Raw genomic sequence first — 115080 nt, forward strand, 5'->3', positions numbered from 1 at the left:
GCCTTTCAGTAGAGTATCCCTTACATTACACCTAAGCCACTGATCCTCTACTTTTAGATTATGACCTCTTGTTCTAAAATTTCTCCCAATTTCAAACACTTGGGATCTGAGGCTTGTCTACCCTTCCCATCCACTACCGATTAATGTGCCTCAAAATGCTGCAGGGACTCCTGTAGGCAAAAACCACCAACCCACTGCTTAACATATACACATTTCATTGAATATATCAGTGATTATTTAGTTTGGAGTCGCCGTATTAGTCCAGTGTGTAAGAATGCAAAACAACAGAATGTTGCAGAATAAAAAGGGTATTACAAAATTCTGCAACATTCTGCTATTTTGCAGTGATTATTTATAAATCTAATAGATATGAAATAAATATATGTTTAATATCTACATCTTTTAACCGTTATTGATATACGAAGAACGTGGAAATCTTGGATAGTGTGTAGTGCTTGTGCTTACCTGATTTATATGTATATTGTGCAACAATTCCAATACATTTTTAAATAAACCAAATGCTACACGGAGCTGTGTTTACAAACCAAGTTTCTTTCGCTTGACACAAATAAAGAGACAGATTTGCAATTGGCACTGTTATTTTATTAGTACGAGTATACTGAAACAATAAACTTGTACTGGTATACAGACAATTTCTTTAAAACAATTTTGTTCAAATTTTGAATCAAACATTGTTTTATTATAATGAAATAATTTCTACCTAGAAAACCTGCAAGCACCATCAAAGAAAGGGACCATAAAATTCAATAAACAGACTTGAGTGTATCCTACAAATAGACACACCACAATTAGAAAATAGAATATGAATTCTTCCATTTTTTTTTTATATTTGTCTTTATAAAAGCTAGTGCAAGTACAATATATTACACTGGAATTACAGAGAGTATGCGCGCATATGGGGTAAAAGTCACGATGAAAGCTCTGAACTTTGTCTGTATGCACTGATTTTTTTTCTGTTGAGTAAGGTGCAAAATATTATTTCCTCGCTCTTTCACTTTGCACTGGCTTGGTCTAACTGCATTCCAACACGAAGCTGCAAATAGCTTTTCATTTGGCAGGACTTGGAAGTGTGTTATTCACCACAACATGATTACATTTTATTGGTTCCCACTGGCTATTGCTAAGTCATTATTTTTGCGTGTTCTGTACCTTTCATACCTAGTCCTATATACCTGAGTTTGGGGATTATTTAGAAATGCAAACAAATACAATTGTTGATTTTTTGTAGGGAACGATTAGGTTATCCATGAAAAAACCATATTCCTTTGTTCTCATTTCATCAAATCATAGGTTCTCAAATTAAAGGTGGATTTCTTAAAAGGTTGGGAATATTATAGGGAAGGGCACCCAGTGGCTTTCTGACCATCGATAAATGGGTGGCACCATCAAGCAAACTGTAGCTCAAATGCTCGATAGCCTGTTTGTTATTACGGGTCCACTCTTAGAAGAGTTGGATCAGTTAAAGAGCAAAGGAATTCACTGTACGACGTCTCACAACTTAGTCTCCTTTTTGATTGCAAAAGAACGACAAGGACCTAGAGAGCTTCTACTAGTCTGATGTTAATGTTGACAAGACCTATTAAATTACTGAAGTTTCTTCTCCAGCTCTGCCCACACTCTTAAAACTGTGAGGTACAGTCTTCATACACCATTCACAGAGCACCATAATTTAATGTATAGTACCTTGTACACTGCATTATCTATTGAAAACATCTACCCCAGTTTGCTGTCCTTGATGGTGAACACCTTTCATGGTGCAGCGTGTTCCTGATTACACCCTACAATCTGCAGTTTTAGCATCTTCAGAGTCACCTAGCAGACATTTTAACCTGTTCTGGAGCTAAAGTTAATTTGTGGATATTGGTAGTAAAACACTTCCAAATGATGGCATAATCACATTAGAGAAAAGAAAATTGCAGCTTTGGCCAGCCGTAAGAATAAAGAACAAGGAAATAACATGAAGTCTCCAATTAATTTCAATGGAAGACTTTAGTTGTGTAATGACAAGAGAACAATAGAAATTAGAGATTATATCACAATGACTACCATTTGTGACCAGGTACCAAAGAACAAGTGTTACTTAATTTTAATGCAGTAACTTTAGTGAAGACTCTCCGAAACTCATTCTGAAAAACAATGACCAGGTCTATAGCATATGCTATAATCTGGAAACATTATCAGATAACTGCATTACAGAGAACAACGTTACACATTCACTATCGGAAATAATGTTTTTTTATGTCAATGAAATCTGTATTTTAGTTGCTTTTGATTAAGAGAATAATGTTTATACATGTGTGATAAAGAGTGAATTCTGCAAGGAAATTCACATTGCTTTTTTACAACTTCTAGAGGTATTCATTGAGCTGTGACCAAAAAAAAGTGCCATTAACATATCACTGTTACACCCCCCCAAAACAATAATAATGGGTCTGCTTAAAAAAATTACACCACAACACCATTTATAGAGGTACAACCACAAGTCATCTAATAAGGTGGACACTTTGATGATTTGTAGTTCATCATAATCAGCATATATCACTCTAAATATCATCATTAGCACATTTTTGCGAACTGCGGAGTTGGTAGGTTTATAATGTAAATATATATTTTTTATTTTTAACAGAATAAGACACTGATGCACTGAGCCTGGATCTAGTATTGAAAAAGCACCCAAGCTGAGTTATACTGAATGAAAGACAACCCTTAGCATATTGAAACTGAGCTAAATCAGATTCTACGATTAACTCCCAAAGGAGATGCTGCAGTCTGACTACATAAACCTGGGCGGATCTGCCATCATATTCTTTCATGTGACGATTTACTCACATAAGAAACACAGAGAAATTTAACAAGCTTTTCTACAGCAACAACCTCAGTGCCTTCTTTTGTGTCACATGACAATTAAGTGTCCCCAGCAAAATTATCAATGAGGCCAAATTTTTACATGATTTGGGAAAGGTTTGGATATTCAACAGCAATAGTGTTTGCAATGCATTTTGACAGCACCTCCAACTCATAGTAATTAGTTAACATAAAAACCCATTCAGTTTCACTAAGCAAAGGGTCTTCATTCATTTAACAGAGTTTGCTTAACAACATCAGAGCCAATTCACAATTCTTAACACATGCTCAAATAATATATTTTTTTATTTTTATGCTCGCCATATTATTACCGCATTTAGTACTAACAAAAGGTGTTGTTCCAATGCACTGTTTTGGTCAGGTATTTAGAGACAGATCACTTGGATTAATATAAACATACTGAACAGATAAAATTAAGCATATTTGTCCTTTAAAACCCTTTATTGAGTAATCATTGTTGTTGGCTACAGCCAAATACACCTGATTATCTAAACATGACAGATATCTATATACAAGAAGGAAAGAAAAGCAATATTTAACCTTTCTACTTTTGTATACAAACATGTGAATATCTGTGTGCATATATATATATATATATATATATATATATATATATAAATACATCCATTCATGTATTTATATAAACATATACACACAAACACATCCTCACGCACATACACACGCATATATAAATTCACTTTACAAAGTATGAAACCCACTATTGTTTCAACAGAATCCATGTCTTTTCAAACACTGAATTAATCATTCTAACATTCATTTGTTTTTTTTTGTGCAATTTCTTTTAAGCATGTTGTGTACTCCTAAATGTGAGTGCTTCAGAAAAACGGTACAAGCTTCTCAGATTAGGGTAACATTAACAAAAAAAAAAATATATTCCCACAACATATAGTGCTACAAGGGAAAAAAAGTTCTATCAGTAAGGTAACACATCTGAAGCGAGGTCATCTACGTAAAGTTACAAACAAAAAAAAAGAAAAAAGTACGCTCAGGAGTACGGGTGTGTAAAAAAAAAAAAAAAAAAAGAAAAAAAAAAAAAGTTCTCTCGGTTTTCAACATAAGCCTCCAAACGGAATTCCCTCCTATAACACACAATGTCGTAAAGTGCTTTTGTGTATACTTTTTTTTTTTGTACATACACATTCTATTTTTTTTAATGGCCGTACAAATAGGGGTTTTTTTTATACCACAGACAAAAGGCTCTAGCAGGCAAACGCTGGAGTGTTGTTTTGCCACAATAAAAAAGTGCATTTTTCAAAGAAAAGAAGAAAAAAAGAAATCAGTCTATATCCAGTCCCATTATTAAGTGCTAATATCAATTTTGTGCACATTGCCCTGATTGCCTTTTTAGCAACAGACGCCAACATTGAGTATTTGCAACTCCAAGCACCAAACACTTACTAAGGAGGTTTTTTGGCAGCATAAACATAAAAGCAATCTAGGAATTGCATGTAATATTGATACCGCTACACACCATATTTTACGCCCTAATATACTCAATCGTATTACTCAAAAAGCTCCTTTTCAAGCAAGAAAACTTTTTTTTTTTTTTTTTTTTTTTGGAACAACCATACTCCAGAGCAGTGAAAGTGCTGTTTCTGGTCACATCAGTGTACCACACAAACATCAGCCCATCCCTGAGTAAGAGGTGTGAAAATGTTCTGAAATGATATTTGATAAGAGACGATAATCATGTCGTTTCCTGTAGACAGACACGATAAAATTAAAAGCATCCCCAATCCCGTTTAATGTTAATGGCAAAAAAAAAAAATAATCGGCACAATTAATAAATGAGGGTTGTGGAAATAAAACATTAAACACCAAAGAAATAATTCATATTGAATTTAAAAGGACATAAGGCCGAAAAAGAAAATTAAAATTGCTAAATCCCACTCCCCTGATGTGACCCTCACACAAAGGGGAATACACCCACCCAGTTAAAATCTGTTAAAAACAGTCATTTTATATTATAGAAATATTTATCAAGAAAAGAGGTTCTTGTTCACACATTTGCCCTGACTAATTTGTGGATGATTGCGTGTCATTGTAAACTCATGATCTGGTACAAAAAATGCTAAGACTATTAAAAAATACTATTGCAAGGAAAACGTACAAAATGAAAAGCCATGACTGCTTGAAGCTTAATGTCAACTGGATATATCTATGCCTGTTACTGTTACACCTCTTAATCCAGCCAGCTAGAGATTCAAAGATAGGAAAGTGAGTACCATAAGGTTAGGTGCTTATATCCAGACAATCCCATAGACAAACTTGCAAATAAAGAGAATAAAGCATCAAAGACGATTAAAAAAAAATGAAATATCAATGGGTTTTAAAATTGTTTCGGATACGCCAAGCTTGCTTTATTGAACCTGATACTTTAAAACAGAACAAAAAAAGTCATAAAAGCAGCAGTCTATCAGAAATTTTCATATGCATTCTCCCTGTTAGTGGCCAGCACAGAATATATGGTTGCAAAAAAAACCCAAAAAACTTACTTCGCTATAGTAAGAAACCACAAAATACACACTCCACCGAGGGACTTTGTAGAATGGAAACACAGTAACTTAAACACACATTTCAATCTCTTAAAGAAAGAGCATTAACGCCTACAAGCAAGATCTAAAACCTACACATATTTCACCGCATGCTTTATATGTTTTAACGGACTGCTGCCTTGATGGTGTTTTTGTAGATTATAGCATTTTAAAAAAATATTTCTTTACTGATCCACGGGGAACCTAATTGGAAGGTATCCCTGACCCATTTAGGTTTGCTAAGTATGTGTAAGATAGAAAAATAACACTTCACCTGTATCTTTCCTTTGAAATGTAAAAAATATAAATGCTGTCTATTTACACATAGATCTTTATTTTCTTTTAACTCTCTTTTACCCACTATACAAACAGCTGTATATGCCTGACCCTTGATCTACACTGAGAAATGAAGAACCGAGTTGTAGTTAAAAGATATAATATTCTGTAAATTTTGAAACAAGAAGAACGTCAATTGCTCGTATATATATATATATATATATATATATATATATATTATATATACTACTGTTAAAAAGTATGGGGTTACTTAGAAATGTCCGTTAAAGTAAATAACTATTGTAGCTGGAAATCGCTGATTTTAATGGAATATTTTCATAGGCATACAGAAGAACTTTATCACTCCCATTACTCCTGTGTTCCACTTTCCTTCTTGTTTCAAGAGCTAAGTGACCCCAAACTTTAGAACAGTGGTGTATATAAATATATAGAGATTTGTCCCAATATATATATATATATATATATATATATATATATATATATATATATACACACATATATACATACATTTATACTCTCTGCATGAAGCGTTAGAGAGATAACGCCCATTAGAATAAAGTCACATTTTCTGGGGCAGTTCCTGGAACCATTAATATGAATTCCTATGCCACAAAAAAAGGATTCCCCCTCCACCCCCCCTCCCAAAAAAAAAAAACAACTTAAAATTAGGGTTCTAAAGCTCAATTCTATAAATTCCTATACCAGGATACAAAGTTTGAAATTCATGACAGAAATGTGATTCCATCCTGTATAGAGAGACTATATTGCATCTGAGGATGAGATAATAGAGACGTTGCACAGCAACCAAGTTATTTTTGCCTTGTCTCCATGCAGCTGCTATAGTCATTTTTTTAACTGCTGCTGACAACTGTGCACAGAGGTGAAATACTCTGATTTGATTTTCAAATGTGTATGCATATTTATCTTATATATGTGTGTATTATACCTGCACATATAAAATGCTACAATGAGGTGTGGGCAAGGTACTTGTAATATGTTTGGGAGAACCCAATAGAGCCTTCTTTCAATATATGTATTATGTATGTTCTCTATAGTTATGTACAAAAATAAATCTATTTTTTTGCCTTCCCCATCCTATATTTACTGATGCTATACTGTAAGTTAAGTAACAGTCACAGGCATAGACTGAAGGAGGAGGGTGGACCACCCATTTGAAAAGTGCATGGGCTCCCAGGCTGGTACTCTACCTGATACACACACAACAGAGCCGAGGGAATCAACAATGACTTCTGGATCAGCATTAAAGACCAGACCTGTGCCATCTACATGAAAGCCCTGGAAAAGCAGTGAAGATGCTGCACCTGTTACGATTAATACACAGGAGCACCAGAAGATCATGATTTTCACTTAAACGTCTATTTATTTGTGGCAAACTGTGGCCCACCAGTGGCAATTGGTCACAATTTGACAGGTTAAAGAATACTTATGGGAATGGTTTATTACATATGTCCTTGTGTTGCAGCAAAAATTCATATGGAACACGTCCGTCTCTCTTACTTCCAGAGCAGAGAGGCACAGATGCATTCTCAATTTCCTTTCTGTATGTGGCAAGAATCTACGCAAGTCAGTTTGGTCTAGCTCGGGCAGTTACTTGTTACTGTTTTACCATAGTATTTAGCAATCTTGTATCCCTCTTACCATACCAGGTTAAACAAAAGAAAAAGGTGCCCTGAGTGCCTATGAAGAATATGAACTCCTCGGGTATGAGATAATGGGGTAAGAAACACGGCATGGACGTCAGCACTGAGTAAGAGGGTCAGTTTATCTTAATGAAACTAGGAAACTAACTTCTGGTGGGGTCCGGAAATACTTAGGGCTTTGAATGGTCATAAAGGAGATTCAGGCTAGAGTTGAGGGCGGAATCACAGTATGTTCATACATTCAATGCCACACATAATGCGCCCTTTCTCTTCTTATGCTTTTATTGCTTTTGGATGACTTATTGGACTTCATATGTTACCATGATTATGTATCTTTAAATGTTGGTTGAGGTTATTTATTGCCCAAGAACACCTTGATTATTTTACTATTTGTTTAATAAAATTCTACTCCCTGTTATGTTTATACGATTATCGCATATGTACATATATGTGTGTATACATATATGAATTTACATACTTACGCATACATATACATATGTAACACACATAGTAGTCACACATACATTCATCCAAGTGTAAAATCATTGTTTCCTGTAATCTTGACGAATGGACAGTGAGTAGATTAAAGCTGTAGCTCAATAGAGGGCTATCATCACACCTTTTACCTTAGACGATATCACTGGTCCTACTTTACTCTGTTACTTATCCCGTGCCATACTGCAAACAATAAGGTAGTTATTCCTGAGAGCTTGTCGGCCATTAAACTACGTGTTATGAGTAAACATCAAGCTGATGGCTGCTGTCTAGCAATACAACATCAGAGTCTTAAACAAAGCAAAACTTGGGCATATTATAATACGCCGCTTAACAAATTACTTTATAAAATGCTGCCAATTCTGCAAATGAATCAAAAGGATGGATTCTGGAAATCCCCTGCTCTAGAGCAAAGCTTTCTGATTATTAGTCAGAAAGAACAATTGTGCAAAAATAGAAATCTGTAACCTATTTTTGTTTTTGCGAGATTGCATGAAGGTGTTAACACGAGCGATATTGTTCAGCTATATTTGTGTTTTAAAGCACTCAGCTATGTAACATCTCATATTACAATTTAAAAAAAGGTATGCTTTGGAAATGAAGGCCTGGAAGCCTAAAATGTGCAAGGCTCAAAACACACACCTCACAATACACGATACTTATTTGTTACGGATAACTATGTTACTGAGAAGAAGAAAAAAATACAATAGTGATTCCGTCATTGTGTAGGTCAATAGAGAGTTATAATTCATTAAAAAAAAGAGCTATTTCTCCACAAAAGCCAGCTACCAGAATAATTTGCAATAAAGTATGAAAAAGAAACTAATATGAAAAAATGAAGGCCATTTGCACCAAAAAAGTAAATACTTTTATCCATACTTTTTTGGATTAGCAAAGTGGGACTGCACCTTTCATTGTTTTTTTGTTGTTGCCGATGTGCTATCTGACTCTTATTTATATCCCTCTATTCATTTTATATTTAACAAAATGGGGAAAAAAGCATTATACATGAAAATGAACTTATGGCTATATACACTTGTTTTTGTCTGTTATTCTAGCAACACAAATGAGCTATAAAATACACTATGATTTCTCAGAGGTCTCCTTTTCAGACTTGGTTCAGTGTGACAGAATGATTGAAACTGTGAAAGAAACATTACCCTAACTAATTAGGCAAGCTAATAAGTAATTGCTACATTTATCCATGTTCTTTCAGCTGTTCTTCTTTTATCTACATTATTACATTTCATTTGCAGGAATATCATTCAGATTCAAAACTCAAGATGTGCAAACTGCAAGAGGTTTTTTTTTCTTTTCTTTTTTTTTTTTTGTTTAAAGTCCGTCTTTTAAAAACACTGGACAAAAAAAAATGTCATTTTTTTAATATCTTATTCTACCTAGCTTAATGTTTCCCTACGCTCTGTGTAATCGTGTCAGCTCCCAAAACCACTTCGCCGCCTTATTTTCCTAAAAAGTGCCTTCTAAAAAGTAGTCCTTTGGGACAATGAGGATCACATCCTGGGCCAAGTTTTACATTCATTCTTTTGAAACCACATTAACACGTTCAAATCTTCCCCTAAGAAGCGCTACGTATTTTTCACAAAGGTTTCAGTGTTTAAAAAAAAAAAATCTAATATATGTTTTTAAATACACAGATTTAAAGTGAGATACAGTACGTAAGCAAATATTAGACCAAGATGTTCAGCAATTGAGTGTGAACAGCATTATAAGTGCTTGAAGAAAATGTCATACCAGATTTATGATGGTGATGTCTTGTGGTCTCATACTGATGTTTAGGGGGAGGGGGGTAGATAACAACTAAAACAGTATGAGAAGTAAAAACAATATAAATGCACCCATGATGCTGACCATGTTTGTTAGTGCAGTGAAAGGCAGTGTGCTTAGTCCTCACGAAGCACATGCTCGTAATTATGCTTGTTAAAAATAAAAAAAAGGAAAACTAGAATTATTATAGGAACCCATAAGGACAGATCTGATTCTTTTCACAGCAGAAATATTACATTTTGTAGGTCTATAGAGGAAATGTGTATTACTCTCTAAGGTCAATTTGTGCAGTTAGGCTTCCAATGAAAGCAGACATAACCCTCCATGATAATAGAAGAGTGAATAGCAAAATGTATCTGGTAGTCAAAAGGGTGACAGTAGTGCCAAATGTCATTGGTCACATGGTGTGGAATCGTGGCTGCTGAGTACTGTATGGGTCTGCACAAGCAAAATTTGCCTTCATTTGCACTGATATCTTGTGGGGGAAAAAATCACCATAAAATATCGAAGTCCACAATGTCAACATGGCACTAGCCACAAGTGAATGCTATGGCCAGCTGAAGAATAATGTATGTATCAAAATGACAGAAAGCAGACCTTTGATTCGTTTTTCTTCTGTCGCAGGCCCAGCTAAACACAGCACTTAAGCCACAAGACCTATCCATGAGAAGATTCCCCCCCAAATCAGCATGCTATGCTAGTACAAATGGGTGGACTAATTTCTCTCCATTTCCCTTGTCATCCTCTCTGAATGATTAAAAAAAGCAGAAGCAAGTAGCACCCCGCAATGACATAACGGGAGCTACCTCAATACATTCTTCTCCATAAAGTTCGCAGAAAGCTTATACTCCTGCCACATCAGTAGCTCCCACGCAACCTGGCTACTAACAAAGACTTGTAGAAAGAACGTGTGCACCAACAGTCTCCTGCAAGATACCAGCCGCAACTATAAAATGTTATAACATAAACCTAATATAAGATGATAACATGTAAATACTGGGTTATTTATTCTACAGTACAGTAATCTGAATAAAAATGACAAGGGTAAGCCTACTTTTTTTCTCTCTAAGTTTTTTTTTTCACTTGCCTACATTAGATCGACCTTCGATGGAAATCTTAACCTCCTGAGGAATAAAAGAAGGCTTCGGAAGAGTCAATGGTGGTTCCTCTTCAGATTTCTCTAGTTTTCGTGTTTCTGGGGCGGACCACCTCCTCTTCCTTGTTGCCCTGGGCTTTACTGATTCTGTTTTGGCTTCAAAGGCTAATCCTATCGGACGCCTCAGTTCGCCGTTTTCAGAAGTCAACTGTGCACTTCCCTGATTAACCCCATTCTCTTGCTCTGCATATCTGTGCCGGTTTCCGGACAAATTGTCATTCTTTGGGTGCTTCAGCAAGATGCTAGCTGAATCCATAGGCTGGCCCTTTTTTATGGAGCCATTTTTTAGATTCTTGAGTGTTAGCGAAATGCAGACATCCCCAACAGACAGCTTGCAACATGGCAAATCAAACAGCTGGCTTGTTCTTTCGGGGCTGCACGAGGACCAGCCTTGACCAAACACAAAAAATGGGTATTCTATCAAAACCTCAACACTGACCTGTTGGAAATAAAATAGAAAAGAAGGAATTTAACACATTTTTGTTAACCTGAAACAAAGAAACCACTTTGGTCACAAAATATATCTGACATTAACAGAACATGAAAAACTGCCCATATGCTGTGGTAACATTATGCTTTTAGATATGTATTATAAAACATTTCAGGGGTTATTTATGCCTTAGTTCATGCACTGGTTAAAAGAGCAAACTATAGAGTAAGGGTCAAATTTATGCTGGGATACATCTTAATGTCAGCAGAAGACACGGAGACGTAACAGCAAGTCTTTTAATGTTATTAAAAACTGCCATGTGAGTGTTAAAAAGCATTAACACAACATACAGGTGTTTCTATGCTCTTCTGTTTAATGCCAAGTACTTTCTTTCAGACTTAACTATAATTTCTGCTGGGATATAATTTTCTCTACCCTTAATTGGGTTAATTATGTAATATGCCTAAAGAAAAGACCTAACTTGCCTTAAAAGCTTGCACTCTAATTCTAATCAATTAGCCAAATAAGCTATCACCTTGAATCACCTATTTCCATGGCTAACATAGCACCACGCTTTACTAAGATCTGCTTTATTAACGATAAAATTATTTTTATTGCATAGCCACTAAGCATTAAACAAAGACTCCCAAGTTGATTGGTTGTGGGACATAGCCAAAAATATAACATGTAAGGTATAATTTCCGGCTGTAAGAAGGCTACGGGAACGTTGTGGCTATTTTAATAACGAAATGTAGCTCTTATGAACTCAAGCCGTTAGCAGAAACAACACAAGAACATTCAGGAACCCTGTCAGATGAAACTAATTATTAATGTGAGTAAACATGAGCAGTAAATGGAAAAAGAAGCCACAGACTCTACCTACATGTTGTGACAGGTCTTACTATGAATAAAGACAGGTGCTAAGCAGGCATGTGAATTAATTAGCGGGATCGCAAAAGGGAGAGCATGTAAGACAAATTGTAAACAAGGTTACGTAATTTGGAAACATACAAAATGACAACTGAAGCATCAACAAAGAAGCAATTGAATGAATCAACCATTTCATTGCCAATTAGAAAACAGTCCATCAGCAATATGATTTTAATATGAAAATATTGTGTGTATGTACAAAATACCGTACCACGTAACGTGAAAAAAGGACAAGCTTCTCAAAACAGCAAGCCTATGTTTCTCAAAGGGTTTCATTCATGCACTGAATCTACCGTATCGCTTTATGGGTGAGTATGCCTATTCACAATAGACGTTTTATTTAAGAAAACCTGCTTGAACATACATGTAAACAACAGCAAATGATTAAAATACAGAAAAACACAGCAACACCGAGGCCCTCCGACAAAGAAAAAAGCACCACATTTATATATACATATACTTATTCATATTAAAAAGAACCGCTAATGCATGTATCTGTCAGATGTTCTGTTGCCGCTAGCGGACTCTCATATTGGCAAAATAGGCTGAAATCCAAATTCAATAAAATTTGAATAGAAATATATATACTATATATGCAGCTAATACATTTTTTCACCATTGTTTTTTATATATTTATATATATGTTTTTTTTTTATATGTGAATCTAGATACAAAGTGGTATTTTGGAGCTGGGCAATAATGTTTCCACAGAATTGGCAGAGGTGTGCTGTCTCACGAGGGGAAGGGCCACTCAGAATTCTTTATGCAGGGCTGCCACTAACAGAGGGAATCCCACTCTGGGCAGTTGGCTTTCAGTGGGGCTCACATAAGGTGACTTTATGTGACTCTGTACTAGTAGTGTGGTAGCTGGCACTGACAGGTAATCTGATTTAGTGAATAGGTGCGTGTGTTGGAAAGGATTAGCTAATGTGGGGGTTCTTAGGGACCACTTGGCCCCAGGCTAAAAGGAGAACATTCTGTGTAATTTCAATGAATCTATAATACTTTCCCCAGATCCTCTAACAGTAAAAAAAGGTTTGTTTGTTTTTTTGTTTTACTTTAGTTTGGTCACTACAACCACAAAAATTACAAGTGAGTACCAGTGATTTTAACCATAAAAAAGCTGGGCTCACACCTTAAATTGGTGGGTGGGGTATTGCAGTTTCATGTGGTTCTTAGCAATAATAATAAACATGGCAAAGCAATAATAAAATATATACTAGGTGGTAGGAGATAGTAGTAGTTAGTAGTGTGCACAGTTGCCTATAATGGACTGTTTGCAACCCCATACACAATATATATAACCTTGCTCACTGTTATAAGAAGTTAGGAGATCAAATCTATATGCAATCTGTATACAAATTAAATGAAAGCCCCAGACCTACTTATATGCATTTTGCATTCAATTAGGCTCCCACAAGGTCTAGACATATATTGTATGCCTCTAGGCAATCCAACAAATGCACTTATTTCTTGGGATAATTCTAAAAATCTCCCACGGACAGTCCAAAGCGCCATAGAGGTAGGCAGCCTTGTACAAAATTAATTTTCTTTGGGATTACCATATAGCTAAAATTAATTATTCATTAACATAATGTAAAAGGCATATATCTAAATGTTCGTCAATCTTCTACTTTATTTCTAAAAAAAAACACTCCAGCACATACACATTATTTTCATGTAGTGAAAGTACCCAATTAGGTGTAATGAATCTAAAATACAATCTGATACCAATTATCGGGAAATTCATTTAACAACCGAAGAGACGTATAGAAAGTAACACAGTTATTTAGGTTGAAAAAAGACACAAGTTCATCTTCTCGTTCCAGAAGAGGGCAAAACCGCCAACAATATAACTTTGGTCTCTATTTGCCAATCATAGGATTTTGTGACATTCATTTGTAAACCTGTAGACATTGGTTCTTCATCGGTGAACACAGGGGCAAAACCAAAAATGTAAAATGTGTGCCTTCTCCTTATCTTTGCTAACATACTTTCTAATTTTAGGCTTCAATATGCAAACAATTTACTTCCTTATAATTTAAGGGGTTTGTCTTGCTGTCATTGTCTGTTTCTCATTATCTACTTTAGCCATTCTAAATGCCTTTCTGCAACTATCGCTAGTATCTTTGTGTCTTATAAATAATGCTGCTGACCACTTTGATGTATATGCTTTTAACGTCATTCTCTTTTTTTTCCTGCCTAACTGCTCTATTAAGCCACATTGGCTTTAATGTTCTTCTTTTGTATTTGTTATCCAAGTCGACATGCTTATATGGGTATTTTATAAGTGCATTTTATTAATGTTACTTTGAAGATATTCAACTTGTTTTTTTGTGAACGGAGTCAAAAGCTTAGACATTGAGTCTCTATAAGCTGAGCAAATAGCAAACAGAACAATTGATAAGTTAGGGGTCATCTAGAGGGCAAGCTTAGGTCATGACATATTGGTTTTAGTGGGCTTTTGCAGCTAAAACCCAATACTGTTGTTGTCAGGCAGTTCGTTCAGCTGATTGGTTAATCAGCTGTACCAAAGCGTGAGCATTTGTGGCGGGAAAATTTGTGCAGCTGATTGGTACAATAAGCTGTGTTCGCAGCACAAGAGAAGTTTTAATTTAAATAAATAGAAGCGTGCAAGGGGTATGATTCTCACCTTTTGTTACTGTTTATAAGGGTAAAGGTTGCCTCTGGTTTGGGGCTTGGTATTAAACAATCTGGCTATGGAAGGCAGATTGTTTTATGTTTGTTTGTTATTTACAGTGAATGGTTATTTGTTTATTAATGCCTCTTATACCCTTCAATAAATCTACGGCCAATTGTTATCCAATTGAAACTGTGCTTTTAATGCATTTTATTAAAGTTCCTGATGTGTACATGCAATGGACATAAGCTATCTTTGGGCCTTGTACACAAAGTTGGATGCAGGACTCAAGTTTCATGAGGGAGACGGATGCCTGCTTAGTACGGTCTGCTATCCCTGATTGTGGCAATATATGTGAGGACTTTATCTAAAATGTGTCTATCCATTTTTTAGATTATCTAAATCCATCAAAACATTTAATAGTAGCTATATTTTAAGATATTGGCACAACAGAATATCATGTCAAAATAATAACATGTATTGTTTTTTTGTTATATGTTTTATTCCACCTGGTGCCTCCTAGTCTGCTAGAGGATACTGGCATCCATGAAGGGACCATGAGGGATGCATATACAAGGTAGACCATATCAAGGAGCTCAGACTCCTCCAAATAGTAGCCCTAGTCCACCAAAAATGACTTGCTACTGTAGCTAACAGCTGCAACCAAAATGTTTATTCTGACGTAAGTCACCCATATTCAAGCAGGAATTTTGATTGCATCATACAAATGAAAAAAAACACTAGTTGGGATGCTCAGATACTACTAAAGCGCACATTGATGAGTCGCCTCTAAACTATATGCCCCTGAGAACTCAAGACTCCGGCACGAATGCATAATAACCTGTGACTAACATGTTTGTCGGACTTCTGAGACTTGTATAGGCTACTGGTAAATGTAAACTATAAAAAATGTTGCATTGAGTAAACTGTACTGAGGAATGTAGGTACAAGACTACAACCTTGTTCAAACAATGATGCTAGGTTAATCAATGATTTTGCAACAGAATTATTTAACATGAATGATATGATATTAAAAAGGAGGGGGTCATTCACCTGTGCCCGATGTTCTCCTACTGAAAATTGTACCACAGCGATGCCTGGACTATGGGTGCTCTCAATCCTCTCCACTGTGCTGGAATCAATTTTCAAGTCATTGCTAATATCGGCACTCTGTATGAAATCTTCTGTTTTCAAATCTTCTACCTTCTTTAGATCACCATTGGCTAGCTGAATGATTGACCCTTTTGTGAAGTAAGGGGGCAGTGTTTGTGCAGCTGCCATAGAAGAAGCAACAGGCTGTACCACTGGGAGGTGGAATTGAGCTGGAACGAGTGCAGCCTGGTAAGCAGTTTGTGCTGCCAGAGACTCAGCACCATAGTTATCGCTCTTCGGAATGGGCGTAGTGACAAATGTATGAGGCACTGCTGCAAACTGGGGAGATGAAGTGACAATAGCAGGTGCTACCCCCACCCCGGAGGATTCCATGTCCGGATTTCCCACTGGGATGAGCAAGGGCTGCGTGCCAGGGATCACCAAGTGCTGTGGCAAGTTTCCAGGGTAGCTAATGGTTTGCTGCTGACTGCTGAGATAGCCAATAACTGGCTGTTGTGTACCCGCATAAAAGGCTGCAGCAGGCAGCCCGACAGAAAGTTGCTCTGCTGCACTGTGAGTTGTCTGGATGACCGTGTGGGGAGATAAAGTGGCAACGGTTTTTACACCTTCTTGGCATAAAGTCTGTTGTGGGGATAAAGCATAGGACCGGTGGGCTGGTTTTCCTAAATGTAAGCTGCCCTTGTTATGAGCTGCAGAGGGTGATGCTTCTCTCTTTATAGTTTGCGAGACATCCATGTCTGTGGCAGTCGTGCTGCTGTTAGGTACTACCATGACCGACGTACGAACACCTGAGAGATCCCGAGTACTGTAATCAGTATTTGGGTGCACCACTACAGGCCTTGTCTCATAATGCTGGGAAGCTGGTTTATTATTGCCTGCTTTCATTAGATGTGCATCTGTAGAGGAGGGTACTAAAAATCTCCTAACTTTCTCCATCTCCCCATTTAATAACTCCTTGGCTTGTGGCCTGAAACTCTCATCCTTTTTTGTGGGGTCTCTAGTGATAAAGTGGGCGCCTGAATCTGAGTACTGCACAACCACCTGAGAGGGGCCACTAAGAGTGAGGGTATGTGGAATAACAGTAGGGTGAGTATGTAGGTGGACTGGTATGGTTGGAGGTGAGAGAGTTCTGACTCCGCTCTGTGAAGAGCTAGAAATATGAACATATTGACTTGGCTGGGTAGGCGGTGATCTTGCTGTAATTAATCCAGGAGTTCTATCTATGTGCGATTCAATTTTCTGTCCCTGCTGGCTTAAGCTACTCACGTTGGCCAGCATAGTGGAATAAGCCTCCATCTGTGAGCGTTGGGATGGAATGGCAACACCTGCTGCCGAGGATACAGCGCCTGATGAGGAATTCGATGTAGGTGAAATTAGCTGTGAATTGATGAATCCTGCATATGATGTTCCACTATACTGTGGCCCAATGAACTGGAAAGTTGGGGGCACACTAGTATATTGCACAGGAGACATTGAAGCTCCTGACTGCGATTGTACTGTCTGGTAAATGGCAGGAACAGTTGTTGCTGCTGGTACCGACTTTGGAGCATTGGTAGGGGAATAGTCCATGCTAGCTGAACTTGATTTATGTAAACCTACCCCCTGTGGTAAACCAGCTTCTACTGAAGTTCCAACAGATCCATGATGACGTCCACCAAGGATGCTTTGGCTTGTGGCCGTGGAGGAAAGCCATGATAAGCTATCCGTACGGTGGTTTTCATTTGTCAGTCCGACTGTCTTCTCTTCAGAAGGCCGATTTGTGGCAGGAATTTCACGTTTTTTTGGTGGCAGGCTTTCATTGCTCCGTTCTTGATTAGATTTCATGTTTTGCTTTCTGCCACCCCCGCCGACCACCACTACTTGCTCACTGTCTGACTAGAGCTGATTTCAGTCTGGTGAATAGGAAGTTACATTTAATTCCTGAAGGAAACCCAGAGACTTCATGTGGAATCATCTCCCTGGGAGCACAATCTTCCAACAGTTGATGTGCAATCTAAAAATTACAATACAAACAAAAAATAAAAATACAGAAAATGCATGTTTTTTTTTGCTGCATTTAAACACAAGGTTGGGGATACAAACACACTTAATTAAATATACATATATACATAGAGTACGTATGTTGCATGGCTTGTAACCAAGAAGATATATATACATACATACATATACCTATCACAGCTTCAATAATTAAATTGGACCTTATAATACATATTATTTACAAAAAAAAACATTAATAATGTCTGTTGTTCCATTTAAGAAACAAGCATGGGTGCTACTTTGTAAAGAAGACAGGAAAAACACATATCACTCTGCAGTGTAAAGTGCTGACTTTTATTAGGCTTGCAGAGGTGGGTGTGAAAACCAGCGACAAAACAACTGAGAGGGAAAGACTATTGAACTGAGGATAGCTGTGAAGAACCTGTGAAAATTCTCTGCATTGGGAACATCTGCCTGGGAGCACTGAGAATTGCACTTACGTATATTCAGATTTTTTTTTTAACATACTGTATAAAACTTTGAAGTATAACAAGTCAGTCAGGCGTCACTGATCTGAGCGGGGCTATAACTAGCATTTTCCACAGCTGGGATATTGTAACAAAACATCTTCACGTGCTTTTCCTGATGTACTGTATGCAGGGCTGGCCCTACCCTATAGACCAACTAGATGGGCTGAACTGGCAAGGGATACCATGTCTAGGATACTAAGCAAGAGCATGCAAAAGAGGAGATAGTAGGGTCTATTGACTTAAATGGGGGCTGACAGGAGAGCTTGCAGGAGATTTGGGGTTTCAACTCCCTAATTTCACTATATTTTATGAAGGGCCAACACTGCCAGGCTTCTCCACTGCAATGCCCAAACTGGACCTGTATAATGATTAATTCAACAGATAAGGTGACTGAGTAAATCTCACTGATTTAAGTATACATTATACAGGGCCAACCAAGCTCTTAATGCACAAGAAGCTCACTAAGGTAGGATCTTCAATGTATAGTGAAGTCAAAGAGATAAAAACAAAACTCTCCTGTCAATGCAACCTTTAGTGAATAGATCCCTGTATAGTTTGTTTCGTGCACTATAAACCTACTACGGCAGCCATATCTAGTCTCTGATATATGTTTAGTTATTTGGTTGTCAATGTATTGGCATGCTGTAGAAAAACAAGGCACAACAATTTCCCTTTCTTCCACAGGTCTAGTAATATAAAGCTGTGTTGTCTGTGTATAGCATAAAAGGATGCTATACAGGAGGATCTACCATTCCTTTCTTCACCTTGATAAAGTAGAAAGCTGCACATATTTAGCTGTATTGTTAATAAAGCTAATAGTGTCTTGAGTGCACACAGACATCCATGTACGTAGGGCATCCAAAATGAAAAGTGACTAGTGCACACAACCATTAGTATGGCTGTTCTCCTCTACCCAACTAATGATACTCTCACTGCCTACATTATTATTGGATGATGTTTTGGATGATGTTCTATTGATGTATTTAAGGGTTTACATTTGAGCTGCATGTTTCTTGAAAACTTTACCCATATGGACCTCAGATTTGACCATTTTTGAGCACCAGTCTTAATTAAGACTTTGCAATTTGATCCATGTTTTCTTTATGTGGTCACTCTAAGTGGACCTGAATGCATCCCTGGGATAAAGCTCTCTGCTCCTTAATTTTTACAGCTTAATAGTAGGTAAAAAATTAATATGGCTGTATTGGTCTAAGAGAACATGGTATCTTTATTTGAAGATTATACCTTTTATAAAACCAACACATAAAAAGAGTAATTTAAGTGGTTTTACCTCAGAGGTCTGTTCCTCAGATTGAATGATAAGAGTCCATCAGAAGAAGAGACCCAGAAGTCCCACAAGTGAATGTCACTCTACATCTTTTCCTACGTGTTAAATGTTGGTAATGGCTATTTTATTCCCAAACCTTTATATCCTCTTGCTGGGCTACACAAAGTGGTTGACTGTTTAACTTAAACTACAAAAGCATCTTTGCAATTATTTTTACTTTATAATGAAAACCAAATAGTAAAAACATAATGCTAAAGATTTACAGTATTTCTATGTCTTATGTTCTAGGTTTATGTTTCTTTTTCAAAAAAATGCTGTATTTTGTTTACTTTCATTAATTAAATAGTTAAGGATGAATTAATACCAAGGCCCATAATACTTCTATATGGGTAACTGTATGAATACATTCCCTTGTTTGAGATAGTCCTCTGCTAATAACATCAGAATTTACAATACAGCAGGAGTTCTGCAGCTTCAAACCACAAAGGCTTCCATACACTGTGATAAAGTCATTCCAGGTTACCTCTCCAAAATGTCCCTGGGTACTGCAAATGATTTATGGTTTTACAATGAGTGATGATAGAAATATGAATAATACAAAAGTGTACATAATTCAGAACAAAAGTAGCATTTATATGTGGTGTGCTGTACTCTTAACTTGCCTATAGTAAGTATTATAAAATGTGTGCACTCTCTAAAGGGTTTGCAAAAAAGAAAAGTTTCAGGGTACTTCAATAATTCAAATGTTTTCAATTAATTCTCCAGTCTGTAGATTGATTACTTACAGAAGGTGAAAAGGCATATATGACAGGAACATATCGCTTAATATTATGGGCAGATCTGAAGGAGAAGTCAATGGGGCAATTTCCCCTCTCCAACCCCCTGCACGCTCCAGGAATAGGGATAAAGAGGCAAGTCCCAAATCCTGGACTTAGTTCTTTATGTTCCTAATTTCCAGGAGGAGGCAGGGTCGAGCAGGGTCATGTAATGTCACGTTGTACAACCCAGCATTAGTATTGTGGCAGCTCGCACAGCTGCAATGAAGAAAGGCTAAAGCTTCAAAAAATAAGTGTCTGGTTACGTTAGAGTGTGTGTCCGGGGATGTTTGTGCAGGTTTGTGTGTCTGGGTATGTCATCACATGTGTTATTGTCTGTGTGCATGTATGTGACTGTGACTGTCTGGTTGTGTTAGTGTGGGTGTCTAGGTGTGTGTGTTAGCACTGAATGTCTGTGTGCATATATGTGAGTGTTAGTGTCTGGTTGCATTAGTGTTGAATGTCTAGTTATATTACTATGAGTGTCTGGGTGCGTGCATATGTAATTGTGTGTGTGTGAGCATGCATGTGTAATTGTGTGTGTGTGAGCATGCATGTATAGTTGTGCGTGTGTGTGTGAGCATGGATGGTGTGTGGAGTTACCCTCCATCGGGTCAGGGCTTACAGGACAGAGACCTCCATGGCCAGTATGTGTACCTGGATCTGATATCCAGCAGGTTTCAGCCAGAAGTCAGGGACATGCCCGTGTTTACCATCCTCCCCACAGACTACAATAGCGACCCCTTACTGGGTTGAGGTGGATTGAGTGCAAATACTGAGCTGTGTGGAAAGGAGGACCTGATGAAGAACTTTGTGTGGCTTGCTGTGTCTATTGTATGCAATTTACCCCTTGTGCTTGTACTGTACTGTTTAAATACCCCTGTGTTGAGTCCTCAACATGAGTTCTGTCTGATGCTTGGGGTGGGCTGCTATGATCCTTTTTTGTCCTTTTCAGGACAATAGCCACACTGTGTAGCTAAGCTTCGGCTAGCCACAGTGCCAACACAGCTCTGGTGCAGCTACGTCCCCCCTTCTCTCTTCAACGCTGGTTCGGTCTGGCGCTGAAGGGGTTAATTGTTGGTGTCCCGGCAGGAGGAAGCAAGGTTTGGCAGGAGTACCCAGTCGGGGTAGTGGGCGCCCCATTACAGATGTTTAAGTGGGGTGAGATGGAGTATGTGTTAGAGTGAATGTGAACGTGTGTGTTAGTGAGTGTGTGTAAGTGTGTTTACATATGTGTGCCAGACTGTATGTTGGGGGGGCAAGGGACAAAGTAGACAGAGACAAGTTGTTTGGGAGAAACGATGGCACAGACCAGCTGTTGAAGTTGGGGGGGCCTGGGGCAATTTTCGCACCAGGGCCCTAGCTACTCCCCTGCCCTGCCCACTTTCCTTCTTACTCAATATTGTTTGGGGCTAACCCCACCCTATGCAAGGCTAGCCCCAACCTCTTGTGTGGAGCTTGGCAGCTTGTCTTGGGAAGTCTCCATGTTTGATTATAAGTTAATTTTAAAATTATCTTAAAACTATATATATATATATATATATATATATATATATATATATATATATATATATATATCCAGCCTTCTAAAATAAAAATGGCAATGGAATACCCTCCAAATATCCTATCAGAAGAGTTACACAGGGTAGAAGTACCACAGACTAAGAAACCCTACTTGAAAAGAAACAGTGTGCATTCTATGTAATACAAAAAGATACTTGGTGCACATTTTATTTCAGATGAAATCCAAGACTAATGAGTAATGTACATTAAATCAAATTACATAGGTTCCTACAGTTTGGATACAAAGTGTCTAAACCGTCAACTGTGTGAAGAAAACACATACTTTTACAGGTATGGTATAATACAGTACAAAAAACCCACACACATACATAATCTCTTAATTGCTATTGTGCAGACAAAGAAAAAATAAACTACAGGGTAGGGCTGAATCAGGTTTAAAGCCTGTGAAGTAGAGAAGGGTGAAATGAGTTTAAAAAAAAGAAAAAAAAACCTAAATCAAACATTTTAATAAAATGTTATTATGACTACCAGAATAAAAAAGCCAGTATAGGGGATTATGTGATGAATGCATCTTGCCTAACCAGATAATATAACACAATCAACTGCAGCTGCTATATAGGTCAGTAGCTGTCGAGTTTATTATTATGATAAAATATGTGCTGGCATGGTAACAGACATATTTATCTTACTGCCACAGGTCTTGCACAATCTCATACAATGCTCTTGTTGGAGTCAATTAAACACTCACACTGAATGATAAAGCTGAAAGCCTAGCATGGCAATCCATGAAGCCGGTGTGTATACTGCATGCATGCCTTTTTCTCTTGTGTTGATATACTTTCCACCTTTATAGATCAGCATTTGTACACAGAGGATTACATAGATAGTGGTCTTCTCTGACAGATTCAGTGCTTACATCCACTATTCATTAAACAATGATCTTGTCCCGTACCTTCTTACTTAGTAAGGATCAAAAGGGAATTTAAAGATTAGCACCATTTATATAAAACAAAATTCCAGAATACCCCAACTTAAAAAAAAGGTGAATAATTATAAGATTCTACCATAATAATATTGCCTGTGGATCCTGTTAATTTTGATCAACAAAAACAACACAACACAAACATGTATGCTGTGAAAGAATTTAAATATGCACTTAAAGACAAGCACAATGCAGAAACATATTTAGCGGGAACAGATGAAAGTTACTTGGAAACCGTGAACTATCCAATGACAGTCACTAGTGACACTCTGCAAACAAAACAAACTTTGGAGAAAGAAGTTGGAGTGTTGCAGAGGTTCTGGGCTCCGAGGCTGTCTTCCTGCTAGGAAACTATTGGGGACTGTTTGACGTATAGCATAGCCTACTGGGCCACACTCCAATACCCAGCTAGGATCAAGACAGTGGGCCGTTAAACTCATTGGACAGCTTGAGCACTGGAGGAGGGAAGGATTTGATGGCCTGGGGGAGAAGTCTCCGGGAACATATATTTCAGCCGGTAAGTAAATCTGCCTGGGTCCTGGGACAGTGGGATTGATCTTCCTCTCCATGTACCGCAGACTCTACATTGCAGGCATTGAAAGGGTCCATCCAAATTCACAATAATTTTCAGCCATGGACAACTGGGACATTTTCAGCGCCTCTTGACACAAGACCCTGGAAAACTGCCTGTTCTACAAGTATCTCATAATAGGCAAGAGCTGGGGATACAACACTCACGATCTGTTGTACTGGAGTAAGTACATCCATACAGCGTACACCCTCCTCCGCGAACAAAAAGACCAAAAGGTAGGGTGCAAAAGGACCTATTGTCATCAGGTTACCAACAGTGCATCATACATAATGTTGGAATCAGTTCCCAGCAGTCATACTTCTAGAGACCCTACCCTACATCTGAGTGCACAGCACAGGACACAGTACTGTACTGTCTTTTGCAGAGGATCCTGCGTAGTTTACAACTGAGATACACTTTTACAATTTTCTAGTGCTATGTTCAAACATTTAAACCTACCAATATGTACTTGCTGCTGTAAAGATTGCTGCTGTAAATATTGCAATACTGGCGTATGTGCAGTAGACATGCCAATAAGCCGTGATTATTCCGAAAAATGATTAGCTATTGCTGACAAACAACTTTATCACGATAAGTGAGAGTAATTTGTGTATTAGCCCCAGTACTTTGTTATATCACTATAGTGCCAAATATCAATGGACACTGAGTTGGACTGTCATGTCTTACTTTGACATTTGGTTAGATCAAGATATGTCTCTATATAGATATAATATCACCGTGTCTGTTGTGTCAGATCATATGTGGATGTCTGATATCTCTGCATTCCTCCTATAAATAAATGGTTTTGTGGAAAAAAAAAGGAAGAAGAACAAGAGGAAAAACTAAATCTAAATCTAGTAACTCAGATATAACGTAAGAAAGTTTTTCTTTACTGATATGTGGTATTTAAGTGGAAAAACCTCACAACAAATGATAGATATTGACATACAGTACTCTGAGATTTCCAAAATCAGGACAAATACCTATTTTATATATGTGTTTTTTTCATATGAAATGATGGTTTATCTATTTATGTATGTCTTCAAAAAAAAGTCCTACTTGTTTAAACTTGGTTAAACTAAACGAGAGAAAGGGGGAAATAGACTTTAGTCCTTAAGGTGTTTAAGTCCATAAAAGAAACAAGCAAGATGACATGGAGTAGACAAAAGAGTTCCGCTAGTATCCCTTAAGTGTCTGTTTGACTCATATTGCAAACATGGATATGTGTTTCGTTAATGTATTGTTATTACAGGTATAGTATAATCAGTATAACTGTTACCTTCTGTGTTTAAAAAGATTGCAGTGTGATGGTTTCTTCTATACCCTAGCCATATTTACTCTAAGTGCTAATTTTTGGAACTCCTACAAAAAAAAAAACATACTACATATTGTGTAAATATCAGTTTACGGGGTAGTATCTCTGTATTCTGTAAGATATGCTGACCTATACATAATAAATATGAATTCTGCAACAGTCACAAGTCATTAATTTCTGACAGTAGAACAGTCATTTTTCATGCATTACATTTTAGAAGGTAAACAGATATTTCAAGTTATTGATGTTTACCAATGTGTTAGAGTGCCCGGGGTTGCATTCTATGGGAGGATTTCACTGAGCCCATTGTTTCTAATGGGTCCTTTTTTTGTATTCCTCATTACATTCTCCTATTGATAAGAAACCACATTGTGAGTTGCATTTTGCTTTATTGTTTTTTTTTCTAAGTATATGAAGTTAGCATACTTTAACAAAATATTATTTTATGAAAAAATAGAACCCAGGCTCTCAAGCAGTGGGACTGACCTATGTGGGCAGCAAGTTAATTCAGCATAATATTCTGTACAATATGTTCCCTTTGTTTTTTTTGCATGGACTATGCAAGATTATAAAGTTGTCATCATACTCATCAAAAAACAAAAATGGCTGGGAAACAATCATATGCAGGGTTCCATCTCTAAAGCACAAGCTTGTTTTCTCATGAAACAAAGCATGATCTAATCATTAAACTTGTGTAAGTGTTGGAAGCAGAAGCATGGCTGTCGGATTTCTCACCACCATTAACTTCAAGACAACACAAATAAAAGATAGTTATGTTATTAATGCGCCACACAGGCTTGCCATACCGCTGAATAATTTCACAACAAAATCATGGGAAAAATGTAGAGAATGTTAAATTACAAAATTAGCCTCATCTAGAAAAAAAAAACATATCTTATAAACCGCAGCTCTGGCTGAATACACTTTCATTTGGTGGTTAAAGAACCGAAACACATAGTGGGACATAAATTTACTATGGCGACTGGCAAGAACAAACATTTGGACGATAAAGGACAAAATCTTGACCAAGACATGCTTCTGTTCTGGCCTCCCATTGATTTTATGAACTGAATATGCATTAAAAAAATGGAATTTAGAGGACTTGACTATCCCTTCAAGCACTGTTCACAGACCATGCCAGGTTAGCTTTCTTTCCGCACATTGCTCTGTGAGGAATCTTACGCACAGATAAAAAAAAAAGAGCCTTCAGGGCATCATATTTCCTTAAATAAAATTTAGATGATCACTGCACGAAGGCTAGTATAATCCCAAATTATGTGATGGGTTCTATATCATGATGGATGAATCTGGGTTCGGCGAATGCCAGGAGAACGCTACTTACTGGAATGCATACTGCCTACTGTAAAGTTTGATGGAGGAGGGATAATTGCCTGGGTTTTTTTTCAGGGTCCTTTAGTTCCCGTGAAGGATAATGTTAATGCTTCAGCATACAAAAACTTTTCTATGGTTCCAATTGTGTGGCACCGGTTTGGGTAAAGCCCTTTTCTATTCCTGTATGACTGTGCCTCAGTGCACAAAGCAAGGTCCATTAAGACATGGTTTGACAAGCTTGGTGTGGAGATACTCGAGTGGCCTACACAAAGCTCTGCCTTTAACCCCATTTTGAACTTCAATTGTGAACCTGACCATCTTTTCTAACATCAGTAACAAAGAAAATGAATCCCAGCACTCCAAAAAGCTTCCAATCTTTAGGATACTTTATTTAGAGAAAGCAAAAAAAAGCAACGTTTCGGCCAAACAGGGCCTTTGTCAAGCTTGACAAGCTTTTTTTTTTTGCTTTCTCTAAATAAAGTATCCTAAAGATTGGAAACTGTTTGGAGTGCTGATTCCTTTTCTTTGTTCATGTGCTTCAAGAGGGTTTATGCTGTCCCTTTTTCCTGCTAGCACCCAGCTTCCTGGGAGTTGAGTGTAGAACCATTTTTTCTTTTTTAAAAGTGTCTGACCTGACAAAGCTCTCTTGGCTGAATGGGCACACATTCCCACATACTCCAATATCTTGTGGAAAGTCTTCTCAAAAGAATTGGGGGTGGTGGGATCCATATTAATGTTCATGGTTAGGGGATGTCTGATAAGCTCATATAGGTGTGATGGTCAGGTGTCACATACCTTTGGCCATATAGTGAATCTTGCCAAGGTGAAGTTTTCAGATTTATTCACATCAAAGAGGCAAGGTTATTCTGATAATACCACCGATTCCCAATAAAGAATGAGTGGTGTTAGTTTTCCTTTCAAATAGTCGGGTGTGCAAAGAACATTAAATATATAAATACGCATGTGTCTACAAAGTTGGAAGGACGAGTCTATTGAGAAAGATTTTCTAAGGTATTATAAATCATTAAACATTAAACTGGTGTTTCCAGTGATAAATATCTTTTTACTTCTCGTGAAATCCATGTATTATTAGGAATTAATAGTACTGTAAAGTTCCTTTTTGCACAAAAAAGAAGTTCCATAAGATATATAGAGAGAACTCTCCAACGTGTGACATCACCCCTCTTTCTTTCTGTTCCCCTTGTAAACTAAACAAACATATATCACTGTAAGCTTATAGGGTACCTTGTCTTGTAGGTATCTATACAAATGCTAGCACATAAATGGCTCATCACAACATTTAAAAGAACCCATCATGAGCATGTAGGTAGATACGTATCTACTATAATAATTAGATTGATTCATTTACATAGTGTCCTCATATTACGCAGCACTGTACAACGGGCACGCAGTACATAACAAGGAGTGCACTGTGAACCTAATTGGACAAAAGGCCCAAGCTTACATCTGTATTATATTCAATAAATTAGTATTAGTACCTGCACTGCAGCTCCTCGATGCTGCTCACAGACTTCAGCAGGGGGCACGGCCTCCCTTTGCGTTCTCTGGTACTGCACAGAGGAAGCAGGACTGGAGCAGAGTCATGTGATGTCACGTGAACTCTGCTGGGTTCCGCTTCCTCTGTGCAGTAAAGAAGACCCTCCCACAGGTAAGTAGCAGGGCTCTTGTTGTAGCAGGGCTCGAGGTGTGAACCGCGTAAGATCGGTTGCACTGCCTACCGATCTTACGCGGGCCGCACCTCGAGGTCTCACGGGCCGCATTTGCGGCGTTCCTATTGGGGGGGTTCCTACGGCCCTGGGGGGATTTCTTCTTTACCGGTCCCCCCGCATGAGTTACTGGGGGGGATCAGTCCCCCCGGGTTCCTACGCCCATGGCAATACGTAACCCATATGGTGCTACATAAGCCATAGATCAAGATTTGATCTCAAACATAGCAAAGCAGGATGAGCACGGTGTAACTTTCATATAACACTACGGTAACAGGAAGTAAAAGTAACAGTTTTTGCTACTAGAATAAAAGGGTGTTATGACCATGTTCTTACGGATTTACTGTTACTAATTTTAGTATTAAGACCACTGGTATTCATTGTTCTCAAGCTAATAGGATAAGTTACAAGGATTTATGGGTAGGGATAGACAGCAATATGCTATATGGCAGATATTTTACTAAACACCCACAGACACCAATGACTTTCACAAGCCGTGTTGCAGACTACCCCCTTTTTGTGTGACTGACATACACAATACTGATTACTCATTACCCTTTCATTAATGGTCTGCAATAATTACTGGTGGCTTAATTTCTTTCTAAGATGTCTACTAATTATATCAATGCATCATTTAGCTAGAGGGTGCAAGACAGTTTTTACTCTTTACTTCAGCTTATACTATAATAGATTTGGTCCATGCCCACAGATCCCGGTCTGTCCTAAGGGAAAAGCTCGTACTCAGACAGAAAGCATTATTTCTTTGCACGGTACTGTAATGTCCATTAGCGGTTACTATGAAATAATATGAGCTGTGTGTTCATGACCGCAATAAGCAATATTTCCAACGTGTTTATATTCTGGTAACACCAGTTTGTTTTCTGCACACTTTGGAAATGAGAGCTGAACCCACAAAAATATTTAGGAGTTATTTTATCCTTACCTGCAAGTTAGCTAAAGGACCCCTTTTAACTATGCTGCTTCTCTGTCAAAAAAAAATATTTTATGGTTTCTATGGATGCACCAATTACTGGCTTCTAAATTCTGCTTACATTTGTCTAGATCCACATACATATAAGGGAACGAGATCATGAATGCATAGGGACTGGGTATGGGCATATGGAAATAGGAGGGTAGAAGGATAGATAAGGAGAAAGGGTAAAAAAAAATAACAGAAGAGGAATAAGGGGAAGGGAATGTAGGATGTTATAAAAATGGGAGGCTAGGGCATTGAGGAAGGGTAGAAGAAAATGGAAAAGGGGGTAGTTAACAGTGGTGTTGGGTGAGAGAGGAAAGGGACACGAGGGGACGGTTGTAAGGGGTATAAGGATAAGAGTAGAATAATTTAAATAATAGAGCAATTTGGCATTGAAATAATATTCATGAGTGTTTATTTAGACTGTAAATTCTGTAAAACAACTAAATTATTATTTTTCTTTTTAGGTTTTCTGTTCAGTCTACTTTGGTGATGGTATATTGGACCACAAAAAATAATGTATTTTGTCTCTGTATTATCGGGTCATTGGATTTTACTAAATTAATAGGTTATGTTACATTACTATTTTTATTTATGTTAACTTGTGAAAAGCAGGTTGGAGTCCAGATTATGGTGTTCATGTAGTCACTGATGTGTTGCAAACCTCAAAACTTAACGTTTGCATCAAGTGTAGGAAATAACGAAGCACACAGAGACCTTGATGGTCGTTTCTCTGTAGTCTGTAATGGAGCCACATAACTGTGTCATACATTAAACTGCTTGCAAGCAAAAGGACACAGAGCACTGGTACACTTGTATGAGAATATGCTTCAGAATATTATTATTATAAGATTAATAGATTATAGATCGTAAACATTTAAGGTCAGGGCCCTCTTCTTCTGTAGCAGTATGCCCTACGTGTGTTCATGTTGTTTTTTATACTTTCAACTTTAATATAGTTTTTTTATTTTATCATTCATTGTACTAGTAATATTAAATCTGCTCTGGCTCTATAAATAAAATGTAATAAAATAACAAAGTACAAAATACCTACAATTACCTGCTGCAATTCTGGACACGTTTTACTTTAAACACAGAAAGGCTGGGTAATATGGCAAAAGGACCAATGCCAGTAACAGCTGGAATATAGAATTCTATCATATATGACTCACGTGTCCCAGGATCGTCGAGAACGTCTCAATTTAGGGGAAGGGAGTTGGTACTGGGTGGAGGTAAGCACAACTCCTCCTACCAGGAGGTTCTGTTACTTAAATTCCTCTATTGACTTGGATAAATCAAAAATACTAAAGACTCACTGAGAATTCTACAGTCTTTCATTACTATTCTATACTGATAAGGAAGAGGTGGGTGGGGAGGGTTTGGGTTTAAAATATCTTTATTACTGAGACAACAGTCAGTTTAAGACACTGAGTTTTAAAGAGGCAATTTATGTTTTTTCACACAGAATCACAAAGAAACATAACGACACACATATTCTGTATTATAGCTAGCAAGACAAATATCTCCTACTTTCAAAATGTCACATTATAAAAGTATATACCTTTCTCGTCTATAGGTTTTATTTACTAATAATGTGTCTAAGAGATCTAAGATAATTGGTAAACCCCCCAAAAAATTTACTTTCACAGGAAGACAAAAGATGTTTTTAAAAAATTATGCAGTTATTCTGATCTCAAACAAAAGGTTAAACAAGCAAACAGAAGAAGAGCGCAAGGATGCGAACACCCCAGTTATTCATGGAAACTTTTGTTTAAGCTCAGTGTGACCATGGGGGTGCTAGCTTTCTGCCAAAGTAATGTCCCATGTGTGTGGATGTGGGTCTGGTACCCGAGAAGCTTCTTGCCTGGTGTGCTACTTGGTCAAGGATGAGCCTATTTAAACTGTTTAAGACCTGTTAATAACGTAAGTTATGCTTTCAACAAAATGTTACCTGAATTTGTTTCTCCAAATATACTCTTTTGTATAGATACATTGATGCTTTCACCATTTGTTCATTTTACAGTTTCTTGAAATGAGTCAAACATCCTACACATCGTTTCCTGTTAGCCTTATACTGTCAAGACATACATTTGGTTAATGTGAACCTGTCACACATAGCATTGCCTGTTTAGTTTTGAACTATACATTGTGCTGGGCAAACATATGTATGTTTGCCTATATATATATATGTGTGTGTGTGTATAAGTCAGAGCACTCTTGTTTTCTTGTCACGGTATTATAACAATTGTTGACTACTATAATATTGAATTTAATAGGCAATTTAAAATGAGAAAAACAGTAACACATGTTAAGAACATACTGGTACAGAAGGAGAAATGGGCCCTGCTCTTGCGACCTTTGGTGGTTGAGGGGGAAGTGAGATAGTAGGAGAGGACTGCTTGGGTGAGCAAGTTATCATGCAAATACCTCCAATTATTAGCTCAGAACCAGTACAACAAGGAGTTGATGTCTGAAAGATTGAACAATGATTAAAGGAATATATCTAAAATATTGCTTTAATATCAAAAAAGCTGCCATCGGTGTATAATAATTGTTTTTCATCAAAGACCACTTTGGTAATGGTCCTCTGTTTTGCCAACAAATTTATTAAAAAGTGAAGTCTTCCAGACTGCATTTATATATGATACAAATAAAGATGGTATTAAAAAAATCTACTTTGAACTTTGTTGCAACTGATAAATCAATTTAGCCCGAGCTTTTGTATGATAAGACATACACAAAAATACATTACCGCTATGTGGCTGTGTCCTCTTGAACCCCTTAAGGACCAGGGTTTTCCAGCCACAGCAGTTTTATGTCTTTATTCCACTGTTGTTTTCCACTAACTCATTTAGTGTACCCCAGAAATTATAAATTCTTCTTTTTCAGGACAACTAGGGCTCCTAAAGGTCAGTGGTTTTTATACACCATCATTTAGTATGGAATAAAATCTAAATGATTTTGGAAAAATAAGCTACATTTGTACAATTTTATCTCTAAAAACTATACATAGCCAATGCAAATGAAAAAATCTTTTCACAGCAGAGAGCCCATATTACAATGTAACCCCATAAACATATGTATTCCCAAAAAATGCTTCAAGCAAAACCGGACAATGGAGCATCTCCTTAAGGTCAGTGTTTTAAATTTGTTTGTACAGGTTGAAGAATGTACACTATGTGGACAAAAGTACTGGGACACACTTGTTAATTATTGAATTCAGGTGTTTCAATCAGAGCCATGCCACAGGTGTATAAAATCAAGCACCTAGCTATGCAGTTTACATTTACAAACATTTGAGACAAAAAATGGGTCATTCTGAAGAGCTCAGTGAATTCAAGCGTGGTACTGCAATAGGAAGCCACCTTTGCAATAAGTCAGTTTGTGAAATTTCATCCCTGCTAGATATTCCACGGTCAACTGTAAGTGGTATTTTTGGAAGCATTTTAAACAGTAGTCACAGAGCAAGGTCATTGAGTGCTGAGGTGTATGGTGCCTAGAAGTCACCAATGCTCTGCTGATTCCATAGCTGAAGAGTTCCAAACTTCCACTGGCATTAAGATCAGCACCAATAGTGTGGGATGGGAGCTTCATAGCATGGGTTTCTATGGTCAACCAGCTGCATGTATGCTTCACATTACCAACTACAATGCCAAGCATCGGATCAAGTGGTGTAAAGCACACCGCCACTGGACTCTGGAGCAGTGGAAACGTGGAGTGATGAAATACACTTTTTTTGAGCCTGATTGACGAGTCTGGGCAGGGGCTTCTCCAAAAGAATCCAAAGTCATTGTTAAGGCTTAATTCCACTTTAAGGCCAGTATGTAACACCACCAACTCTTATTACAAACAACAAACAGGAAAAAAAATTGAGTACAGCCCTTAAGTGCCACTATGACTCACTGATTTGGTGAAAAATACAGTATTCTTATATTCACTTAAAAGATTTAAATTCCACGAACCAGTAAAAAAAGAAAGAAAAGAAAAAAAAGCATGTTTGTTTAACATAGTTTTGTTGAAGTCTAGGGGGAAAAAAGGCAGAAATATTTTGTAGCAAAGCATCTTAGAAGCAACTAAACAGAGGCACTGTGTACACTTCTTACTCATGCCAATATCTCAGTGGTAAACTGCCAGATTAGTGTCTGGGCTGACATTCAAATACACTCAACTTCCTTGAATTCTGTGCTCTCAGTAAACATTCAGAATCACTTCTTAAAATAAGGGACTACATATTTGAAACCTCCCATCCTTGCAGTGCTTCTGGGCATGATAGGATCGTGGCACAGCTCCATTGAATCCATTCCTTCTCAAGATGGGCATGTTAAATGAACGTCCCAAATGTTCTGTATTGTGTTTACTATTGTTAAATTATTGACCTGAGGGTTAAAGAGCTTTTCTTTTAAATGCAAATGCAATGTATTTTACTTTTCCAAGAGGGCAGTGGATAAGTGAAACAGTCTCCCTGTAGTTGTTGTAAAAGCGAAGGCATTTAAACATGCATGGATATAGGCATCTGACTATGCTGAACATTAACGACACCAAGGACCAACTCTTTACAGCACGACAGATGGGCAGACTAGAGGGGCTGAATGGTTCTTTTCTGCCCTTAAATTGTAGGTTTAAAGGATACGCACAGGTCATAATTTAAAATGGTGTGAGATACCAAGTTGTGCTATATCACACCAGTGTACCTTCAAGAGAGCACTGCATGAAGTGTTGGCAGCTGTTAGAGGACAATAATCTCATGGTTTGCCATGATGGAGCAATCATGCCTTTCAATTGTAAAGCATACCAAGAGAGTCCAGTTTATAAACTAAGCACTCAAATTTGCTGATCCACATAAAAAAAAACAATCTTTCTGTACAGTAGCTTTCATCTAAATCAGTGTAGTTTAACTGAGGGTAGTACTGTATTTGCTTGATTATAAGACGAGGTTTTTTCCAGAGCAAATGCCCTGAAAAATCTCATTCTGCTTCGGCCGTGCTGCTTACCGGGCTTTGATCACGAGCAGCGTCTCTGCTATTAGCAGCAGGAGAACAGGAAGCTAGCACAGTCCTCACATAACCTCCCCCCTCCTTCCTCTGGGGGCGGGGCCAGAGAAGTTGCTCGCACAGCTGGGCCCCTGCAGAAGTCTGCAAGTCGGAGATCTGCAGTTCAGGTAAGGGGGTGGGGGGTTTGAGCGTGTGTGTGTGTATGTGTGATTAATGGAATGAATGAGTATTTAAATGTTTGTGAATGAGTGTGTGTGTGTGATAGCATGGATGTGTAAGGGGGGTGGGGGTGGTAGCATGGTATAGGGAGGCTGTAATCACACTTCTAACATCCCCAGGTTCCAGCATGTTCTGGCTGCCTTGGCTTGATAGGAGTGTGATTGCTGTTAGCAATATATATATCTCCAGAAATGCATTTTAACCCCCTATATGCCACTCAGCCCCATGATATGCCTTTTAACCCCCTATATGCCACTCTGGCATATCATGGGGCAGAGGGGCATATAGGGGGTTAAAAGGCATATCATGGGGCACAGTGGCATATAGGAGGGTATAAGACATTTCTGGAGGCAGGGTGGCATATAGAGGGTTAAAAGGCACATCATGGGTCAGAGTGGCAAATAGGGGGGGTAAGGCATTTCTGGGGTCAGAGTGGCAAGCCTGGGGGCAGATGTGCATAACTGGGGGGGGCAGGTTGGCAAATAAAAGGAAATAAAAAATATATTTTTCTCAATCATAGTGTTTATTAAATATGAAAATTAGTTTACATGAATTAATATTTAGTAGTAAAACTTTTTTCCTATAGTCTTATATTCAGGCTTTTTGTTTTTTTCCTAAATTAATATTTTGATTTTGGGGGGTCGTCTTATAATCGAGCAAACACAGTATTTCAGCCTCTCCATAAAAAGGACATTGCCTTTAACAAAGTCCAAAGCTCTCGTCTAGCCCTGAATAATTATTTCAAATTTACATTAAACATTTCAAAAACACTACATGAAAGTCCAGTAACCGCTCTAGTTTTCTGTGCCGTGTTCTGGCTTTTTGTGGATGGCTGTCTCATTGGATACCTTTTGATACAACAACACATGAACCTACTTGAGATTTTTATTGTTATAGTTTTTACTGACTTCTTATGCCCTCTTCTTTCTCCCATTCTTTCTATCCAGCAGAGTGCAGTGAAATCTCACAATTACTGTGCATGACCAAACCCGTAAAATATGCAATAGTCTTTGTGGTAATTCGTGTGTATCTTTAATGCAGCAGAAATCTACTCGTGTACAGTAACAAAGCCTGTAACTAATTATGCCTTCTAAGGAAGGGAATGTTGAAGTAGAAGCACTAATGAAAATTAGAGTGTATTATGTTACATGTGGCAAAGCAAAATGGAGCAAAGGGAGTTATATTTATATAAATTTATTAAAATGTCCTGCTAATTGTGTTTCCCCAATACCATGTGGTTTCCCCATTTTGGCATAGTTCCCATCTACATAATAGACTATAAAGCATCTTTTATGGAGTCATGGCGTTTATCCAAACTTATAATACACTGTAATGCTCAGGGTATTTTTAATTCCCATGAGGTATAGTCCTCCTTCTAAGAGTGGATTTTCCTGCCGTTATTGATAATAATAGCCCTATTGGTGTACCTAAAGGTGCACGCCGTGTAAACATAATTGCACAATGGCAGACTTTTTTAATCCTGTAACCTCAGGGCTGTCAGAGGTAATGAATCGATCAGAGAGAAGAATTACAATGGTTTCTAATAATATCACACAATAATAATAATATTATATGTGGATACACAGAGAACAAGAAGCGTTTATGCACCTCTCTCTCCAGGAATCTTCAATAAGCTGGCCTTTTGGAGTACTTCTGCAAAAGTGCAGAGCAACAGCGCACACCAGGGGGGCAGTCCCTCCCCTGTTCCTCCAATCAGGGGTCATTTTGCATAAGTACCGGGATAATGGAGCCATTGTCAAGGAGAAGCAGACAAAGACAGAAGATAGAAGGACAAGAAGAGGCAGGAGAATAAGCGGAGCTGAGGAAAAGGAGAAAGGCAGCGGTTGGCAGAGAAGCTAGGGATACATTGAGAGAGAGAGCATGAATTAGTGCGTGAGAATGTGAGGAAGCATGAGAGACAGAGCGTTTCAGGCCTGCCTCAATCCAGGGATCGTGATTAAAAGGCCAGCGATGAACAATGTTTGGGTGTGATTTGGGCGTGTCAAGCAGCCATTTCTCATAAGGTGTTTTACTGGGGTTAGTCAGCTGTGCATTCAGGTCTGAATAGAAGATGGCAAGGTCGGTTTTTCAGATGATTTTTTCTGAAAAAACCTAGTCTTATAATCGCGCAAATACTGTATATTATATATCAACGACACCGGTGTACACCTTTAAAAAAGATGTCATGATCATAGTATTCAGTGGAGTGGTCATGCCAATTCCATTGGTTGCTATGCTGAAAAGACTACTTTCAAAACTCTGTATCAGATTCACACTTTATAGGCAAAAGTCCTAAACATAATTCAAGTTTATGCCTTACATTTTGAACAACCTTCATTACAAAACATAGCCACAACAGTCTGCCTGCACACTGAATGTAGGAGTTATGTCAGAACTTAATATAAATATGGATAACTTTTTAATAAAAATAAATGTTTGTGGTGCCATACGTTAGTTTTATCTGATTAACCTTCAACGTTTGTATAACACAACTAAATTGCCATAGAGGAATACCCGAAACGAAGATACAGGCAAAGAACCACATCCACTATTCCAAAATGATTATGAGAGCACAGACACGGCAGCTAAGGGCTGGTCTACAAGGCTGCCAACCAGACCAGCAATTGTAAGGTGGACACCTGTCTGTTGGGAACTGGATTCAGACCAATAACCTTTTTCTCATAAGACTTAGAGCAGCTTTCTGATGACAATAATATTCAGTCATTCAGTGCCAGGTTGCAAGCTGCATCCCGGAGTGGAAACACACTGTCAGACCGGGCAAGGCAGCCAACAGTTTCTATGCAGGCCTCTCAACTTTCAGCTGGAAGCAAGAGTCACACAGTAGAGTGAATTCATAGCAAAGTCTCGGCTTCTGTGCTCTGTAACCTCTTGTTTTGAAGCTCCACCTCTATACGATAAATTCACTCTCTCAAACAGTGTTAAATATAGAGATTCAAATCAGGAACAATTAATCCAAAGGAAGCCAAGTCAGAGAAGTGTACAAAAAAAAAACAAAAACCTCATTTTATGAAATTATATGCAGTACTGTGCAAAAGTTTTAGGCAAGTGTTGAAAAAATGTAAAGCAAACATGCTTTCAAACAGACATGTTAATAGTTATTTTGTTTAACAAAATGCAAAGTGAGTGAACAGAAGAAAAATCTAAATCAAATGATATTTCCTTGTTTTCCAATAAAAAAGCTAAGTGACCCTCTCTCTCTCTCTCTCTCTCTATATATATAGAGAGAGAGAGAGAAAATTATTTAATGGTTTGTCAGCTCTGTAGTGTTCAACGTATGTTGGTCCATATGGTGGCTTTGTGCAGAGTATCAGAAAAACAGACAATAAGAATACCCTTGAAATGGGAAGCATAACAAGTCTCCAGTTCCATCACTGGGCCATCACCAAATACAGTCTTTTACTTTAAGATATTTAAGACTTTGCATACAGTTTTGGAAGAAAAGGATTAAGGAACGGAACTGTGGATTACTCAAACAACATGGAACCTGTAAATGCGATAATATGTATTGGATGATGACAAGATAAGAACACCCTTCATCAGTGTTACTTTTATAAACCTGAAATATACGTATTCTCATTTTAGATTTTTACCTAGTGATCAGTAGCTTGATGTACTGATCTACCCAAGTGGATATTACATCAATGGCTTCTGTTTGATTTTAAGCCTAAGCCAAGCGTTATGGTCTCCCCCAGAGGAGCTGACAGGAATCAGCAGATAAAACACAGTGGTGCAGGAGCATCTATATGGCAGATGTCCTTGGACTACGGCTTCTGCCTGTCTCTCATTTTACTGCGTACTGTTGGCAATGCTTTTAGTAGCTCTCTTGGGAACAGAGGTATAGGTGGAAAAGTTTTCTAACCGAGTGCTGATTTTGAGTAGAATTTATGCCAGAATGACAGCTCGGTTCCTTTTAGGGAACATTTGGCATTGGTGGTATTTTTGTATAGAGTAAATTTTATTAACGTGCTGCACAAATGTGATTCCAGACTTCAGAATATTACAGAGAAACATACACTAAGATTAATAAAAGGCTCAGTTTTCAAACTAGTAGTGTGAAGTGTGCATGGCATGGGTTTTATTTAAAGGATACCAGTGTCTCCATGCATTCCAAGTAGAGATTCATCTGTGCCCTTCATAATAAATGGGGAGTATGAATGCTTAATCGTTTAAAAGTAATGACCCATGCCTTTAGTTTGAAATCATACCTGTATATATATATATATATATATATATATATATATATATATATATATATATATATACACACACATACACATATACACACACACGTTAGGCAGTTATTTCTCATTCTTTAATATTAGCCCCTGCTGCAATATATATAAATATTAGACCCTGCTGCCGATATATAGAAATATTACACCCTGCTTCTGATATATATTAATATTAACCCCTGCTGCGGATATATATTGATATTAGCCCCTGCTGCGGATATATACTTATATTATACCCTGCTGCCGATATACATAAAAATTATACCCTGCTGCCGATATATATTAATATTTGACCCTGCTACCAGTATATATTAATATTAGCCCCTACTGCCAATATATATTATTAGTCCCTGCCGCCAATATATATAAAATTAGCCCCTGCAGCCAATATATATTAATATTAGCCCCTGCTGCCGATATATATATAAATACTAGACCCTGCTGCCAATATGAATATAAATACTAGACCCTGCTGCCAATAAATATTAATATTAGCCCCTGCTGCCAATATATGTTAATATCTCCATCTCCCTCCCTATCTATCCTATCTACCCCCTCTCCCTCCCAATCTATCCTATCTACCCCGTCTCCCTCCCAATCTATCCTAACTACCCCCTCTCCCTCCCAATCTATCCTATCTACCCCCTCTCTCCCTCCCAATCTATCCCTATCTACCTCTTCTCACTTCCTATCTACCTCTTTTTACTCTCTAACCCCCTCCTAACGTTCTACCCCCCCTTTGAAGTTCACTTACCTTGGGCTTGTAGAAGTCCAGCGGCGGGATCGCGAGGTCTCTGTCTTCCTGGTTCTGCCGCAGTGTGTGCGGCTTCATTGCTGAGCGCCGGATATGACATCATATACCGGCGCTCGGCTTGAAATGCCGGCACTGCGACCAAGGCAGAGGCCTCGCGGAGAAGAGTGAGAGGCGCCGAACGGTCGCTGAGAACTTATTCCTCAGCGACCGCTCGGCGCCTCTCTCTCTCCTCCAGATCTATAAAAAAAAAAAAAGATGGCGTTTCAATTGGGGGGCACAGCATGATGTAGGGGGGCCATGGCCCCCTCTGGCCCCCCCTGCCGACGCCACTGGTTACAAGAGAGATTCCCCAAAGGGGAAAAAAGTAGAATTGAAGGAAAAAATTGGAATAATAAAAATGAAAAAAGTGCCCCAACATTTCATACCCCTCCCACTAATGGTATATTGGTATATATCAAACAAAATATGTAATCGGCATGGGTACACTAAAACACAGAAAAGGTAAATGATGGAATATAACAAAAAAGGATCTGTCTTTAGGGTATGAAACACCCGTGGTCATGAGGGGGTTAAAGGTAAAGCAAGACTCACTGAGAAATTATGGTTTGAAACAAATACCAAAATTAATGTTATAAATTGGATAAATTAAATTATTAATGAAAGAGTAGTTTAAGCAAAATTATTTTCAAAAAATGCAACGTTATTAAATGTAGTAACGGGAAAGAGTTTTAAAAATGTAGGATCTCACTCCATTGAACAGTCCCTCTACAAAAAGTAAATGCATGAATGGACTGACCGATAGAAATGAGTGTGGTCCTCCCCCCATCAGGCCTCATTCAGACCCAGTATACTTACTGAGTATGAGCACCGGGATATGATGTAATTTCTCGACTCTTAAATTCAGTGAGTGAGGTCAGGGAGGAAGCAGACCATGGTGGAGCAGCAGAAGAGAAAATAAAGAACAGGAAGGTAGGTGTGTGTGTATGTGGCTGTGTATGTGTATGGGATGGTGTGTGGCGCAATATAACACTTCAGAATAATTATTTTTGAAAATAGTCAGACTAAGATTACATTACCTACAGAATAATAGAAGGATTCTCATCCAAAAAAAAAAAAAAAGATAACAATTAACTTATTGTAATCGATTGAGCGTGGTAAGTATAAGGGTGTATCGCAAGATCATGTCTAAACGGTTATCCAACTTGGCAATAAAACAAGGCTTGCTAACAGCCCTCTAAAAGCTGGTATGTGAATTTTAACTAAAGGCAGGATTTGTCTAGTAGTAATCCCTTGGCTGCTGTAGGCTTTTGCTCGCTCTTGTTATTTTGCTTGTTCTTGTTATTCCATCCTGTATCTGGATAGTATGTGCCAGGCAATTGAACAATGCAATAGGAAATAAAGGAAAGTTTCCAAAATCAGGCAATGCCTCCTAAAGTGGTTTGTGGTAGAATGTTGTAATGGACTAGAGATCAGCTCATGACACACCCTGCTCCTGGCAGCCATACAAAAATTCAGAATACACCACTAATCTAAAGCACAGATGGCACAACAGACAACTTTGTATGGAAACAGACTTGCAAGTACTTTTACTCCACACTTTTAAACCTTTATTGACAGCCATAAGGTATATGTGATAAAATATTTTGAAATACAGGGGCAAGCAAAGGTTTAGTAGGCGTACCACAATTAGATTGGGGTATAAAAATATGTAGTCCCTCTGGGATGAGCAGTATTATAGTAATCTTCAGGTTGAACAGGATGGTTGCATATTTCTGGCTCTAACCTATATACATGACTCAGAAATAGTTTTTTATCACTTCGCTTTATAGGACACTCTATTTTCTATATTGTACTACACATAAAATATAATAATTATATTATTTTCTCCCCTTTAAAGAAAATGAATATAGTTGCACTGGCCCAAGAGTCTGAAAGGTGACAATTTTTATTAGGTCAGAAAGATGTAGATGTAGAGTCGTACGTTATTGGGACCTCAGAGATCAGTTCTTCAGATCTGGTCTATTAAAAGGTATCGCCTTCAACTAAAGTTCTCCTTCGGGCATTTACAAAACACAGATTGTGTTTGCTGCAAATCACCTCGTGATAAAATAGAATTTGCTGCCACTTTTCTAAATTAAGACAATGGATTAAAATGCATGCTCTACAAAGAGTGATAAATGCAAGAACCCATACTTACAACATTCAGTGTGGCACGGCTCTAGTCTTTTCCAGGGCTACCTCCTCCTGAGCGTGGGTTAAGCCTCAATCAGTGACCCCAACACTCCCTTTATTCACATAAAAAATACCTAGAAAAAGGGAAACAAAGGCAAGAGATAACTGCAGTTAACTGCTTACTCTCCAACTCAATGTAAGGAGCACATGCTATTTTAATAGGATTTTCTTGAATGCAAGACCTAATGAGCCTTTTATAGCAATACTAAATCAGCTGATTAATAGTCAGAAATGTGTTCTCTTGTTTGGAGGCTTGGACTTCCTAATCCCATGGTGTACTCAACTGCAAGCAGCAGTGGGCTACTTCATTAGTGGGCCTAACAGAGCTAATCACTCAGGATATATAGGAATAAACCATCAACCACTGATTTCAGCTATGACAATTCCAACAATAAATGCTATTCACACAGAAACAGACTAGTATAGATTTTACTCCACTATATGCAAAGATAAAACTCATAATAATGACACAAACTAGTCTCCAGCCCAAAATTTAAAGGGTCCCAACGTTTATAGCGTTAGCACAGCTTCATGATATTCACATGATAAGTCTACTTAAAAAGCCAACAGTCAACACAAAGCCATGCTTCTCTTGTTAAGGAAGGCAGCAACATGCCAATCTCTGTGCATAGAGCTGCGAAGAGGTGTGTCCACCTTTAATATTGTTACTATAGTACTCTCACAATCTCTTATTCAGTCCTTTACTCACTTCTAGGCATTTCTGCAAGAAAGCCTGAGTGGGAGGAAGGCTAGGCTATTTTTACCTTGATTGTGTTATTCATTCCATGCAGAATTAAGATCCCAGAGGACGTATCATGTAGAAATATATCTAGCACATAGTAGATTGACTCTATTAGAACTCATTTAACTCTTCCCTCAAAGCCATTTGCAGTGTTTTCTGCTGTACTACTAAATATTTCTCCGGGACAAAGTATATGTTATACCACAACGGTTAATATGAAGAAAATTGCTTTCTGGAATTACATCCGATAACATGGTTTTATTTTTCATTGAATATAGGTTTGCTGTCACAAAAACAGTAGTAATACTTTCTGTACACTTTTAATCTATAACTCAAAATAGAATAGAAAATTGCGAACCTAGAATGTGTACTTGATACCGTGCTACTATTGCTGGTGGAATAATTATGAAATATTGGTGTTATATGTGCTACTTTCAAACACAACGTTCATTTACACTTTTTACATTATCTACCACATAATCATTCCTATTATACTGACAAACGCAAACACAATACTTGTAGTTCTGTTACACAGAAATCATTCTGTGTTCTAACAATAACACTATGCCTGTGGTCTCATTCTAGGACTGCACGTGTGGCCACCAGAACAGATGCAATGACAGACATAAAATATATCCAATAAGAACCACTGCTGTATATCAGGGATAGGCTCCAGTGCTTTCTTGCTGCATGGTTTGCCTTTTGCTGGCCAGTGTGTCCAACAATAACCTTGCCTGGCTACAGCTATGTATTTAGCTAATCTGTCATTATCTCCTTGACACCATTCAGTGATACAGGCTAAAACTGTCCCACCTTTCTCATGTTTGGATCCTGATAAGGTATCACAGTGAATAGCGATCACCGCTTGCTTGGCCAACAGCTATTTACGAGTCACACATAAAATACATACAAAAACAAAATGAGGGCAAGAGATGCTTCCCTATGTCTAGACACACAATGAAGAAAGCCCACTATGCATCTGCTTTATAAATCTTCCATTCATAAACGTTTCAATAAACTCTTCATGCATTTTCCTTGAATACTTTAAGCTCTCACATTTATTCCAAATTAAGGTTTGATTTCCCTTACAATTTTTATGTACCTCAAATAAACTGCATTTTTTCCCCTAACTTTACATATTTTCAATGAGGATCTTTGTTTTAAGAGGACACCAATACTATTTTTTTTTAAAATGACTCCCTTAGAAAACACTAAAGCCATCATAATGCAGCTACTAAACTCAGTCTTATGGGTAGAGTGGACAAATATGAGGTATTTCTATATTAAAAAAAAAAGGTTTCAAATAGTTGATAAGTCATCGATGGTCTGACCTCTTTAGATGAAGTCCAAGAGAAATGGAAATATTTAAGAACACCACCATAAATTAGGTGACAACGGGGAAGCTATAATGGAGGTCTATACTACAACAGCACAGGGTCCTGGTTTGGTCAGTGGAGATGAGTCTAGGGCCCTTGAGCCCTATTGCCCGCAGAGCAGTGTATATATATGTGTGTATGGGCAGGCATGTTTAAGGGAAGTGTATATCACATACATGCCAATCTGGTCTGAGAGGCACTAGTGTCACGATTTAGGAATCTGAGCCTTTCATAAGAAGTATGAGATGCTATAAATGCAAAAGAAAAAAATGCTTCCTGAGATGCTTGTAATCTAAGTGATACTGAACGATCAGCTGAGAAGAGGTTCTATGAGAAGGTGTTAGGCAAACAGACATCCTTGTGTGTAACACAAGAAGCAGTCATACAGCACTTACAGAGACAATTCTGGGGCAGCACAGAGTCCTTCCAGAAATGAAAACTTAAAAATGAAAAATAATAAGATAAGCAGCTTTAGACAAAGTATTTATTGAAATGTACAAGTCTCTTATAGATAAACAGTATTTAACTACTGGACATCCTGAGTGAACAAAAAGTTACTCCTTGAAGGTGATGAGTCTGCCAGAGTTTTACAAGTTGGAATAATTAACATTTAACCAAATAAGACTAGACACCACTGAGCATCCCAACATCACTTTCCCATCACTGGTACCACTGGCTTAGCAGGCAGCTCACCAATTCTGTGCCTCTGATCACAGTGTATAAGCATGACAACCATCATCTCATGCATCTCTGGATACCCTACTCCTTGCACAGTAACAAGGATCATATTTTGTAGAGCTGTGCAATTGTTGACAGGACATAACAAGTTGTATATAACACAAACAACAGACAATCTGTTCATATTCAATCATATTAATGTCTGACATATGTACAGCCATTAACCCTACTCTGCTAATCAATGTCAGCCACCAAAACTAATTTGAACAATTGTGGTCTTGCTTTATGTATATACACTGTGTTATTTTATGGCAACCATTAATATTTAATAGGGCTGCAACGATAATTTTTTCCATTAATCGGATAAAAAAAATGGCAGAATAAAAAAAAAAACTTTGATAAAAATGCATTTCTTGTTTTTATTTCCCAACCTGCCCCCCAGTTATGCACATTTCCGCCCAGGCTTGCCATACTGCCTCCCAGATATGCCACATACCCCTAGATATGCCACACTACCTCCCAGATGTCACATACCCCCAGATATGCCACACTACCTCCCAGATGTCACATACCCCCAGATATGCCACACTACCTCCCAGATGTCACATACCCCCAGATATGCCACACTACCTCCCAGATGTCACATACCCCCAGATATGCCACTCCGCCCTCCCCACATATGCCCTATTTACCCTATATGCCTTATACTCCCAGATATGCCACTGTGCCCCCTGATATGTCTTATACCCCAGTATGCCTTATACCCCCAGATATGTCACTCTGTCCTCCCCAGATATGCCATATACCCCCTGATATGTCATAGTGCACTCATAGATTTGCAGACTCGTTCACAGCACTGACACAATACTTTTATAAAATAAATACAGGATTAATCTTCACTCCCTCCAGGATTTTGATTCCCCTTAGTTTGTCCCCCTTTACCTCTAACTGCACCTTAAGTTAACCTTATTAAATTAACCCTCAGTCCTCAGCATTAAATTAACCCCGAAGACTCCATTAACCATAACTGCACCTTAATTAACCCTAAAGACCCCATCAACCATAAATGCCCCTAAATTAACCCTGAAGACCCCATCAACCATAACTGCCCCTAAATTAACCCCCACCTACCCTAACTTTCAGCAGCCCAAATATTAATTTTATACTGACAGTTAGATGAGTGGGGCCAATCGGCAGTGTGACTGCAGGGAGGGACTGGGAGAAATAAAGGGGCGGGGCCAATCATCAGAGTGACTGCAGGCAGGGACTGTAAGTAGTAACTGCTGAATGAATGAAACAGATTTAAAATGAGGGTTTTTTTTTTTATTTTTTTAGTTTTTTTTAAGAGCGTTTGCTCTGAAAAAACCCTCATTTTATAATCAATAAAAATCGATTCAACTAATCGATAATGAAATTCGTTGGCAACGATTTTCATTTTCAATTACCGGTAGTTGTTGCAGCCCTAATGTTTAATGGGGTTTACAAACTGGGGGAGAAGTTGAACCCAAAATATCACATGACAACTGACACTGAGCAAATTATTAACACACTTTATGAATACAATACGTGTTATTTATTGTTTTATATTGTTTAGCACCATCAGTGCTGTACAAATGGTAGACAAGACATAACAATTAATATAACATAAGATGACATACAGAATCAACAGATGAGAAGGGCCCTGCTCAAATGAGCTTCCAATCTAGAGGCAGACACTCATACGCAGACTTGTTTTCTCCTACGAAACCTTTTCCTTGAATATGACAGACCCGAGTGTTTCATTTCACTGACTGCTGGATATACTATATGCTCACAACAAACTTCCCCATGTCTGTTTTTTAAAAAAAAAAAACAACCTTTGCATATCACAAATTTCTCTCCTGCAAGAGAACACATCTGATTTTATGACAGTGGATAAAATGGGCAGCTTGGACTGACATGCAAGAACATCGCGTGCCGTTTACATCAATTACAGATTCTTAGACTCTCATTTAAACAATTTGACATAGATTTAGGTAATTTACTAAAGCAAATTCAAAATCCTGCTGTGCATGTCAGGACACAGACTAAGGCATCAAAAACATCTGTCTGCAGCCCCAACCCACTGATTTTTAAGGTGTCACCTTTTAATGATTAGGGGCAGTGATTATAGTTAGAGTGGCTATATATGGGTGGTGGCAAAGCTACAACCAGGGCCAAGGCCACCAACCTTACCACTTACTATATAGTGAAGTTGAACACATATGAGGTCACATTCCTGTCTACGGCTTCACTTTGTTGTGTGGAGGCTGCATGTGAGCTCTGACTGATCAATCACACGGGTCAGAGTCCCAGTCAGGTGAGAATAGAGGATCTCCCTGAGTAGGCTATGATCCTCCACCATGCCGGACATGGATAGGACACTTGGGAAGTATGGGTTTATGTCAGTTCCAGTTCAACTACATCTTTAGCGTTCTGGCTATACAGTTTCTGCACTATACTGATAGTATGGGGAATGCAAACAAAGACCCCAATTAACTGGAACATATTGTTATTTAAAACAAGATGATTTTTTTAAAAAATTTTAGATAAAGACTGAACCGGAGAGCACATGGCTGCTGGGCCAAGCAGAATGCACATCATCATTATCACTCTAATCACAGCTTGTCAGGTACACTGTGTATAATTATTGCTGGTTATTATGTAACACACCAATGAGCATTTGCTTTATGTGAGGAAGCCATTCAATTGCCAAGAAAAAAAAAACAACTTAAAGGAGACGCCTCTATGTACAATAAAATGTTGTATACTGTAATTGCAGTGTTGCACTGAAAAGAACTGGGTTATACATCACGTTGTCCCTATATACTTTATCTGCAGGAGGTTGAAGGCAGTTGTGCGATATTTAGGTTACGTTCTAAACTATAAGCAGCACACTAAGGTGGCTCTTTATGGCAACAATAATCAACTCCTGATTATGCCTTTCCTCATAAACCTTAATCAAAGGTCTCTCTGGGTAACTAACATAGTTATATAGTTACTCAGGTTAAAAAAAAGACACAAAGTTCATCAAGTTCAACTCTTACTACTATACATATATGTTTACCCAGAAGACGGTCAAAAAATACATGCATTTTTAATATTGCCTTATTTGAAGAAAAACGTAAATTATTTTCCACCAAAGGCTATCACATTTTCCCTTTATCAATATTGACAAAGTCAAACGTAAATTGCTTATGTTCACTAAACAAGCCTCTTTTTTTTCCTTTAAGAATTAAGCGAATCTGCTAAAACGACTCCACTTGGCAACGAATTCTAAGTTAACTGCCTGATTTAAAAAAAATATATCTATATTTTCCTTTTGCTGAATAATTATATTCCTTTTTCTGTAACCTTTGAGGATATTACTATGTTGCGTATAACAGTCAATGAAATGAAAGGATGCCCCAGGCACGCCTTTGTATTATCCTTGAATATACTTATATAAGGTAATCACATACCCAGGTATTTTGTTCTTCAAAGTAAACAAGCTCAATTTTCTTATATCTGAGATCTTAAATTTTTTAGTTAATTTGTATAATTAACATTATTGATTTTCTCCCCCAAAAGCAACATTCTAAATTTTTCTGTACATCCGCCATGTAATTATCTTACATAGTTTGGTGTCATGAACAAATATTGAGACGTTAAATGGTATCCTGAGTATACAGAAAATGTATGCTTCTTACTCGTACTACATTTCCTTGTCTGCAGAATTAAATAGGGGATAACTGTAAAAGAGGATTCATGCCATCTAAGGTTCTTCTTTAGGCAAATACTAACTGTGTGAAAAAAAGCATTCTCTATTTTTAGATGTATTGATCTAGAGGAAGGCAAACAAAGCCTCCTGGTAAACAGTTGCCAACTACTTTATGTCTCATAAGATGAAAATAGCCATCAATAGAGCCAGGAAAGTTAATTGCTTTATACTTGGGTTAAAAAGTTGGAGAAAAACAAATAGGTCTAACATGTCCCCATCCACATGCACAGAAAGTGTTTCCATTGATTTTAAAAACAGAGCTTTCTTCCCAATGATTGGCTGTTTTATGTACATAAAAATCAAGACTACAGTGTCCAGGTATGCTCTGCTTCTCTAGAATCACCATGGAATTTAACCCCAACCAATACACAGAAGAAAGCTGGAGGTCTCCGCAGGAGACAACAAATAAAGATTCGCAATCCACCATATATTGTACCCTATTTGCAAATGCTCTGAAAAATATCCTGTGTCTTATATTCGAGGCCATCTTCTAATCAGACCTCAAATAGAGGCCTGATTACAAGACTAAGATCCTTCTCTCTGGCAGCCTCTGCTGCTGCTGGCACTTCCTCTGGGGGCTTCTATGACGGAGCGTCGGCATCACATGATCTTCCGGTGCTCCACCATAGAAGCCCTGGCGGAAGTGCCGGCAGCAGCGGAGGTTGTCAGTGCGCATCCCGCAGCTGCTGAAGCACGGGTCACAAGTAAAGGGATGCACTTGGTTAAAAGGCATATCAGAGAGTCAGAGTGGCATATATCGGTGTATATGGCATAGCTGGAAGGCAGAGTGGCAAATATGGGGTTAAAAGGCTTATCTGGGGCAGAGTGGCTTATTAGGGAGGTAGAGTGGCATATGTGGGGTATAAGGCATTTCTGGAGGGCAGAGTGGTATATAAGGCATATCTGGGGGGCAGATGTGCATATCTGGGGGGCAGGTTGGCAAATAAAAGGAAATAAAACAACAAAAAAAAAATTTTCAATCATAGTTTTTATTAAATAGGAAAAAATTTTACATGTGAATTAATTTTTTTTTCCTATAGGGTAGTCTTACATTCAGGTGTTTTCTTTTTCTCCTAAATTAATATTCCAGTTTTTGGGCGTCTTATAATTGAGCAAATACGGTAATTGCTTATTTATTGTTGATAATGTACCACCACTGAGGAGGTGTCCTGCTGCAAAGCAGAAGCTGCAGCTTCTCCTTTATATGCAGGTTTAATTAATGAATATTAAAGTTCTTACAAAATACTTCAACACGGATTTAATGTTCAGGTTTCACTGTTTTGCGTTGTCTTTCACAAACAAATACCAAACAGGGCATATATAGGTTGAGGGGACTTCAGAAATACAATAAAGCATGGAATGTATTGTCGCTTTTAATACAATCCTAAGAAATTATTCCCAGACAAATCTCACTGCAGCATGTATGACTAAATGAGAAGAAAATGAGGATTCCATAAGGAACCATGCTGATCTTTAATGTCCCTATATGAAAAGCAATAAATAATTTATATACTACACTTAACATTTGAACAATTCTAAACTCTAATGAATGCCAAGCTCTCACCTGTCATACAGATGCTTTTGTACTTCAGAGGAAGTTCCAGCTTCTTCATAAAACTAAAGAGAAAGAAATGTAAAACTTTACTACATAGATTTTGCAATTTACTATGTCAAGTGTTCTGAAGATGGCAACATACCGTTTCCTAAACCACAAGAGGTAAGAGGCAGGGGGCTCCTATTGAAAGATTTTGCCCGCTGTTGCGAATTATTTGTGTTTTACTTGCAGTTTCACATACTGTAGTTTTATCTATAGTAACAAGTTAACATTTACATCTTGACTGTATCATTTACCGCCTTCTTTAAAGGAGTCTATTTTGTCAAATATATATTGAAAAGGACCAGGTCGTGATCCTTTGCCAGTATTAGCCACTTAATCAGGCCTCTAGCTTGGGCTTGCCCCTCAGCTGAATGATGCCAGCCGTCTTGAGTTCTAAACCTAAAACTTGTGAGACATCCAATATTACTAGGTTTCATTTTCTCTGTGCAGATTGCCAGAAGAAGACCTCTTTTTTCACAATAGAGGATGGCAGTGCATCCCAGCTTTCCCCACCAGAGGGAACAACAAAGCCAGATATAGCTCTGAGCATAAGGTCCACAAACAGGTATAAGATAACAGAAGGCTTGCAGTTTCGTAAAATATTTTGAATTACACTCTAAATTTTAATTAAGCGATCCAGTCAATAATTATTTCAAATATTAACACAAAATTACGGTTCTCAGAAAAACCTGTACATTACAAATGGCTTCTACAAAACAAGTTCCAACATCTTATCAGGTTATAATTTAGAAAAAAGATTTGATCACAGAACACCAATGTATTATCTTTTATTTATATAGCGCCAAGAATTTACGCAGTGCTTCTTACAATACATAAATTCAAGGGGTCTGACAAGATGAGAACTGACAGACTAAGTCAAACCGATACATTAAGTGGAGAGAGCCCTGCCCGCAAGCTTACAACTTGACTTCGATTTCTCTGCATGATATATCCAGTCTTAACTGAAGCCCAAGTCATCAGGCAAGTGGCAGGATTGAAAAATGGTACAATCACATTGGTAAATGTAATAATGTAGCTAGCACGAGTGAATGGAAATAACACTGCACACCCTGCAACACAGTAAAGGCTTCTCAGAAAGAATTATATTTTTGGTCCACTTCCAAACAGGCCATACCATGGACAAATATTTGATTTTCATATATTTATATTTCTTTTAGGAAGAATGTTAGTTTCTTTATATCTGACTGGGGCACTCAAATACTTTAGTCAAATAAACAGTGAAGTAGCATAATGAGGTGTTACAAATAACTGAGGAAACTACAGCACAGCATGAGGTTTATCTGCTTCGATACCCCCACCTCAGCCCATAATATATGGCTTTATGATAATCTATGCCCTTGTTTATAATTATGTTTTTACAGTAGCCTCCCCATGGAATATATATCCGTTCATAGCTCTCAAGGTGATGAATGTTCACGGTGCCCCCCTCTACGGCCTGTTGTAGGCCACCCATATAATAATATATTTTATTGCTGGTGTGTTTCAGTATGATTAAGGTCATTTTTTCTTCCAGTACTATAAATTGTAGTGTGACTTCCAATTGCTGTGTAACATAGCTCTGGGATGCATTAATGAAGCTTATTCCATTTCAATCTATCGCTACCCCTTATTAGGTTAAGCGTGATTGCTTTTGCAATCTATTTTTGCAATATAAGTGTAAGGATATAGCCAATTTAGCATGAAGCACGGTAACTTAGTTAGCGCTCATCCACCTCTGCCGTTCAGTCATCTGATCCCAAGGTCACTTTCTTTGGTAACTTGATGAGCGTTACATCATGCTGAAGAACAGGCCGCTTATATCACCAATCAATGAGGAGGTCTTTGCGCAGTACAGGAGCATCCCTTTGTGCTCCAGAATCGGGTTACTTCTCCCCAGGCATAGAAAGCATTAGAGGGCATTTTACACATAAGAAGTCTTGGTGCATCCTTCTGGAACAAAGGTCCCAATTATAATTTGTTGTTTAGCTAGAATATGTTCCTTTCTCTGAGAAATAATGTCATTTGATATAGCATGAAAGCATTTTCCCTTTTTTTCTGAAAATATTACCCCCCCGCAACACTCTACTGCAGTAGCACTGACAAACGTAATCATACAGTATTAACACTTTGTGCGTCTGAGCAATACTACTGTGCACCGTCCGCTGCAAAAATGTCTTACCTTCAACTAACTTTGTTCCGGGTGAAGCTAGAATTGCGCTTGTGTCCAACATGAAACAATCACAGCCCCATACAATGAATATGAATGTTAAAACTGAAGTATGGAGACATTCACAGGCAAGGGTTCCTTTAAAGGAACAATCAACTTCACACAAGTTGTGTTTTTTATTTTCTAATCCATGTTGCATTTTGCGTGAACTCCAATGTATTTGACTGCATACAAATAGGTGCATGCTTTCTTTAGTTACTGAAGAAGCGTACTTAGTGTGTAAGTGTATGTGAGTGTGAATTCAATTAAAAAAAAAAAAAATATCCCTCCTAAAGTTTAAAGCACTACGTTTAAAAAAAAAGTTAAAATTAACATACCGTATTGGCTCGGATATAGGCCGCCCCCGTATATAGGCCGCACCCTAAAAGTTTGGTGCTTTTTTAAAAAAGCACCAAAAAAACATCCTGCCACTCTGTCCTCTCCCCCGCCGAGATATGCTGCCACTCTGTCCCCCCCCGAAATATGCTGCCACTCTGTCCTCCCCCCCCGAGATATGCTGCCACTCTGTCCCCCCCAACCTATGCTGCCACTCTGTCCCCCCCCAACCTATGCTGCCACTCAGTCATCCCCCCCCCCGAGATATGCTGCCACTCTGTCCCCCCCCCCCGACTTACCAGAGCAGACTCCCGGTTGTCTTGCAGGGCCGGAGGGGGACATCTATGCACATCGTGTATACAACTCCCGGGGCCAGCACTCAGCGGAAGTGCCGGCACCGGAAGTTGTATACGCGTATTGCGTAGATGTCTTCCGCCGGCCCTGCAAGACACCCGGGAGTCTGCTCTGGTAAGTCGGGGGGGGGGTGTAAAATGCATCATGCGGACGTTCACCGGCAGCGGCGCATCGCCGCTGCCAGTGAACGTCCACGCGATGCGCTTAAACAACCTCCCGTGCCGGTACTCCCCCCGTGGAAAGTGCTGGCAGGGGAGGCTGTCTGAGCGTATCGGGGAGTAGGATACAGGTCCCCTGCACCGCTGCGGGGGATCTGTATCCTGACCCCGCTGCCTGCCCGGCACCCGGGACTGCATGACTTAAAGTGGGGGAAAAAAGTGCGGCCTATATTCGGGCCAATACGGTATTTCTTCAATTGACAACAGCAAACATAAAAGCACAATAGAGCTTATTCATTTAGATTCTCTCTGATCTTCTGCACAGATCATCCATACATATTTTTGTAGCTAACATTTTCTCTTGGGCAGATATTTATTCCTTTAGGGCCTCTATTGAATTGCTACCCGCATCTTATCGCATTCTCGCTTTGAACGAAAATAAAAGGTAAGCAATTTTTTATACCTGCTAATCGTTAAACGGCGTAGGATAAAGTTGTGATATACAGAACCATTCTTGAAAATATAAGGACAGGATTATTAGCATGAATCTTTCTTGGCTCTGTTGAAAGCCCCTGTAGGGTCCAGGTCGCATCCTCACTTTGCATTGTAGACAATGCTGGTGTGACAAGACAGCCAAGCAGATTACAGAAAATGGGTATGTTTCTCTTTAATTACATTACACATCTAGTTACATCGCAATGACAAAAGCGAGGTTATTTTAAACATTTTTATAAGCCGTGTGAGATCCACAAATAAGGACCCTCCCACAAAAATCAGGACTGTTGGGAGGAATGTAACTATAAAAGCCACTTAATAATTCTAAAAATACATTACATGTTAAAAATAATACATCTTTTTAAGAAGTATTCAATTACTATATCAACATTTTTAAATGTTAAAAATTGTGTCTTTTCTCCTCAGAAACAGTCTCTGGAAGGTAGGCGACTGTCAGAAAATACAGAATATACTTAAAAAAAATCTAAATCAGCTTTCCTCTAGAAATTCTGGCCAACAATCTGCAAAGAATCTGAGATTTGTCTGCCATGAAAAAAGGAAGTCTTGTAATGCAATTAGAAGAAATGTACCTTTCTGGTTTTACCCCAGTATCCAAAGCAGAGGCTTTACTCTCAAGAAAAGGGGGCAATCTCCCTGTAATTTGGGAAGCTTCTGTTTTATTAATATTCAATCTGACAGGCCAAAGCTGTTCCAGAGAAATATAGTCATCTACTTTTCATAGAGATACTTTGTGGTCTGAAAATATAACTTGAGCAGGATAAAATCATATTTTCCATATATACTTTCATATACCGTATTTTTTCATTTTAATATTTTTATGTATAGTCTACTTTTACTGTTTTGTTTAAATGGCGGACTAAACCGGTGGAATCATCTCTGAAAGGGCAGTAGCCCCCACCAGACATAGATTATTAACTCTTTTAATTAACTTCCGTGTTTGCCATACAACAAAAATATTAAACAAATGATATTATTATATTTTAACATGTAGCAGCAAGTGATTTACCTAGTTCAGGATCTGGACCTGAGCCATTGCCAGAATTTATATAACAAGCTAATTATCCTCACTGTGTGTGAAATAAACCACCAGCCCATACCATAAGGCTATTAAACATGTATAGTAACTCAGAAACAGAACTGACTGCTTCTGCTGCATCTGCCTGTGGCTATTAGCAACTACTGTCAACCAGCTAAAATTAGCTGGCACTGTCAGTAAGACACAACAAAAAGAGAAGACAATCAGCATATATTAACTCAAATGTTGAATTCTATCAAGTACAAAAAAAAAAGTATCACAAACATTAATACTTAAAGATAAAAAAATAAATAAAAAAAATGAAGTAAAAAAAATCTGATATATCTTTGTATCTATGTATTAATATTATAGCCTCCTTGGTCTTTACATAGCATTGTGTGTTTAACATGCAGAGCTGCTTCACTTTTCCTCTTCGCTGCAATGTCTATCCATGTAAACAGAATCTTATCGTCTCTCCATTGAGTATTATAGGAATGCACACCACTGGGTATGGTGCACTTGGAAGACATGAATGCATGCTGTCAATGCTTTGCTTCAGTTTGCTTCACCGATGGCCCCTTTAAACTTGAATACTTTGAAAGCTGCTTCCTATAGCCACTGACTCCCAGCTAGCTCTCCTCCTTGCTCAAGAATGCAGATTGCTTAAGTAAGGCTATTCTTAGCCTACAGTACTCAATGGAGGGACCATCACATTATGCTTACACTGGTAAAGATTGAAGCTGTACCCTTTTTTTTTTGTTTTTTGTTTGTTTGCTGGAACATTTTGTTTTGTAAAAACAAAATAACCACAAACAAAAACTTCATAGTCATATGACCACTAAATATTTTTTTCTTTCTTTTCTTCCCCCCTCGTAAATGCCACCAGTACAAATTCACAAGACTGATAACTATCTAGCCATGGTGATAGCTGGGATCTTCGCAATGTTAACGTATAAGCGCCAGCACAGGTATCTAGTCAGATGGAGCAATAACTACTATTTATATTGGTCACATTAACACACACTAGCATACATCCCAACCAGACACTAAGGTTATCAGTCAATAAGGAAATGACTTTATTGGCAGTTTAATGAGGGGGTAACTGTTTTTGGATGATGTATAATGCTCTCATGTCTTCGAATAGGCAATTCCCAAGAACCAAGTAGCCATAGCTATGGAAACGTCTCTGCTAGAACTCTTTGTGCCTACTTACACTGATTTTGTGTGCGTCCTTTTCTGGCTCCTAAAACAATAAAGCCGACTTCTAAATTCTGTATAGAATTGTCAGGCCCTACCCATGTCATGGAGTTTTAAATAATATGTTGTTGTGTTGACCGTCCTACCGTACAGTTTCAGAAAACAATTATTCTGTTCTAAAAGTAGATCCCTATTTCTCATGATCTTCAACCATACAAGGTATATACGAATAGAGATAAATAGATGTATACCTAATGTGTTCATGATATGCATACAACACCATTAAACGATTAGAATTTACCAAAATTCATGGTGCAGTAATTTATAAGATTAAATGATGGAAGTTTTTTGAATGAATAGACAACCTATTATGCTGACAACTGGGAAGGTTCACTATTAAACATGAGTTTTAAGACTCAGCCCTTCGCACCATAGGGCTTTCTCGATGTTAACCCAGTACATTTATGCAATGCCCACCAGTGACATCAAGCATTAATGCACTGGCTCAATGTGTTTGCCCCATTTGTCTGATGGGCAGTTGTGGGTCTGTACTTTAAGGTAGCTTAGAGATCTGCCAAACTCTCCTGTGAAACGCAATAAACATAATTCTACTGCGCCACGGTCTTGGTAAGAAACTTCCTTCTCAGAACTCCTGACCAAATAATAGACACGTGTTCTCTATTACCCTATTAATCAATAAAATATTATATACAGTTAAGCACCCAATGCTGGAGACTTTGATCCTGAGTTCCTCCTTGCAATGCAGTCCTAATTTGCTTGGATTCATGAGGAAGCAGCCCGCTCAGAGATTTCTTAGTCGTTTTTATCTGCAGATCTTTCTACATAAGATAGTAATAGGAAGCAAGCTATGAAAGCGAATATAAGGACATTTAAAATGTATCACAAACATTTTCACAGGAAACCAAGGGCTGTTTTAATGCTAAAGATCAGTTGTGCACAACTCCTATCTAAAGTGCCAGACAGGGGTTTCAGGATGCGTGACAAAAGGTTTAGTTATGACTATGTCCATGCAAAGCTATTGTGAACCTCTCGTGTTTTGTTCAGACTTTGGAATTACTCTATAGTAAGAATTACCGCTTCTGCACCTCAGATCAGAGAGAAAAGCCAATCTCTCCGACACTACGTAATGTAATACAGCTTAATATACATTTCTAAGAAATCCATTTAGACATCAATCTGGCCATTGATCAATCTATCTATTCCTCTACCTATCTAGTACAAAAAAATCCATAGATAATGGTATTCTCTCCGACATATCAGTAAAGTACTGGAGCTGAATCTGCATTTCTAAAAATATTATTATTATTCTTCTAGTTAAAAAAAAACTAAATCCTTAGACAACTGAAAGTGAATGGATTTTTCCACCGGACAGCTAAAGCTAGCCAGTTTACATTACACATATTCTCTTGTGTACTTTCTTACCCGGAAGAAGATTGATTCCCTAGCCTTCCGAAAATACAGTCCTTGCCAATTCAAATACCTTCACTCTAGCAATGTATGGAAACCTTTATGTGATTTTGCATGTTCAGAAAGCACATTGCAGACTGAATTATTAAATAGAAGAGTTTTATTAAAATAACCTTTGAATCTTATCAGCTGGGCTTATTTTAAATAAAAGATTTTCATGGTTTCTATCCCTCTAGTAAAATATTCTCCCCTTGTTTATTAACGGTCTATACCACTTCTTTTCCAATTGTTTGCTGGTTGCTTTATTCCGATGGGCTGATGTCATTAATATCCCAAGAACCAATAATTTAGACAAAGATGTATGTAATATGCAAATACATTGGGAGTGGATGTTCAGGAATGTACTAGCCTGTGTATATATTCCGTTTGCATGCACAGAAATGCAACAACACTGTGCGCAGCTGGCAAAGGACATATACTATTTCGCCGTTTGCCTCCAACCATACCCAAAAAGCACCATCCTTTGTAAAGTATGAAATCTGGTTCTGACTTAAAGTCCAGCACATTCTGTTGGAAGCTTCTCTGAACTCAAAGGAAACTCACCATAACCAAGACACTGTGAGTTCATCTAAGTTACAAGGACAGTCTAACACCCCACACACGAATGAAGAACACATATTAAAGTGCTTTGTAAGCACTTTAATATGCATTCTTTACTTGTAAGGAAAAAAGAAGAAACTAATTCTGTACAGAGTGGCAGTGTCTAGTGAGACCTAGACCTACCTAGCGGCGAGTATCCTCGCTCTGCTAACAGAATATGTGTTCGGCTAAATTAATTCACTGCAAGCTGCGGGCCGGGGAAACGTTGCAAAATGTACAGAGAGGATTCTGCTAATTCCCTATATGGATTCTGATTAAAGTATATAAACTGACACTTAGCTATCATATGCAATAAAGCATACCTTGGGTGTAAGCCAACAGATATACAAAGGGTAGTGGCATGATGAACTCCACATTAACCCTTTTAATACTAGAGGAATAGTCAGCAATCTGCACTATAACATATTGCACAGTGCATGGTGTTCAAGGGTTAAAGTGCACAGAATGCTTAAGTTAAACATGGATTTGTGATTCGCACGGTACCTTCCTAAATGCCATTCTATCCAACATGAGAGCCATTGAAGGAAGCTCTTTAAATAGAATAACTTCAAAGTACGGCTTCTGTACAGACAGATTTTGATCTTATGTTGTCATTTCTGACAGGAAAATTAGTGCAAGGTAAATGGTATCGTGTCTACAGCACCCATCAGTATAATCTTACTTTTGCTAATGTGTCATTGCAACTTTTAATATGGCTGTTTTTAGCTAACTTTTTGAGTTAAAAAAAAGCTTTGCAACTTCTTATGTTATATAGCTTTTTTTATGATGCACCAGCAACAAGTTTGGGCAATCACTTTTGTTTCTTCCAAGCCAAACCTGCTTAAGTTTCATTTAATGTTACATTTATATACGCCATAGCATCTTTCTAACTTGAGTGTTAATATCTTTAATTGTATGTGTTTGGGGTCTACTGACAAAACCCATAAATTAGCTCAAGTTCATTCCTGGACATGGACTATTTTCTTGGTTCCCATAAACTCCACAGCAACTTGGCATGCAAAGGACAGCAAGATACACTTGCCAGCTTCACCATTGCCAAAGTCCACTGTGAGTGCAACTAAACTTGGTAGGAAGTCAAGTCAGCTGCTGTTCACAGGGAGTCCTCATTAGGTTTGAGCAGCTAAGTCCATAGTTATTTGGAGTGGAGCTAGATTGCACTGAAGAGTCCCCAACTAATTGTGTTTCTAGAATTTAAGTCTGGCTGCAACACACGTTATTTAGTCCTCCCAGTGGTAATATAAGCAGAACAATCTGTAAACATGTAAATAACATAGCTTGTGCCATTTGAGGTTGAGTATAGAAAACTGTGGGTAATTTTTTCCACTTGAAAAGTTTTGCTCCAAAGTAGATCTTTTTAGAAATATATGTGCCAGCATGCTGTACCCTATTTCACTTCCAAATTCTGCCATGGTTCATTCAGTAGCTTTATGCTTTTAACAAGGTACAGACTACAGTCAACATAGTGTAAACTAAGAGAAATAAAGAAAGGTGTGGGGGGGGGGGCTTTTCTGAACATTGTTTCACCCTTTGCCAAGAAACAACATGCAGCTAAACACAGACATTTCTTTAGATTATTTTCATTCCCTGGACTCCGCAGTTAGCTTATCTGCAATAAACGTACAAAAATCTTTCTCACGCTGCTTTTCGAAAATATGACAATTTATTCACATGACACTATACAATGTGCTGTTGTTGCCAAAAAATACATCAGGTCCAATATATTGTTGCACGCAAGCAGTTTGTGTATAATCTGTACAGGAATTGACCTTTTATATAGTAATCTCAAATGTTCATATCCCCCAAATAAAAAATCATATCATATAGTGGATTAGCATACATACTAAACAGTAGGTTGTACATTGAATTTTGTAAGCTGTGAGTTGTAATAATTTGAAAAATGGATTCTCACCATACTAAAAACAAGAAAAATCCTAATGTATTCTTTCTGGTAAAATGTTTTCAAAATAAAGTCAACACAGCTCTTCCTAGAAGGGAATGAGTGTGTGTGTGTTGGGGGGTGGGGGATCTCATGGCATAGGGAGCCTGTAATCACACTCCTATCATGCCCATGTTCTAGCATGTGCTGGCTGCCTGTGCATGGTAGGAGTGTGATTGCTGTTAGACATCATATATATTATTTATTTTTTTGTTAGCCATTTTTTATTAAAAGTAACACACCAAAATTGGACAAAAAATGCAGCAACAACAATATATATATATATATATGATTGTTAACAGCAATCACACTCCTATCATGCCCAGGCATACCTAGATTCCAGCATGTACTGGCTGACTTTGCATGATAGGAGTGTGATTGCTGCTAACAATCATAAGTAATATTGTTATTGAAATCATACTCCTATCATGCACTGGTTGCCTGGGCATGATAGCAGTGTGATTGCCGATAATCATATATATATATATATATATATATTAATATTGTTATTGCATTTTTTTGTCCCATTTTGGTGTGTTACTTACTTTTAATCAAAGTGTGGGGGGTTTTAAGGAGGGAGGGTCATTTTCGGTTTCGGCCAAGTGAATCCTGAATTTTTGGTTTCGGTCCAGAATTTTCATTTCGGTGCATCCCTAGTCAGGAAATATTTGTGAAGTCATGTATTACGGGACAGTATCGAGAAATAGGGATAGAGTGTGTCCATGTATGTGTAGGGTTATAGTCTGTTAGTGTATGGTGTTAGAGAGTATGTGTGTATGTTTAAATGTATGGTGTTAGAGTGTGTGTGTGCATGTGTATTAGTGTATGGTGTTTGAGTGTGTATTAATATGGTTTTAGCATTAGTGTAAGTATGTTTTTTGCGTGGGTGTGTGTTACTGTGAGTTACGATAGTATGTGTCAGTAATGGTGTCAGCATGGCAGCTTGGTGAGCCAAGTGATTAGTAGCCCTCTGTGTGTGTGTTGGTGTGCTAGTGACAGGGGGTGTCACACAGCCCAATGTAACCTTGAAATCTGCACACAAGCATGTTTTTACCCAACCAAACACATTTTCTGCTGAAGCGAAGAACAGAAAATGTCAAATGAAAGAAGGTGACAGGTGCATAATTCATGTCATCTTATGCTTGAACTCCATGTACATTTTGTTTTGGTGCTGTTATCAAATAAGGGATCACAGCAGTCTTACAAGAATGACAGGGAAAATGCCCACTGTGTCTTGTTATCTTTATGTGTCACAATGCAGTGCGAAGTTATCTGCTGGCCTTCCACCCTACAAAACTGTCTGCTTTGCAATCTGATTTCATGTGACAGCTTATAGAAGAGCATAGACTTATGTTTTTGTCTTTCAAAATGAATGTTAGATGATAACACATTGTTTTCAGAATGCAAAACTATTTTAGAGGATATCTTTTTTAAAAAAAATTAAATGTAAATGATTACCTAGATATTACGGGTTCTGTAAAAACAAGAAGGGGGGTTCTTGGTGATAAATTACATTAGCTGTATTAACTAGAATCTCCCCTCTTCCCAATACTGATTGGCACTTGGCAAGACTATTTCTTCTTATGCTATATTTATTACGTTTTTAATATCTCAATCGCTCCCTCAATTAGTAAATTAATATCATTAAACTTTAAACAGCAACACCTTTTTGATCAGGTACCTTGAGGTATAGGTTCTCGTTCTGCTTTAAGAAAATACTCTATGTAAAGAATATGTAATTACTCAAAAGTGGTCACCTCCCTACACCGGAATCTCAACCAGTGGAATTAATATAATACAGTATTTCCTGGCTGGGCTTTATATATGCAATGAAAATAAATACACTTTCTAAAGCTTTCTATCTGTTCAGAGCTCTCACAGTACTTGTACTAAAGACAGTCACAGGAGCAATGAAATTAGATAAGACAATGCTATAAAGCAAATCTCCTCTACAGATCATGGGCTCTTGGTGACCTGGCAGTGCCTCACCTGTACCCATGACAAAGCACTCCATGCCTCCCAAATGATGCAAAGATGAGTACCAAAAGTGCTGCCCAACTGAGACATAGAAAAGAATAGGTAGTGGAGTATACTGCTCACAGGGTAACATACCCTCAATCCCATCTTTAGTACAACATCCTTATCAACTATGTAACCTGTAATGGAATAGGAATGGCCTACTCAGTGAGTGGTCCCTGATAGCCCTAATCTTTTTTCAGTCTTCGTTACAGCATTGGAAATGGCTCTGAATGCAGTGAATCTGCAAAAGCCATAGCTACCAGGCTCCTGGCATAGTATCACTTTTTAGCCCCCATTACATCTTCTGTTCATAGTGGGGCATTTAATAGGGTAGAATTTCTCCATTTACTTTCAGCCATAGGTTCAATTGAATAGAAATCTGCAGGTATGCATAGTTTCCATGTAAACGTTAACATAAATAGAAGTACCTGAATGCTGGAAGCAGGATCAAGTATCTCCTCCCAACTACTATGGAAGGATTGGACATTGTGAGATAATAGGTCCCCTAAGGAAATAAAACTATGAAAAAAACTGACCCTACCTCCAAGAGGAAAAAATGCAGACCCCCTCGCACACAAAGGGTTAAAAGGTCTAGCATGTTTAATTTCCAACAATTTAAGTTTTGCTTATTTGGCACCAATAATGACAACGAGAGCCCAACAGTTAATGGGGTTTTTGAAGCCACTATACCCCAAATGACAAAAAAAAAATCCCATTAAATGCACTTGTTATTCTTCCTGGGCTTATGACACAGAATGGTTAAGTCAATTTACGGTTATGTTTCGGGTTTTGTTTTGTTTTTTAATCTTTTGAGCTTGCAATCAATAATCTGTTGAAATCAAAGGACAAGTCAAATATTTATGTTTGTCATTAAAAGAAAAATCTCAAAACCCTAAAAATATGCTTTATTTCCAGTTTTTCAATTTCTTCATATTGTCAGCATAACAAGTTGCCCTCATTTTTTTGATACATGAATCCACAATGCTTAGAAGACGCGATGGAAAATAATGCATTTTTTTTTTACTATGATTTATTAGAATATAAATACAAGGTTAATTGTGAGATTAAAAAAATGACATGGTCTAGAAAGAAAACAAGAAGGAATTGTACAATTTGTAATATTTTGCAAAAGTTCTATGATCATTTTAGGGTCAAGGGGATTTGTCACCCACCCTTCTTAAAACTTGGTTACCACTAACAAATTCGTGTACTCATGTGGCGGTTCTACAGAATTTTCATGCTAAAGATATGTGCATGTAGGGAAATAGCAGTGCACCTGTCTGATCCTAAAACTGCTCACAGCAAAGCAGGCGTTCATTGTATCCTGTCATGTGCTTCTGTGCACTTTACATTACTACCCAACAGAATTGTGGACGCAAAAGAAAAATATTTCATATTCTACATAGTTGAAGTAAAACATCATGGAACTTCAGAAAAGTCTTATAACATACGGAAGGGCTAAATAAGGACCCTTTTCTAAACCAAGGTGCCTAGCGCCCTGAAGTCATTTGGGGGGGGGGAAATAGTGCAACTAAATATATGGAATACTAACTAATAATGTTAAATACAGTGTCATTTTCTTGGCCTTTCTTGGGACAAGCAGTACTTGGTTTGGCCACGGTTTATAAGTAGGAATTTGGGTTGCCCACACTTACCTACAAACCTGGCAGCTGGGATGTAAATTCAGTTGTTGGGACTGTCTAGGCTAGTTCTGTAGTGTTGGTAAATGCTTTAGCGTTTGCGCAAGCATAGTGTCTGGTTTGGCATGTATAATTGCCAGTGGTCCTTAAAGCATGGACAGTGGCCAGAATAGCCAGCAGCTGGGACATGAGCATATCTGGGAACTTCTTCTGGGGGAGTGGGTTTGTGTGGGCCAGGCTAACTGTGCAAGGGACAGAGATTGCCACAGAATGCCTCTTGTGGAACGAAAGCAGAAGGGAGAAGGCAGAACATGTGTGGAGGGGAATGGACCTGGTTGTACCTGGGGAAGCAAGGCATCACAGGAGCCTCCAGGCCAAACCCAGGGAGTTCTCAGGTATGGACATAAGTCGGATTCATTGGATTGGATTGTTGGTAATTATGTATTGGCATGCAAGGGTTTACACTTTATAAGTGAATGAAGCTGTTGCCCTTCATTGTAACTCCCTTTGATCCAGTCCATAAGTGTCAAATAACTGTGACGGACAAATGCATAAAACAAGAGCTCTTTAATCCACATTGCTTAGACAGCGTATACTGGACAGAATTGCTTCTCTAAGAGTGTCAATGGCCCTCTCAGCATAGCATTAAAATTATCATTGCATTTTTTTTTAATCCTTTCTTCACATCATGGACAAACAAGCAGAGCTATAAGAACCGCTACACAACAAATTCAATTTATAGTGGAAAGCTTTCACAGTAATCACTGCTACCTGTTCCAGAGCAGCTGCATTTTAAACTATGTAATGAGGATGAAATATGACAAGTGCGGTATATCTAATTAGCCCAAAATATATTTTTATCTGCTCCAAACACAAGAGTTTTGCCAGTCTGGAGAAAAGGAAATTATGTTTCCGCTAGTCTAAATCCTAAAATCCGCTGCACTCCTGGAAGACCGGCTTCAACTCATTCCAGACACTAAACAGAATGTGAACTATTGCTATACATAACAGCGATAGCACAATACACACAGGAGCTTGTTGTAAGGACAGCTTTGCTAGCAGGAAGGTTGGAAGAAGTGATTCATTCTCACTTTGGCAGGAGAACAGTAGTTCTACCACCTCCCTTTGTCTGTTTGGATTGGTTAGAGAGTACATATAGTGTGAGTAAATTAAAGCAGAAAACCACCATTAAGGCTATACATATTGTGTAAGGCAATATCACATCACATTTCAGTCAACAGAACGTACATTTAAAGAAAACAAAAACAAAAAAACAGTATTGGTGATATAACAGCTTCCTGAATAATAACCCAAACATCTACAGTCACGAGCCAAAAAGGCTAATAGTACAGCCTTAAGATTTCTCTATACTGATGTCGGTTGCATTGATTTCTAGCAACCTAAACAATAAATACAGTGTATAATACATTTTATTACAATACATCTGACGTGTTTGTTTTCTTTGAAGATTATTATTACGGTTTTATAAAACATGCTATACAATGTGATGTATTTGGAGAATGGGGGGTTATGAGGTTTTATGAGGAATGAATGTCATAGTAAAGATACCGTGTATAAAATTTGACAAAATACATAAATAAAATAAAATAATAGCTGGATCGTATGTTACAACATTGTTACAAAATGCAGCCATTAATGTGGAATCGTCGATGCATTTCTATGGTGATTACTCCATTACGAACTCTCATAAAAACTACTTTTTTTGATGGCAAACACAAAACTTTTACTTAAAGCCTATCCCCTATGGGTTGTTTGAGCTATACAAGTAGATGATAATTAAAAAAGTTTAAATTATATTGATAGTCAGACATAAATCTCACTAATAAGTATACAGTATCCCTGAGCTGTCGTCATTATTTCGGTCATCAGTAAAAATATTGTCACCGGCTCACAATCAGAGACCTATGATGCTGACTCCAATAAGCTGGAGAACAAAACATTCTGTTATATTCATGTTGCGATTTGAAAATACATGTTTTATGACAGGCAATAATGAAAGAATATAAAGTAACTGAATGAGGCTTTAGAGAGCTTAGCTGAGCGGTTTACTTTTAGAATAATGAGTAACATTCCGAGTGCATCTTGCTGCTAGGGTGTAAACGGACATTCTAGATTGTAGGAAGTCACTGCGACTTTCCATTAACAGCAGGGATTGTATGCAGAAGCTGGTGCCAAAGATTGTAAAACATGCTCCCACAAAAAAAGCAGTGCATTGTTTCAACAACAACAGCTTAGCTTTGTTGCCAAACATGGGTGGAAATATTTCTGCAAACTCCTTGGTAAAATTAAGAATGACATTTAATAAAAAGGAGTTTGAATAGAATAATAATAATAAAAAAAAGACACTATACCACACCGCAGAGAGTACAATACATTCTGACCCAGCCATAATGTCTTCTTGAAAAAAAATATACATTTTTATTCATGGACAAAATAGTTTACTGCAACGTCGTAATAGTTATTTAGCAGAATATTCATTGTCCACATAATTAGAAGTGCAACTAACTTTAAGAGTCTCATCTTTCATTAATACCGTATTGGCTCGGATATAGGCCGCCCCCGTATATAGGCTGCACCCTAAAAGTTTGGTGCTTTTTTAAAGAAAAAGTTTTTTTCTTTAAAAAAGCACCAAAAAAACATCCTGCCACTCTGTCCTCTCCCCCCCCCCGAGATATGCTGCCACTCTGTCCCTCCCTCCCCGAGATATGCTGCCACTCTGTCCCTCCCCCCCCGAGATATGCTGCCACTCTGTCCTCCCCCCCATGAGATATGCTGCCACTCTGCCCCCCCAACCTATGCTGCCACTCTGTCCTCCCCCCCCTGAGATATGCTGCCACTCTGTCGTCCCCCCCCCGACTTACCAGAGCAGACTCCCGGGTGTCTTGCGGGGCCGGAGGGGGACATCTATGCACATCGTGTATACAACTCCCGGTGCCATACGCGTTGTATACAAGTATTGCGTAGATGTCTTCCGCCGGCCCTGCAAGACACCCGGGAGTCTGCTCTGGTAAGTCGGGGGGGGGGGGAGATGTAAAATGCATCATGCGGACGTTCAACGGCAGCGGCGCATCGCGATGCGCTTAGACAACCTCCCGTGCCGGTACTCCCCCCGTGGAAAGTGCTGGCAGGGGAGGCTGTCTGAGCGTATCAGACAGTAGGATACAGGTCCCCTGCACCGCTGCGGGGGATCTGTATCCTGACCCCGCTGCCTGCCCGGCGTCCCGGGCGTCGGGCGCTAGACCCCGAATATAGGCCGCACCCCCACTTTAAAGACTTAAAGTGGGGGGAAAAAGTGCGGCCTATATTCGGGCCAATACGGTAATTAATTTCTACAAAGACATATCAAAGAAAGATACAGTTGTAGCGACTGGGGGTATATATGCTACCGTCAGAGGCGTAATGAGATCCCCATACACATAAGTGGAAAATTATCTCAAAAGGATCTACCACTGCTTGTCTGCTTGAAGCCTTGGACCAAGCAGGGGGTGGTAAGCTGTAGCTTCTCTCTGAGGTAAGTACATGTTTTCAACTCTTACTAATGCATATGAAAGTACTCACAACGTACTGTTACACCCATTACCTCTTTAGGGGGCTCAATGGCACACTGGAGAGTCCATTTCAAGACCCCTGGGCCACATTGTATAAATGTTTAGCTGTATAGAGCCAACTGTACAATAGTTAATTAAACATGAAACTCCCATTCCACTCTAGCCAAAATTATATTAGGTGATATTTTTAAACAACAATATAAGTTAAGCAAATGCTGGCAATCCCATAAACAAGCTAGTGCATAGTTGTTTTCAATATATAATTGCTATTATGAAATTGGTGTTATTAATAATGAAAATTTGATCTGAAAAAGTATATATAAATATATATCTAGCTCTTACCAGCTTTAGCATTTCTTCTTGACAGCATTTCTATGTGAATGTAATTCAGGAAGCTCATCTACAACCACATCCATTGGACTGCAAAACAAAAGAACCCATTTCAAAAATTTTAGTATGTTATTTTCCCGCCAAAAGTAACATGTAGCTGTAATTCTGATAACTCCAAAACACTTTTGTACACGGTACACAGTAGGCATCTCTAAACCAATCATTAAGTGCAGCAATCAAACCAGAGCATTTTGTTAGTCCTTGGTTTCTGAGGACTGGATTTGGATAGTCCACATGGACCACCCTCAAGCATCTATATGAAGCAGGATAAACATCAAAAATGAGTCAATAAAGAAAAGAGTGTTTCTAAATTAGCCAGGGGACTGATTTAATTGATGCCCATATTTTTTGCTAAATGGAGATTATCTTCTAAAAAAAAAAACTTTTATGAGCACAAGCTTAACCTTATTTATTTTTCATAGGTAAGGAATCTGCGTTACTATTATGAGACTGGAAGTCAAACACTTGCGAGTCACTGGATATATGATTATTGGTATGCACGACATTGTGAGAGAAAAAAAACACCCACACGGCTATCCTTTGAAAAAGGGTGTTTTCTTTAATTAGACCTTCCTTGCTTGTAGACCTGGAAAGACCTTTTTGAAGAGATATTTATAAGGTGTTAGCTAATAAGCAACATACGGTAAACTCAAGGATGTGTCATAAGCAGTGTGTGCAGACGGCACGTTGTCAGTCCCAAGAAGTTGCTTGTGTGCTCAATTAATATTAATTTTATATCTTCTAGAGACACTTTCGATGTGTTGGTGTCAGAAAAGTAAAATGTGTAAAAAATGTATTGGCCTTTGGCACTTAGAGGGAAAGCATTTCAAACAATAAACATGATGATCCCTGTTTTAATAAATATGATTTAATGGGGTTATGTATAAAAATGTTGCTGGTGCAGTTTGAAAGGTTATCCCCATAGCAATGAATGATCCATTCAGCAGGAAGATTCCTTTCATTTTTCAGACCACTTTTCCAAGAAAAAAAATATGTTCTAGAGAACATGACTCTTAACTCGCTCTGACCCTTGTTGCTTTAATATGACTCCAATTTGTATATTTCTCTGCTGGAGTATGAAGAGTAATGATGATAATATAATAATGGGATTCCTGAATATTATTTGTATTTACTTTCATCTAACAGAATACTGAATTTGTTTTATATAGTGTCATTAAATAGGATTACAAAAACAAGTCTCCTGTGAATAATTAATAAAACAAATTAACAATATTCCGGGGGAAAATTAACTAATTGTTAATGAAAAATAATATCACAAGTACTGTATAGGCAAGTGTAGATTCATTTTATGAGCCGTATGCACAATAATTTATTTCCAAGTTAAAATAACTTTGTTTATTGGAAAACTGCAATTTAAAACACAAAACTGATCTTGTTATCAGTGTCCAGATAAATCCAGAAGGGACACTGGTCGATGCTTATTAGTATGATTCTCCTAACTCCAAGGTCCGATACTGATATAAGGTATATGGCCATACTACTGCCCTTACAGTAACCAATGAAGACATATACCTAAAATGACGATTACCCAAATAACTAATAAGACATAATAGTTAGAATATTTTTTTTTACATGCTCATAAAGCCACTGGCTCTAGACTTGCTTGACGAGCAAATTTAGCTGGGAAACTTTGTGTTTCTTTGAGATCCCGCAGGGTATTTATAGTTTGACATTTATATACGGGTATCATATACTGTACATACAGCAATACTTTAAATATAAACATATACCATGAAAAGCACTGAACACTGTGTAAGGTAGTTCATAAAAATAAAACAGTTTGGGTTTTTATGTCTCTGTCAATGCACAAACTCACACAGTAAACTCGAAAACAGTAGGGATCTATATATATATATACACACACACACATACACAGGCCTCCCAAATCCATGTCATTTAAATTGCCTGCACCAATGCCAGGTGTCCTGATCTCTAATATGCAAAGGCTATTATACAGATTGGCAATGCACATGCATCTGGCAGCCGAAGGGTTAAGGAAGAAAAGGATTCCACCCTCTTTACACAGGCTATTTTTTTTACATTGTACGTAAAGCTAATAAACTCAGATGTCCCAATGTCTTTACCATGACGTGACCCAAACAACAAAGAATGTCAACAAGTGAAGTAACAAAAGAGGAAATGAGGACAGTTCATTGAGTATTGCACCATTTCACATAGAAATTGACTGCAGAAATAGTGCAGACCAGGACAATGCATTGCACGTTTACATTCGTGTTTAGACAGTTGTGTTTATGAAATACCAGCGTGCTTTTCATTCTTAATCACAGGAAAGTACAGGTATGCGTGTTTTTACATTGTAAACATCCAAAAGATAGATTCAGAAGAGATGCAAGAAGGGTAATAAGATCACAGCACCGTCTTAGGGTTGTGGCCTTATCTGCCATAGACAAATGTACATGAACAAAAGTATGTGGACAACAGGTCATTGACCCTATATGAGCTGGTTGGATATACCATTCCAAAACTATGGGCATTGATATGATGTTGGTCGCCCTTTGTGGCTATAATTCCATTCTTCTGGGAAGGTTTTCCACAAGATTTTAGGGTATGTCTGGGAGACCTTTTCCTGGAACCTGCCAAGCCTAGATTAATCAATCAGACTTCCAGATAGTGAAGGCGTAATTCATCACTCCTGAGAACAAATTCCACCACTCCAGAGTCCAGCGTGCATTACACCACTCCAGCTGACCCTTGGCATTGTGCATAGTGATCTTAGGCTCATGTGCAACTGCTCAGCCATGGAAGCCCATTTCATGAAGCTCCCAACACACGGTGCTTGTGCTGATGTTGTTTCCAGAGGGAGTTTGGAACTCTGTAGTGTGTGATGCTACCGAGGACAGACAATTCTTATGTGCATCAGCTGTGGATGTGCAGTGTCTACCACTTTATGGCTGAACTGTTGTTACTCTTAGATCCTTCCACTCCCAATAACAGCAGATCTATCAGGGCATAAATCTGACAAACGGGCTTCTGGCAAACGTGGCATCATATGGCAGCGCCACATTTAAAGTCTATGGGTATGGCTGCCTATATGCTTCATTTTATACACTTGTTAGTAATGACTGTAACTGAAACATCTAAACTTAATAATGAGGAGGGGTGTCCACATACTGTTGATCATATGTGTATTACCCATGTTATTGATGGCATAGCGTTAGAGGCTGTCTTTACAATTCATGAAATACTACATTACAGACTTACATCAGTGACAAAACCAAAATTCTGATTAAATCTATTTCAAATCAATTAAAAACAGGCAAGTCTATGAGGATGATTATTTATGCCTGTTATTCACTTCTCATTCGAAGATGACTACACATGTGGTAAACAAATCCTTGTCCGGTTGGCTGAGGATTCAACATACATAGAACATCTATTTCTATTATCTGAAAATTCCACCTTAAACATCCTTAATAGCAGATCATAAATAGATCATAAAGTGAGGGTCACACAGCAGGTCACATAAGTACGGGCTGCACTTGATCAACAACAAGTAATAACTTTCGTGGAACCTGACGTATATTACTGAGGAGAGCAAATGGTGGCTGTTTGAGCTCAATAATAAATAGACCTCAAGACTTTAAGCCTTAAAATCTGAACTGAATAGAATCAGGTATGGAGACTGAATTTTCCTCCCACACAAGTGAAGCAAATGGCAGAATACATTTTATTTTTAATTATTACTGCAAGAAAGCCACATGCCTCCTAGCCAGTGAATTTTACTGGTGAAGAAATACAGCTGAGTTATTAGTTGTTTACAAAGTGCTGATAAATTAGCACTGAGCAATGGAGGGAAAAAAGGAACATATAGTTAATTGGTAGCAACAGTTATTTTTTAAACCATAAAAATAATGGTGGCCACATTAGAGCACAATTACTGGACAAAATGCAGAAGACAGCAACAGCTTTCAAAACTGCTAACCACTGCTTCTCGGCTTCTAAAAAATAAATTAAATCAACATGGTTCATGAAATAATTTTCCCTCCCTCATTCAATTTGAATATTAAATTGTCTAACCTTATATGAATATATAAGCCAAGTCTGAAGGGTTCACAGTATACAAGTCCTAGAGACCACGACCAAGACCACGACCAAGTCCTAGAGACCATGTCTCATACAGTTCTACATAAAGTGGTATACCTTACAATACAAAGGTTGCTTACTGTGCCAAGAGGTAAGCACTACAGTAAGATCTTGCATGCTTCCACAAAACTTCTTAACTTCTTGGTGAAGTTTAAGCTTCTCTTACAAAAAACAAATCCACACTCAGTGGGCTCTCCCAAATGAGACCTGTCTGGAGAATTTCAGATATTCTGTGGTTTAGGAATAAAAAACTATTCTGGTTTGAAAAGTGATCTATTATCATCCTAGACAAAGGAATGACCCTACTGGGCCAGCTCTTTGAATCATTTGTATCTGGCTACATAATTAAATTAATTCATTTGGGTACAAATAGCTAATCATAGAGCAATTTGCATGGTGATAAGTTTCATCTTTAGCGCTGTTTCATCTGGATTGTAAAAGTAATGTTGGAACCGATGAGTCTGACTGTATCCTTGTAAGTTTGATGATACCTTTGAATCACCTGAACAGTTTCTGATCCATTTTCCAAAAAGTGGCACAATAACTGAATGGAATTAAGGATAGTTTCTTTTTCACTTTAAATTGGTCTTCTGTAACACAAACAATATCTAGACAGTCAAAACTGTCAATATCATCTGATTGTACGCACATTTTAAAGTAGTAAACACATTTATATCACATATTCCAACTACCGGTATATAAGAGATAATTTTAGTTAATAGTGTTTTAGCACTCTATATTTTTGGGTGCATAAGTGTTGTCTTCATACTATCAATAGTGTAGAAAACCTGTTGCAACTATAACGTGAACAGTAATAATAAAACATATATATAGGCCTGAATAAAAAAAATAAAAGTACAAAAGACCATATAGATTAATAGGAAAGGCATACTAATTCCCAGGACAGTGAAAAATCAACATTCACATAAACGTTCCGAATAAGGTCCACTTTGTTACTGAGCAACTTGGGTTTAGGTCATTGGGTATACAAGAGGATGAAACCACTTATGAAGTATGCTCTAGAAACTGGAACAATCCCAATGCATTTTATAGAAAAAAAACCAATATGATCTATCCATTACAATTTACAAACTGTTGGTAAATAAATCAGAAGATATTTGGAGTCACTGCTTACATTTTAGGCAAATATATTCAGACATTTTCTCTGGTAAATCAGATTATATTAATTGCGGCGTTTGAACTGCACCCAATAACAATATTTAGAACCTGTTTTTTCACTTGATTTTTATTTAACCAAGCACTCTTTCTATAAAAATGTATTCATTATATACACACGTTACATACAGATTCATCGACTGTTAAGGTCTGAAATAAACAAGAAATAAAGTAAAGATCAACAGAATGTATCGGTTTGTCTTAGTCTGTCAATTCTTGTCTTGTCATATCCCTTGAATTTATGTATTGTATTAAGCGCTGCGTAAACTGTTGGCGCTATATAAATAAAAGATAATAATAATAATAATAATTCTGCCTTAATTAAGTGCAAGTAAACATTGCAACATGTCTACATGTAACAGCCCAGGCTAATGAAAAGGGAATGAAGCAACGTCTGCCAGTGTCAGATGTCAACAACCTGAAAACAGTATATAATGGGTAAAAATCCAACCCCTATAATAAAAGCTGCAATACTGTCATATATCAGTGAACAGATCAGTTATAATAAACAAAATATACTCAACCATAAACATTTTCTATAATAATGTGAAAAGGTAAGGTGCTGTTCCTATAGACTTCAAGCTCTAATAAGCAGGACATGATGTAATATTGCTCAACTGTTTATTTGGATTGGCACACATTTATGCAACGTGCATGTTGGGGTGTTTGGCCATTTGGGATTTTAAGATGCCGGAAGGTCAGATTCCCCTGCTCGTTTGCAGACATAGGGTATTTTTAAAATCTGGACATTTCTCCTCTTGTTAGTATCCGTGTCAAGTTTGCTTTGGTCAATAATTGTAAACACTTGCAGGATTATCTACCTTTTGTTTTTGTTTTTTACTATATCTCTTGGGTTATGATCCATAATTGGATCTTTGCTATGCTGAGCAAAACCAAGGCTCTGCCAGTACAATGTGCAGGGTGTAGAGGGGCATTCCGATGATATTTTCCAGATGTAGCTACAAATTTAGCATATTATGCTTCAGTGTTTCACTAATTTGGGGAACTGGACGAGATAGGAATCCATGCCAATTATATAACAAACTGGCACAGTTAATGTGTAAGTGAATTGTTTTTTTTTTTTAAAATCAATAGACACTTACTTTATATGTTGTGTTTCTTCATTAAACATATTGACATGCAAAAGGTAGGAGAAAATGAAAACTAGTCAGACTGCAAAACAACTTTAAAAAACAGATAGGATAAATAAGTATCTCTCATGGCTTATAAAAAAATGTTGAAAAGCAAGCATTAAATGTAGTAGTTTAAGACCATATGAGTTGTGACGCCTATTATTCTGTCTATATAGAGTGATATGTATTCATCATGTAAAGTCTAGGGAAGTGGGTGGTGGGGTGCATTGGCTGAGTGCCTATTGAAAGAATGAATGAACATTTTACATCGATTCAAGATCTAAAAGGGGGATTAAATTAATGCAATCATAAAACTGCACTGGTTGCTAGGCATTCTACAGAAAAGAGCATACATTGAATAGAATTCTACATGTGCCTATTGAATTGGTATTAAATATTCACATGGCGAAGATAGGGATAAAAAGTCTGTTATTGCATGTCTATTGTCAATATGCTGATTGAACTCTTGGCACCCAACTGAAATCGAAAAGAAAAAAGTGTACTATTGATGCAGCTAATATGGTCCCCTTGCCCATGGGACGGGAGTTAAATATCAAATATAATGATTTTGAATATAAAAGTTAACCTCACCACATAATGAGGGTATGCATGGTGCGAGACAATGCTGATCTGGTTTATCTGGCATCCTCTGTCTCTCGTTTGTGAATTTGAAGTAATGGACAGAAAGCAGATCAATGTCCTAAGACCTATGGACCTGGATGTGTGTGTAATTCCTAGCTATAGCCCCATACCAGTTTATAATTACATTTTAAAATGTAACTATTGTTAATCAACAACTTAACAATAAAACAGCTAATTTGGCAGCTCAGGGTAGATCTCCTGACCTCCCCTTAATGGCCGATGATCACGACTGGCTGGACAGTCCGGAAATCAGCACGGTCTCGCAATGATACATATGGCTCATTTCATTCTATAGATATAATTACACCGATTTGATACATTTTACAGTTCAGTGCATGATTTAGAAGAAATTATACCAGCAGTGTCAACACATGAAAGCAAAAATGCAAACAAAGCAATTCTTGAGCCTTTACTACAGGCATGTTTAAAGTGAGACACTGAGGTTTTCGAAGAAGGCATAACAGATGCTGGTAATCTTAAACCCACATTTACTGAATAATTTAAAGATCTATTTTAATTTCAGACATTCCTCTGTGCAAGAATAGTGAGATGTACGTGGCCCGGATATTCTAAATCAGGCATGTCCAAACTTTTTTCGAAGAGTGCCAGATTTGATGAAGTGAACGTGTGCGAGGGCCGACCATTTTGCCTGACATTTTCTGAACCATTAAAATTAAATACAAATTAACTATTTTATGCAAAGTTTATTGAAAACGGCATACCACATCTATCCCTTTCTCACTATCTCCCCTCCCTACCCCCCTTCTCACAATCTCCCCTCTTCCTCCCTACCCCCCTTCTCACAATCTCCCCTCTCCCTCCCCCCCTTCTCACAATCTCCCCTCTTCCTCCCTACCCCTCCTTCTCACAATCTCCCCTCTTCCTCCCTACCCCTCCTTCTCACAATCTCCCCTCTCCCTCCCTACCCCCTTCTCACAATCTCCCCTCTCCCTCCCTACCCTTCTCACGATTTCCCCTCTCCCTTCCCCCCCTCTTAACGATCTACCCTCTCCCTCCCTACCCCCCTTCTCAAGATCTACCCTCTCCCTCCCTAACCCCCCTTCTCACGATCTACCCACTCCCTTCCTAGGTCACTTACCGTCAACTCCTGTGTTGGGAGCGTGAGGCGTTTGTCTCGGGTGCCGGCGCTTCACGCTGAGCGCCGGCACCCGAGACAAACGCCTCACGCTTCCAACACTGCACTCTGGGCAGCGCAGAGGCAGGCGGCGGTGGCAGCGGTGAGCAGAGGAGTCCTGGATTTCTGTCAGTCAGGGGGGCCCATGAGGTGCCGAGCGGTCGTTTTCAGCAACCGCTCGGCACCCCTTGGGCCCCCCTGACTGGCAGAACTCCAGGGCCCGGTCGCAGTCGCGACCCCGGTAGTTCCGCCACTGCCTACAATTTCTTTATCGGATGCCCTTGTGGCTGTGTGTGCCGGTGCAGGGAGAAGGAAAGCCCAAATCTAGCGACGTCCGAGATTGCAAGATTTGGGCTTTCCTTCTCCCTGCGCCGGCACACACAGCCACAAGGGCATCTGATGAAGAAATTGTGTAGGGGAGGGTTAGATTTCAACCCTCGTCTACAGTCAAACATGAACCCTGTTTAAAGTTACTGTAGACGAGGGTTGAAATCTAACCCTCCCCTACACAATTTCTTCATCAGATGCCCTTGTGGCTGTGTGTGCCGGCGCAGGGAGAAGGAAAGCCCAAATCTCGCGCTTTCCTTCTCCCTGCGCCGGCTGATGACACCAAGTCCCGTGGCTCACTTGGGGGGCCGTATCAGCCCGGAACGCGGGCCGCAATTGGCCTGCGGGCCGGACTTTGGACATGCCTGTTCTAAATGTAGGGAAGAGCAATGAATTAAAAGATTCCTCAGAGAAACCTTATATCCACAGAAAATATGGAAAATATATTCTCATCATCTCTTCATATTACAGACTTCCTCTTGTATGGAGAAGTAGCAAGGTCTTAATAGCGAGCTACCACCTCTCCATACATACAATTAGGCCTATTCACTAAACAGTGAGTCACTTGCAAGTTGTCAAAAGGTGACCTAGTAGCAGCAATTAGACACAATCCAATTCACAACTTGGTTCACTAAAACCAACTCAATTGCAAAAAAGTCACAACTTTGCAAGTTCCATAACCTGCAAGTTGCAAATGCAGGTTAACCCCTTAACAACGGGTTATTTTTTTTCAATGTGCACCTTTCATGACCGAAACATTTTTTGCGGTTTAGCTGTAATTTTCTTCTCTATCTTTTAGTATACCCATGCAAGTTATATATTATTATTTTCAGAAGGGCTATCTAATTATCTAATTTCCTATAAAAAGAAAGTATTGTGTTTTGTTTTTTTAAACATATTTTACTTGTCTAAAAAAGCACATTTAAAAAAACCTGCTAAATAGATTCTTTGTCCTGAGTTTAGAAATACCCAATTTTATGTTTTTTGCAAGTTACTGGGCAATAAGTACAAGTCGCTTTTGTGATTTCAAATCTGATAATCATGTCACCATGTCCTATTTGGGACATCTTTGAAGCCAGCCGATTCCATTTAGTTCCATTAAATATATTTTTGAAAACTAGACTCTCCAAGGCATTTCAAATAGTGGAATTTTAACTCTTTCCATGCACCAATTCTATTGCCATATACACCCATGCATAGGTTTTTCTTTTCATTTTGACATCTGGTCAGTCTGTGCCTATATGGGACATTTTTGAACCTGGCCAATTCAATTAATCCCTCAAACCATACATTTTAATCTAGATACACCATGAGTATTTCAAATGCTAGCATTTAAACTCTTTCCATGCCAGGATTTTTCGGGAAGATACAGCACTAAATTTTGCACTTGCTCATAAAAATAAACCTTTTCTTTCTTATATTTTTGGACTTTTTTTTTACATTTTCTTTGAGCTGAATGGTTCCACTGATGGTGACATCACTGCTTAATTTTTTTAACTCTTTGTAGTGGTCACAACACATCTTGGGGTGTTGTTTTTGGTGACACTGCATGTCTCGCTATTGAGCCATTTCAGCAACACCGTTTAAGTTTAGAAGGCGATCTTTGACTCCTCAGCAACCATTTTTTTTTAAATCCGCTGCCATCGGTTGTTTGTTTAGATGGGCTCTTTCCTTGGGTGTTAATGCATTACAATGGCTCCACTGGATGGGCCCTTAAAATTTGGTCTAACATCCAGAATGACAAAATAGCCTTTAAAAGTAGACAGCTATAAATTCTACATGATGCAAACCACTCCATGACCAACTGCCACCCTGTAATACATATAACATGGTACTTATATGCTCTAGACCAAGTTTACCATCTACAACTTCACCCTACTTTTCTCCAGGTTGCAACTGACCAAGTGATCCATTTGTTTTCAATGAATTATGGTGGTGTTTAAGCTACTTGATTTTTCTAGCATTGTTTGTAATAATTCATACATAATTTTAATATTTTTTAAAATCAGTTCATTATGAATATTCTCAGATTTCCAAATGTTCTCTTCAGGAACTTAAATACTACAAAGCACATTTTCTAAGGCTACACAGATCATAATTTCCAGCATTTAAATGTCTTTATGCTTCACCCAAAGTTGTCATGATAAGAGTCTTCTAATGCATGCATGGATGGATGTTAGAAGGGTGTTTCTGTGGCAAGGTGATATTGTATTTTATATGGGAAACAATGACTAGAATGTAGCTGTTAAAAACAAACTCTTCCAGTCTCACATCTTTAGCAAAGAATTTTAATAGGCCACACAGATAAGTACGGTACTGTCATTTCTGTCTGTTTGGCATCACATTCACTGATATAGAATCAGAGCGGTAAATTTCCACCCGTTTGTGATTAGAACGAAAGAAGAAAAATAGATAAAAAGAATAAAGTGCCAAATAGCAGAAAGTGTTCCAATTCCACTGGGGTTCTCTGACATAATAAAGTTTTGGTTTTTGAAGATCTTTTCTTGACGTCTCCTCATTCCATGTTTTTACGCATCCACATACACTAATTAATCACATGTACTTGTAATGATATTCATAAATTGTGGAGAAAAAAAACAAACAAAGATGTTTCATATTATTAAAACTCAACCAGCAGATTCCTGAGACAATTCTATTAATTATCCAGAATCTACACAATGATTTACAAATCCATTTTAGGGGCACTGTATCAATATTTCTGTGTGCCCCAAAGGAAGCTCAGATTTTTACATTTTTATAAAAAGTGCTATTGAGTATTTTAAGATGAGAGCAGCTCAGTGTTGGGTGAATACCAGGATACTACAAATCCGGTTTGCATTCAGAAAATACATTCTTATTGTGAAGGTGAAAGAAGATGAGTAAAACTCAGGAAAGACATAGCTCTTAAAATGGACTGTTAGTACCTTACCAGAATACACATTGTTAATAGCCTTTTCACTCGTCATGGCTTTATCTTCTCTGTGAATCCGGCTGAAGAGCTTTCTTGACCTTTTCCTGAAAATGAGAAAATATGGTTAAAATGACTTTTTCAATTACGGGTCTAATGGAAATATACTACACCAAGAACTTTACAGAAAAAAAAACAATTTTAAAATACAGTAAGATGTTATAAACTCGTATTTATTTAGATTTATATTTCTTATTCAGCGTGGTTGTAATATATATAATATATATATATATGTATATATACATACACACACACACACACATACATACATACACACACACACCAATGTCTTACACTTTCTCTAAGTATGTTAAATGAGGTGTTTATACAATAATATTGCTGTCAAAGTGTATTTGAAATTTAAATTTTTCATGTTGATGCTAATTGGTATTTACGTCAGTAATCAGTTCGTAAATATTCTTTGGTGTCTATTAAGATCTAAAACCAAGAGAGGCTTTTGTGGTTTGAGTAGATTACGTCTTAAAGTGCATCTGTCATTTTACTCTCTGAAACTATTTCATGTGGAACACAGAGACTGCATTAGGTTTTTTTTTCTTTTGAAATTAAGTAATATCAGAATATAGTAGTGATACTGTCCAGTTTTGTTTTCACAACTGTACAGAATTTCAAATCGTAATAGGTCTACAGTTGCCATGCCAGACACATTTGGTCTGATTCAATAATCTGACAAAACCGGTTAGCGGTGTGTAGATAGTCCAGGAGAAGTGGCATGTTACGTAACACGTGTTATCATTGAAAAGGTTAAAAATCCTTGGACAGGTGTATTTTTGTGTAGTGTGTTTGGCTCTTGTAAGGCGTGTACATTTAGTTTACTCAGGTGTTAAGGGGTTTAGGCAAAGTATTTTATGGTCTGGAAACATTTTTTAGGTGCTTGCACGTACTGATAACCTGATTGAATCACTTTAAGGGCAGGTTTTCTATGAGTTTCTACTGTCAGATGAACGGTTATTCTGGGAGGTTTAGTCAGGGTGCTGATTGCTTTTTTTTTGTGTTTTTTCACACCATTGAGGCCAATTAAGGTTTAGTAAGGGCGCTGAGACTTACAAACTCTCTGTGCTAGATGGGAGGATTTCCGTTGTGAGTCTCCAGTGAGGCATCAGAAGGCCAAATAGTGAGATTAATTTTAATATTAGAAAAAGACCCTGGTGGAGGGGGGTGAGTAAGGTTAACCCCTTGTGTGCCAAACTAGGGGATAAATGCAAAAAAAATGCTAATGTGCATTTATCGTCTGAAAGCTTCAACAAGTTAAAAAGAATATTGAAAACATTCAGTGCAGATCGGTCAATCAACCATCAAAGTGACACGTTTAAGTCTGGAAAGATGTCATTGTTGAAAATGGTGTTGGGAAGATTGAAGAAGCCTGAAGTAGTCAAGGTCATTCTTAAAATGTACGTGAATAACATAGCGAGTACTTCCTTAGGTGCCTGCAGATCATTGCACTCGGAAGTTGGCCTGTTGGTAGCACTACACCTGACCTAATCTATCAACATTTATCAATATGTCGAAAAGCATTAACAATTTTGTATTTGGGAAATACCTCTGCATTGATTTACATGCACAAGGCACTTATTGTATTGGATGTCAAACTACTAAACTAAACGATGCATAGGGCTGCTGTGAGATTGTAGTTGACCTTAGTTTTTAAGGCGTCCGTATATTGCGCCAGACGATTAAACACTATCTCGCCTGTGAGCAAACATATGTGTAAATATAACAACTCAACAGAGCATATTTGCCAAGTAGTAAAAGGTATTCAGGTAAAAAAAATGAATATTCAGATATTCAAAACTGATATAGGAAAACGCAACTGAGATGACATCCTTTTTGACCTAGTGAGATCACTGAATAAGGCTGAGATAGATATAAAACATTTCTTTCAGTTAGCAATGCACTATGCAGGGCCAACTTGGACACGAAGAAACGCTTCCCTTCATAAAATTTAGTGACATTTTTCAGTTAAAATGTTGTAAATAGTTCAGTTCTTCACTCAGGTTCCCTTTCGCATAACATTAGCTTTTGGTTGAAGATATAATAGTGCCCAAAATTATTCAAAAATGCAGAAAATCAGACAAGGGGTTAATCCTTTTTTTTCAAGCAAGTGCATATGCAACAGGCAGGCGATCTAAGGAGACACGAGTAAATAAAGTAGAATTTAGGGATAATTGTAGCTGCCGTAGGTATGCGTGCTTTTCAGACCAATGCGACAGGTGTTAATTGGACTCCGTTGTCGTCCTCTAATAGAAGCAAGGGCTACAGTTATACAGGAGCTAAGAGTGCATTAGAAATTCAGCTATGATTCGTGTTGTCCTGCCACTCTCAAAGCCATTTGTCACAGCTCTCACTAAACATTTTCTTTCCTTTACAAATTGGTAGAGGGATTATTTCAAAATGTCTTTCAAACACAATCGTTAGTGTGGTTAAATACCCAGCAGGGGCTTCTTCAAAGACGAAAATGTCAAGTGCTACATACAATTTCATACCATTTTTGACCCATTGAGGCGATAAAGTAATTATGTGTAATTCTTTGCAATACTAATCCTGGAATTCTCCTTTCTGTGAAACCTTAATAGCTGCTAATAGCGGTGCACAGTCTGCTAAGGTCTGTTTGCCGTCTGGCAAATTACTACACAAAAGAAACAAGTTTAAAGTTATACATCGCTTTGGAATACTTCATGTAGAAAAGCATAGGCAATAGACAGAGCAAGAGGGTAGAGACTGACCAGCTGCGGGATACTGAAAGCCAATTATGAATCATAGCTTGATTTAACCAAAACCTCAGTTTTACATTACAACACAAGTCTGTAATGTCATAGGGGATCTAGTGATATGGAAGAAGAAGAAGAAGAAAACAGATGCTGTAGTTACAGGAATCTGTGACCCATAAGAGGAGGTCACTACCGGTAAGTGGTATTTTGTGTAAACCGAAAATAACTCACAATATGCTAACATTTACAAGGATTAGGCCTTTAACTGCAAGAGGCAGATCTAGGTCTGGCACTTCAGCTGCTGTGTGAACTATTAGTATTTTAACCTATGTGGGTCAGTGTCACTTTAATTCAATTAATTCATAAAAATGAAGTTCAGTTTAGTTTTCGAACATATCTACAATGCTTAAGTCTCATCGGTAGTAGTCATTCGTTAAATGCCTAAACTTCTCATTTGGTAAAGCAGCCCCCTTACTAAATATACTGGGAATTGTAGTTTACAGATCTTATTGGCCTCATTGGTAATAGCAGAATGCATTGGGTTTAAAGGGTTAAACGAAAGGCTTAAGTGCATTCACCAAGGTCATAAGTAAGTCTATAACCCTGAACCAGTCTCTTCTGCTTCTCTAGCAATTATCATCTTGAAGATTGTCATGGTAACCACTAAGTTGTATGGATTTCCACCACAGGAGTACAAATGCATGTTATTAGCAATTCTTTCTTTATTAAAACCCGTCCAACAGTAACAAACAACATTTGATAGAATAAAAGCTTGCAGAGTATAGATATTTACTGCACTTTTTTGTGCAGGGAAATACTGCCAACAAAACCAATGAAAGGTGAACAGTGCAAGCAATAGTTTAGGGGAAAACACAGATATTGAGTATATTAAAGATATTAGCCACAGGAATTAATCTTTTTGACGTGTTTGAAAACAATGAAATGAAAAAGTAAAGCAATATTCTCGAGGCAGCCAATCAGTGGTAAGAATATGTTCCCATTGATATCAATGGGTGCACTTTTCATACATGCAAATATGGGTCTGAACAGCAGTCCTCCGAGTCAGGGCAGGCGCAGCATGGAGGTATGAATATTAAGAGCGGGAAGATGTGTCCCACCAAATGCTTATTAGGATTCTCTCATGTGTTTGCAAAATAGACAACACAACAATTGGAAGTGGAGCAGTTAGTTGTAAGGAAAGGCTTAGTCGTCTGCCATATGTTAAGGAGTTTTACAACAGTTTTACTACATCTGTAAGTTTGTAGTTTCTGTCAAACATTACAAGCTGCAATTCAAAGCAGGTAACCTAAAAAGGGTTAATTATGGACTTTTAATCCTTACGGGTCTGGAAAGTGCAATGGGCGAGAAACAAGGAAGTCAGTGCAGTGCAAGTGAAATCGTGCAGTGAAATCGTCCTCTCCATATGTTTTTAAATTAGAGGAAAGAAAGGCAAATAATGGTTACCCAGGGCCGGCCCAAGGCAAAATGCCGCCTGAGCCGAATTTCAAAATCCCCCCCCCATCTACCATTCCTCTCCCTCCGTCCCTGCCGCCCCCCCCCATTATCTACCCTTACCCCCCCCCTGTACTTACCTTTCAGCAGTCCTGCGGCGACTCTCCCTGTTCGGTCTCAGTGCCGGCTTTTAATGCTGAGTGCGGGAAATGAGGTAATCGAGCGAACAGGGAGACTCGCCGCAGAGGAGAGAGAGGGGTGCCGAGCGGGTACTGACATCTTGGTAAGCGAAAACCACTCGGCGCCCCTTTCTCTCTCTCTTTCGCTTTAAAAAAAAAAAAAAAGGGGCTTGGGGCGGCCCTGTGGTTACCAGTTACTCTGCGGTGCACCTGACATGATACATATTCACATATTCCAAGAAGCTTTTTTTTTTTTTTTTTAAATAACCCCCCCCCCTCACCAAAGTGGCAAAAAGAAAGTTATCATGTCTGCAATCAGGGGTGGGCCAGCAATACCCACACATTAATGGTCTGGGAAGTGGGCAAAAAGAAAGTAGGAGCCGGTGAAGCCAAGAAATTAATGATGAGCGAGCTGGCAGGGAGTCGCCATGTGCAAACGCCCAGAGATTGCAGATATTATATTACGAAAACTTCATTATAGTGAGAATTGTCCATTACAGAACATATGCCAAATACAAACAACCCATATACACTTCAACACAAGCTGGTTTTATTTATCACCATGCAAACACTTATCAGCAACAAAACAGTATACTTTGGCATGATCACCATCAATGACACGAGGCTGATTTCATTTAACTGCTCGAAAAACAATTTAAAGAAAAAATATACTTTTGTTCGAACACAACCCATAGCTTTACAGCTGCTGTAGAACTATTCTATTCATAAAAGTTACGTTTTAGTTTTCCTGGATTCATAGTGAGTCACCCCAGTCCGACCCTGGAAAAAGGTCAACCATTGGTGGTCTTTTTGCTGTAGAAGTACAACCTTATGGTCCGCAGCCAATCACAGATCTATGCCGTTGATCAAAGGGACCATAGTTCATGGCATTCTCATTCTTCTATAAAACCAAATATAACAAACAAGATCATACATATGTTGTAATATGTAGCTAAAATACAAAAACATAAAAAATACCGAAGAATGCTTCTTTGTTTTAACCCAACAGGATGTCACAAGGCAATGAATAGGTATTTTAGTGCGACACCAAGGCATTCGATGTGGGTTGTTGGGTAGATTGAAATTCTCAATGGTTATGGAGGTGTCACAAATTATCAATAAACTACAGCTTAGTCTTTGCGTTATTTAGCTTTAAGTGGAGGGTTACCCCCCCAAGATGCAATTTCAGTTTGTGGGACAATTTGAGAAGAAGGTGAGCAGTCAAGAGGGGAAAAGTAGATTGTTGTGTCATCAGCATGGAGGTGGTACTGGAACACAAAAGTAGTAGAGGAGAGGTGCAGACAGAGAAGATGAGAGACCCTCAGAACTAAGCAATAGGTACACAAACAAAGAATGGTGGCGGTGATGAACTAGTGCCAGAAAATGAGATACTACAGATATGTTAGCAATTACTGAGATCCAGAAATACGTGGAGCGATATTTAAGCTTCACTTGTTTGTAAATATAAGCGATGCATGTATAGCATTAAATCCTAGTCCATATGTATTTTTCCCCACACTCTTTAATGAGATACTAAATGCTCATGGAGACACAATGTCTACAACAACAAATTATACTATAACTTCAGTCAGGATATATTTATTAAAAAAAAAAACCTCTGCCACTACCAATTCACCTTGATGTAAAATGAAAGTATTATGACACATCATTGAATAAGATATACCTTTGGGGCAGTGTCAGCATGAACATAATGTTTTCATTCAAACTACATGTATCAGTTTCATTTTCTGGCTATGTGTGTTGACTTCATATTCCCCTATAAAGGTTTATGCTCATAGCTTGCGGCATCTACCTACACTTTTTATAGTGAACAGTTCAATACAGTATTTCCTATTTTCTGTGCCAGTTAAAACATGCACTTTAAACAACCAACCAGCAACAGGTCTGGGACATAATGACAAATACTTCATGTCAGCCGCGAGGCCAGTCACCCTAATCTGCACACTCTCCTATATGCATATTATATATATATATATATACATATATATATATATAGCCATAATGACAGAACGTGTAAGGTAGAGGCATGCGTCCTTCTTGGGCCACATGGTATATGTGTGGGGGCTGCATTAATTAACTATTACCAGTTACTCATGCAACAATAGCAGGGACACAAAATAGTCTCACTCTGCTTTGTGTTATTGGCAGCCTTCGTTTAAAGGGATGATCCAGCCATCAGATTTACTCTAATTTTAAATTTGCATGGAACTTTTCCCATAGAATGCATAGAGCATTCTACATAATGAGACTCCTATATGGACGACATTGGTACATGCCAGGGGCCAGCAGTTCTGCAGCTTCTCCCCAAGGCAAGCATTTTTGCTGGTTAATTGAATGCATTAACATATTAATTCATTGGCTTCACCATGCAGTATAAAAGGCCATCAGTGGTGAGCTTCACTGGAAAAAGGGGCTGAGCTAGCCCTGTAGAGTTAAGGGCAGATTTTCTTCTAAGGGATAAGTGAAGTTTCCTTTTGCATGTCCTCCATTCAGTAACACAAAAACTTTTCACAGGTAAACAATTCTCAGCTTCTTACTCTGTGGCTGTATTCTGGCAGGTAGTATCTCTGGATCTGGCACGTGCACAGTCTTTCCAACGGCATATTCTCTGTAGCGGCAAAGGTTATGGTTGAACCATGTTTGAACCAGCCCGTGCCAGTTTGACATGATTCTTCATCTAAAGACTTACTCTGCTAAAATTGACATTTTTTACAACTAAATACTTAATTAGAACCATAATTTACTAGTACTGGTTAATGCCTAAACTCTTCCCACAAATAATTATTTTAAGTTAAAAAAATGCCCAAACCACTTATGCCACACAAAAGCAGGCACTGATAGGTTGTTGCCATATAAACACCTTCCTAAACAATTATTTTTTTATGTGATTAAAATTATTTCCTTAACATTAGTGAGATGATGTTCAAGTAATTCTTTTACATTAACTATGCATTACACGGGGCCAAGTTCCCTGCAGGAAAAACTCATTGGGACTGTCCCTTAATCATGCAAAGTCCTAGTGTAGTGGTTCAATCTCAAGAGTATTTTCTGTGAAGGGATACAGGCTTTTATACTATTGATTCAAACTTCTCACCAGTATCTCTTCTTACGCATGTCTAATATACATATAAGATATATCTATTAATTTTATTTTCTTAAACATAAAGGGGAAATCAAATGTGTTTTAGTTTAACTCTTAACAAAACTGATACCAAAGAAGACCACAGTTTGAGTTAAATAAAATCACTGGAAAAATGGGAAGGATTAAGGTACATTCACTATGTGCCCCAATCTTGACACGGCTGTAAAATTCAGCAGCCTGTGGAACACAGGAAATGCCACTAACACAACCAACAACAAGTTACTATAACAACGTAACCTGTTTTCTTGTGTTACTCAAGGAAGCTAAACAAAAAAATCTAGCGTCCAAGAATTTCCTGAGTTCAATGGAGGAATCCATAACTATGCGAAAAATCCAACAAAACAATTTGCTAATCACTGTAAAGTTGTTTTGATCTCAATCCATGTAAAGTGAAGTGTTTTCATCATTTCATCTGCACCAAGTTATCCAACCCAAGACAGTGCTATATGATCCTTCCCGCAATTTGCATTATCTTTGATACAAATATACAAAGAACCGGTAATTCGCAGCTAAGCTATGTGTGATTAATGCAAGACTCCGGCTTTCACACAATGCAGGCATTAAAAAGAAAATTAGAGGTGAGCTTATGAAAAAGCCATCATAGCTTTTTAGTGATAATTAAGTGCCAAGAAAGATTTACCAATCACAACTTCTCTATTTTATTATTTTAACCAAATCGGAGAAAATACTCTCCAGTGCTTCAATCACCACCAATGGATTACATTCGTAACACATTCAATTTTACAGTGACAAGTGTTAACTCCCCTACCTCTACATAAATAGTTATATATAGAATAGCACATAAAATGTATCCAGGACAATAAAGACCTGGAAGCCACCCCTTTAACAATGTATACATATGAAAGAACTCTGGAGAACTTTCATACATACTCATTCAACCTCCACAAAATCTCCACTTACCTAATGCAGGAGCTGCAGTAGAGCATCCCCTCTTGAAGTAACCAATCAGAAGCAGGAAAGAACGCCCATCAATGGGAATAAATCAACAGGAGCTATTTGTACGCATCTCCACAGGGTTCTCATTAGACCTCCATACCCAGAACGCTGAGCGGAAGGTATATCATGCATCAGAAGATATGTTCAGCCAAACACATCTCCTTCATGGGAAAGAGCTGGAGTTGGGGAAGGGGGCAAATGCATATTGGGGGATCCTGCAGAAGCCCATAAATGGACACAATGTTTATTTAAAGGAACCTCTCAGCTATCCATATGAATGAAGGTTATTAATAAAAGTGCTATTGTTGCATTGTATGGAATCTGAATAGTTAGACAGCATTCAAAAATATTTACACATACAACTTTTACATTTGCATGCAATGTGTCACCCGTAAGTGATACTTTTTTATATTTTGTTTGGTGGACAATTTCTTGATAATGTCTATAGATGTATAATTTTATCAAATAAAAAAACAAAGCTGATTTTATTTTTCCTCTTTCTTTCTTTTTTTTTTAATACTTCTTTACTTTGTTTTTTCATTATCAATATACAAAGAGAAAAAAGTCAAACATACACATATATATGTACAATACATTTTGACAAAACACAAAAGAAAAAAAAAAAAAAGGGCAGCCTTTTGAAAAATCCTCCAACATATGCCTGTAAGAATCATAATAAGAAAATGCACTTCTGATTTGCCTTTACAGGATACAACTTTAAATTAAAGTACTGCATGAAAACACTCTCGCGTATGGATTAGTCTAGCAATACTTAATTGATTCATGAAACAATTAGAGCACCAGAGAGCGCAGTACTTTAAATCATTTTTCATGCCATGGATTACCATACTTGTCTGAAACCAAGGGAACTGCTTATTAGCTATGGTGTTCACTATGCTCAAGGAAAAAAAAATGTAAATTAGTGTTTCTTTTCTATTTTATTATTTATACTTCATCACCACCCTCCTCAGACCTATGCTTGTTAACAGTACCAAAACGTGCATCCCTGGAAAGACCAGGGCCCTCTGGCAGTGGTAATTTGGGCAGAAGGTACTGGTGCGGCAGTGAAGAGATAGCAAGTAAGCGTGATACTGACTTACTGAAAAGTGAGTCATTGTGACCAGTTGTATGTTTCCTGTATTTTTAAACTTTCCTGATATGTTTTAGGACTGGTGCAGGACTCAAGTGACATTAGGGATAATTTGAATGTATTTGCCCAAATTAGGTAAACTGAAGTCTGTTATAATAGGTATCATAAAAAAGTAGTTTGTATATAGCATAGTGATTAATGTGAAGCAGTATTTAGCTGACTGGCCTGGTAATAAGCAGTATCGCAATTGTTTTAGATGCTAGGGTATCAGTAAGAGGCCATGCTTCATGTTCGAAGATGCCTAGACTGAGGAACAACATTTTATAGTTAAGAAGATGCCCAAATATATGGATTCACATGCACAAAAAAGCCAAGGAGGCTAGTTATTTTGGGTTAAACAATTAGGTAATACTACTACTGACAACAAATGCCGTGCCATTGGAAATATGCTGATAGACCAGGCAAGCCAGGGTACTCCTTCCAACCTTCCATCAACTCTAGCATATTTTCTATTATTAGTGTTATTAGGGATTCACAGGAGTCACTGCTGCAATATGTGGCCCTCTTGTGGAAACAAAGACAAGAAACACAAAATGCAGAAAATCAAGAAAAATCCACAACACCATCAAAATGAGGAAAATAGATTTTATCAAAAATTGCAGAAATGAGAACTTATTTTTATAAAATCAATTTTTCAATTGTAAAACTTCATATTGAGTGTGTTATCTACTAATACATATAGTATGTCAGACAACAATAAAGCATGTCGGAATTAATAAGACTCATACAGTACCATCCATTGCTCAATATTTCTTTTTCGGTGTAAGGCACAGAATTACAGCACTAAGAGGTCTCCTCTTGCATTTAACACTTTTAAATTGGGCTAAATTTAGAAATATGACTTCCTTCCTTACAAATGTGATAATGACATTCATTCTTTTATATAGGTCCGGGCAGCAACCTCACAGGTTTTAAAAACATGACTGTTAATTCTAGAACTTTAATTTTAAATTAAGTTCCAGTTATCCTTTGTTAAGTCTATTAATTAGAAAACAAATAAAAGGGCCTTTTCGGCAAAGCAAGTTTTTATTTGCCGTATATTAAGGCAGAACAGATAAAAGGTGCAGAGGTTTTTTTTTTATGAATGTATAGTACTTGAAAGTCAATAGTGTTGTTGACTTGGGGCATAAACAGAGTAAGACGTATCGGGATATCGATCCATCTGTCACTATTAAAAAGCTTGATTAACTTCTTTGCTGCAGCTTGTATTTTATCTCCAGATATTCTTTGTCTGGATTAGAACAATGATCAGACGCTTCTTCATTATTTTCTGGATAACACATCCTAGGGGTTGGTAGTTACTGAAAAGCATTGGTATTTTGCAAAAAGCAATCATTTATAACAACTTTTGAAATATTTCTATAGTTTGCTACGCATGCACCACAATTCTGGCCCATAATCATACAATAAAATAAAATACCGTATTGGCTCGAATATAGGCCGCACTCCCCCCCCCCCCACTTTAAGTCTTTAAAGTGGGGGTGCGGCCTATATTCGGGGTCTAGCGCCCGACGCCCCGGGACATGCAGTCCCGGGCGCCGGGCAGGCAGCGGGGTTAGGATACAGATCCCCCGCAGCGGTGCAGGGGACCTGTATCCTACTCTCGGATGTGCTCAGACAGCCTCCCCTGCCAGCACTTTCCACGGGGGGGGGGGGTGCCGGCACGGGAGGTTGTCTAAGTGCATCGTGTGGACGGTCACCGGCCACGGCGATGCGGGTAAACAGCCTCAGCTGCCGGCACGTCTGCACGATGTGCTTTAACAATCTCCCTTGCCGGGAATTCCCATGGGGGGAGTCCTGGCAAGGGAGATTATTAAAGCACATCGTGCAGATGTCCCGGCAGCGGAGGTTGTTTACCCGCATCGCCGCAGCCGGTGACTGTCCGCACGATGCGTTTTACCTCTGCCCCCAAGACTTACCAAAGCAGACTCCCGGGTGTCTTGCGGGGCCGGCGGGGGACATCTACGCAATACACGTATACAACTTCCGGTGCCGGCACATCCACTGAGTGCCGACACCGGAAGTCGCATACGCGTATTGCGTAGATGTCCCCCGCCAGCCCCGCAAGACACCCGGGAGTCTGCTCTGGTAAGTCGGGGGGGGGGGCAGAGTGGCAGCATATCTCGGGGGGGACAGTGGCAGCATATCTTGGGGGGGCAGTGGCAGCATATCTCGGGGGGGAGGACAGTGGCAGCATATCTCGGGGGGGGGGAGACAGAGTGGCAGCATGTTTTTTTGGTGCTTTTTTAAAGAAAAAAACTTTTAAAACTTTTTTAAAAAAGCACCAAACTTTTAGGGTGCGGCCTATATACGGGGGCGGCCTATATCCGAGCCAATACGGTATTTTGGTGTCTTAGGCCCCAAAAACCCCAACTACCATAACCTTCACAGTACTAAATAATGACATTGTACCTGTAATCCATATGAATAAATGCTCCTAGTTCCATACCTGATTATGAACTAGCTAAAGATAAGGTAAGTACATGTACTTATGTCTAACAAAATCCATTAATCTATATGTTACTGAGCATAAAAAAAATGATCTGTAACATGAAAAATAGACTTTATACTTTTAACCAAGGTACTCTTTAACACAATGAATGCCGACTAAAGGGTGTTTTGGTTTGGTCTAGAATAGAATCTAATTTTTTTCAGAAAATCCATGTTTACAGTAGTTTTGCAGTTTGCCGGTAATGCAAATATTATTATTAAACATTCAGTGCATAGGTTGTGGCTTGTGTTTGTCGTACGAGTATGTGGGTGTTGTACGTGTAAAACTATATACATCTGGAACCTGTTGCTTTTACCTTTTCACTTACAAGAAATTATATTCATACATACATATTATATACACATATACTTGAATACACACACACACATATATATCACACATACACCTATACATGCACGCACACATACACTGCATGCCACGCTAAGGCGCAAAGTGGCTAAAAGAGCAATCAAAAACCTAGAGTGAATATACAGGAAATACCAGAAGTCTGACACTGAAAAGCGGCCAACTATGAGAGTTTCAATATTAGTAATCTTATTGAATATATATATATATATATATATATATACATACACACACACACACACACACACACACACAGGGCTTCAATGTGTCAGATAGCCATGACGGCAATTAACTTTTTGTATTGTCTTATCTCATAACAAAAAAACGTTTTGACTCCCGCATTACGCACAGTTTTGTCAAACTCTAACTCCATAGCCAGCTTTGTTGGCATTTTATTCAGCCATTATATTCTCTAAATAGCTATATATAGAGCTTTTATGATCTTTGGCATATAGCAGTATTTTAGACATAATAATGTATTAACACAGTTAAAACAACTCTCATTTCTATAGGATTTTCATTTCACATGCTTTATATTTCCCGTTAGTCCCAGAATGCAAATTTCGAAGGAGTGCACTGAACAAGATTGAAAAGGACCAAGAATGTTTTTTTAGTAAATTCATCCAGAGTCTAAAAATGGATGCTGGGCATATGTTCATTAAACTGTGTGATTTCTTTCATTTCAACAACCTCTTGAAACCAATAGAATGATAGTTGCCTAAAGCATAAACCAGACAGACTTAACAGTGCTAAGGCAGAGACGTGTGCAGACACACACTCGCAGTAGTGAAAATGTTCACCTATAGAAGAACATCCATATTGTGCCAAGTGAGTGACATTTTATAATAGCTTTGTGATGCAAACAACCAAGACGACCACAAAGTAGCCAGGTCTAGGAATCTTTAATCTGCAGCCCTCTACTCGTATCAGGGCAAGTAAATATGTAACTTGTGTGTGTAGTAGAGTCATGCATTCTAGACCGGAAGACTAGGAAGAGACCTTGCTCGTAACTATTTATACAAAAATCATAAATCACATATACACACACAAATACATATTTAGTTCAGTTCACAAGGCGGAAATTTGAACCCATTACTCAAGAGAAATTATGGAAACGGTACAGACGCTGACAAGGATTGAAATGCTATTAAAACAGGGTACAATTTAACTTTCATTCCAGATTAGAAAATAAATAATATGGCTTTATACAGTATATTTGTATATAATACAAAGGTTTTAGGCAGGAGTGATAGAAATAAGAATGCTTTCCAAAATAGACATGATAATGTATTTTTATCGTTTAGCGAAATGCAAAGTACACAAAGAAAAGAAAAAATCATATCAATATTTGGTGTGACCAGGCCTTTTCAGTTCCTATGACAACAGCCTATGAGTATCTGGTTTTGTGTCACGTGACAATTTAGTGTTTCCAGCAAAAACGATGAAGGTTAAACTTTACACGATTAAAAATATCTACGCTACAAGTGAAGTTAAATTCAACAGTTAGTAGGAACACCTTTAAGATGCTGAACCACCATAATCACACGTTCCTTTCTGCTGTACAAACCTCATCTTGCAACTCAAAAGGCCGATTTTATAGGCCATTACAAGTAAAATCCCATAACATGTGGAATCACATGATGCCATATTTCTATGACAGATAAAACATCTATCATTCTTCAGCATAATAAAATAAAAAGCTTCTGAGTCACTGTTAAGCAAGTAGAAACAGGCAGAATGATTATATAATGCAAAACTTTTCTTAAATAGTGCATGGGGGAAAAAAAGGGAAATGTTAACATAATATCCCTATTACGCTATATGATTTATGTCATAAATTCTATGAAAAATTCTATTTTGACTCCATTATGCTATCATAGAAACACATTTTTTTTCCCCCATGGTTGGTTAAATTCCTCAGCACCAGAAGTCAGCCAAAAGCAGCAGGCAGGGGTCTGTCGAGACCCCAGTGTGCATGCATGGCAAGCCCTCCAAATGATATCAATGTGGGGTGATGGAGTAGGAGAGCAGCTGCAGTAACAGAGGTACTTCAGGTAAGTGCTTTGGGTTTGTTTGTTTTTTGCATATTTTGAGTACTTTCAAACACATTCTTTTGAGGGGCTGACAAGTCAATCTTCATAATTATAGGCTCTCCAATCTGCACTTCCAACACCGCTACTTACAACGTGTATTATGACAGCACGCTAGTTGTTTTTAAACTAGGTGCTCGTCATTTAATTTTTTTACCCACAACCCAACCAACTCCTGCCATATATTTGAAGGACCTTTGCTGAAACCAATCACAGGCATAGTCTGGTGACGTCAGGGTTTGTAGTGTGTGGGCTAAAGCACAGCAGATTGGTTTCATTGCAGATTTAAGGGTCCTCACTGGAAATGATCTGTCCAGCTAATTATAGAAAAACAGCAGTAAGTAAGAGTAAGTTAATTTGGCATGCATACAAGAGAGGAATATAATCATTTGGTTAGTAATGTTTGAACGAAAATGAGTAACACCTTAAAGGGACATATGATATGACAACTTTAACACTTGTGTGGTGTTCTTTTGCAAATGTTCATTTTTGCCGTATGCATTTGCCCCTTCCCAGCTCCAGTGCTGGCTCAGCAAAAGCCGTGGATGGGGTCTAATCAGACTTCAAGCAGCCAATGAGCAACAAGAATCATTGCACCATCGAGGAGGAAGGCGGCCACAGCAGCTGCTTTAAAGTATATTAAAATGCTCTTAATATTAAATATGCATTCTACTTTAGTGGAGTGTCAGGGATATGAAACTGTCCTTTTAATGGTCTTTTTTGTTTTACTTCAGTTATCCATTATTATTACATCACATTTAAATTATATGTATCTCACATATAAACATTTAAATCACTACTGACACATGTATGCAAAACAATTGTAACACAGATATGATCATGTTTTGGGTCCAGTTTCAGTTTGAATCAAGGGGATCTGGACACATATTACAGCTAGTTTACCTTAACTGGTTGCCTGCATGTTTGTTCTCATCTGCTTACTAGTGAATTAAGTCTGTGCTGTCTATTGGTTCTCTGTAGAAAGTAATTTTTGTGTTTTGTTGGAAAGGCTACATTTGCTTAGCTTTATCTGTGTTTCCTGCAGTTGGTTGGCTCTGTAAGGTGTGCCACACTGGAAGCCTATTGCTAATATTTCACTATTATGAGTTCATTGTAGCTGGTTACAGGATTAAATTAATTTTTAATATCATTAAAATCTTTAGTTTGTGGCTTGTAAATTTAATAACTGCTTAGTAGCCTGTTTTCATCCGAAAAAAGAACAGAAAAGAAATATAATTTGCAGCCAGTGGTAGTTTAGTAAATGTGTCTATGAAACATAAAATATAATCCTATTTCAAAAAATCTTTACATGCCAGAAGTAAAGCCATCATAAACTAACCTCTCACCAATTACTTATCTGGAGGTCACCATTCCAGACAGTCGTAATATTTTGGTTTAATTCCAAACTCAAACACCACCCTGAGCTGACTCTTTTAGGTAATGCTAATGAAGTATTGTTTATCAAAAGACCTTAATAAGACAGATGGTCCCTGTAAGTGATTAGGACTGATGCAGTGAGTGTGTGCCTATCAGTTACATTGTGCCAACATATGAGACATGATCCAATACAAGAGGCCATCGTAGAGCTTGTATGTTGTTAAACATACAGAAACTGACAATATTTTTAAATCAGTTTTAATTTATAAACAATAGCTGTGATTGTGGTTCCCCTTTAGATTGCCTAGGCTAGTGCACTAAATACTGCTACTATGTTAATTCATTGAGCTTCTCTTGTGTTTTATGGCTCACAGCAGTGACAAGACTTTGGCTTTTTTGACAGCCTTGGTCAAAAACATTAAAAGCGCTTATCTCCCAAACGCCAGTCAGCTGAACTTGGCTGTACTTGCTCTCACAGCACAGTGGTACACGAAGTACCTCTTACTCAGCATTCTGACTGAGTATGTAAGTTTACAAAAGTAGAAAGACTGGGCAGAGTGACAAACTGAATTTTTTTTTCAGTGGTAGAACTGAACTCAAGATTTGACCCCTTACTAAATTGATTCACTGTAGATTATAAACAGATTGTAGATTGTAAGGAGGATGGTCCTTACCCATTAAAATAACATTTTCAATGGAATGCTTTAATATGGATATGTCTGTTTTATTACAAAATCTAACAAGGTTAATAGCACACCTGAGGACTTTTCAGGGCTGGCTGCCAGGAGCTTCCCTTCTCGTGCTCCTAATTGAATTCATCAAGAGGGTATTGCAGTTGTAAGGGGTATCATGTGTACAGGGACATGGCTAGCCCCAGGTAGAGTTCAAAGGGGTGGAAGCTGACATGAGTAGGTGCTAGTGGGCGTGAACAAACATCGCTCCCTCCCCCTAAGACACTGAAGACACTAACCCAGTGGCTGGAGACTCCAGGTGAAACGCTGTGCCTTCCCAGATTTTATTCTTACATGGTTTCAACAATATGTATTTTTCTGCACTGCATGTAAATATAAAGGAAGAAATAGGTGGGGCCTATGCAGATATATGTTATGTAACTGAGTAAGGTGAATAATTGATATTTACACAATGTGTGTATAGTGATAGGGCTTGAAAACTTCCTGAAAAGAGACACTAAGGAGGGAAGCTTCATGCATTGGTTTCATTCCATTTGTAGTCATCACTAAAAGGTTCATCACTACACATGAATGCAGAGAGTATTTATTTATTTTAACTTTTAAACAAGACAATAGGAAATCCTAACTAGATTGTCCACGCTGTTGCAATGAAAAGTGTTCTGTAGTAAAATCTCACTTATAATACAATTTGCTCGTAACACTGGCTATTTGATGGTGGTTAGATCAAGAGAAGTTTGAAGGAAAGAAGTGGTCTATTTTTTTCACCTTTTTTAAGACTTAACACAACTAAATACCATAAGGTTAAATAAAAGTCTATAAACCGTTAAACTCAGTAGTTCCCAATTTTTTTATGCAAAATGATAAATGTAGATCTATGAAGTGAAATGTGGAACAAGTGAGATCAAAATATATACTGTATACTAGCCAGTTTACATCGAAGATACATCAGATTTCACTTCACCAATAATATATGAAAGTTGATTTACATTTTGCATTACCATATGCTGGCCTATGAACAGCCGTAACTTATCGACTGTATTTCTCCACTTGAAATATTTACAACAAAGATTTGTCTAGCTGTTGAATAATTAAGCATGGACTTGGCTGGATGGCTCAAAAATCTAGCCTGGCTAATGGCCACAAAGAGAGGTTTAATAAACACATTTCTAAAAATGGAAGATTGATTTGAGCAACAGGTTTCTCTTTTTTCCTTCGTAATTTGCAATACTCTGAGGCCTACTCTATAAGTTTCCATAGCCAGCAGCAATTATTATTCATATAGCTGATGAGTCATGTACTTAATATACTATGGTGTTACAAATCATGTCCCAAGAAAAAAAAAATGGCAAAGTGAGAGAATTAACTGTGATACTAATATTTCAGAAAAGTGTTACGCGCATATAACACACAGATTTGAATTCAGGGTTTTAAATTTGGCGTACAACAATCTTACTAAAACAGCTATCCTGTATATTTTTCATTCATCGTCGCTGCACAGTTCCCCAGGGTTACAGCCACCCCTGTAGATTGAACACCCCACGTTGTTCATTACGATCCCCCTAGGCTCTGCTTAAAAATCCACCTGTTCAAGGATGCCTATAAAGTCTCTTCTTGTATTAAGGCAAATTCCCTTTGTGTCATGGTTGGGTAAAAGTTGTGTATGTATGTGGGGTGCTGCTCTAGACCAGAAGCCCACAACTCATTTTAAGACATTTTCCATGTCCTATTCATCCACTGTCTTGAGTGCAGGACATGATGTTGTAACGTGCCTTAGTGGGTCACACAATACTACAAAGCTTAAATGGGCTAGCTATGAAGGAGGTTTATGATCTCCCCATCTGTGCTTTTAAGCAGAAGCCCACCACGTAGCACTACCTTAAGGTTTCTACCCCCCCCCCGTCGCTGTGTTGGCAACAGAACGACTACAGAACTTATTTTGAACTTTAGAGAACTTTTTTTACCTATTTATGTGCAAAATTGTTTAGTTTTGACAGTGACCCTACCTCACTGAAGAATATTTTATGTTTCATAATGTTTATCATGATATGCCATAACCTTGAAGGACATATTTTATTTAATTTTGTGCTGCACCCCTAAAAACACAAGGTTCTTGTGAGAGTGTATGCTAGACAGTTCCAATGCCAGCCACGGCCAAATAAAACATCAAATAAAGGGTTAATAATACAGGAATAATTACAGAAATACTTGTGAGCAGCACCTTAACCAATCACAAGTTTTAAATAATGTATGCAGACATATGTATGGAACTTGATGAGGCTTTATTCTGGTAATGGTAATCTTTCAATGTTTGTCATGAAACATTCTGAAATTGGAGCGAGAGACAAGTTAGGATAACTATATAATGATGTAATGTGAAAACATTTTGCATATACAATGATACACTGTGAAGATATTTAATGTTTAAAAATCACTTGTGCGGTAATTACGTTTTTTTTATCTGTAACAATTAAAAGCACATCCTTATAGCATACGCAAATTTATAAAGGATTAAGAATTGTGACATCAGGTAACATGGGGTGGGCCTCACTCTCAGATGTTTTTAATTGAGTTTTCACGATTTTTGGGCCCTTGTGAGCAGTGATGATCATTGGCCAGTGGGGATAACTTCTGAACTCTCCTGACTGACCCAGCGAGCTGTAAAATCAATGGTGACCTGTGCTATTGCAGAGCAGACCTCCATCGAGGCTCCCACATGGCCACTTTATGACACTATGCAGTTATACAACCTCTGTGACGTGACTCTTCGAGTAAGGTGGGCAGGTGGTGATGCCCCCTCCTTACTCACTCCCACCTCTATCTAGACACCACAACAATGGTGACCCAATTTAATCACCTAAAATGTTGGGTGATATTTTTTTGGGCAGCAATCACCATGAAAACCACTGAAATGTTCTTGATTGCTCCATATTTCAGCTGAATACACTCAAAGTAAAAATAAAAAGTTGGCAAACCAGAAAAAAAAGAAAAGCAAAGTTGAAAGAATGCTACCACTGCAACCATAACTTATTAAACTCTTAACTTAATTACTACGAAACCGCCCACGATCCAGTTGTGCATTAGGAGACCTTGACTCCGTATGTGAGTTGTATAGGAAAGCGTTGCAGCCCTTGGTAGCTTAACTGGTTTTACACACATTAGCTGAATCCTATCGGTGGCCCTCTTCTGCTACCTCTCATACAATGCTGCTTCAATAGGCCTTGGCCAAGTTATATCTGTGCGCTTGTCTCAAGATGCTCATAAGTAGAAAACGTCATTTTAATGAACTATCAAATGGGGACTGCACTACAAAACAAACTCCCATTACCACTTGGCATAAAAGCCTGGAGCTCAGAGAATGCCAAGCATTTGTTGATTTGTTAAAAATAAGCTATAAAAGAAAAACAATTGCCAATTTTGCTCGCTATGAACCATAAGCTTACTGGATGTGCAACACAAATTCTTGTTGACTTCGCTTTGGTACATAGAATTTTATTAACTGAAAAGAAGGGGTCAGTAATTACTGTGGGAACTCTGAAGTACACTATGCATTGTATTCAATAGAAATCCAGGCACTAAATGCTGGTTGTCGCTGAAGCACAAGACAAAACACACCTGAATAGCAGATGAATACTGTCTGTTGCCATGGCAGCCTGATGATTGATCAGGAAGAGGGCTACACTCAAACCTACGCAGCTGACATATCTATAGAATACACAATGAGCAGGGGAAAGAGACATGCAGGGAAAGTAAACTCGCAGGAAGCCATGAACCGTGACATGATTTACCCTACCATACAAGTTCACTGAATATTGCTTGCTTTGAAAAAATATATTTATTTTAGCTCTGTTAAACTGCAGGTTACATTTAGGAACTTCCCTTAACACAGTGTAATTCCCTATCATATGTATATAGTAGCACACAGCAACACACATTATACATATACAACTTCTTTGAATTCTATGGTTTTACATATCAGGACATCTGTTTATTGGCAGGTCTAAGAAATTAGGTAAATACAACCTCACATGACCACCACATTGTGATTTATTCAACAAAAATAAAGCCAAAATAGAGAAGCCATGTGTGAAAAACCAAGTACACCTTATGAGTCAATAGCTCATAGAACCACCTTTAACAGCAATAACTTGAAGTAATCGTTTTCTGTATGACTATCAGTCTCTCACACCATTGTGGAGAAAATTTTAATTTTCTTTACAAGGTTGCTTCAGTTGAGAATTGCGGGCATTTGTTTATTCACAGCTCTCTTAAGGCCCCAACACAGCATTTCAATTGGGATGAGGTCTGAATGTTGACTGGACATTGCAAAACCTTAATTCTTTTTTAGCCATTCTGTTATAGATTTGCTGGTGTGCTTGGGATCATTGTCCTGTTGCATGACCCAATTTTGGCCAAACAGCTCGTTGGAAAGAAGTCCTCACATTTGATTCTGGAATATTTTGGTATACAGAGGAGTTCATGGTCGACTCAATGACTGCAAAGTTCACAGGTCCTGTGGCTGCAAAACAAGCCCAAATCACCCCTCCACCACCGTGCTTGACAACTGGTATGAGGTGTTTGTGCTGATATGCAGTGTTTGGTTTTCGCTAAATGTGGCACTGTGCATTATGGGCAAACATCTCCACTTGGGTCTCGTCTGTCCGAAGGACATTGTTCCAGAAGTATTGTGGTTTGTTCAGATGCAACTCTACAAACCTAAGCTGCGCTGCCATGTTCTTTTTAGAAAGAAGAGGCTTTCTCCTGACCACCCTTCCAAATGAACCATACTTGTACTATCATGCACATACATGCTGTATAGAGTCTGAGATGTAACTCTTGGGGTAGGGACACAATAGGTATATAGGTTGAACTTGATGGACCTTGGTCTTTTTTCAACCTTATGAACTATGTTACTATGTTTTGAAATTTCTCTGACCATTGCATGATCTGACCTCTAGGTTAAATTGGCTGGGACGTCCTCTCCTGGGAAGATTGTCTTGAATGTTCTCCGCTTTTGAATAATCTTTCTCACTGTCGAATGATAAACTTTAAATTGTTTGGAAATGGCCTCATAATTCTTCCCAGATTGATGGGCACCAACAATTTCTTCTCTAAGATCATTGCTGATGGTTTTCCTCCTTGGCATTGTGTTAACACACACCTGAATGCTCCAGACCAACAAAATGCTAAGGGATGGTCATACTTGATGATGATCAGTTAATCAATGGCATTTGATTAGCAGCACCTGTTTGCTACTTAGCATCTTAATTCCTTTGGAAGCAGTACAGGTGTACTTTTTCACACAGCTTCTCCATGTTGGCTTTATTTTTGTTGAATTCATGAATGTTGAAGTCATTACACAGTGTAATATGTCATGTGTTGTTGTCCATCTGAAGTTGTATTTACCTATTTTTTTTAGACCTGCTAAGGAACATATGATTGTTCTTATGTCCTGATATGTAAAACCATAGAATTTAGGGTGTAGTTTTTCTTTTTCCACACAACTGTATATGCACAGCATTTCACCACATCTTTACCAAAATGGATTCACCGACCCTTCAATTTATTCTACATTGGTATCAGCTTTTAACATGCGATTCATTATTTGAACCATAGCCTTGCTTTGTGTTGTGTTTATCTGAATACAGATAATAATTAGCACTCTGCGTGATATTAGATTTATGCAAATACAAAAACCTAAGATACTGGTCTTAATTAGGCACAGCTCGTTTGCAAAAAAATGCCAAATTGATGAAGAAAGAGGAAATCCAAGAATACTTAGAATTTGTGAAGCCAAGTGGTCAGTAATAAACAACTTACATTTAATGTCCAAGACAGCACAAGAAGGACCAAGTCGAGTAAACGCTGCCTAAAATTCTATTCACGTTAAACACAAAATAGATTATGAAGGATTTTCTGTGTGTGTTTTTTTTTCTACACATTATCAAGACTTTCAGTACTGTAAAACATGGTGATACACTCATACCCAGCACTTAGGAAGTATGTTAAATGTGTTTTCAAGGAGATTGCCATATTTCCACTATATGGACTTTCTCACTAGTTAAACCACCACAGTAAACCAATGGCATTAGAAGATGTGGTTCACAAAATATTTTTGGACTCACACACATGCCCCTGCCTGTGTACACACATGATGCAGTGGCATGCGTTACAGTTCTTGAGAGTATTAAACCTGGCCCCGAGAGAGATATGTACAACAGACATTCCCCAACAGTGTTCCACCTACTATACTGCTGTCAGTGGTAGACTGGAACACCTGTTGGCAATGACTGTCAACCTTCTAAACACTCTTACTGCCGCTTTGGCTTCCTGATCCCTGGGTACCACCCTGGATTCTGACTGTGAGAAGACCAGGGACCTGTAGTAGATTGATACATTTGTTCCCTACATAGGTCTGAGGAGTGGTTTACCCAACAACAATCAGCTCACAAGAGCAGGGTTCCTCTTTTCCCTTCTTAAGCATTCGTAATTGTGTGTGATTTTAAACTATTTCACTGACTCTGATTGTAACAGTGCTACTGAATCTGATGAAGCTATGTTGTTTGTCTCTTCCCTTGTCACAATTCTCTGTATTGAGTGTATGGGACACTTATTACTATTATTATTATTATTATAACCGCGTGGTCCCTTTGAATTTTTGTGTTGTCCATTTTCCAAAGGCATGGGGGGATTCTGCAGAATTCATCCACAAGCATTTGCCCCAGACACCAGCCTCCACTCCCCAAGCTAAATGCAAGGGTCTTTGGCTGAAGACATCTCCCTGCACTTGGCATACTCACCTGCAGTTAGCACCACAGCCTCTGAAGTCTTAGGGCTGGTGTCTGCTCAGACCCTGTGCGCATGTGGGGAATGCACTCTCGTTGATTTAATGGGAGCACTTTCCTACCTCAGCTCCGTGTGGGACCATGGATGAGATTGGCAGCTGCTTCAGAAGCACTATGGCTTCAGTGTCAGGAATGAGCTTTATTTTGCTTTCATTGTAGAATAATGCATATTAAAGTACTTACAGAATATCTTAAATGCATTCTTTTACAAGTCTATTTAATTAGTGGTGCATCCACTGCAATTTAAGATACAGACCAATGCCTAGTCCATGTTTAGCTATCTAAATACTTCAAGGTACTTATAATATATCTTGGTTCCATTTTTTGATTGCTTATTGACATTGTATCCTTTGTTTTATTTTTGCCTCTGTACTCACCATCTCTATAGTATACCGTGCTCTTAAGTATCTGGAGGTACGGTGCCATCTCTACAGAGACACAGCTGGACAGAGCAAACAAACCCAAGACAAGGCTAGAGGGCTTTGTGCACCCTCTTCTATTCACCACGTCTGGCTACTTCTTTCTTTGTAGGCCATTGATACACACCAAAAAACAAGTTGTAGGCCAAACCTTTGTAAAAAGTAGACTGGTACATATTTGTAATCTGTTGTACACCCCTCCCCAACAAAACATGTCACAGAGGTCACTTCAGCATATCACTGTTTCTATGGACATGTCTAGTGTGGTGACAAAGGAAAACATTGATTAACAGGTTTACACGCAGGTTAACAACACACATCATGACACATATGTCAATACATATTTATTGTAAAAAAAAAAATGCCTGCACTATACTGAGTGTACATCAATGTCATACAGGTATGTATGAATATGCACACGTAAAAAATATACACTCAAATATTATTCTCTAGACTTTTACTAAGCCAATGTTTCTGCTAATGATTTCCTCAACTGCATTATATAAGAGGATAATCCTTTTGGAAGATTCTACTTTCAAAACACACCGGATAAATATAACATGAATGCAGCTTTCCGTTACAGAATGCCTAAAAACTAGACCATATAAACTATTATTAACCAAAATAGCTGCTATGGGCATCATGACTGCTACAGACATGAAATGGTATCTATACAGTTAACCTGTGCATTCTCTTGAAAAGTGGCAACTGGTTCCATCTAGAATGTGATGATGTCATGCAACAGAAACATATTGTGGGAAGTGTGAGAAGATTGACAGAGAATGAGCCCTGGCTGAAATATTACATTATACTATTATCTTAAACAGTCCCTTAAAATGTTAGCTCATGTGTCGGCGTACTCTTCAAATGACACACTGCAGTGTCTGCCAAGAGAGATCATTCTCAAAAGTTTTCCAACGGCTGTTAATGTTTTTCCTTGTCATACACACATAGTATTCGACTTCCATAATTTATATAGGTTAACAGACTACTGGTTTAGTTATGTTCAGTTGGGAAGGCCTAGCAAATACGATGACTCATTAATTAAAGATGTGGGACTCGTCACGAGAATACAAACTACAGTAACTGTTAACAATATATATTTCTAACCGTGCATCTTTAAGTCCAGCGTGTGTATATTAATATATATGCATAGTAAGTCTAGATAGGAGCGTGCGCCACCATGCACAAAGCAGTGGACGAGAAAGAGTTAACAAAAATGCAATACCAGGCAATATCCTATAAGCTGCTTTACGAGAGATATTATAGTGAAATTGTGTTGCTTTGATCCTATAGAATATTGTACTACTTCTTATATGTGTAGGTCTCCAAAACAGGTTACCCTGAGCAATGAATATCTCTTCTGATAATCATCCACCTGAAGGAAGCAGGGAGCTTGTTTATAGAAGTGCCTGTTTCGATTTACTTTATTATCCCATTATTCAGCAGAATATTATGGCACTTTTGCAGCAATAATAATAAATGATAATAAAAAAAACATCTGTGTAAAACATCACTACAGGAATCACATTTAATCAGCTATTCTGCATATCTATTAGTCATGGAGTGTCCAGAGGTTGAGCAACATATCTGAGACACAGAGGGTTAAGGCACTTAAGCAGTTATGTAATACAGGAAAATTACCTTGTAAATGCATTTATAGTTGAAGTCAGATGTTAGTGCAGGGCTGGTTAGTCCGTGGCTAGCAAAAGCCCCAATGGTTTCCTAAAGGGCTTCAACTGCACACCTATTTCGACGAATCTGTTCACCCTCCTACAGGACTGTCCTTGCAAGGCCAGGCTGCATTTCCCCTAAGTGAGTTTCCCCGAGGCCCTGTCTCCTTTTCACACACACCTCGTCCTCCTCCCAGCTACGCCTGACTCACTGTATTCACCCACTGGGAGGGGAAACCTTCACACTACACTACACTACACACACAGCACTGCTTACTCACCGAGCGCCACATACATATTATGGAGAGTTGTAAAACAGGGCTAATGAGAAAACAATCATCCAGCCCAGAGACTTTCTATCCTACAAGGACTAACGCAGAGCAGCGCACGGATACAAAGTGACTGTTCTCTTCACACATAGTCCTCCTGTCTGTTTAGTGGTAATTATTTAATACAATTTATACTTTTTTGGAATCTTGTCACTGAAGAAAATGTTAATCCGCGTAAGCCATGTAAATACAATCTGAAGCCTATTCTGAAGTGAACCGTGTTTTATAGAATAGAAGAACACCACCAGGAGCCCCTGGATGCTCCTTTAAGCTGAACGTGTTAGTATGGCACGTCACTGAAAACTTCTTGAATTCTTGGAACTCTTTGGTCACCACGTTCATTACAAAACACGATGTGTGTGACGAAATTAATTAATCAGAAACTTTTCACCAATTGCCCTTCCTCTGTGAACTGGTCAATAAGAGTAAACAGGGAAGCTGCGAAGGTAACCAAATACAGCTCTTAATTACTATACGGGTCACGAACACATTTTCTTAATAAAAAAAAGTCTTTAGGGAAAACTGAGTTGGATTGTTCTCGTCCCCAAGTGGGCAGGGTAGGAGCAGTCAGTCCAGCACTGTGGGGTGGAGCAGCATGTCTGCAAAATGCTCCAGGCCTATCTTTTGATTAACCGAGGAGGCTAGGCCGATGGTGCTCGGATTCTAATTCCAAGGTAAACGCCACCTATTCAGGGCAGCATTACTACTATTACAGGAGCAAACTCCAAGCTTCTGCAGAATACCATGTAATCATCTGGCACAGTGGGATTTTCGGCCTAGTATCACAGACGCAAATGCTTACGTAAAACCAAGCTGCTAAAACCTACTACAGAATGATGTTGCTGATCATTATATAAGGTACAAAACCATGACTTCTTTGGGATCATCTGGAAGTGAGAGCTTCCATCTAATCACATGCCAAGCAAGGGTCTGTTCCCCAATCAAGCAGTCATAGTTACTAAGGTGGGCATCATGCAAGGAAACTAAAACAAATTAATCAGAATACATGGCAATGTTCTCATAGGATTGTTAAGCTGCACTTGCTTTTGTTGACCATGCACAATAATAATAATAATAAATAATAATAAAAACCCTCACACTGAGCATCACATGAGCAATGCACAAGCCTGTGGCAGTGATCTGGCACCAGGTGGTCTCTGTAGAAGAGAAGCAGACTGATAGATCAGACGGCAGGAGGAGGGGATTGACAGAGGTGACATAAACGTGCAGTCTCCTTTCTCGTACACATACACATGTAGGTCCCCCCCCTGCAGTCTCTTTTCAGCACTCCATTAGAGAAGCTGTCGCTTGCCAATTCTTTCTTGCCTACTGTGTCTGAAAGGCAGATCCACCCTCTCCATTAACAGCAATCCAGGAATCGCCAACTAAGAGAGGGTTAAAATCACAACGAAACGGCCAATCACATCCACAAAACAAAATACACGCCAGCAAAAAACCAACGAGGGCTCCTCCGCCGTCAACCCCTGAACCAACCTGCACGGCTGAGCCCCAAAACAGAGAAACCATAGCTTGTACCTCCAGATGATTTCGGCTCTGCTGCTTCTGCTTCTTTACCGGGGCATGAAAAGCAGGAAGGGAAAGCCCAGCCTCTGATCTTTCATTAGTGTAACAGGGAGATACACAGCATAATAATATGCATGCATACGTCTGGGCTGCCACGGCTTCCAGCTTCAGGAAGAACAAGCCAAAGGGGGGGGGGGGGGGGCGAGATGGACTTACTGTAAAGTGCAGCGTGAAGAAGGGGTCTGAACTGTTGCGTTTCTCTTTCTCTCTTTCTTTTTTTTTAAGCCTGCCCCCCCTCGCAGTAAGACAGGTCTTGTATGTCTCCTCTAATGTAGTAGAATGATGTCTGCAGTACAGCTCTCTCTCCCTCCAGCATGTAAATGTGTAATAGAAGCCAAATATGGAGCAGTTGGCTGCCTCTGCAACAGCTCAAGGATCCTACTTCATGCAAAAGGGAGGAGGGGGGGAGTGAGAGAGAGAGTGTGTGTGTGTGTGTGGAGGCAAGGCAATACTTTGGCAGGCAGCCAAGGCAGCCACACAGATTATTGCATACGCACAACAGAGCCGGGGCGGTCGGACTTAACCCTTTTCGTAATGCTTTTTAACTACACGTTTGTGTTGTCGCTTCGATTCGGTGTAGGAAGAGAAATGAACCGCGCTTGTTTCAGTTGTTGGTCCCCCCCCTCGACATATTAACGGGAAGCGGTTGTAACGTAGTGTAACTTTGTTACGTGCTCGCATTTGTCTCAGGGTGTGTGTGTGTCTCCGTTGGAAAAGAGAGAGGGGTGGAGGACGGGCACAGCGTAGGAATTGTGAGGGGAAAGCCAGGCTCAATGTCCACGGGGATGAAGAACGCAGACATGCGTGGCAACGTCATTTAGGAAATAGCAGCTGTTTTTTTAACCCCTCGGCTGCCATTGGGCAATGCCATGCAATGATTCAGACGGGTAGCCATTTCTTACAGGCACGAAAACTGGATTTGCGCGATTTTTTTTTTACTTCACCGACGCCCTCTGCAACCCTTTTTTTTTTCTCAGGAATTGAAATAATTGCTCGGTTGAGACCTATGAGAAATGACATTGCACTTTTAGCTACGGGGAATACCTGGCTGGCGTGTGAAAAAAACTAAAATTTACGGTGTAAAGTTTCTCAAGAAATAGGGAAACCGCTGGAGATCTCCCAGAAGTAGAATGACTGAGACAAGAAATCTGTGCATCGGTTCTGTCAGTTTATATGTGTGCCTGTGACATTATGTTAATCGAGCTCACACATTACTCTCTCTCATAGTTCGATTACATTGTGTATTGATCTGTAATTCAGGACTATGTACACCTTCCTGGATACATTTAAGGAATATTCATTCTGATATTCAGGCTCCTTTAGTGAAGGCACCTAAATGAAAATGCCTTTTGTGTCAGTAAAGAAATGCAAAGCTTGAAAAAGATACAGCTGTTGATAATAGTAATAAGAAGTGATTCTTTAGATACATCGCAATAAATATTTATTTAAGATGAAAGTCCTTTTATATGAAATAGTACAATATTTCTTTGAAAGAAGACTGATATTTTCTAAGCTTTCTGTATTCTTTGTGGTACTATATAACATATAAACAGTAAAATGCGCAAGAAAAAAAAACTAAACCGGAATATCAAATATCTAAGTATCACTAAATTGTGGAAAAGTGCATTCTGCACAACTTATGTTTCAGCGCAGTGTCATGAGAGAAGATCAGGTAGGAGGCCTCTAACCATACAGGGATCATGTCATTTCAGTCTAAGAACCCTTCAGACAGAGCTTCTGCTACTGCTCCTGAAGATAGTATAGTTTTAAAAGCAAACCGCTATCTCTTTTTAAACACCAGATCTGAGGAAAAAAACGTGACTACGGTACTTTGAGAACCGAAAACAAGTTATTTAAGTTATTAAGATTTATATGTTCCAGCTAGGGGCAGAATATCTTTTGGGTGATTGGTCGCCCCCTAGTGGGCTGCAGTGTCATGGGTCAGTTGGACAGACAGATAGCTCCTGACAGGCCAAGAACATTGATTGCACTGCAGTGCAAAGTAGCACCTGTGGCAATGTCAACCTCCTGTGGAACAGAACCACTTATTGCTGGCTCCATCCACTTAATCACCACTGCAAAGCAAATCTGAAAAATGGGGAGAGAGCCCAGGGTGGGTGTATTATAGAGAGCATGGGGTTTAACCAGTAAGCATGGCCAAATGCCTCTCATGCCCAAAGAAAGAGGAAACTGACCAAGAGACCCATGGAAGCATAATTTTACCCGGAGACTCTGGGTCACAACTGGAGAGCTCCTTGGTATGATTATGGCCCTGGAACACAGGGCTGTGATATCCCAGACACAATTCCCTCAGTGGAATGGAAGCTACTTGTCATGAACTGTATGACAGACAAAACATCCAACAACCCATTGATGGCATGGTAACCATGAGCAAAGGGATCTGTGACCTCTCCAAGGATCTCACAGAGTTGGATGATACTGTCAGGTGTTAACCTGTAGTGGTCTCTTATCTTGCAATCAACCGTGCCAAAAAGGGGAACTTGAGTCCCATAGATCATGGCTCTTGCCCTTCTTCCAAGTGGTGGGAGGACAGATCCAGATACCACATGAGGCAATGGGTTATGTGTTAGGGTTGCATTTCAAGATGGTGGATGCTAATTGTGTTGTTTGGTTAAAAATGTGTCATTCATGGATATTATATAATATGTTGCAGAAAATAATAATTGTAAATGTATCACATTGTCATGTAGGTCAGCTGTTTTTGTCGCAGGGTCTACCTGTTCAATAATCATGTATATTGCATCCTAATGTAATAGCCCAGGGGTGTCCAAGTTTTTTCTGCAGTGGGCCACTTCATCAGAAATCTATGAGTGCGTGGGCCGCTTCATCAGAAATGTATGAGTGCGTGGACCGCACTCATTTTTCACTGAGAGAAAACATGGCCTTTTAGCTTTATGATACATATTAATACAGGGCTAATTTGGCGATAATACAAAAAGCAGCGGGAAAGTTTTTTTGATCAACTTTTATATGTCATTATATCAATACTAAATTACTCAAACAGTAAAACAAAGTCGGTCCACAAACTGTTTAATACAAGTTTATCCAAATAAAACTGCACAAGGCTGGAGAACACTATGGGTACAAGCTGGATTTAAGATGGTTGATGCTGGAGGCTGGGCCGGATTAAGAGCATCATGGGCCTGGTGCTGAGAATTTTGGTGGCCATTTTTTGGAAATAAATAAATAGACAGAATCTTAACTCCTCGCCATCCATGTGTAGTGGATAAAGATGACATCAGCGCTTGGCAGATAATATAGGATAGAATCTTATGTGATGGGACTGGGATTAATCAGTACACTAAAAAAGTCATCATACGCGGGATGCCTGAAGCCACAATTTAGTGCCACTAATCCATTTAAAATATGCAGATTGAAACAGAGTAAATAACACAAAACCTTTACTTTTCCTCTCACTGATTTCTGGGCCAAGAAAGTTTTGTCCTATGAAGTGACTACAAATTCAGGAGGGTATTTATCTCTGGATAAGTAAAAAATTAAATAGTTTATTCTGGCAGTAAGAGCCAGGAAACAGACAACCAAATACACACCAGGACAGGATCTGCCACACCGGCGCCCAAACACACACACCAGGACAGACTCTGCCAACCCGACACCCAAACACATACACACACCAGGACAGGCTCTGCCACACTGACACCCAAACACACACCAGGACAGGCTCTGCCACACAGATGCCCAAACACACACACCAGGACAAGTTCTGCCACACCGACCCCCAAACACACACACCAGGACAGGCTCTGCAACACCGACACACCAAACACACACACCAGGACAGGTTCTGCCACACCGACCCCCAAACACACACACCAGGACAGGCTCTGTCACACCGACACACACCAGGACAGGCTCTGCCACGCAGACACCCAAACACACACACACACACACACACCAGGACAGGCTCTGCCACACCGACACCCAAACACACACACACACACACACACACACAGGACAGGCTCTGCCACACCGACACCCAGACACACACACCAGCAAAGGCTCTGCCACACTGGCACCCAAACACACACCAGGACAGGCTTTGCCACACTGGGACCCAAACACACACACCAGGACAGACTCTGCCACACCGACACCGGCTGCCTTGAACTTCGTGGCCGCTTTGAATGTGGTCTGCCGGCCCACGAAATTTCCCGGTGTGCTAGTTCGACCCTGCTCACATGGTCCGCACCTCGAAGTCTGGCGGGCCGCATGTTGGACGCCCCTGTAATAGCCCATTTAAGGCAATCTTATTTATGGATTATATAATGTATTTTTCATTTGGTTTAGGGTTGAAAAGGGTAAAAGTTTAATTGTTTGATTTATGTGGGGAAGTATGCACATGTTCTGTTGTTTAGTCCTATGTTGTGTTAGTCTGCAAACTATGGCCAATATTGTATCATTTTGGGAGATCTTAAATAGGGAACAAAACCCACTGAATCACTCTAAGAATTAATTTCCCATGAGTTTCTATGGACCAGCAATAATCTGGATTTAGCAACCACATAATACCTTTTAGATGTGTCACTGAATAGCAAGCCATGCAATTTCCGGACACATTTTTTTTTATGCAAGGAGCCCACTAAACAGGCACAATGTCAAATATTTTTTGGCTTGTTTTCAGAATAATTTTTAAGAATCAAATAAAACAGCCTTGCTTAATGAATGTAATTACTGAAAGTGTGTATATCATTGGAGCATTTAGAAAACACCAGGGCTGTACAAAAAGGCCACGCTTGATAAGGACTCTCCTCACATTTTGTTTCTGTAAATCCAAAGTGCTATTTGATGCACTGCTTGTTATGTATTATACAGTATATCTATTGTACAGTGTTGCTAAATAAATCAATAATAATGTATTTCTTCTATAGATTGTATGGCAGACATCAATGCCATACTGATTTTGCAGATATCTTTGCCAATGTCATGTGTAACATTATGGCTTATAGTTTGCTTTGTTGGGGTGCCTGTGCTGGCTAAGCATGTGCAATGCTACTCCTGTAAAATAATGTGCTGCTGACAGGGCAGAACTATAATTTCGGGGTGCAGCGTTGCTATGGGAATATTTAAGTGTAATGTATATCTGCCTCGGGTTATGTTTTTAAACTATGTGGGTGGAAGATGAGGGGGTTGCAACTCTGGTATACAGAAGTGAATTGGTTTAATACTAGTACAGCAGTATTTGGAAACAGCATTTGTAGGGTCACTATTTTAACCCCTTAATGACAAAGCCCGTACATGTACGGGCTCAAAATGCATTGTTTTCAATGGGTTTAGGGACCGCCTATTGTCCTTAAAGGGTTAAACAATATTTCTGCTAGAATTAGTGAGGTTTTGATGAACAACCACATAGTAAAATATCAATTTCTGTGATGTTGTGCGTCTTACATGCATTTTTATAGCTAGCACAATGCAAGTCTAAATATGACAGGGCTTTTCTACAGACCCAGTAGAGTAGTTTTTTAGTATAATGTCATTTCTGGGTGCTGATGTGTAGTGTTAACAAGCCATTAACTGCATCACTAAAAATGACCCAAGAAAATATTGCCTTTAAGCACTGGACAGCTTTGGCATATGTTAAAGTACTCCTGCCACAGCTGTTTATGAAAAGCAGTTTATGAAAAGTTTTGCACATTACTTGTACAGCCATTGAATGACTGAAAAGGAGTAAAGGCACCTAGACATTTGATGTTGTGCTGGTATTAGTGTGGTATTTGGGAATCAGGAACAGCACACAGGGTCTCCGTTTTGTGGAGTTTGTATTAATATGCCTCTTTTAGTACCAGTTTCTTCTTCTAGTCTGCGACTTTTTCAAGATTTAACTAAAAGATGCACAAGTCTTTCAGCAAATTCATTGATATAATTTGAAGAACAATAAATCCCACTTTGAGATGCTGAGAATTTTTAGCCACCATGGCCCAGATGCCATGTCAAATTCAATAAATTCAGCACCATGACTAAGATATTTCATATATTTTATCCTTTCCACTTATTGCAATTTATAATTCTCTGATTTTAATGACAGCTGCTATATTAAGCTTATAAATTATCTTATAATTCAGTAAATTAGCAGGTTGTATTTAGATACAATTGACCTTTTACAGTGCTATGTTAAATACTGAAGTGGTTGTACGTAGGCCGTAGGCATGTGATAAGATTCTGTAGTATCCACATTCTACAAGATATTTCCACAACTTCCTCAATTCATTAGAGAGGAGGGTAAAGGCCATTTCCACTAGGCTTCATCCACTGGCTTCTAAAGGCTGTTAAATCATATACTTATAGAACATGTTAAACTTCCTTGTGTAATCAGTAGTAATCAAAGTGTTTTGAAAGCACAGGTCATGTCATAAACTGGAAAAAATAGGTATGTAGATACATTTACTGTCAAGGATACTAAGGTAGATATGATAGAGAAAGTAAACAAATTCTGCTGCTGTTACATTTTGCATGTCTACTCAAAGTGGGGTTGCAGTAAGGAATTAAATACTGCAATACATGTATGAAAATTACGATTTATGTGAGAAGATTATATCCCCAGGCTATACTGTGCAAGCAGGTACACTGCAAGACCATAAGTCTACCTATTCAGTTTAGGTGTTTCAGCCACACTCATTGCTAACAGGTATATAAAGTTGAGCACGTAGGCAGCCATCCCAATAGACAAACAGCAGCAGAATGGATCTTACTGAGGAGCTCTGTGATTTTTAATGTGGCACTGTCATAGGATGCCTTTGCCACAAGTCAGTTGATGGAATTTCTCTCCTGCTAGATTCCCTGGTCCACTATAAGTGCTATTATTGTGAAGTGGAAGTAACAATAGCTCAGACTCTGGGGCAGTGGAAATGTGTTCACTGGAGTAATAAATCACCCTTCACTATCTAGAAGTCTAATAGATTAATCTGTGTTTGGTGGATGCCAGGAGAATGCCAAATACAGGAATGCATACTACCTACTATAAAGTTTGGTGGGGTAGAGACAATGGTCTGGGAATTTCTTCAGGGTTTGGGCTTGGTCCCTTAGTTTTAGTGAAGGGAAATGTTAATGCTACAGCATACACAGACATTTCAGACAACTGAATGCTTCTATCATTGTGGCTTCGGTTTGTAGGAGGCCCTTTACTGTTCCAGCATAACTAAGCAAAAAAAGCAAGGTCCATCAGATCATGGTTTGATGAGTTTGACGGGAAGGCATTTGAGTGGCCCTAGCATTAGCCCTACTTTAACCCTGCTGAACACGGTTGGGACGCCAATAACAAGCCAGGCCTCCTCAACCAACTAATGTTGGTTGACCTCATAAATGCTCTATTGGCTGAATGGGCACACATTTCCACAGATACACTCCAAAATCTTGTGGAAAGCCTTCCTGGAAAAGTGGAGGCTGTTACAGTCGCAAGGGGGAGTAACTCCATATTAATGCCCATGATTTTGGAATGGGATGTCCAACCAGCTCATATAGGTATGACGATCAGATATCCATGTAAATTTTGTCATATAGTGTAAGATAAACTACTTATTTCCAGGGTGCCTGTGAGGTCCAAAATTGTAGCACTCTTAAGTGTGACCAAACATTTTTTTATGTTTAAGCAACTGTTAGTCTGTCTCAACAACATGGATTGTGCAGTAGTGAACCTGAAAAATATATATCTCAGGCATAGGTACAGCCTCTGTTTATTTTTCAGCAAATGTGCGTAAGATTTTGCTATCTCTTTAAGGTATGATGGGCACTAGTCAAAATACCTTAGGTGATCTCAGGTGATCTATCTGGAAAATTTAAAGTGACTTGTACTATTACTGTGTTCCCAGGTCCCAGCTGATATTGTTTATTGCTTCTGAATTAGCAACTAAAACAGATTACAACCTTTTCTGTTTAAAACCAATGGGGGTTATGTAAAAGGGTGTTCCAGGCCCATGATTGGTGCAAAGCCTAAAACCAAGTTTATGGGCATATTTAAAAGGAACTACCATTTATAAAGGTAGTGAAAGTGGAGTAACCAGTAGTTGAATTTGTTTCTTGGGTGGTTATGGCACTTTTTCAGTTTGTACCAGTAACTTTCCTTAAATAAAACTGCAATTGTCATTGTTGTAAAAAGCAGCTAGCACCTTGAAAGATTTTGGAGATTATCATGTTGGGTTTTTATTAAACACAGAATTTCAGGTCTGACTTCCATATAAACTGCTTGATGAAAGTTACAGTCCTTCCTTTAACTTCTAATATACAAGCAAGATGTGAAAACATAAACAGAATAATTTCCTTAGGGATGGGATGTCTCTCTCTTCCGGATCCTAAAACTGCTAAGCAGCCGGGAGAAGCAGCTTTGTGTATGATGCAATGGGGACTTAAGGATATTAATATGTCCTAATACTGTACATGCATAGCCTGTAAATCTACGAGAAAATAGAACTGTACAGAGCTATAGAAACAAAATCAGACTTTGCTTTGTACATATCAAGGGAAGCAAAGTAGTTATGAATCTGTTTCATATGCTTTCATAATAACAGCATAGTAAAACACATTATGTAACACTACGTATAAATTAGTATAGATTTTATGGGGTATTACATGCATATGAACCATAAAGTGAAATTGTTTTCAGAGAATAAGCAAAAGTTTAAAATACATCTAATGGAGCCTTAGGGTGTAGTTTCCAGGTCTGTAACTTCCATGGGGCAAGAAAGGCATGCTTAAGTCACAAAGCGGCAATTCCCATACGTCTTATTTAACTTCTAGAAGAGGATGTGTGGAAAGCGCAAGTTACAGCTCTGCCAGTTTCTGTACAATGATATAGGAAGACTTACAAATGCTTTTCAAACAGCAATATAAAATACCGTATTTGCTCGTTTATAAGACATGGTTTTTTCCAGAGCAAATGCTTTGAAAAAGACCCCTCGTCTTATAATCAGACCTCAACTAGGTCTGACTATGAGACTAAGATCCAGATCCCTCGCAGCGATCCTCGTGTCTCCCCCCACTCCATCCCACTTACCGGTACTTCTGAGTCCCCGGTGCTTAGTC

At 38.5% G+C, this 115080-nt stretch overlaps 1 protein-coding gene across 2 annotated transcripts; it reads right to left on the bottom strand.

The window, feature by feature from the left end:
- Nucleotides 1-10286: 10286 nt before the first annotated feature.
- ATXN1 (ataxin 1) lies at nt 10287-106646 on the bottom strand. Of its 2 annotated transcripts, XM_053466851.1 has the most exons (7): nt 106183-106646; nt 78498-78583; nt 66983-67060; nt 49574-49626; nt 41401-41509; nt 15890-17942; nt 10287-11274 (listed from the first exon to the last, which is right to left on the bottom strand). In XM_053466851.1, exons 6-7 carry the CDS (start codon nt 17771-17773, stop codon nt 10759-10761), a joined length of 2400 nt encoding a protein of 799 aa, XP_053322826.1. In that variant the 5' UTR covers nt 17774-17942; nt 41401-41509; nt 49574-49626; nt 66983-67060; nt 78498-78583; nt 106183-106646; the 3' UTR covers nt 10287-10758. The 2 variants fall into 2 exon arrangements, with proteins under 2 accessions (XP_053322826.1, XP_053322827.1); XM_053466852.1 differs by lacking the exons at nt 78498-78583; nt 106183-106646 and having other exon boundaries at nt 66983-67162.
- Nucleotides 106647-115080: the final 8434 nt, after the last annotated feature.

This window comes from Spea bombifrons, chromosome 5 (genome assembly GCF_027358695.1).
Source record: "Spea bombifrons isolate aSpeBom1 chromosome 5, aSpeBom1.2.pri, whole genome shotgun sequence".
NCBI classification, from domain to species: domain Eukaryota; kingdom Metazoa; phylum Chordata; class Amphibia; order Anura; family Pelobatidae; genus Spea; species Spea bombifrons.

Bases quoted from the DNA above. Each gene is read 5' to 3' on its own strand.
- ATXN1 (XM_053466851.1), bottom strand. From the start codon at position 17,773: ATGAAATCTAATCAAGAACGGAGCAATGAAAGCCTGCCACCAAAAAAA. The intron at 11,275-15,889 runs GTGAATGACCCC...TATTTCCAACAG, and splicing joins TAGGAGAACATCGGGCACAG to GTCAGTGTTGAGGTTTTGAT.